At 40.2% G+C, this 144179-nt stretch overlaps 1 protein-coding gene across 7 annotated transcripts; it reads right to left on the reverse strand.

Annotated features, from left to right (window-relative positions):
• Positions 1 to 3095: 3095 nt before the first annotated feature.
• On the reverse strand, positions 3096 to 120125 carry Gab1 (GRB2 associated binding protein 1). Of its 7 annotated transcripts, none has more exons than XM_040293262.2 (12): positions 119045 to 120125; positions 45767 to 46061; positions 36211 to 36436; positions 35794 to 35874; positions 31926 to 32527; positions 30684 to 30769; positions 30194 to 30497; positions 18016 to 18105; positions 16312 to 16405; positions 15233 to 15356; positions 10087 to 10209; positions 3096 to 7507 (listed from the first exon to the last, which is right to left on the reverse strand). In XM_040293262.2, exons 1-12 carry the CDS (start codon positions 119114 to 119116, stop codon positions 7349 to 7351), a joined length of 2256 nt encoding a protein of 751 aa, XP_040149196.2. In that variant the 5' UTR covers positions 119117 to 120125; the 3' UTR covers positions 3096 to 7348. The 7 variants fall into 7 exon arrangements, with proteins under 7 accessions (XP_040149196.2, XP_040149198.2, XP_077878200.1 ...); XM_040293264.2 differs by lacking the exon at positions 119045 to 120125 and adding an exon at positions 118673 to 118691; XM_078022074.1 differs by lacking the exon at positions 119045 to 120125 and adding an exon at positions 82490 to 82608.
• Positions 120126 to 144179: the final 24054 nt, after the last annotated feature.

The following is a 144179-nucleotide window of genomic DNA, read 5'->3' on the forward strand; positions in this document are numbered from 1 at the left end:
CAGGTCTCCATATTGTCTTTGTCTTTTTACTTCTGTCTTCTCACAAAACAACTAACAATTAGACAAACAGCAAGCCTTCTTTGCATCTTAAATCATCCAACATTTAGCTCAGTTTCATATCATGAAACATGTCTTATTACATTTTGACTGTCTTTCCTTTGGTAACTTCAGTGTTGGAAACAATTGTTTACTTACTGTCCCGTATCTGTCATTTTACACGTATTAATTTGTAAATACAAATGTGATTTAGATTTCTTGTGTTTTCCACAGCACCTGGCCTGTGCCACACAGGTACCAGTACTTTAGCAAAATGATTGGGATTTTTAATTGTCCACTATCCCGTCGGAAAAAAAAAATTGGACAAAAGTTATTTTCTTATTTGGAATCTAGGAGTTAATCACCAAAAATGACCATGAGTAATAATATCCTCTATAAAGAAACATAGAAATATATCTCATAAACTTAATTTTCCATAGTTGAGCATTTATCTTACTCAAAAATTTTATGTAGCTGGGCATGGTGGTGCATACCTGTAATCCCAGCTATTTAGGAGGCTAAGGCAGGAAGATTGCAAGTTTGAGGCCAGCCTGGGCAATGTACCATGATCCTGTCCTTTTTAAAAAAGAGGAATAGAGATGCAGATCAGTGGTGGAATGATTGCCTAGTATGCATATGGTGCAGAGTTCAATCACCAAAACCACCCCCCAACCACAAAAAAAAAAAAAAAAAAAAAAAGAGAGAGAGAGAGAGAGAGAGAGAGAGAGAAAGAAAGACAAAAATTACTCCTTTGAGGATTGGAATAAACAACTTTCAGGCTCAATGTTTTTGCAAAGTTGATTAAAAATAGTTTTAGAGGTATGTAGGGTGTTGTTTTATGTACAGAAAGGAAATTTAAGTTAGAGATAACTAAATATATATGCATTAGGGTTATGGCTTGTGACAACTACAATCCAGTGCTTCCAATTAACTTTTGTCCTAACTGAATCCTTGACCCTACTCAGCCAGAACCCAATCATCTTTGCATTCTTATCATTCTGGTTTTCCTCACTGGAGATGACAATTTAACAATTCCTAGAAGACAGTAAATTAAGGCCAGAGTGGAAACATGGCTGTCAGTATATGACTTTGGAAATTAATTCATCGAGTATTATAGAAGAGAAAAATATTTTGGAGCAAAGACTGCCAATATATTTCAAATTAAACTTTAAAATCATTGCTGGGTATTAAGAAGCACTCAGTTTAATTCATAAGTTGTCATATGTAGTTCATTGTTGAAAACAGAATCATGTATTTGCTGTTCTGTATCAATTGTTATTATTTCACATATTAAACAAATACATATCTATTTTATATGGAGAGAGAGAGAGAAAGAGGAAGAGAGAGAAGAAGAGGGAGGGAGGGAAGAAAGGAAAGAAAGATGAAAGAGAAAGGGAGAAGAAGAGATAGGCAGATGAGTTTCATGTTAAGGAAGACTTGAAGATAATTAGGTCTGGCAAGTCTGAAATTTACAGAGTAGGTCGGAGACTAGAAACTCAGGCAAAATTAATGTGGTAGTTTTTTTGTTGTTTGGTTTGGATCCCAGGGCCTTGCACATGCTAGGCAAGTGCTCTAACAATGAGTTAACATCTCCCATTCTAATGTTCGGTCTTAAGGCAGAACTCCTTCTTTGGGAAGCTCCTGATTCTGCTCTGAAAGCCTTCAACTGACTAGATGAGGCACACCCATGTTAGGCTTTACTTAAAATCAATTGATTATAAACATGAATCACATCTACAAACACCTTCACAGGAACATCTCAGTTTTTGACCACACATGGATGCTATAGCTTAGCTGGTTGGCAGAAAATTAACCACCACTATCCATATTTGACAAAGTAAACTTTTGGGGGATATCTGATTTTAAAAATTTCCATACTATATATGTCATATATAGAGAGTATTCCAGATGTTCTGGGCACTACATGGATAAAAAAAAATTAGGAGGAGACATGCTGATCTAAGAGTGAATCACCGAAAATAACTAGGAGTAATACCATTCTGTCTAGTAAAGTGCAGAAATACATCTTAGAAACTTCATTTTCTATAGGCAATTGTTTATTTTCTTAAAAAATTTTATGTAGCTGGGTGCAGTGGCACACACCCATAATGCCAGCTATTTGGGAGATGAAGGTAGAAGGATCCCACGTTCTGGGTTAGCCTTAGCAACTTGTCAAGACCCTGTTTCAAAATAAGAAACAGGCACTGAGGATGTAGGTCCATGGTACAGTGCCTGGGGTTCAATCTCCAGTACTGGGGGAAAAAATTAATGTAATACTAAAGCAGGGACTGTAACCAATCACAAAATAATCAAATGTCTCCATCTGCTGACCTAGCTTTTAAAAGTATTACAATATTCACAGAGTTGCCAAGTTATTCTGTACAAAACTGAAATTCAAAAAGCATTTCTCTATCAGAGGATATAGCTTTTTTTTTTTTCACAAAGAAGTTACATGCAAATGCCCAGATGTTTCACTTATGTATAAGATGACAGAAAAACAGATAAAGCAAGGATGACCTCAAAGAAGACCACCTCACTTCCCCCAAAGTGATTTAAAGCTGCAAAATGCTGGGCTGAGCAGACCCAAGGACTGACTTGTCCCAATTCCTGGGATTTTATGAAGTGCTAGGGATGTTTGGAGACTCTCATAGAAATAAACATTATCACTGCGCAAATCATATTTTATGTATAAGATGCAGCTTCTCATGGTTAAGGCTGCATATAGACCCTTATTTATTTGGTCTTTTACTCTATAAAATGCTATCGGCACTGGCTGGAGGAAGGGATAATGGCATATTAATGTGTCTTAGAAGAGTTTCCTATTTAGAGCAGGTCATATTTTAGCATGACTTAGTGAAATCTCTGTGCAGAAAATGTGTGACCCTAAAGACATGGGTCTAATAAGTTCAATTAATAGCAGAAATGAGGTTCTGATCCAGGAACCTCTATGGAAGGGTTGGAATCCATCCTTATTAAAATATTTGCAAATACACATGTATATGTCCTTAGTTCACAATCTCAGTATCCAAATCATCTACTTAAAGGTCCTGAAACCAAACTGTTTGAAAGTTTTTATTTGGGTAGCATAAAATATCTACAATTGGATCTTTACAAAAGAAGATGTGCAAAAGGGGAGAAGTAAATTTATACATAAGATTTTGCTGCTGAAATGTGGGAAGACATCAATAATCAACTTAGGTTCCAGAACTCATGCATAACGGTCAGAACTTTGTCTTCCTTAGGTAAAGGAAGTAGAAACTATGTTAATCCCCTGGTGAATTAGTTTATAGAAACTCAAGAGATTATACTGAACCTAAACAAAAATAAATCTATGGGAAGGGAAGACAGACTAAATTATTTCAAATCATAATAGTACATAAACATATTTAGAAAGACTGAAAACAATTATCTCAATAATATGACATTGGTTTTCAAGGCCATGATGCCATCGATACTCATTTACATTGTGGCATTTCATTTCATGGTTCAGTATTTAAAATCACATAAAAATTTACGCATAACATCAAGTGTGACTGTAAGTAACTGTTATCCTGGGATATATGTCTCTTTCTTGCTCTGTAAATCCAGATGATTTGGCCACGTATACAACCCTGTCACTGACCTGACTACTCCACAGCAGAGGGCGAGACCTACCAGAATGATCCACAGACAGGGGCACCTCACTGTAAAGCCTCAAAAATTTTGCAGTCATTCACACTTGGAGTGGACCAAAGGAAGGAGGCATTAAGAGTTTTTGAGAAAACAGAGAATTACAATCAGAATCTATGGCACAGTAAACAAGCATATAGTAGTTAACATTTTAACAAAATATTTAAAAAGTATTGTTTTCTCTGTAGGGGGAAAGCAGACAACTCTCCAGTAGTAGAAAAAGAAAAACCAACCCTGATATTCAATTTCCAGTTTAAATACACTTGTGAACAGGAAGATTGTGAACCCCATTAATTAATATAAAAACTCCAGAAGAAATTATGACCTTAATGTACAACAGCATTTCTATATCAAATTAAACTTAGTATCTGATTAAACACACCCATAGTTCCTTTATGGAATTCTCTAAAATGCTCACAGTAAAAAATGTATAAACTAGAGTGTAGATTAAAACATCTTATATAGCTTGAGTGATACCTGCTGTGGGTTAAATAGCTTCAATTTTTAAAGTATGAGTTTTGACTTTTGAAAGCAGAACTGTGTTTTGGCATTCAAACCTATATAAGATCTTACAATTTTGTCTTGGGTATGGTGGCACATACCTATAATCCCAGCAACTTAGAAACTTAGTCTCTGTCTCAAAATAAAAATAAAAATGTCTGAGGATGTGGTCTGGTGGTAAAGCACCTCCAGGTTCAATCCTCAGTATCAATCAATAAATAAAATTTTAAAAAACTTAAAAATTTTTTCAAATAAGGAATACAAGATATGAAACATCAAATCTGGGGGAAAGATTTCTGATCTCTAACATTACATGGGTAATGAGTGGTTTTCATCCCATGCCTCCCTGAAATCTAGCTTCTTGGAGGTGATTTACAGGTGAGTTAAAAGGATATCATTCAATTTAGTTTAAGTGCATATTTAAAAACTTACTAAAACCACACATCCTAACACATACCTTATTTTACCACACTGGAGACTGCTTATGTGTTAACTTCTACTACCAAGATAATTTATATCTTTATATAGTCTTTGGAAGATTATTTCAGCTATCTCTAATTAAAGACTCCTCCAGAGATGTGTGTTTGGACTGTTATTATAAGCACTTATATTCGTGTTTTATTGATAGCACTCAAACCGCTAAGATTTCCTCCACCATAACTCCACATTTGTGTTATTCAGAAATCTTGTTTTTTATAGTAATGAACTAACAAGTTAACATAAGCAGAAACTTGAAAAACATTTATACAGATAAAATCGACCTTGGAGGGCTATATGTATTGAAATAATACATTAAAAATTTAAAAATATTCTAGTCCTGAAAAATGTTTGAAAAACAATGTTCTATAAAGAAACCATCTTTTAATTTAATTTGTTAATACAGAATTTAATGTGATTTAGTTTTTTAAAGCAAACTACCTTTATAATAACATTTCAATTCTCTTTTATTTTTTTGGTGCTGTAGATTGAACCAGGGCCTCACAAATGCTAATGAGTACATGATCTACCATTGAGCTACATCCCCCAGACTCTCCATTCTTCAGCATAATGGTAAGTATTCTAAAAAACAGAGTGTTGCAGATCTACAAAAAGTGAGTAACTTGTAAAAAAGCTGAGAAACTACACTGAAAACATTCATAATGGCTTTAGACCCTCCATATAGGCAGCTTTAAGGAAATATTTTTATTTCTGAATTAATCATATATTTGTTTTGGGTTTTAAACTTCAAAATACGTTCCTCCTCCAGGTAAAATGTCAATGGTGTACCTTTACACATCAACTGTATTGTGTGTTTTGACAGTTTAGGCATATTTCAATGATTTTAGATTTTTATTTTGTGGTTTTATTATAAAACAGCTTGCACACCAAAATCAAACAGATCTTTTTTTATTTAAAAATCCACCTCAAAATTCAGTTCTGGGTTTTAGTTTTTGTTTAAAATAAAGCAAACATTTAAAAGCATCACATATTACTAGTCTATAATTCATCTTGTAATTAGCACATAGTTTGTGGACTGGGAAGTTAACCCAGCACATGGATCAGGCACAGTACTAGGGCCAAAGGGCCAGAAATCAGGGCACATCTGTGTACTCAGGCAACAGTGAGAGGTCTGAATGGAGTGGGTTGTGCCTCAGTGGTGGGCACCCCATTTCAATGCCCCCCCCCAAAAGCTGTAAGTCTGAAATCAATACATAAGAGACTGTCTGTGACTTAGGTAATAAAAAAGAACCCCAAACAACTATATCTGTTTTCTAAAGTGTGTTGCAAAGCCAAGAAAGATGAATATAACTGTAGTCTCACAACAGTTTGTGGTCTTGACATCTGTGACACAGGACCATGTTATAGGTGAGACAGAATTATGCCATTCCTCTGGTGGTGTTGGAAGGGGTCCGTGGGTAGAAGACTTCACATTACAGCAAGGCTCTGATATTTCACGAACAGGGGCAGTGAAGAAAATCACAGTACAAAATCCTAAATTCTTTTACTGGAAAAACAACAGGTACTACATGAGAATCACTAATATAACATCTATTTTTTAAAAAAATGAAGATATAAAACATTAATTGCATAGGAATTTAAATATAAGGCCAAGAAGAATATTAAGTAAAATAAAATCATAGAAAGGGCACTATGGTGTCAAAAGATAGAATTTCATTCTTAAGAGTAATAAATCTCAATTACTGTCTAATTAAGAATCACAGTATGTTGCTATTACTAACAGTGAATGTCAACTGTTTCCTTAACTCCACACTGGAAACCAATATTAGGATGAAGAACAACACAACTAAAGCTCATTGTCTAAACCTGATCAGTGTATTAGCACTTCAGTGCCCGGTACGTACCTGATTAGTTATATTATCTACCTTTTGCAAGTAATGCTCAATACATGTTAACAAGCGTAAGAGCATGTCATCACTGCACGCTGTCAATGATTTTCAGGGTTACTTGATAGTGTAATTTATATTCAGTCTTTCAAAGGTGCAAGATCCCACCCGGCAGAATCTTCACTCAACCAAAAACACTGTCATTAACAAAATACAACAAAGTCCCTCCATTAAAAACTAAATGTACATGAACCGGAGAACTAGGTCCTGACACCAATATATACACTATCCTCAGCATACTGAAAGGCAGTGGAGGACTTGGTAGTTCAAGCTAATGGTTACCACCTGTGATGTCAGGTAGAAAGCTAATTTGGGATCCTACTTCTCATTTTCACGTTGTTAGATTGTAGTTTCAACAGCAATTTCCAGATCTAAAAGTAGTTTAGTTAACTTAGTATTGTTATAGAGAGTAGTGTGAGGAAAAAAAAACCAGGAACTCCCAAAGGAATTCCACTAAGGTTCATCGAGAAGACCCAAACCAACGTTTTAAATGAAAAAGTACATAAATACAGTAATACTACAAATGTGTTAACTACGGGACCAATGTTTCTCTGGGAGCTAAATGCGACTATTTTTCCACATTATTTACATGTTACAAATTGTTCAGATACCACAAAGCACCATTTCCAATCCCAACTGCTTGATTATGTGTGACAAGTCCCTTGACTTCAACTCTGTTCACTTGAGGATCTAGTTAGCGTCCTCTTCAAACAGGATTTCTCTCTACATTTGGTTCTCTTTTGTTCAAGGTGATATGTTCACTTCACACCCTTGGTTGGTGTTTCTGATTCCGTGGACTGTCTTCCATCCGTCCAGGCCTCTCGGGTACTCTTCAGAGCCAGGGTCTTCTGCTGGTCAACCACGACATAATCCACTCTCTCATCCGCCACACTGCTTCCTGAGCCACTGCTCTTTTGCTAAAATGCAAAGAAAAAACAAAAATTGTACATTAAAAAAGTAAAGTGGGACTGAGTGAAATTCAGTCTTAAAACGGACATACATGCACTATGGATATTCTTGAAATTCTATTGGCTCACAAAGAAATACCATTAACTACCTCAGTTTAACAATGCTTCTATAATTTTAAATTTTCTCTTTAATTTAAAATTATAGAAGAATTCACACTAACACCCCCATCAGAGATGTTATTCATAGGAAACGGACAGAAAATACCTAGTTCATTTTTTTAAAAATTTTTAATTTGTTCTCTTTAGTTATACATGGCAGTAAAATGTACTTTGCCGTATTATAGTTCATCTTAACATATGCAGATTGATTCTCCCTTTAACTTGACTTTTTTTTTTTTTTGAAATCCAGTGTTTACTTTCAGAGCTAAGAAATGTGTGGGTTTTTTGTTTGTTTTGCTTCATTGTTGATTTTTGCAAAGCAACAGTTCAAGAACAATCAATTACATGGGCTGATGCTCTTTGACTCTCCAAATCCAGCCTGACACTAGATAACTTAAATGTGATTATTAATGCATTGCTGGGCTCACTAGAAAGAAAATAGCTAATTATAAGAAAAATGGAGGGAGAGGTTAAGGCATGGAAAGAAACCTTGTCTTCAGGATGGATGTCAATCTAGCAGAGCCACCAGGAGGCTGGGGGAAGGAGGTCATGCTGAACCTAAGGCTATCCTGTTAAGCTGTGGTCCCCGAGGGGAATGAACTATGGTAGTAGTAGCTCCTGCTTCCTAGCAAAAGGTAATACAAATCTTTTCTGGAGGAAATTTAGGTCCTCAGGATTTGCAATTAGATAATGTACAAACACACAAGCCAAAAAGAATGAGTTAGCAGCTGGGCGCAGTTGCGCATGCCTGTAATCCCAGCAGCTCAGGAGGCTGAGGCAAGAGGATTGAGAGTTCAAAGTCAGCCTCAGCAACTTAACAAGGCCCTAAGCAACTCAGTGTTGCCCTGTCTCTAAATAAAATAAAAAAAGGGCTGGGGATGATCAGTGGTTAAGTGCCCCTGGGTTTAATCCCTAGTACCAAAAAAAAAAAAAAAAAAAAAAAAAAAAGCAGAAACAATAAACACAAATTTAAATCTCCAAGGACTTCAGACTATCAAAGTTACTGCATTGACAGCATAAAACATATATGTATAAAATGTTTAAAGGAACTAAAGCATAAATATAAAAGGAATAAAACAAATAAGAAATCCGAAGTTGTTAAAATCAGCAAACTGTACTTTAGAAATGAAATATAAAATAATTGAATAGAGAATTAGTGAACTTGGTGAAAGATGTAAAGAAAGATCTTTAAGCACAGAGAGATTAAGCACAGAGAGATGACAAGCAGAAATTATAAAAGAATGGTAAGAGATCTAGAAAATACAGACATCCTAACATGTCTAATCAGAAATGTCAGAGGAGAGAATAAACAGTAAAAAGAATGACTGACATTTTTCCAGAGTTGAGAAAAAATTGCAAACCCAGAAATTGAAATAGTAGCACAACTTCTACTAAGCAGGACAAATAAAAAGCAATTCATGTCTAGACATTGTTGGGAAACTGCAAAATGGCACATACAGAGGAAAGAGCTTAAAATCAGCCAGACAGAAAGGATAGGTGACCTGCATAGGAACGGCCATCGGACAACAACATACTTTCCAATACAAGGGACAGAAGCAAGGTGAAGGGGGAACAGTGTCTTCTACGTGGTGAAAAAGTTACTGTCAGTCAAGAGCTGTCTGCTGAACCTGTCTTGTTTTCCAAGATAAAGCAAAATCAAGACATCACATAAAACAAACAAACAAAAAGTGGAAAAGATTTACCACCCACAGAGCTCCACTAAAGAAACTTCTAAAAACTACATTTCAGAAGGAAGAAAAATAATTACAAGAAGGAGAGTCTAAGATACAAAAAGAGTGATAGACAAAGAAGTTGGTAAGCAGGTAGGAAGACGTAAGTCAATGCTGTTTACAAAATGGATTCCTACTAATACTACTAATCGTGGGCTTAACAAAAGAAAAAAATTGAAATTTTGGACAGAAAGAACACATAATTTGAGATAACTTTCTAAAAAAGAATGAAGATATTGTTTACCTTAAGAATCTGTTAAGCAATCATCTCAGTGATAAAAACAGAAAATGTCTAACCGCCATACCATCAGAAAGAAGAAAGTTACTTTATCAGTCTCCATAATTTTTTCTTTCTTTTTTTTTTGAGGGGGGGGCGGAATACTAGGGATTGAACCCAGGGGGTGCTCCACCACTGAGCCACATTTCCCCGCCCCTTTTATTCTTTGAGACAAGGTCTCTCTAAGTTTCTGAGCTAGTCTTAAACTTGTGATCCTCCTGATCCAGCCTCCCGGGTCTCTGGATTTCAGGCGTGTGCCATTGTGCCCGACTCAGACTCCACCATTTTGTTGCAGTTTTCAAAAGTGCATTAAGTAATAGACTTCATTAAATTTAAATTAAACATAATAAAGGTTTCCCCAAGGAGACAATGCTGGTTGAAAGTGCACGCTAACTACATTTGTGGAATGAGGTTTCACTCACCTTCCGCGGTGGTGTGGACTTCCCAGAATCTAAATCTAGATCAAGGTACTCCACCTGCTTGTCTCCTTTGGGCTTGATCATAGGACTGCTTCCTCCATCAAGGCTATTACTGCCAAAAAGATTCTGAAAGTGAACCACAACAACACCAGCCGTCAAACATTCATGAAACACACCATTCATCCTTGTTCATTTGAGTTGGGGGCCTTAAAACTCCTGGGCTCAAGAGATCCTCCTGCCTCAGCCTCCTGAGTAGCTAGGAATACACATGTGAGCCACCACCACTGATACATACCATTCACCTTGTACTTGCTTTTCAAAAGAACAGGGCTAGAAAAAATGTCTGCTTAGAAAATTAAATAAACTCTTAGGATTGAATGAAAATAAATAATATTTTAAATATATTAAAACTTAGAGGAAGCCAAAAGTAGTTTCAGAAGTTAAATTTGGTTAAACTTAGACTGGGGAAATCAAATCACAGCTTGGCCATAAAAGTTCAATCTCAACATTATTAAAATTATATTGTACTCAATTACATTTTTATAGCAGAGGCTCCTTATACCCACTGCTTTCAAATTAAATTTAAAAGAAAGCTTCTATGGTTAATTTAAAGGCTTTCACGCAAAAACATTAGTTTTGAGTTAAATATATTATCTCAAGGTTATAGATAATGATTCCAAAGTCTATTTTATTTAATCATCTGGACTTCTTTTAACCAATTAATTTCCTGTCTTTTCTTAGTTTGATCTCTTCCTTTCTAAAAGGAAGTGTACAATAGGACTACTCTCTAAAGTAAAATAAAGAAAATAGGAAGATAGAGGATAGCAATAAACAAGAACCAAAAAGCTAGAGGCTTGAGAAAAATAAAAATGGATCAGGTTAGCAGGAACTCGAACCAATGCTAAATAGGAGGAGGGCGAAATGCCCTTATGTCCCTACGTTCACTCTCTTTTGTATCCTAAGTGTGTGCCAACATGACTTGCCACCATGCACACCGCTGTTCCCCCATCTAGAAATGCTGCCTCACAAGGAAGGCCGCATGCTCATTAGGGACTTGTGCATGAATCTGGTTCCGTTGACTCTTTGAGTTGCTGTTTCACCCCTATCTCCCATGACCCACAGTTAAAGTAGAGAGAGTTGTGTTTAAAAGAAAGAACATTTGCTAGAAAAATACTCAGTTTATTCCCTCATGTGGTAGTGGGGCTGCTGACAGGCAGTAAATATCCTTTTATAAATTAGAAAAAGGTGCTCCTTTCTCTGAAGTGACACACTCTGTGCCAGGGCCCACAGCCTGATGAGGGGCCCCACATGGCCTGGATTTCATGTGGTGGGGTGTAAGAGTGAAGCAAGCAACTGCACAGGTGAATGCAATATCCCTATTTAAAGAAAAATAATTTTAAATCAAATTTCTCAACAACTGCAAATAAAATATTGAAATTAACATGTAGGGTTGAAAAATATAAGAAAATTTTGCTCAAGCTGAATTGCTAAAGACAGTACCCCCCATTTTACTAATTCATGAAGAAGCTGAAATCAGTGTCATTTTTTCCCCCTGCATAAGGCCGTATTTTACTCTCACAACCAATCAGCTGGGAGGGTAAGCAATATTCCATGTTCAAAGGTGATGGATAACAACCCACATCCCATGTTTCCCTGCCTGGAAACGCCTAGAAATGTTCACAGTGTTATAAAGATATAAAGGGAATCCATAAATTCATATGACCTGCTCATTTAACCCTAATAAGTTGTCCCCAAAGAGAACTTCTCAGAACTGCTAGTTAAGTTTTATGTCTAGTGACTACTAAAACTGGAAATGTTTAAGTATTGTTAAAATCTGTGTGTCGATGAGGAAGTCTATTTGTTCTTGATCCGGTTTCAACAGGGAACAGTCTTCCTCCGTGTTCTAGCCTTTCACCCATTGTGTTTCCAAAATAGTTTTTTGAGGAACTGTGAAAACTGTGGGAATTATCGTGTTCTGTAAATTAAATAACAAAACAGTAATGCTAGATTTTTCTAAAATTCTTCAAAAAACATCATTTAGGATATGTATGTTGTGATTATCTAACAATTTATGTCTTTAGTAATAGTGTACCATCACTTAAATTTCAGGTATTAAATTAAGGGTTCAAATGTTTGACATTGATCTTCATACAAATTAGTGGACAGCATCACCAATTCACTGTTTCACTGCCTGTGACAGACATAATCTCCTAGGAAATGAGCTGTAAAATGTCCATTTCAAGAATTTGGTCTTCATTGTATGAATAAACCAGAAATGGTCTGATCCTGTCTCAACTGAGAACTTTAAGGTTAGTTTATTACTGACTTCATCAGCATGCATTAGATCCAGTGAACTTCCATGGTGTTTCGTGAGTACACTAACTTTCCAATATTGTTACAACGATCACATAATTTTCTAAGGAAGAGTTACATGTACTACAAGGAGGCCTTGTAGGTGGCGCTCATGGCTCAGTTGACTTTTCTACTGCACATGGTAGACAGATACTTCCACCTGGGTCATTTTTGGTCATTTCTAACACTTATGACCAAAGTTCTTCAGCAATCCATCAGTGATTATTTAGACATCCCTCCTGGCAAATAAATGTGGTTTTCTAGTTTAATGTCATAGGTACAAAAATATATATTTTTACTTCCTTTGACTTCTGACTATAATGGTCTTTTTTCTGGTCTTTTACCTTCACCTATGACAAATTCTACTTTCAGACTTTTACATTGTCTTCCTAAGATTTTTATGGTTACTTACTATTTTGAGCAAAAGTATAAAATCTCATCTAGCTCAGAAAATACTCTAATTATTAGAAAAAAAAATTGGTTCAACTACCTAAAGATGAAAGTTGGTGACAGTATCTACTCTGATGAAGTATTACTGATTCTCTCACTTGAGTCTATTCACTATAGTGAGGAAACAAATTAAATTAATAAAAAAAGATAGAACAACTACTCAACAAGTAAAAAAAAAAAATTGAATCCAAAAACTAAGAGTCAGTAAAAAATTTTCTGCCTTGAGTAATCTCTAAAATCATTATTGGTCTAATTAGTTACAGTCAAATTCAATGTTGACTTAAATATTATAAATTATTTTTGAATATTTCATAAATTTGTTAATTTTTAAAGTTAACCAGTATAGCACCAAATCGAGCTTTCCATATCATTTCATTATGATTGCTATTATACGTGTCTGAGGGACCTTATTCGCTTAAAGTCTATGCAGAATGAAAGACAAATTCATTGACTGAACTGAGCTTACTTACAACAAAGAAAGAAAATAAGACCTCCAAAATGTGACTCAAAAATTAGATATTCAATATTTGCTTATCCTGTTGTTCTTCAACTGCTCTCCCTTCTCCCATGATGGGGCCTCTTGTTTTTTTTTTTTGGTACCAGGGATTGAACTCAGGGGTACTTGACCACTGAGCCACATCCCCAGCCCTATTTGTATTTTATTTAGAGACAGAGTCTCGCTGAGTTGCTTAGTGCCTCATTGTTGCTGAGGCTGGCTTTGAACTCACGATCTTCCTATCTCAGCCTCCCAAGCCGCTGGGATTACAGGTGTGTGCCACCATGCACAGCTCCATGATGGAACTTTTATGTGAGTCCAATGTCCCTTTGAAAAAAGGCTATTTCCCAGACCCTTCTGTGTCTGAAAATGGCCATAGTTCTGATTTCTGGTTTGTCTGTGGCCATTTTCAGGAACCTTTTTTATGAGCTGCTGGATTGAACCCTTTGCTCCTGCTCCCTTTGCCCCCCATCCTACCCTGCAGTCTGTGCGTCAATCTGCTGGCTGGAACATGACCTTACTCCATAAACATGTGAGCTACATGCAGAGGGCACTACCTTGCAGAGCTAAAGAGGCCAGGATCCCAAAAGATTCTAGAGCTCTCAACTGACTCTCTGGATTTTTGCATGAGGAAGAAAGAAACTTCTTTCTTAAGTCACTGTTAAACAGGTTAGTAGATACTAAATAGGTCTAGTAGATACTCTATATAATAAGATACAATAAGAGAATAAGCAAAAGAGAATTATTTTTAAAAATTAAAATTGGTTTTTATTCTGAAACATCTGAAGTATTTTTTTAGATTTCTGAGAAACAAAACATTTGCTGCTATGATAAAGTTCTCATGCCTTGTGGCAATACAGCCAACCTTAAAAATATTATGTTTATAACAGGTCTTCTTTAATCTTTAAGCCCAAGGGTATATTCTCGAAAGATTATCAAGAATCTCCCGTATAAGACCTTCTCACCACAAGAATGTCATTGCTTGGGCCTGGAAAAAGACGTTATCGAATACTTCCAGTATATTTTTCTGAAGAGTATCAAAAACTGAGCACATCTTAAATGAAGTACTTCTAGAAAACCGCTATAGATGGATCAGGAAATGCACCCCCAAAAGCCCATACGTTAAAGGCTTGGTCCTGATTGTAGTCCTACTGGAATGTGGTGGAATTTTGAGGAGGCAGAGCTTAGAGGGCTTAGTGATGCATAGAGAAGTACAAGACTTTCATATAAATATTAAAAAATTTTAGAATTCCTATTTTTTTAAAGAAAACCTTCCTCTATGTATACATATAATACAGATACATGTTCCTAAGTTTGTAAAATGATTCTTATGATTTATTTGTATTTAAATAAAACTCAACTAAGTAACCCCCTAAGAAACTACTATATTTCTTGAGGTCTTCGTGGGTATGCCTTTGAAGGGATTGAGATCCTGGTCTCCCTTCTTGTTCTCTCTTGTTTTCTGGCCATGAGGTGAGTGTTTGGCTCTGCCACTTACTCTTGCCAAGATGTACTACAAAAGGCCAAAGAAACAGAGCCAACTAATCCTGGACTGCAACCTCTAAAGCTGTGACCTCAAATGAACTTTTTCTCTTTATAAGTTCATTAGTTTAAAAAGTATTTGTTATAGTAATAGAAAGCTGATTTATCAGAAACTTTTGTTTTTCAATGATTTACAGTTATATTAAATTTTGACTCTTTACTGGTTTTAGATTTTATCCAAGTTGTCTTTGGTTGTGTTCCCTTAAGTACTGGAAGAAAGAGACATGAGGGTAAAGTTTATAGACTGAAGGAAAATTAGAGCAAAACACCGCTTAGGAAAGGAGAGGATCAGGCAAAGAGTTTACATACTGGATCTTCGCTGGACAGGTTGGGGTTCATGGGCACATAATTCTCCTCGCTGTCATGTGAGTCACTGCTTGACGTTGTGCTGTGCACTGAATCCGGTCGTGGGGACAAGGGAAACCTAGAGGAGCTAATCACAGAAATTATCATCATATATGTAAACCTTGATGAAAACTTCTGAAATCACTCCCCCAAATAAAAATGAAGGTGTGCATGCCTTCTGAAATATTCATTTACATTGATTGTACACATTAATTACAACAGAATTTATTATATACATTAAAATGCAACTAACATAGATGTATTATAAAAGGAGATTTGGACGTCAAATTATATTGTGTAATACAAACAAAAGATAAGTTATTACTAGTGATGTGTAGAGAAGTAAAAACTTTCATATCAATATAAAAAGATTTAAGAATTCCTATTTTCTAAAAAAACTTCCTCTAGGTATACATATAACACAAATGCACGTTCCTAAGTTTGTAAAATTATTCTCTTTTCCCCATATGTATATGTAAATAAATCTCAATTAAGTAATCCCCTAAGAAACTACTATATTTTCCAGATCAGTAGTTCTCAGATATTTTTGGTCCCATGAATCCTTGATACTCTTAAAAATATTAAGAACCTCAACTTAATATGAATTATTCTACTGATATTTATCATATCAGAAATGAAAATAGAAATATTTTTAAAATACAAGAGTACACAAATGCACATTAATTGTCACAATGATATCATGACATATCATGAGAACTCACATGATCTGGAAAGTTCCACTGCACACAAAGAATGGAAAAGGCAAATGACATCTTGGTATCTTAATGAAAATAGTTTTGATACAGAGTCCTCAAAAATCTAGATAAATTTCTTAATAATGAAAATTCTAGATAGTATGTTATACAATGTGTTTTTTTAATATATATTTTTTAGTTGTAGATGGGCACAATGCCTTTATTTTACTTAGTTGTTTTTAATGTGGTGCTGAGGATTGAATCCAGTGCCTCACACATGCTAGGGCAAGTGCTTTACTACTGAGCCACAACCCCAGCCCTTACACTATGTATTTATAAAGTACTTACTCTCGAGCAAAACTCCTCGTGATGGGAGATCTAACTGGAGCTTGAAATTCTTCCCATTCTGGCAAAGGTTTTATTTCTAAAGGTGCAGGCTTGGCTGAAAAGAAAGGGAGAAGGGAAGAATTGGGTGTATAGAACTTTGGGAAGCAAACAAGATCCTCTGCATCTCAATTTTTATATAATAGAATATACCCGAGACCAGCTAGCTTCACACATGAAACACAGTTCATGGATATTACATGATGTGACACAGCTCAATGCTTAGAAAAAATATGTTTCATGATTGTTTTAAGCTCCATCATGCATGTTGCTTCTTAATTTAATGTTTTGTGAGTGTAATCTAAATGTTTACAAGAAAAAGTAATGTGACCCAATTCCTTTATAGTTGCTTGATTTATACTTTTCATTATTTCATTCACTCATTCTTTTACTAATTTCATCCTCAATATAGAAATGTAATCATCTACATAAAAATGTTACTATTCTTCAATACGGAAGCATCAGTTACACAACTAAGCAGGTAAAATGATGCATAGGGAGTATTAAAACCAAAAATTTAGTAAAAATCCAGAACAAAATTTTGCTAAAACCAAAAGGATTAATTATCAAATCATTTAAATCAATTCACATACCATCTGGAAACAAAACAGAGTAAATTATATCTTTGGACTCAAATTCTGCTTTAAGGCCATAATTATTTTAAACAATCACTCCAAACTTTTAGCTTAATTTAACCAATGAATCCTTTACCAAATTAAGTAAAATTAAGTAATGCTTTATTTATTAGAGGCCTTTACTTATTTACCTCATTATTGCAGTAAACAGTTATTAGAACTAATTTGTACCAGAGTTTTTGGCCTATTCCTTAAAGTCAAGACTGAAATGTTTTTTCAGAAAGGTACAGAGTAAGCAGAAAAATGAAAATACCATTTTTAAATATTAATTATATTATAGAAAACTGCTCAGATGCATTGAATAAATATCTCAATCATGTTTCATCTTGCTACTTTCAAGAAAAACATTCACTTTGCCATGTTTCCTTAGTCTTTATTGATGTATGTGAAATTTTAATCAATTTGGTTACAGTTACCATCAAACTACAAAATAGGTAGTCATTTCAAAAGACTATATAGACTCCCTGGGGCCCATAGGTATTTTTGTTAACTCAAATATAATGCAGGTTGATTTACTAAAATTGAGTTAAAACAGTTTTGCGTGTCTACTTTAGACATGTACAGAATTAAGCTGACTGAATGTATTTTATAATTTTTAGTGTTTTATTCTTTTGACACCCAAAGGCTAATAGTAATTTATCTAAGTAACGGCATAATTAAATACCTGGAAATAAAATTTGTGTGTGTGTGTGTGTGTGTGTGTGTGTGTATAAGATAACTGGGAATCACAAGCAGTTCACAAGCTTAAAGAAAACAATGTTTCATTGCGTAAAACATTAAAAGAATAAGACAAGACTGAATATCACATATTATCTAATATCTAACATGCTGCTGTTAATGGCTAAGTAGAATCAGTACATTATGAAAAGCATTCACTTTAGAAATAACATGCTTTGGGAAGCTTTATTTGCAACAGCAGTAGTATTTAAGGATCCTCTTTTGTTTGCTTTTTTAAGAAAAAAAAACAAAACACAAAACATGAAATAATAAAATTCCCAGCGCCCCAGAGAGCATGCGGTGCTAAAGTACATACCCTTTCTTCTTGTAGCAAAGTCACCTATGGTTTGTGAATCAGTTCGCTCTAAACCATGGGGTTTGGGTCTTAAAATTTTAGGACTTTGACCTAATTGGTAGAAAGAAGACTCTCTTAATATAATGTTATTTTTAAACTGGAAAAAAGGGTTCTGTTAAAAAAAAAAAAAAGGCAGCAGAGCCCTATGCAGAAATGTTGTATCTCCAAGGCATAAATTGTTTGTGGAAAATATTCCAACCTTGCTACACATCATTCATGCTCAGCACAAGGGGAAGGAGGAAGGCCCATGCGACAAGGTAAGGAGTCAAGGGTTATAAGGGGTGGCAGTATTTTAGTGGGAAACCAGCCGGGTTGGTTATCGCTATTTAAGGGAAGTGAGGAAAAACACATGCCCTGTTAGTTTTTCTTCTAACATGACTTAGAAAACGGGATCCAATAAAACATGACGAAATCCCTCAGTGAGATGTATGAAGTTTGGTGTTCATGAGAAAGTATGAAGGCCTGCTTCCCTACGATACTACTTTTTTCATTTGGTACAGAAGGTTTAAAACCCAAATCTGACTATTCCTGCACCTCCTGACTAGGACCTTGTACAGAAGCAGGTGGCCACTACAATATTTGCTAACCTAAGACCAACATTGGTCTGTGTCCCTTGGATACATAGTAACTGCCCAGTGACTTCATCTTCCAAGGAGGAGATGTTTATATTCTGGCACTGGTGATTGTCCAGCTTCAGCACAATGTACTGGAAAGCAGAAATGCAGTTGCCATCATTTTCCTGTCATTTTCACCTATAAGAATTGCCAAAAAACCTTGTGAAAAGTACCCTGTTCACAGCTGTTGGTTTCACACCTTTCCCCATTAGAAGTCTGGATGCCAGAGTCGCAAAATCATGGGATCAGTAATTTAAGTTACCCTGTTCTCAGTGGTACCAAATTTCATTTATTCTTAGAATTTACAAAGTTGAGGTGACATCTACCAGATGGTAAGTTAGAATTTGCTGGTCAGAGGCTGATATGTAGCACCTCATCTATTGAAATCAAAAACTTTCTTAAGATATGATTCAGGCGATGGCTGGGAATGTAGCTCAGTGGTAGAGCTCTTGCCTGGCATGCATATAAGGTCCGGGGTTCAATCCCAGTATCTCAAAAGATTCAGGCTAAAATGACAGTTCTTTACCCATTTTCTAAGTTAAATAATTAACACATTGAGTTTATTCAGAAATGAGGCAGGTGTAGTTTAAAATGTGAGTAATCGTATTTTGGGCAAGATATACTCCCTAACCCCTCATGTTATCCAGGGCCTACAAAATGATAAGACATTTTTTCTAAAAGATGTCTGCTCTTTAAACTCCCAACAGCACGCTGCCCTTCAAAAAGAGCAAGAGGCAGAAGGTAAGTTTAGGAAAAAATGTGATTTCCCTGGAGAACCAAAGAGGTTAAGTGACCTGCTCAGGTCACAGCAGGCTCCTGCCAGCCTGCCACCTCCTAGGGAGGTGTTCTTGTACTGTGACCACAACTGCCTTCACCTCTGTCCCTTTTAAAGATACAGAGAGTTATCAGAGGTATATGAAAAATAACCAGGAGCCTCGTTTAAAACCTATGCTTTAGGAGAAGAAAAACAAGAGAGCCTTAGGAAACAGAGTGGAGTTTGAACACCTGTCAACTCTCCAGTTCAGCCGGAGATCTTCTAGCACCCCAGACTGCAAAGTCACAAGCTGGGCAACTCAACTAGAGAAAAGCAGAGACGTGCTCATCACACACTTGTATGTAAGCTGACATTACTTGGAGTATGTGGATATGGCTCTGGGTGCTACACGTCCTTGAATGTCTCAGTTGACATGGATGATGTGATATTGAATAATTACAAAGTAACTTTAGAATTATTTTTGGTTTGCTGGTGTCTACCCACTAGCTGTCCTCACTCCTCCTCTTCCAAAAAAACCCATTTTCCTCAGTTTCTCAGCCTCCTCCTGATTTCCTTTGCTGTGGTTATCTCCCAGTGGTCACTGTGCCATTCCTCAACTTAGCACTCTTGGAGTCCTATCTGTGTGTGTGGTTAAATAATCAAGGTCGAATGACTGCTGTGTCTATCTAACTGTGGTTTCCCACATTTTCTTTAGTCCATATATCAGCTGCCTGTCAAGTCACGCCCAACTGTCCTTTCTCCTCCAAACCATGCCACTTTTCACCTCCAACAGCACTAGCAATGGCATCCTTTCTTGGATCCTTAGAAGTAAAATCTCAGGGCTGTATTTTGAGAGTCCATCTGTATTTGGTCTTAAAATGCTGAAGATCTGCCAATATGTCAAACTTTTATTTTGGAACTGGGGGGTTGAATCCAGGGGTGGTTACTCCCTAAGCCACATCCCCAGCCCTTTTTTTGGTTTGTTTGTTTGAGAAAGGGTCTCACTAAGTTGCTGAGGCTGGCTTTGAACTTGGCAATCCTCCTGTCTCAGCATCCCAAGCCGCTGGGATTACAGGTGTGCGCCACCATGCTGGGCCAATGTATCAACTTTTAAAATGGGAAGCACAAAATGGTAACTAATAGAGGTCAGTGAGAACGTTACCTAAGCTTGGATGAACACTGGCCTGATGGCTGTGATTGAAAATTATCAGAGGTCTATGAGAAATCATCTGGAGCCTCTTTTAAAACTTACGCTTAGGGGAAGAAAAACAAGGCAGGAACAAGCCTACTATTTGTAAAGGAAGAGAAAGTAATGTTAATAGATTAAAAAAAAAATAAAAAAGACACTCAATGCCTATCTTGCAATGGTCTTCTCCAACAAGGAGAAAGATCTTCAAACTGAAAAGAAAAGAAGAAACCATCAGAGCTACTAATGGCCCTGTCATGTGAGAGGAGTGCATGATGGTACCTAGGTACTTTCAAGTTTTATTTAATGAATCACATTTCAAGATACCAAGTGAGTTTACAGACAACACAGAATTCACATATGTAATGTAGGGAAATCATGGAGAATGTGGAAAGTGCCATGAGAACAAGCCACAAATGTCTTTAATGTCCCATTTGTCCCCTGAATTGTGTGCTGTTCTGGTTAAATGGTTTTCTTCTCTTTTTCTCATGCACGACTTTAAAATTTCAGTCCTTTTCCCTTTCATTGTCAATCTATCATTGCTTTACTAATCCATTTGTCTTTCGTTTCTATACAAAAATCAAGCTACAATACATCCTCTAAGACTGCCTTGAGAAATATCTCTGTACTTCATCATTAACAACAAGCAATTATCGAGGGTTTCTTATGCACTCGGTATTCTAAAAATTACTGAACCCTCCCAGAGACTTGGTGAGAAAGACGGGAGGAAAACAGATTTTCATGTTATCACCGAGCAGCTGGTGCCTGCAGAGTCACCCAGACGCTGACTGGCAGTGCCAGGACAGGGATCCTTTGAATCCACATGGAGGGTTTGTGCTCTTATTCCAGTCTGGAACCCGTACTTTAGCTATTGTATTCGTACTGTTTGCTGTGTCCAATGTCTTCTCAACTACATTTTAAGGACTGTACACATTAATAATCACACTTCTCTGAAGGCCTTTTTACCTTCCATGACTAATATATTCTTATTGGTCACAAGAAAAACACGTGAAATATCAGTGACTGTGAGGACGCATGTTATGAGAAATAAGGACTTTTCAAAGAAGTCATGTGATCTAAGGAGGCACAAATAAGGCAGAAGCAGATGCATGATATCAGGGAACTTCATCTTTTCTTCCCCCCCCCCCCTCCACAGTACTAAAAAGACACTCCCTCTCCAGGATATTCCTTGTTTTCTTTTCTTTCTGTGTGCGCGTGGTGGGGGGTACTAGGGATTAAACCCAGGGTCTTACACATGCTGGACAAGCACTCTACCACTAAGCTGTAGCCTCGGCTGTCTTAAGTTTTATTTTGAGACAGGGTCTTGCTATGTTGTTGCCCAGGTGAACCTCAAATCTGTGATCTCATGCCTCATTTATCCATTAAGCGGGGATTACAGATGTGTGCCACCATGCCCAGGGGCTCCTTGGTTGGCTGTTTAGAAAACTATAATATTTTAGTTAGGTTTTAAAAGTGCATGCATTTATAAAACTTACAGGTATGTTCGGCTATATAAAAAGCTCAAGACTGATTTTCAGGTCAAAGCCACAACCCAGGAATGTTGCAGGAAACGCCTGTGTCACTTAGGCATTTTGGCAGCTTTAAGTCCTTCCTAACTCAATTCAGCATTTATGTTCTGGATAGAAAAGTCAGGCCCCAACGGCTGCCTGATATGACTTACGAGAAAAGAAAGGAGGCAAAGGAGTCCAAGTGTACGTAAGCAGTCTCATCTCTGCCTGTCTCCTCTGTGTGCAAATAATCTGAATGTTTTCTGATTGCTATAGAAAACGGTGAACACAGATAAGAAATAAGAAGACTAAATAAAACAAAAACAAAAGTGAGCCACATTGATTCTCACATTCTGAGAGTAAACTGGAGCTTCAACCTTTAAATTCAAGCCAGTTACGACTTGGCTTTCTCCAGACTAGGCCTGAATAAAGAATGCAGCACAATTTGGCAAGCAGCACAGACCATGGTGAGACTCCTATTCGTGCTTTAACCCTTAGAGAGGCTGGTACTTTGGATCGTGCAATCTGCTACCCAATTTTGAGTATAACCTGGTAAATCTGACTCTCTGGTCCAGATCTTTATATATATGGAGAGAGAAAGAGAGAGAGAAGTTTGTTTTCATTATCAAGGAAATCTCCTACAGGAAAGCAAATGTATCCCCCCTGCTGCTCCACCACACCAGGAATTGAACTGAGGGGGACTTAACCACTGAGCCACATCCTCAGCCCCTTTTTATATTTTTTTTTACAGTCAGGGTCTCGCTGAGTTGCTTAGGGCCAGTCTGGGCAACTTAGTGAGACTTGTCCCAAAATGATAGATAGATAGATAGATAGAACTTAGTGAGACTTGTCCCAAAATGATAGATAGATAGATAGATAGATAGATAGACAGATAGATAGATAGACAGACAGATCGATCGATTGATCAGGGCTGGGATACAGCTCAGTGGTAAAGTGCCCCTGGTTTTGATTCCCAGTTCTGCAAAACAAATAAATTGATGAATAGACACAAAAAGGACTTGCACTTCATTTTGAAGTGGCTAAGAAAAAATTCGAATGTATGACTTAATAAATATAAGCTAAAGCTAGATTTGGTTTTATCAAATTTTCACATTATTCTTAAAATAATGATATTTTACTACTTCAAATTTTTCTTTTGTCTCTTTTCTCTATCACCTGAAGGTATATGGGATACAAAGTAATTTTGTTATTTGATAAATTTTCACCAAATACATCTTACAGTAAAGGGTCAGGAAGCATAAAGAGCAGGTGGTCCCCCTGATTAAGAAGCATAAATAAATGTATACTGTGCTGGCCTGGACAACTATAAAACCACACAGCTATCTGTACAATAATTTTATCTCTTTAATGAATTTATGTTCTTTTTTTAAAATATACTTTTACTTGTAGATGAACGCAATGCCTTTATTTTATTTATTTATTTTCATGTGGTGCTGAGGATTGAACCCAATGCCTCACACTTGCTAGGCAAGCACTCTACCTCTGAGCCACAATCCCAGACCTGAATTTGTTTCTATGTGTCATAGAGTTGCAGGATTTTAAAACTAAGGAGCATTCTGTTTTAGAGATGATCTAATTTTATGTTTTAAAATAAGAAAATTAATGCAAAAATAAGTAAACTGATGTGTCCCTTTTTATTTACTAGAAAGGAGTAGTTGTTAATGGTATAAGAGAAAAAAATTCTAGATGTTTGAATTCTTGGTCTTTTTTCCTACTATACTGCTTTTTGATCTCATCAGTGTAACTTATTTTAGGGGCTTACTAGAAAAAAAAAAATCAAAACATCATACTCTAGAAAGTTTGCTATTTAGATGTAAAAGTCCCCAAGCCTCCCCTTGATTTGCTCTTGACCATTAGTTTTTGTTTGTTTGTTTGTTTGTTTGTTTTCCTGGAGGAGGGAAGACACTTTCAAACTGCCAAAAGTTCCTAGAGCCCATGATCTCAAAACAGTGAGATGATTTTTATTCCAAGGAACTGCCTCCAAGAATGCTGGAACAGCTTGCAAAATCACAAATAACTTGTACAAACCATCATCCTAAGAGAAGGGACTCTCATTGAAACCCTACCACTCTTTCCCACTATGGAGCAAGCAGCACACTACAGGATGCTTTGGTAGAATGCAGACTCCAGGAAAAAAAAAAAAAAAAAGTCCTGTGTTTGATGTCTGTTTTCCTTTTTTTGGAAAGTACAGTTCACCAACCTGTTTTGTTTCTTTAAAAGTGAAGAACTCATCCCACATGGCTACATGGCCTCCACGACAATCTCTGTGAATGCTTCTAAAAAACCACTGTAAGTCCTATAAGTTGAGAGTGCCAGAAACAGAATTGGGGTATGCCTTTCCCTTCTGATCCTGTCCCAATTAATGCTTCGAGAACCCTAGAGTCTTGGAAAACTGGGTAAAGTACTCTGAGGGAGATGACAAAAAGAGGGTGAGGTCTCTAACATGTTACATGAAGGAGTACAATCATTTCTTCTATTGCATTCTTAATGCAGAATGAGCTTTCCAGAGCCAACCTGCTTACCTGCATAAAATCCGTTAACGTGCGCACAGAATAAAGTCCAACCTCATGGGTATAGCACCCAGGGATAAGGCACCTGCAAGGCATTTGGCATTTGTTCCTTCTTTTGGTCTTTGCCTATTTCCCTCTTGGCCTCCCACTCACCCACCACTCTGAGCCAGTCTCATCTCCCCTCTGAGGAAGGATTGGAGGATGCTGCTTATGCTAATCAGCAGCTCCTGTGCTGGCTGCCCTACTCGACCACCTTAATTGCTACTCAGGCTTGCAGGCTTGCAGGCTTTCCTTAGAGAAGCTTCCCTCAGACTGCCAAGAGCTTACCTCAGCGCAGCCCCTTCCCTGGTAATTATGAGAACCTGTTTACTGCCTCCTCCACTACATGGTGAGTCTCTGCAGAGAGGCAAGCTTTTCATTCCTTGCATTTGGAGACATAATGCCCAGCAAAAGGGATCCTGTAATGGGTAAGCACTTAAAATCTATAATAAATAAATGTGAAGGAACTGCCTTGTGCTTAGAGCTGGTGGAGTTTCACTGATCAATCTCACATTTTGCTTGTCCTTTAAAAATGAAAAGGTAACAACTGAATGTATTTCAGAAGTGGGTCATCTCCAATATGGTCAAGGCTGTCACGAGAGTCCACATTTCAATTGAGTAGATGCAATCTTCTCTGAAAAGTGCACACACCAGGTGTCCTTGTAGGTAATGCTCACAGACATTGAACTCAATGTGACATTTTATTTACCTTCTGTATTATTACAGGTCTGACATAACCTACAGTATTTATTTATCCAAAAGCTTTATAGATGATGCTACTATTTTCAGGGGGCAGCTTCAAAATCAAAAAAGAAGAGTAATTCACAAGATTATTATCCTCTGCTAATTCTATTTTTAAAAAATATTTTTAGTTGTTGATGGACCTTTATTTTACTTATTTCTATGCAGTGCTCAGAATTGAACCCAGTGCCTCCCACATGCTAGGCAAGTGCTCTACCACTGAGCTACAACTCCAGCCCCTCCTCTGTGTATTCTAAAAAGTCAAGGCAGAGTTCTGAAAAATGTTTATACTTGTTGTAAGGGTCTCGCTGTATAAAGATGAATATAATGATGTAATGATGGTAAACATACTTGTAGGCCAAGAATACTTAGGAAAAACCCCACATGACAATAAGTATGGAGTAAAAAGGAGCTCCATACTTATTTTCCTTTAAACTGCAACAAGTTTAACTCAAAGCACAAACTTTAACACCTATTTATCAAGATATTGATAAATATCAATATTGTATCATTCATTCACCCTCAAAATATCTGAGCCAGTCTCATTTCCACTCTGAGGAAAAATTGGCGGATGCTTCTTATTCTAATCAGCAGCCCCTGTGCTGAGTATTATAAAAATGTAGTCTTATCTTTTTTGTTTTTAAAGCATGTTATTTTTTAATTACAGTTGAAAACTTCTTTAGGTGATCTCTTCGAGAAAAAAAAAATCTAAATACATCACTATGCCAAAAACAGACGCATGGAGGGTAGGAGCTCCCTGGGATTAGTCTTCTGGACACTTCCTTCACCAAGGTAAGGTCGCAGACCTGAACATACTTTAACCAAACCAGGTACAAAAATACCATAAGAAATCCTGCACTGCTTTTTAAAAATCAACACCATAACTAATGTTCTAAGCTACTACAGAGCGGCATGGCATGAATAAACAAAATTGAATAAAATATAAAGACTGCATTTGGTGTTCAGATAGATGCTGTATCGTGTTAGAGGCAGGATGAGGGTGATGGGGCGTGGGTACATTTAGGTACATCTATATAATGACTTCGTTTGAGAAAACATGCTAGGTAATCTTACAAAAAATTTCCAAACTTTACAAAATTACTTTTCCAGTAGAAAAATAAAACTTTGAGTTGAAGTAATCAAAACAATCTGTCCTGTCCTTGTGATGTATCTGCTTTCCCAGCATTTTACACAATATGCTAAACATGTTCCTCTTCTATTAATATATGTAACGTTTGGTACACAGTAAGTACTAGAGTTACAGAAAGAGTCTGATGAAAATGTAGCTACCATGCACTGGATGACAGCCAAGGGTTCCTGATAAAACATCAGATATCAGCACTGAATGTATTTCTGCAGTTTCAGTTACTCAGAAGTATTTGAAAAACTCATATGTGCTCCAAACTACAGCAGCTGATGTCTAAAATGGGCTAGTAAACAAGACCAGAATGTCACTCACTTGCTGTAGGCCCTTTCTAAGAAGAAAAATCACAAAACTCAGTTATCCTGGGTGTCAAACTAGTATTATGGGGCTCCAAAACTAATTGAGCCATATTTCACAGAAAGGTTTTCTTATGAGTTTCACTTAAAAAGAGACACTGGAAAACAGATTAAGTCATTCATCTGATGTCACAGAATTTGAAATTAAAACACTCATCTGATGCTAATGAATAATGAGAAGGATTTCACAACCAAGTAAGACAGTTGGTTTTACAGTTTTGATTCAAGGATAAACTTGGCTCTGAGATCTGAATTTGGGTTTCAACAATGTTTTCTTTAATGGTTATAACTTTACAAAGCTTTCCCTGCCACATTAAGTATTTTCTCATGCCTCCTTTCTTGTATTATATTTATTTCAAAGTATAAAGGTATAAGGAAAAGAAAAAAAAATTTTAATAGTATGATTTGAGTTACCTCTTTACTATTTAACTAAAACAGCTCCTGGTTTTGCTAAAAACTATACGGGTGTTTTAATCTGGGCACACTTTACCAGTTCATTTTGTAACTAAGCAAATATATCAAACAAATAATCCGACCAGTGAGTTCAGGGTGGACTCTGAATGGTTCAGATAATTTTAATTAAATTAATAGATCAGTTGATTTTTATGATGCTGGGGATGGAACCGAGGGCCTTGTAGATGCTAGGCAAGTGCTCTAACACCGAGCTACACCAGCAGGCCTTTTTCTCTCCCTGCTAATTTTTTTTTAAAAATGAACACAATCTCGACAAGTGACAGAGAACCGTTGACTGGAAGAACTAGGACAACTGAACTCTCATGTACTGCAGTGCATGGCACTTTCACTGCATTCACCAGGAGACACAATTGTGAATCAAAAAGTGGCCACTTATGAAATAATATGGGAAACACAGGCTAAATCAGACATAGAGCCTTGTACCCTTCCCCAGACTGAACCACCTCCACATTACGTGGGACCGCAAGATAAAAAACTGTTAAGTCTGGGGTTGAATGTAGAGTGCTGCTGCCATCACGAACCAAGGTAAACGCGGAAAGCCCCAGGTTAACGTTTAAAAAGACATTTCAATATTTCAGAGGTCATGATGCTGTATCTCAATCCTTCCAAGATCTACAAATGTACTATAAATTCATCCATGTCTAGAAATGCTTTTTGTATACTGTCTGCAAAGAAGAATCTGACTAAGGTCTACAATAAGAATCAGAGACAACTGAAGACCAAGAGAAACAGAAGCAAATATTACTGAATAAAAACCCCCGACACACACACCCTAACCTCTTTCTTCACAGCTCAGGGTCCCCAGGTAGACACCTGAGCCATCAGCAGTCAGTCTGTGGGCTGACCTTAATCTATCACGTGGCCCAGTGTGAAACGTCAAATTAGTGGGATCACGACAGTTACCATGGGAATCGGCCTCCATTAATTAGAGATGGTGTATTTTTCAGAATTTCAGTCTTCCTTCCTGGTTACAGCGCACTCACATGATAAAGTCAGCAATAAGAGGTATTTTAACTTCAAGTCTGGAGGGCTATATATTTATTTATATACAGTCACATTAGAGCAACCCCATCATGTCTAAGCCATCCAAAGGGACTGAATAACGAAGGAGGCAATTGGAAGCTGAATGGGTGCTGCAAGTGCTCCTAAGAAGAAGCCAGGGGGCAGAACAGAGGCCACAGGGGGCGCTCCAGGCCAAAGCTTTCTGAAAGCACACCTCTCTTCCGGTGGAGGACAAAGAGTTAAGAGTTAAGAAAAGAAGGGGAGAATGCTAGAGAGAACAAAGCAGAGGCCAAGACTTCCCAGGAGCCGGACCGCAGGGAGAGCAGGACACAGGATGGTCTCAGTTTCCCCTTAGAGCCTTCTTCCAGCATCGTTACACCCCTACTTCAAAATCAAACCAAAACATTTTTCTTAAGCTAGTCTGATTGCTACTCACTGGTCTCCTCAACTGGAACTTAATTAAAACTAGTACTAATAATCTAGTTAATGAGAAATATACACAAACATTACATATTCTTTAAAAATTGCATATAGCACAGGAGGCTTTTCAACGTGCTGACAACCCCTGCACTAAGCCAGAAGCTGTATCACTCATCACCTGGATGCTAATTTATTTGGCTGTCAAGATTAAGTCACACCAACAGCATGCTGCAACAGAAGCAGGTTGTTTGTGTTTAAATAACTTACACATAAATTTTGAAAACCTGAGTAGATATTACCCAACTTGGCTAAAAAGTTTCTTTTACTGAGAGCTTTTAATGAACTATGCTATAGAATTTAATGTTACTTATGATGTCCAGTAAAAAGAGTAGACTAGAAGCATTTATTTATTCCCCAGCCAAGGCAAACTAATTTTTAAAAAGTTGTTACATGGGTAGATAGAAAGCTGTAATTACGTCAAATGTCGTAAATAATCCTAAATCTGATTTGATTGTGTACTCTCTGAAGAAGAGGTTACACCATGTAGCAATTAAAGGCCATGTACACCTTGTAGAAGTGTTGGGCTTGGTCTGATAATCTCTGTATCATCAAGAGATAATACACACAAAATCCTAGATTTCTGGGTTCTCTTGTTACACCAGGAGATTTGCTGGTATGAGCCCACAGCTTCGGAAGTCAAAAAAGGATTTCAGGCCATCTTGGGACCAGTCTCTAGGCTCCCTCTCATCTGCTCAGATGGCTCACAAGTCTCTGCCATAGCATCTGTCACTTTGTCACCTGCAGTTGCCAGGAGATCCACAGGGGGGATGGCAGACACCCTCAAAGCTAGAAAAGATGTTGCCAACTTGACTTGAATCTGAATCAGTTAGAGCTTCCCACCCCAGGATCTACTAATAAATCCAGTTAAAAGCTACTTTAGGAAGCATCACAAGAACATGCAGAGATTTAAAATGTATGATCTAAAAAATAACATTTTATATATCAGACTGTTTATATAACATTTTATTTCCTCCCATTAAATATATAACGTGAAGAAAGAAGAAAAAAAAGATTGCAGCCGAGTATGAGTCAAGTCATAACCCCATATAGAGGGGGCAGGGCATTCCAGTTTCTCCTAATTCTCCCCTGTTGCCTGGGTATTCCTTTGGGTATTTTAATAAGTTTGTAATCTTGACATAGGGATGAGAGATTTACAAATCTCACCTGGGCATCAGTGCAAGTTGCTAATCTATAAACAGCAGTACTGCTTTGTAAACTGATGTCCAAGGTAGAGGAAATATTTCAGGACGCTAACTTCAGCTCTAACTTAGCACACTCCCCAATCCTCTCACTTGGCATGTTCCTCTTACCTTTTCTGTCGGGCTTGAGGTTCCTATCCACTGGGGGTGGCTCACAGTCTGCAACAGGAACTGGCCTTCTGGGAGGGGTCTTTGGGCTGGACCTGAAGCCCATATGAGCAGGAGGAGGCACTTGCATTCCAAATGAAGAAAAATCAAATGTCCCCGGAGTCATTGGCACATAATTGGCTTCCTGAATAGGTTCTGTGAAACTGCTGGAATGCTGTCGTGGAGGCGAGTTGGGATTCATTGGGACGTAGTTTTCATTCAGTTCATCATTTGAAACACTTCCCACTGTCAACACATTTTTGATTTTCTAAAACACACATACATTTCTTTTAATAAATAAAAACCATTGTCAAACATGAAAATACAACTGTCACATCCATTCAATGAATCTGAAGGTACTTTCATTTTGTGATCTCAATGAGTCTCAAGGTACTTAGTGGGAAGACTCTGACAATGAAATACACTCAACAATGCTAAGGTCATGTATACTTACGAAGTGGTTATGGAAGCCTTCAAGTGAACTAGATCTATCGCTGGGAAATGTTCGTGGAATATCATAGCAGTCTTGAGAACTAGCATCTAGAATAAAGAACAAACTATATCAGCATTTTCCATCTTTGCCTTGCTCAGGGCAATCAGGAACGATCTATTCTCTTTCTTTCTCTGCACACCCTGATTTAGAGGGATGCTCACAGAATGTTACTTCACACTGGCACACAAAACTACCAGAAAATGCAGACACATTACTTATATGACAAACAACATCCACATCTGATTATGAGATTGAACCTTTGGCCTAACTTCTATCTCACTAACTTATAACTAGGCTACCCAAATGCATGAAGAAGAGATTTAGAAACTGGTACTGAATGAGAAGTAAGTACTGACAAAATATTTCTTAGGATACATTAAATCTTTTTCTTTTTTAAGCTAGCCAGAAAAACTCTAATGTGAGATTTTACTACATCGTTTTAAAGAGTATGTGCATGAAAAACTTGGGCTTTCTATATTTAGGACTTGAAGAATCTCAGAGAATAACCCAAACCCATTTCCCCAACCGTTTAAGGGCTCTAATTTCTGACTGCAGGCTCTTTGAGAAGGTGTAAGAAAAGTAACAGTCACAAGCAGTAACTGTAGTGACCAGTGATAAGAGGAGAGTGCAGAACTGTGGAATCAGATAGACCTCAAAGAAACAAAATGCACAAGGGCTTGATTGTAACAGAATGATCACCTGCTAGACACGACATGAAAACTGCTTACAGAGGAAGGAAGGAAACAGAGCCCAGATGTGACACAGAAGTGACCATAATGGCACACAAACACAGGAAAGAGTAAGCTTGGAGAGGCTTCGTGGCTGGTCCATTTCCTGTTCCTGTTTTAGCAGACAGCCTATGCACCCAGGAGCAGGGAAAGCGGGAGAGGCATCAAGAGGGCCATCCTCTCCACGAGTGGGCAGCTCCAGCTTGCTCCCATCCAGCAGAGCACACGAGAGGGCACGCACGCGCGCGCGCGCGCGCACACACACACACACACACACACACACACACTCTTGCACACATAGCCTTCCCTGGTCCACTGAGACTCTCAGATCTTGGCTACACCAGCTCTTTCTGCAGAGCTGAAGGAAAAAATAGGCTACCACTGAACACCATACTACACTTAAAAGAACAATTAGTTGGAAAAACAGATTCTCTGTCATTAACCTCTAGTAAGGTAAAAACTAACTAAAGCTGACCTTTTCGCAATTTGTTCAAATCCACGGTGGAAATGGTATTACTACGTGACGGCGGCACCCCTGTGGTAGGGACACAGTAACTACTGTCAGTGTCTGAAGCCGTGCGAGGGATGTTGCACATTTCCACAGGAGATCGGTCATGAGCTGGATGTGGTTTCGGTGGCCGAGGTGGAGGGATATCTGGAATATTGTCTAGCTTGGATGTCTGTCCCAAGGTTCCTTCTGGAAATGTCCGTGGAATCTGGTAAGTATTACCAGGTGTTGGAGGAATGTCATAACTAATAGAAACGTGCCTCATTTGAGTCTCTACACTGGATGTCCCCAGTGGGGTGTTAAAAACATAAAGTTCTCCATCTGCTTCAGTACTCGATGGAGACTCCTTTGGCAAAAGGTCGTGAGAGTAACTCCTGGGCAGGTTGTAAAGACTGGAGTCCACAGAGACAGACATAGCACGTGACGGTGGAGAATCACACATCATTTGTTGCTGAAAAAGGCCATTCGTTCCATGTTTGCTCTGGGAAGAAGTAGGATTTTTATGAGAAGGGACGTTATCATTGCAGTCTGTTTCAGAAGAGGTGAATTTTGCAGAATCGGCGTGGGTTCTACAGGAAAAGTGTTAATGACAAAATATAACATGGTCAAGAATAAGAACGCAGTTTTGGTAAACATATTCAGAGCTTAGCAATCAAAACATCTGTTCTTATCCCCCATTAGATTGTTTTTGTGTGATCTGTAGATTTAAAGCACAAATGTTCTTTAGTTTTTGTATGATTACAAGACAACAAAACCACCACCACAAACCACCAGCAGCGTAGTAATTTCTTCCCTATACCTGCCCGCTTCCCCAAGGCTCCCTATGAAATTCACACATAAGAACCACCATTCCTGGGCTGGGGATATAGCTTAGTTGGTAAAGTGCTTGCCTCACATGCATAGGGCCCTGGGTTCAATCCCCAGCACCATAAAAACAAAAAAGAACAAAACAAAAAGCCACTGTCCCTAAAACCCTGCATTAGATATTATGAGTGTCTGGGAAAGGAAAATGAAGAAGGCACAGGGACAAGAGAAGTTTCCTATCAGAACATGCAGACACCTGGTGCCCGTCCAGTTCATCAAGTTGATCCACGGCTTTGGAACCTGCCGGTGACAAATCTGTGACTCTGTAGAACTAAACGCCAAATGATTGCCTGGTACTGAGGAAATCCACCGAGACCCATAAGGAGGTGGCAACTTAATGGGTTTCCCATATCTTCCCTTATCCTAATTTCCTTTAATAAATTTATAGTTAACTCTACGAGAGGATCAAAATACATGAGGTAGAGTTCACCAACTCCAGATGATAATTAACCTCGATATTTCTCATTTGAGAGTATTTCTGCTTTGGGTACATTTTCCATCTCTGTATTCTGAGGTATCACAAAACTGGTTTAAGCCATGATGAAGCTGACCACACAAACAAGATACCTGAACTACCCATACATGTTGTCCAAAGTCCTGCAGGAATTTAAACTCTTTTTCTAAATAACTTGAGATTTTTAAAAAAGTGCTTATCTTCCCTAATTGCTTAGTAACCTCGGCATTGTATAGTATATTTACCCACTGAAACGCTCACCCCAGGGTGTCAGAGATCCCACACTGTGCTAACCCAATGTTTCTTCTCCTTCCCTGATCACTGCCCTCTCTTCAGTGACTAGCCCCGCCCCCTGTGCCTTTCCAGATGGGAATGGCCAGCAGAGTCCAGGCCTTTAGTCATCACTCATGCTGCTAGAAAAACCCTGTTTTTCATACATTTACTTTCTTCTCTAAATGCTGACAAATCGCGTATTCTCCCCAGATCCTGAGTTCCATATTTTCAAACTGATATTTCTACTTGTGTATTCTTGGTGAATTCTGGGTTCATTTAGTTCTGGTGACATCTACTGTACTGAACCTTCCTAAGTGGCCTTCCCCCTAGTGTCTCCCTCTTCCAATCCATCCAGCAGACCACATTGCTATGAGACATATTTTCAAAATAGAGTTTTTACATTATTCAAATCCTCAATGGAAAACCCATGAGGTCCCTCCAGGCTGTGGGAACTACAAAGCCACAAATATAACTTGGCTCCACGTTCCATGTCCTCTTCCTCCCCAAATCAAACCTCTTCCCAAGCAGGCTCTGCTTTCATCTTCTTTCTACTGTGCTCACATCTCTTTTACCCCAAGAAATTTTCTTATGAATTACCAATGATATGCTCCTTTTCTTACACCAACTAGGTTCAGGTCAAACCCTACTCTTCTGAAGAGATTTCTCACTGTTTTCTTCATCTTAGAAACACTTAGACCATTCCTTGATGGAATTTTGAATGCACCTATGCATAATCTAAAATTTGCATAATCTAGAATTTTCATGAATGGCGAAGCTAAAAGACGTGAGGGGTATAATTAGTGGTAAGCAAAACTTCCTACTGTCACTTAATGTTTAGTGGAGAAAAATAAAACTACCAAGCTATTTCCAATACTATGATAAAACAGAGATATAGGGAAACCATTTGAGCACAAAAACTCAAGAAAGACATTTAATCTAACCTACAAGTTTGGGGAAATACTTCCTGGAGGAGCTCTTGTCTGAGCTGGGGGCACTAAACATGAGTTTTTACCTATAAACAATTAATGCTTCTATTCTTGGACTTCTTAATAAGCTTCACTTACAAACTCCAAAGGCGACTGTATCTGAGGGGACTGTGTCTTACTGTCACTCCTACAAAATACTGATGGCAAAATATATCTGGGTGATGATTTAAAGCATAATTTGAAGCATAATTTACATTGCAAAAGAAACACTCTGAAACCAGGGAAATCAATGAAAGACACTAACATAAGGAAAAAAAAAATGTTCTGAAACCTGTCATTTTGCTGTTGGCTTTAAAAAGTGAATTTCCAGAAGTAAAATCTTTGTTAGTAGCACAGGAAACAAAGTTGCAAGTGTGTAATTTTAAATTCTCACGGCAAACAGGCACAATCAAGTTAGAATTTGATATTGTTAACTAGTGTTGATTTACAGAATTTTCTTGCTCTTACAGGTAAAATCCCATTACAACAAATATATAAAAAACCATCTTTGGAATGCTTGTGAGAGGCTTCTGTCGCCTTGGGAAATAGTTTGCAGAAACTATTATGTGGATTTTAACAAACTCTACTTAAATTTTTGTTAATAATGGCTTTTTAAATGAAAGCTTTTTATGTCATAAAAGCAATAAGACTTAAAAACTTACAGCTTTTTTTAATTTTTAAAATTTGTTCTAATTAGTTACACATGACAGTAGAATGCCACAACTGTTTCAAAAACACCTTTCAGTCTAATATGCAAGTCACCCCACTTTTATACTGCTCATAAATATACCACTTGATGGTGATGTCACTAATGGTCACATGGCTGTTAATGGCAGAGATCCTTTTCTTGCTTCTTTTAAAAGAGTAAAACAACTGTCTCAAACTCCCTCTGTCACTTTAAGCCTCCAACCACAACATCAAAGGTCAAGGATGATCAAATTAAAATTACCTTACAGCTTGTAAGAGGAGAGAAGTGTGGGAGGAGGGAGGGAGATGGCAGGCTACGCAGGGATTGGGGAAGGACTTATGGCCCCTGTGGTCAAGCACCGCAATCCATATGCTTCTTTCTACTTAGAAATTTGATAGGTCAAGGTTTGGGCTAAGTGCTGCTTCAATGTTTGGTATAAAGATTTGAAAGTTTCATTGCTTTAAGCATTACATGTAATATCATCAAATTTCTCTAAACTCCAATTTTATAATTCCATAGAATCTGCCATATTGGGATTTTACCTGTAAGAATAATTGCTCACACAGACCAAAAGAACTACAACACACTCACTGCAATGGAATCGTTTTGCTTTCAAAATCTTCTAGTAGTAGGTATTCCTCTCCTTCTTCAGAAACAAAAGATGACCCATGGCTGGTTTATAATCATATAAGAAATGGAGCAAGATCACCATTTACAAATCAGTGAACTCTGTTAAGCAAGTAATACTGCAAGTCTCTAAGAAAGACTGAAACAGTAGCCTGTCTTCCCAAGAGTCTTGGAAGTACAAGTGTCTGCCACAGACAGCTTAGATTATGTTTCTTCAATAAAACCTCCTGAATATCAGAAATCATTAATGGAGGGATATAGGCCTGAAATACAATGCTTTCAAGCCTTCAAGTCAAGGTTGAAAAGTTTAAATGTAAGATTTTAAAATGTACACACATACACGCACACACGCACGCACACACAGAGGCACAGACGACTTACCTGGTGGGTTCAGGCTTCTTGCTTTGACAGTTGATCAGCAAGAGGTAGTCTTGAGGATCCTCCTGGATGCCAAGAGTTTCCGGGTGTGGTGGAAGGCTGATTAGCTGATAGGAAGGAGGTAGAGCTGTGGAGGATGGATCCACCTGGGCAGATGGTGGTGCCGTATTTATAGCAAAAGGTGAATCAGCTGATGCTTGCACGGAGCCGCAAGGTGGCTTCACGGGATCTGCAATGCCAAAGTTTAACTCTCACTGTCCGTCCCATTTTAAGAACATTTTTCTGTTGTTGTTGTTGTTATTAAGCAAAACTACCTTAAGTTTGGAGAGAAATTACTTCAGCACACCAAAACAGAATAACCATGACAAAGTCAGTTAAAACAAACACTACCAAATGGAAACATTTAGGAAGAGATTTGTTCATGTCAAGGAGATCGAAAATGTACCAGGGGCTCTAAAAATCTCAACTTAGACGATCTTTAGTTTTATGGTTACTGAATGAAAGTGCTCTACAATCTTAGCAGAAGAGACAGATTATTTACTTATTTATTTGTGGTGCCAGGGAACAAACCCAGGGCCTTGTGCATTCGAGGCAAGTTTTTTCCCCCTGATAAAAATCATGTCACTTCCTAAGCTGGAGACCTGTTTGGTGACACGGTGACATGCTGCTGAGTCCCAGGGCTGCTTTTCCTCTTTCGTTTATTCTACTGCTCGTCTTTGCTTTATACTTCTGGCAGGACTAGGGAGAAACAGTTTTAATTCTGAGACTGATGGATTCTGTTCATGACCAGGGAAAGGGCTTCTTTAAGGCTTCACCCCGTCTCTTAGCTCATGGCTTTCTCTGCCAGTTAGTGGGCACAAGGAGCGTTTTCAGGAAAGTGGAGGAGAAGTACTTTATTAAGTCCTTAACCATGTTCTGAAAAGACACATGAAAATAGCTAACTACATTGTGTAGAAGGAGATAATTTGAAAACAAGTTGAAAATCTAGAAATAAAATCCCTCTATAATTACTGACATAACCAAGTATAATTTTAAGGGCCCAGAAGGAATATACTCTGTTAGTTTGGTGAGGAATACAAGGCTATAAATAACCCAGAAAAAGGTAAATGTTCCAGATATAAATAAACAAATTTGTTTGTCGCCTGTGCATGTTTGCACAGAAAATGCTGAGTTAAAATTGACTTTTTTTTTTTCAACAAAACATTATGTGAAAGATGTTAAAAGAGGTAAGGGAATTAATGTTCTATCAAATGGGATCGAGGTCACCTGACCTAGGCATTCACCAGAGAAGGGATCACTGTACACTGTCTTCTTTAGATACTTGCTTGTGATAATGTCCTTATGTATTTAACTATAATATTCCCATAAACAGCATAGACAAGACTATTTAGCTCATTTTACAACTCTTTCAGGTGCTGAAGGCAGGTTTCTAATTGTGAGGTCTAAATGTAACTGTATCCCCAGTTGTGACTCAATAGCAAACAGAGGTTCAGAAACACACGTTCGGGGAGGGGGATGTTTCAATCTGAGGTAGAAACTCCCTGAGCACCTTCTCTCGGTCAAACCAGAAGAGATTAGAGCAAGAGACTTTTCCAACTCCTCTACCTGCTTCTCGAGAACTCCGTGAGCCCTTCTGGGTGCTCAAAAGGGTTGAAAACTTCTTTCAGTTAGAGAATATAGTCTGAGCAAACAGGCCGAACTAATTTCTGACTTTTTAATCTTTGTGATGTTCCAGGTAAGGTCAAGTCTTCCTACAGGCTCACCTAACAAACTCTAACACCTTAGGTCAGGAGTTAATAAATTCTTTCTTTTTCAGGAGGATGAGAACAGAAATGGTTAGAGTAAATTTTTGGACACTTACATAATGATGTCATGATTTCAGTGGGTACTCACAAACTCTTGTTGTCCTGTCTAACAACCTAGGCTGGTTACAAAGCAATGTATATAACATACCTTCTGAAATGTTCCACTCTTTTGATGAGGTTGTGAATACACAGATTTAATTCAAGGAGATTTAAAATGCTAGAGATTAAATAGTGACTCAGAGTAAATCCCTCTGGATTTAAGAGAGCCATGAAAAATATCTACCTTTTAAAGGCAAGCTTAAGAAAAATACATACAACACTAGGAAGGAAGAAAGGAGAAGGCAGTTAACTGTATCCTACAGGTTGTATCCACAAGTGTATTTTATATGCTTCTCTTTTCCTCTATAGTAGAGGCACAGAAAAATTCAGTAATCTAGCTCAATTTTTAGATCTCACCAAAACAAAATAAAACTAAACAATGACAATCTATAAAACTCTATAAAACTCTATAAAAATCATATGAATTTTAGTGACTGTTTTTATAGATACACTTTTCCTTTAATACTTTTTCTAAACTTGATGGCTAAACCCTAAATGAATTAAGTGATTCATCTTAAGTGGGAAAAGAAAATCCACCCGGCCAGGAAACCACAGTCTGACCTTATTTTATTAACACAACGGGACCATCTCATTTCTAACCTTCCATATCTCCTACCTATGAATGATCAGAGCATTTTAACCTCTTTAAAGAGACCTGGGATTTAAAGGTTCCTTTTTCAAAATTATCTCATTTATATACTGCATGAACATTAAAAGAGGCAAAGAGCTGGAGAAAAATTCCCATGATGTTCACGAGCAAGCTCATGAAAGAAAAGACCTTTAAACATCCATTAACAGCCACCCCCTCCCCTTGCAGACAATACTGGCACAAACAAGACTTCAACAGGGCCGAGGAAACCACTCTACCACCTGGGCTCAGAAAACACAACATCTTCAACATTCTGGTCTCTGGGTTCTTTTCAGTCATGTTAATTTGACTATAACTCAGCTCTGCATTATTTTAATACAAGCAATGTACAGTGTCTAAATGTTCTCTGACAATTTCTCCCTGTAGTTTAATGACTGGCCTAAGACAAAAAAACTTCTGTTCACCTTATAAACATGTTGACTTGTACCTATCTCTACACCACAAATAATGGAACAGGCCATTCTGTTCCCCTCCTTGCTCACGCCTCTGAATTACTGCTCTAAGGAAGGCTAGTATCAAGCTTCTAAGAACCAAACATTGGTTTAGGGTTTGCTTGAGCATGAAAAATAATCTCCTACTTCGTAATTCAGAAGACGTGAAGAGTATAATGAACATTCATTAAAGGCCTAATAAGCTACTGGAGTGAAGTCCTAATTGAAATATACTTAGAAAGCTAATAAACATTGCGAAGGAAAGCCTTTCAGTGGACAAATTTTCAGTGGAGAGAAGTAGATTATGATTTGATGAGATCCAAAACATTAGAAACTGGCTCACGCCACTCTACCCTCAGCTTTAGTTTTATCCTATTTGGAGTCATCATGTCTGCTGTTAGGGTCCCTCAAGAAGTTGGGGAGGCTAGATAATGCTTCTGAATATTCAAAAGAATTACTCATTTAACAAAATGAAATGACACAAGTAGGAAATAATTCTACTCTCTTCACTGGTAAAGTAGAATTTTGCGGAGTTGATGCATAGGTTAATTTTTAACCACTGACTTACTGCATCTGAGCATGCAGTCATGAAACTGTGGAGCTGCTCCTCTGTTCTTATCAGGAGACCAGATGAGAGTGTTTCCTCTGAGGGTGGGCTGTGTCTGCTGATACAAAATTTGTGGGTTTTTTTTTTTCTATTTGTTTTATTGTGAAAGTCTTACTTTTATAATTGCAATTAACGGTAAATAGGTCAAGGTTATTCTGTATCTACTGATTACTGATTTATCTGGTGTGCTGTAAAATTTTTCTTTTAAGAAGAAGCATTTTGGGATGGGGGTTGTGGCTCAGTGGTAGAGCACTTGCCTAGTATGTGTTCGATCCTCAGCACCAAATTAAAAATAAATAAATAAATAAAGGCATTGTGTCCATCTACAACAACAAAAAATATTTCTTAAAAAAGAATAATTTTGAATAGGTCTATGTATCACTTGGAAAATAAGAGTCTATAAAGAGTATTCATTATCATTAACACTAATATAACCAACCATCTTCTCACTTCTGAATATACCATTTGTTTAAAAAAAAAATACTTATTTTACTTTCAGTTGTAGTTGCACACAATACCTTTATTTATATGTGGTGCTGAGGATTGAACCCAGGGCCTCGAAAGTGCTAGGCGAGCACCCTACCACTGATCCACAGTCCCAGCCCTGAATGAATACACCATTTTTATGGAAGAACATTTTATAAAGGTAAATCTGACAAATGGATAGCAACAAGAAGCAGCAGCAGTAGCAACTGTTGGTGAAACCAACTGCAGTTTCTTCAGCTTATTTAATCCAACTATTAAAGACTTAAATTATTACATAATATGTTTAATGTGTCAAGTAGAAAAAAGATCTTATTTGTCATGTCTCTCTTCAATAGACTGCAAAAACATTCTTAGAGACTTCAAATTGTTAGGCAATCCTGGCAAATGCCATAATACTTATCTAGAGATATGATGGTATCAGAATCTCTTGGGGGAATTTTAGAGATCTAGTTGCCTGGGCCCCAACACTGGACATTCGGTGAACCAAGATCTCAGAGACAGTAGCTTGAAAGTGTGTAATAAAACAGAAAAAAACAAACTCAAGCTTTGATTGAATTAGTCCTCCAGCAAATGTGAATTAAAGCCATGAGATATCATGGCACACCCACTAGAATGACTGAAATTAACGGCTGACTGTAACAAATGTTGGTAACAATGTGCAATAATTGGAATTCTCATACTCTGCAGGTAGGAAAGCAATCAGTACAACGGCTTTGGAGAATTAAAGCTACTGAATCTGCTAAGGTTAAATCTATAGCTATCCTAGGATGCAGCATTTCTACTCATGCGTATATACCCAAAGAACTTACTAGACATATCTATCAAAAGACATGTAAGACAGGCATGGTGAGGCACACCTGTAATCCCAGTGACTTGAGAGGCTGAGGCAGGAAGATCTCAAGTTCAAGATCAACCTCAGCAATTTAGTAAGGCCCTAAGGTCTTAATGAAATCTTTCTCAAAATAAAAAAAAAAAAAATTAAAAAGGGGCTGGAGATATAGCTGTATGGTTTAGCAGCCCTGGATTCAATTCCCAGTACCCCCCTCCCCCCAAAAAACCCAAAACATAAGAATGTTCTGTGCAGCTATATTAACTAAAAACTGAAGACAACCCAAATGTTCTTCAGCATTCAAACAGATCCATAAAGTGTGGTATTCACACAATGGAATGCTGCAAAAGAAATGCATACATGCTATAATCTCGATGAGTCTTGTGGACTTAATACTGGAAAACAGAAGCCTGACTCAATAGTTCCATTATATGAAGTTCAAGAAAATGACTGGGGATGTGTTTCAGTAGTTAAATGACCCTAGTTCAATCCCTGGTACAAAAAAAAAAAAAAAAAAGTAAAACTCAGCCTCAAGTGCACATTTGTAATCCCTGCTCTTGGGAGGCTGAGGCAGAAGGGTTCCAAATTGAGCAAATCGAGATCCTGTCTCAAAAAATAAGAAAAAGAGTTGGGGATGTAGCTTAGTGGCAGAGAGCATGTGTGAGGCCCTGCCTGGGTGCGATGCCCAGTAACACACAAAAAAGAAATAAATAAAGAATAGGCAAAAAAGAAGGGATGGCAGTCAAAGCAAAAGGCAAATAAAAATACATTTGGGTGGGGGCTCTGCTGGGAGGAGGCAGAAAGGAAACTTTCAGGGGAGTGCAAATGTTCTATTTCTTAATACTGGGCAGCTATACAGACGTCTCTATGAATAGACATACATATATAAAGCTATTTTGAACAATACATTTAAGATCTATACTAATCATAGTGGCAATTTAAATCTCAATAAAAAAGTAAAGAAAAAGAAATTTAAAAGTCCTCGATTGAGAACGACTGCTTCCTAAGAAAGGAAGTGTATATATAATCGTAAATGCTTGTCTATCAGGAAGCATATCAAAACAGAGAATCACACTTTTTATTTTTTTAATTAAGCCACTATAATCTGGGCATTTTGAAAAAAATTAAAAAAAAAAAAACACCTCAGAGGCAACTTTCTAATCTTGCATCCTAAAATTAGCCCAGAGGCCTTTAGAGAACTGAGTGAGCTTCCTATAGCCCTTGGGCTGTGCTTCCCAGGACTTGTTTAGCAGATTTAACAGCTTCCACCTTGGTGGTGTGGAAATAAAAATAAATTTGCACATTTCCAAGAAAAACAAAAGAAATTAGTTTCTACCCTCAAATCTACTGAAGAAAAGCATTCATAGGAACCACACACAGTTCAATGAGTTAGAATTTAAAAACAGATACAGCCTGCCAGCACTTTGAGTATTCAATAATAGCAGTGGTCACCTGGGGCAGCGGAAATAACATGGTAACGATATTTTGAGAGGTTCCTGGAATCAAAACACAGGTCAGATTTTTCCCCTTTCCTTTTGTTTTCAGGGAAAAACTAGTTATTCTCACAGGGATTGTGGATAGTTATTTTCTCAGACTGAGATCCAAGCACAGTCTACTTTTTCCAACATCTGGTCTGAAACTAGCACAGTGAAGAAAATCATCTCATGTTATTGACCACTTTTTGAGCTCAAAGTGGGAACATATTCAGCCCTCCAAAATGGGAAGAGCACAGGGCACAGGGGACAGATCTAGGTAAAAACAAAAATACTGTTCATGATGGGCAGAGAGGTCTAGTTGGAAAAAAGGGAATATAAACCAGGCAATAAGGTTAATGGAAGAACAAAGCTATTTTGATTCTTACCTTATATTAAACTGTATGAATACAATTACAAAGTATTATAGCAATTTGCTGCTGTTAGCATTTCAGACAAATCTTTAGATGTTATTTTATTCATTTACTGTGTGTGTATATATGTAGTGTCAGGGATTGAACTGACACTCAAAGCTTTCTTCATGCTAGGCTATTTTTTTTTTTCAAAAGGTATTTAGTCTATACTACAAATGCATAAGGAAGTATAGTAGTTAGTTTTATAGCATTTTTGCCACTATACATTAAAAACCTAAACTGTAGAGTACAATGAAGTACACCTCATTATGATACTACATAATGATGAACAGTTCACTTTATACAATTTTTTCCTATAACCTCAATATATACTTCACTATTTTACAAACAGCTCTAATTAGGTTATTTGGGGACAGATGTCCAGGAAGAAGCTGTAAAAAATCTAAATAATACAATCTAAAACATAAGTGCAGTTGTATATAAATATAGCTCTGAACTAATTATAGAAAGTATTAGCAAATTAAAAGTCCCTGGGGCTTGTTTTAATGAGCAGATAAAAATGATATGTGATTAGCACAGCTGCCGTTGGTAACCAAGTCACAAACCATACATATCAAACCTGATTGATACTTTATTGCTCACCCTTTATGTATATTGTTTTGATAAGAGGTTCAAAAGTTAAGAATTTCATTCAACCCAAATATACTTCTAATGTGCTTTGTAACGACTAGTGAGTTTGCCACCAAAAAGGTCACTGAAGCTTTTAAGTTTTAAAACTTCAACCCTCCTTATACTGGTAGAACATTTTTAAAGTGAAAACAGACATTGTGACTGAGTGATTCTGACTTCTAAAATCAATGAAATGTTTCGCTAAGTACAAAACCAGAGTTCTCAGTACATGATCGGTGACAGTCACAGAGCAGTTTAAAACTACCTCAGCTTCTCTTGACCCTCAGGACTAAATTAGGAGCTGCTGCCATCTATGTTTATCTAAGTACAGGGCACTTATCACTAGGTATTATAATTCTGGATCATCTACTAGATCGTGTAGTATACACACATGAACTTGCACCCATCAACAAATGTAATGCATTATTTAGACATTTTTTATAAGAAATAATTTCCCACTAGATATTCTGTTCCATGTCAGTGAGGTTTACCATCTGTCTCCCTAACTAGTCACCTAATATGTGTGTGTTGAACGAGCACCTGCAACCTAATGGAGTGTTAGCAAACCCAAATTTTGGTGAACTAATGAATCCATTTTCTAAAGTATACCAAGCTTTTGTTCTTCCCAGATCTGATTGCTTGTTCATTTATCTCCTGGATGGTAAGAAATATTTTAAGTTGGTCACACAAACCAGAGACTCTGTGCCTTAAAACTTGCAAAATTAATCTCATAAACAAACATTTAGAAATTCTTATTTTGGAAGTTCTCAACTTTACCCAGTACTGAATAGGCTTCCAAAAACCAGACATTCACCTTCCTTGAAAGAAGAATGAACATCTTCTAAGACACATTTCATTTCCTTTATTAAAATATTTCAGAAGATTATAAAAAGAACCAAGAAACATGAAAGGACACTTCTACTCAGCCTTGCAGATCAGCTCAATCTATGCAGGCAGCAATGGAGATGGAATTCCGCTCTTAGGTCCCCCAAACAAATTCCAAATTGAAAAGTCAGCAGGAAAATGGAACAACAGTAACCACAAAACGATTATAAGATGACACATGATTTAAACAGAAGATCCATCACAATGATACCTCATGGTATCCTCAGTAGTATCCTGAACAGGTGCTTCACGCATCCACTAGGGAATCTTGGACCGCATCCCTCAGGGATACAAGGGACAAGTTGAAGACACCAGGGTTGAAGACCTCGGTACACCTTCATTTCTGATTCTTGGCTCTATAAAATTAAATCTATATTGAAGTCCCCTACACAGGTTCTGAGTGCATGTTTGGAAAGGAAGAGAAGCAGACAGGGACTAAGTGGTCAAAGAGCTCTGACAGTACCTGAACAAGACTTCCACCTGAGACCCCCCCACCCACTCAGCTGAGCTCTTTCCAGGAAAGTCAAGATCTGAAAGCAGCTGTCTCTTTGCCTCTTTTACCCATGGCCCTTCTGCACAGTATGATCCTATTCCACTTCGGAGTTCTTTCCTTCCCAGGTGCCTAAACCTGGAGGGCTGTTTCCACCCACATGGAAACATTACTTCTTTCCAAGCCTGCAACCCTCAACTCTTCTCCTGGGAAACTGTCCTCTACTCCTGCTTATCCATACCTTGAGCCCCCTCTTCCTTCTCTGTGCTCTTTTTCATTGTGTTTTGTGCTTGATTCTCACTTGCTTTTCCTAGGTATTGATAATCACCTTGGCTACTTCATAACTTGAAAACCTAATGTGGTTTTTAAAATAATGCCTAAAGAACTGAGATGAAGCATAACATTTTTGACATTTTAATCGGTAGAAACAGTCATATATCAACACTATTAAATAGTCCAACTTAATACTAATGTCAAAACTCAATAAATGCACTTAAGAATGTTCTCCCGACCCCTTCTTCCTCAGGACAATTAGTTATACACTGCCCTGCAATGGTTGTTAAGTCTCTCTCTCTCAAGCCTGTGGGAAAAAAAAGTTTCTGTCCACACTGAATAAGGAAGAGTTCCACGATTTCCCCAAATGTCAGGTTCCTATTGCAAAACAAAACAGTGTATAACTGAATTAACAAGGAGTTTTATGGCACCTCTAAACACATCGCAAAAAACGGAGAACTGAAGTCGGGTAATAAAATCTTGAACTTACCTTCTTCTGTAGGATTAAACCCACAGATATCACAAATACAGCGGACCCACTTATTCATCTCCTCCTCACTGTCTGCTACCAAGTAGAAAATCCGGTCAATAGTGTTGATATCAAAAATGAAGCTGTTTTCAAATTCCTTTTTGTTAAATGTCAATCCAGCATCGACTTGCTGACACAAATTTAAATCGATGATACGGATGGGCTTCTTGGCATGATCATTTTTGTAATACTCCAGGACATCTGGATCTCCAGTCAAACGGCCACTGCGTAACACAAACCACCTCCTTTTCCATGCCTAGGAAAAAACCAAAATCACCACTTAGTATTAATTGCAGAGAAAAATTTCCAGAAGCTACACATTTATCAAGCCAATATTATAAATGCACCATCTAGAGAAGTCACAATGGTTTTCAGTTATCATAGGATGATCTTCCACTCTGAACACCAAAGCTTATTGATCTCTCATAAGAACTTTCTGATATATATACTTGTATCTTCTATTAACTATCCTATGATATATCAAGTCAAAAAACCAATGAAGGTTTGGTTTTTTACTACATATAAAAAAGTAATGCTTTCAATAAATGATGCTGGGAAAAATTAATATGGACATGATAACTCAATGAAATAAGCCATTCACCAAGGGACAACTACAGTATGATTCCACTTATGTGAGGTATTTAGAGTAGTCACATTCACAGCAGGAAGGGAGAATGAGGAGTTTCAGGTGGGAAAGATGAAGAAATTCTGGAGATGGATAGTGGTCATGGATGTACAATAATGTGAATGTTCTTAATAACAGTATTCTTAAAAAATAGAATGGTAAATTGTATGTTGTATTTATTTTACCACATTTTTTTAAAAGCAATGATTTTCCATGCCTTAATATCTTGCTATAAAATACACACATGAAGGTGCTTCATCAAATAATAAAAGCAGAATCCAATGATGGAGTCTTCTTTATCAGTCCTTAACCCTAACATCTGTGCCTAGAAACAAAACTCAGATTGTCTCCTCTCAGACTCATAAGTCTCAATCACCTACTAATAGACACTCTGTACTCTTATTGACAGAACATTCGAGGTTAGACTGCCCAAAGAGGACATTCCAGGAAGTGGAAGGGCAGAGAACCGTGACATTTTATGAACCCCACTGAAGGCACATGTTCTCACTGTTCCTCCTACTCACCCACAGACTCTGAGCACCAGTTACAATGTCACAATCCTTTAGTCTTGGAAAATTAGGACCAGCAAGAGAAAGTCTCTTTTCCAGTGACAACTGGTATGATGACAGCCCTGTGCCTACAGGAATTTTAGAAATTTTACTCATCACGGTATACGAGCTCCATGCTCTACAGTCTAATCAGACCAAGACAGACAGCTCCTGCTGGGGCTGTTAACATAGGCCAATTTCCCCCCAAACAGTACTTCTGTCTTCATTAACATATATTATCTATTTATAAGAAAATATTGACCAAGTTTAAAATCATCCAAGGCAATGGAGAAAGCCATGAGTATGACATGATGGAGTGGTTTTTTGTTTCATAAAATCTGGCAAATATAACACAAAAGGTATTGTAGTGACAGTTTCAAAAATGGCTTCACTGTATTCTGAAAAAAATGTGAAAAGGGAAAAAAAGAGGATCGATAACTAAAATCTACACACACTTCTCAGGCAGTTGTTTCGTCTTTGCCTCCATCTTCACTAAATTGTATAATAAACTTCTGATGTGAACTGATTTTGAGTTGTGGTTCCCTAATGGAGGGGCTGGGAAGCTCTGGCAAAGATCTGACGCAGAGACAGAAAATAAGGAAGAAGGGACCCTGAGCAATCCACAAACCAGCCGTCCAGCCTTCTAGTAATGTGGACAACTGACAACCAACATAACGTGGGTGATACCTTTAGGCTTAATGTTTTAAGAGATTCTTTAAATTATATCCATTAAAGAAAATCAATGAATTACTCAACAAGTAGTTGAATTTTCTGAAGATACTGTACAAGGTACTTTGGGGAAGAGAGACAAGTTGGAAATTCATGATTCCTACCCTCGAGGTGTTTTCTAATTGTGGAGAAAAAAATTTCAAAAAAAGAAAAGTAAGCCATAAATAAATAAATAAACAAATAAATGCCTTGTGTAAAATGACAACAAAAAATTGTGGAGAAAATATTTAACATAAATGAAAATAAATACTTTGGAACACAGCCACCCTGGAAAAGTAGCTACAGAAATATTGCTTAGTGGATAAGCACTCCTTTACAGAAAAACTTGCAATCCTTTAACAAATTTACTAAAAAAAGAAAAAGAAAAAATCACCAAGGCCGCAGAATGTTAAAACATCGAGTTAATTTCTTATTGCAGTTCAAATGAAAAAGTACAGAACTGGTGTCAGAAGGAGAAAGAACAATAGAGTTCTATAGATGTTTTAGATAATATTAAAAAGTCACAGCATGTCAGATTCACACAAATCTGGTTCTGGGTTATAAAAATCCACTCATTCGATATACTCCTATTTATTTAAAAATAAACAGAAACCATCTGTGAGTGGGTTCTCTACAGATACTTCCTTATTGTTGCGGTTTAGATCTGGAAGGTCTCCCAGGCTGGGTCCGAAATGCACACTGTTCAGAGGTGGGGCTTTGGGAAAGTGACTGGACCAAGGGCTCTCAGCTCATCAGTGGATTCATCCATTGATGGCTTCATAAATGAATGGACCATTGGGAGGTGGTGGAAACCGCAGGAGGTGGGGTCTAGTTGGAGGGAGTAGGTCACTTGTGGCATGCCCTGGAAGGGTATTTCTTGTCCCCAGTCCCTTCCTCTCCCTCTCCACCTCTCTGTCTCTCTCCTTCCCAGCTGCCAGGAGGTAAGCTGCTTTGCTCTGCCACACCCTTCCACCAGGAGGTATGGCCTCATCTCAGGCCCAGAAACAATGGAGCCCGCTGATCATGGACTGAACCTCTGAAACCGTGAGCCAAAATAAATATTTCCTCCTTGTTTTTCTCAGATGTGCTGTCACAGTATCAGCTGATTTTTTTTTTTTTTTTTTTTGGTACCAGGAAGTGAACCCAAAGATATTTAACCACGGAGCCACATCCTCAGTCCTTTTATTTTAAGACAGGATCTCACTAGGTTGATTCCTCCTGCCTCGGCCTCCTGAGTCGCTGAGATTACATGCACTACCACACCCAGCAGTAAGAGCTGATTAACACACCTCTCAAGCAGTAAGCTTGAGAGATTAGTGGACAAATAAAGGGAAGAGAAAAAATGAAGATTATTTATCCAGGTCCATCAAGGAATCCTATCTTTGGGTTAGTGATTTTTCTAGATAGTGGAGTTTCTGTCTTTAAATACAGAATTGACTTTTTAAAACTTTAATGTCTTGTAAGGAAATCTTTTTAAAATGCCTTACTACATAATTTATTGCACATAATTCCTCCATTCCCTGATGACTCAGGCTAAGTAGTACAGGCATCAGGTTCTATACTGCATTTTATGAGGATCTCAAAGGCTTCTAGGCCTCTAAGTAATGCCATACAGCTGTGCCTGTATGATTCATTCATAATCTTTTAAATGCAGTTTTCTATCTTTTCTCTCTTAATTGCCTCTTCTTTTTTTTGATATTGTGGCTTACAGGAGGCCAAACTCCTTTCTGCTCAGGGACTTTTCACATGCTGTTTTCTAAATCCAGTATTTGTTCTCTCCCTTGGTCTTTGAATGACCAATTCCTATCTTCAGCCTGTCCTTCCCCAACCACCCTCAACCCAACCAACCCCAAGGTAAAGCAGGGTATAATTTTGGGGACCCTATTACTTGCCTCTGTTGTGATTTATATATGTCTGCAATTCAGTTTTTCTTTGTATTTATTTATTTAGCATCTAACCCCCTAGCAAGGATGAAAGGTTCAAGAAGATAATGTGACCATGTCTGCTTGATACGCCATTACATATCCCACACATGGCCCAGTGCCTGGAACACAGAAATATTTGTACAATAAACAAGTAGAATTCCCCCTAAGAAAATAAAGTTGTAAAACTTTTGAGAATATTAAATTTGGTGTACAGGTCACAATAAAAAGAAAGGAGTGCTTTCAAAACCCCTTCCACTGGAGAAAAGAGTTCCAGAGCTTGACATGATACCTCACTGCACCAAAGCACATCCATAAACACCTCAGAGAAACAAAAGAAGGTGTGTGTGTGTGTTCTTTTGGTTTCTCTTATCTATTCCTTTGCTTTCCTGTTGAAATCCCATTGTTCAAATTCAACAAAGCCTTTAGAAACTAAAAGAAGGAGCCAAGAAATGAATAGCCATGAATTGAGGAATAAGAGATATTGGGCTAGCGACTGCAGAGGCTGAGACGTGATTCGAGACGTGAACTCTTCCAGCAGGAAATGACCGCACTAAAACACAGAATTTTCACCAAGCAGCACCTGCCACTTATTTATTTATTTTTAACATGGTCCAAATGTGAATGTTTGTCTCGGTCGCAAAATGAGTCATTCTCATTGAATCTGGCACCGATGAAACTGGAAAACAAAAGCAATTACATAAACTACACACTTAAATAAGGCAGATACAAAGGTTCTCTGGATTATGGTACAAAGCACAATTTAGCTACAGAATAAAGCTTGATGCTTGACAAGAGAACTGACATCAGCACCCTTGCTAATCACAGCACAAAAGCTTCTCTATGTTTGGTCAGAGCACGAAGCGGGCCTGCATAAATCAGTCTTTGTTATCTGAAAATATCTGGGATTCTTAAAGTTTGTCCTATTTTTATCCTCGCTGCCTTGGTAGCCCCAGAGAAAGCAGTACACTGGCCTCACCAATCCTGCAGAGCAGTAACGGACAAAAAGCACGAGTTTTCTAGAAGCCTTCAAAACCAAATACTCAGAGCAATTTTAAGTAAGATTCATGCAAAAACCCATTTTAACTGTTAGACATCCATCATGTGCGGCTGATGAAGGTGATATTGGCAGGAAGTCTGCACAGTAAAGAACGATGTAAAAACTCACTCTGTTGTCATTTCTTGCATGCAACAGTCACTCCGATTTTAAGTTGGATAAGTGATGTGATAACATAACTCTATTGCGAAGTCGGCATTTTGATGTAGCTCATAAGTACCACATTCTGCTCTCAGCTTCCTCTGCTTGGTGACTGTCCTTTGCCTACAGGATCAAGCCTAAACTCTAGGAGGGCACATGGGGCCTTCTAACGAATTCCCACCCTCAACCCAATCTTTCTAGCGTTGCTCCTTGCCCCTCTGCCTTCCAACCATACCTCGAAGGCTTGCACCCCCTGATGTTCTTCTGCTCTGTCCTGCCTCTGGCCCTGACACATGCTAGCCCTCAGCATATAATTCCCCCTAGCCTCTTCTGGCTCTGGGCTCCCACCTCATTCTCCTTCCCATCATGTGTCAGACAGTCCTACATTTGCATTTCTTGAGAACGGGAGCCGTGCCTTTCCACCTTTCCTCTTATTTCTCCCACTGCTTGGCCCCAAGGAGGTGCTCTGTCCATGTCTGCTAAACGTGCAATTAAAAACTCTTTGAAGCAAGGATAAAAATATGCATGTTCTCACACCCTCTATGCATTACAGGAATGTTGACATGACTGCAATCTGGCCAGTCCTTTCAAGAACTGTCAGGCGAGGATAGAGGTGTCACTGTACAGATATTAGAGGTATTTTTGAACTTCACTTCTAAAAGAACAGTTCTTTTAAGTACGTTCTGCACTTAAGCAAATTGAATACACTAAACTGAAGACAGACCTGTCACACTGAAGCTAAAATAGGCTCCTCACATCACACCACAGGGCTTGAATACGTACATACTGACAAGAAGTACAGATGGAGTCCCCTTATTTAGTGGGAAGGAAAAAAAAAACCACCTGGATTAATCCAAAACTATTAGTTGTTATAATATTATTAACAATTTTGTAAAATATGTCTCTTTGGTCTAAATGGTAAATGGGTTCCGTTTTAAAGAAAAACACAGTCCTTGCTGTGTACCCGTTTTCTGAGTTCTCTGTGGTGGAGAATGATGCAGCCCATGGCTTGCCCAGACCCCCTAATCCCTTCCCTGCACCTTTCCTGGAAGAGCTAATTACTGAGGAAACTGCTAACATATGGCAGGCAAAGAACTGGGATTGGTACTCACTTGTGCTCAACCCAGAAGACTGCATATTAGAAACAACCAGAAAAACTTGAGAGGGGGGGGGGGAGAGAGAGAGGAGAGGAGAGGAGAGAGAGAGAGAGAGAGAGAGAGAGAGATATGGGGGTTGTAAACCTGGGTACAGTAGCTTTAAACCCTCAGCAGGTGATTCTGACGTGCCTCCAAGATTAAACCCACAGTTCTAACCAAAAGACAGAATCATGTTTTTCCTTAAAACAGAAATTTTTTTTTAAATGTAATTTTTTCTCTTTTGACACCTTCTGCTGTGCCAATGCTGTCTGGATCTTCCTATTTTTGCTCACAATATTTATCCTCCTGGCAGATATCTCTGAACAGCTTTCAAAGATAGTCCGCTCTTTAAAGATTGCCTCTGAACCCCAGGGTCTCCTCCCTAACTCCCGACCACCCATCAATTTCTGCCCTGTAGTGGGCTCCTGTGCTGCTGCCGGATGGGTGGGATGGGAAGGGCCGCGTGTTTTACATTTCCAAATGCTTATGCATGATTTTCCCAACTAGACATCAAGCTTGGAAGCTGAGGCCATTCCTAATCACCCTTTTTTTAAATATCTGAGACAGCATTTCACACATTATACGTGCACACAGCCTTGATAAGAGAGTCTTAAAGTTTTCTGCTCACCAGAATGGTTGCAGAGAGCCAGTGAACTTAAAGGAAGACATTTCAGGGGGGTGAGGGGGATATCTAAAGTTGTAATTAAGTCCAAACTCCTTTAACGGGGTGGCATACCAGGTGCTCTCCAATCTCAGCTCCACGATGGCCACAGTGAGCACCCAAAGGCTTTACCTTTCATTTTGGTCTCTGAAGCACCTTATCACCCTCCCCCCATGAGCTTCCACTCATCCTTCAAAACTTTCAAGCTTCCCCTAACTTCCCCTGTGCTCCTGCTCTTCTAGGCTTTCAGCAGGCAGCACCCAGTAGCCGTTCCCTCAGTAGCTGATGAAGCCTGACCACGGTTTCCCCAGACCCGACAGCCACACAGCAGCACTTTCTACCTTCCTGAGCCAACTGCCCTTCCCCTGTGAAACCTCACCAATGGCAATTTACTAACCCTGTATTATGCTAAGAAGGTGTGGGAGGAAAACGTGCAGCGAAACTTTCTACTTTGACATCTTTTTTTTTTTTTTTGGCAGTACCAGGATCAAACCCAAGGCCTTGCACATGCTAAACAAGCACTTGATCATTCAGCTCCAACCCTAACCCTTTTTATCTTTTATTTTGAGATAACTCTCATTATTAAGTTGTTGAGGCTGGCCATGAACTTGGGATCCCCCTGCCTCAGTCTTCCAAGTAGCTGGGATTATATATGTGTACCACTGAGCCTTGCTACTTAAAATCCCTTGAAAGAAACTTCAACTTCTATCAGAAGAAGTGAGACTTTTAACTGTGAGTTATTTGGCAGAATTCAAATTTATGTATAATCTCAAAAATCTGTAAAATGTCAGAGGTAGAGATGTGTCTTACAAATTGAAAATATAAATAGATAGGTAGATAGAGATGTAGATATATTTTCAGTGCTGGGAGCTGTGAACCCAGGGCCTTGCACACACTGGACAGTGAGCTCCGTCCTCAGTCCCCAAATGCTATTTTTTATAATACAGGTTTCAATGTAAATTTCATATGAAGGATAATTTAGAAGACTGTGCAATTAATCTACGCAAAAAAGTTAAAAGTGAAATGGATCTTTATGTAAAAATGTCCACAAGGTAATTGGTAAATGAAAACAGTAAGTTTTAGAACTGTACAGCGGTATAACTCCAGTTGTCTGAAATAATTGTGCATTACACACACAACAAACCATACTTAGAAAACAGGTCTGAAGAGATACATACCAAATTGTTGACTGTGATAACTCTACATAAAAGGGATGGGAGGGCCAGATGAATTTCACATTTCTTATTTTATATATTTAGTCTGATAATTTTTCCCAAGAAGATTCCACTACTGTTTTATAATTTTAAAAAATTACATGTTTTAAAAGTTTATGCCCAAAATGGCTCTAAGAAAGAAATTTGAGTAACTTTTTAAAATCTGGCAATGATGTACACAAAAAAACTGAAACGCAAAAGTTTATGTATGCATGGAAGTATCATCTTGCTATCCTATCCCTCTGCAACTAGCGGATTTAACCTTTCTTTTAAATATAGAATTCCAGGATACATCTGGAATGAGTCTTAGTCAGGAAATGGCTTAGACAAATAAAATATAATGACTTTGTTTTAAAGATGGGAACTTAGAGGGTTAAAAACAAACAAATAAGGAAAACTGGGATCACTGAAAACAGGAGAACACATTTCTTCTCCTCCTGTAAGTCTGGTGGTTAGAATATTCACATTGTTTTACTTTTCTTTAAAAGCCATGTTGGTTCATGGTCACGTATTCAGATATTTCAATATCTAAAACAAGCACCTTGGGAATTACTGTACTTATTAAAAATATTAGAATTCTATAATCATCCCACTCGGGTAAATAAAATAAAGAAAAACAAATTAACCATGAAGCAGAGACAAAAGAGAACCATGTGCTCGGTTGTTTTCCAGGAAGCACTATCTTTTCTAATGGAGCAAAATAAGGAAAAAACAGGCTGGCTGGAAGTTTCCACTCCACCGACTCTATCATTATGATCATCTGTCCCAAACACACACAAGCCTAAAATTTCCTGTTTTCAAACTATTGTCACCATTTTCTAGCCTTGTACTATCTGTGCTAACTTTAGCTTAGTAATATAAACAAAAGAACGCACTGAAAATACTGTAGAACAATGCCTAGATCCAGGCCTTCGAGACTCCATCAACATTTTAAATATTAGCGTCGACATACATTGCCTGGGCAAAAACCAATTAGCTGGAAACAAAATAATTTTAAAAGAGCCAGGAAAAAAAAAAAAAAAGCCAGAAAAACCAAACCAAATTTAACTGGGATGGTACAGTAGCCAGGGAAAAAATTCAGGGAACTATAAATGATCAGTAAGGGTACATATAATTTACTTGTCATCATTGCTAAATTGATGCCTACCTCAAGGCCTAGGTACAAGTTCTATATACAACAAACAGAAAAAGCAATCACAAAAATATACTCCTGAGTATTCGATCTATAGAAACAGTTCTTAAATCTTTACTGAGGCAGGGACTGCTCTGAGAACCTGAAAAACAGCTGCAGAAGCTTTTCCTAGAGAAAGGGTCATAGAAACAGTGCACATTTCAGGGGTCCCAAGGACTGCTGCAGCACAGGTTAAGAATGCCTGGCCAGGATTTCACTTCAGTTCTCCTTTCTACCAACAACAGTTTGGTGTGAGGCTGCTCTGCCTTGGACCCCCGCCAGGGAAACTTGAGTTACCAACATTACACTGGAAAGCGGATCCACTGGTGGCATTAACTCCCTATACAACACTGTGGGGTGGGACCCGTGGATTTCTGCTTGTCCTAACATTTTACTTCTCTCGACACAGTCCCCACTTCGGGGCTGTGTCCACATTTTGACTGTGGGGTTTTCCAGGTTTCCCTACCCTGACCAGGAGGAGGTTAAAGAGAAATAAGAGTCCGGCTAGGAGGTGATCCAAGGTAAGCATGCCACCTTCTGTGTGAGCTGGATGAGGCCCCGGGTGACAGAAGGAGCTCAGCATGTACTAGGAAGAAAGCCAGCCTACCTTGGGTTCGTCAGGCCTCACCCTCCATGTGCACCAAGAGTGGGTGAGCTCCGGTGAAGAGGTGGGCATTGGGAAGTGGGGTCAGGATATCCACTCCACCTTTGGAAAGGGGCTTCTGGCCTGACTCTGGCCTGGACATAAGGTAGCTGGAGTTTATATGTCATCTGGCCGTTGAAATTTGGAAAGAGAGACACAGCTAGTAAAGAACGAGAATGTACCTGGCTGTGCCTTTGGTACGTCTCCCGATGAACCTGTGAAGGCCAAGATGGTGCAGAGGTCCAGAAAGAGTCCTCCCAACCTAGCCTAATACAGCAAAAGTAGAGTAAAGAGCCACATGTCACCATGAGCTCCAGACAGGCCCACAGTCACTGAGCCATTAACTGCATTTCCAAGTATCTCTCCTATGGAATAGCACAAAATAAAGTTAAATATTAGGCACCAAAATATCCCAGAGTGTTGTTCTATTTGTAAATATCTGAAAGAGTCTAATATGCAACTGAAGACAGGGTAACCAACTATCCAGGTTTTCCTAGGACGGCCCAGGTTTAGAACCCGTATCCTAGGGACAACCTCTCCATCCCCCTCCTGGGTGAACCAGGATGGTTGGTGGCAGTAGGGAACAGAGTAAATAAATCATGACACATTCCCACAGAGGAGTCTTGCACGACCATTAATGTGGCATAGCGTTTGAAAGATGTCTTTTCTTCCATGGTTTGCAAAATTTCCACAATTTCGAGATATCACAGCAAGACATTCATTTTTCCATTTGCAGAAAGTAGAATCTGGTGTGAAGGAATACGGGCAACACCTTCTTTTGTGCCTATTCTGGTTCTCCGGTCACCTGGGTCAGGTCAAGCTGACTACGCCAGTGCGTCCCCAGCACCTTGTGCACATCACCATCATGATACTCTCCTCCTGCACATCAGGCAGTCCTCAGATAGCCGCTTTCTTCTCCTAAGACCCTATCTTATTCCTCTTCAAGGATGTGGCAGCGAATGGACATGTGATAAATGTTACCTGAATAAACAAATTTCTGATGCCAGATCTTCCTGTATAATGGACGATCATTTGGTGAAATGATATAAACGGCCTTCTGATTATTTTAAGAGTTCAACCTCTTTAAGAGTACAACCTCCATCAACTCTCTGCCTCCTCAAGGATCCGTAAACAAAAAGTGAAACCAACTTAAGGGACAATTAATATGAACCCCAGAGCTGGCACTGTGCCAATATGGTAATGTTAGAAGCCCACAGCTTCAGACAGTTCCTGCAGAATCATGAGAAGACCCACACACTTGGTAAGAACTCAACTTAAATGTTACTGTTTTATGTGATAGAAATTGATACCACATTTCCAATTCAAGGCCTCACATTTTTCTGCACAGATACACATTCTAGGTGCAGTTTCAGAGCAGTGCTGGTTGCAGTGGGTCATGCTGACCATCACAGGAGCCACTGGCCACGTGGTTAGAGAAACCTGGAGAAGGGACTGGCACAAGTAAGGAACTGGTTTTAATGTACTTGCTTCAGTTCAGCCATACGGTGCTAAGAGCTGTCTAATGGAGATTGCAGTTTTCAGGGACATTTCTTTAACTTAAGGAAGAGGCAACAACAATTGCTGAAGCAGGTGTAGCTCTAAATTAAAAAAAAAAAAAACCCACAAGGAGTCGTTCCACTGTGTAATGCTAGTGTAAGCACTGCGCCTGAGAACCCATTTCCTGATTTTACTGTATTCCACGAACTTCTTCTACTCCACAAATGCACCCCCCCTGCATGTCACTATTATCAGTATTTGGAAAAGAACATCGTTGCTTAAATAACTTAGTGTTTTAAAAAAATCACGACACCAGGGGCTGGGGATGTGGCTCAAGCGGTAGTGCACTCGCCTAGCATGCATGCGGCCCGGGTTTGAGCCCCAGCACCACATACAAACAAAGATGTTGTGTCCGCCGAAAACTGAAAAATAAATATTAAAAAAAAAAATCACGACACCAATAGCCATTTTGATTTTTTAGAATCAGATTTTATCTTCCATAACAAAAAGCAGATTTCTAAGTTCTTTTTCTTGTTCTATCAATCCAAAATAATAATTTCTGAGATAGAACTAGTGTTTTTTCAGTTTCCAGCAAAACCCGAAAACATTCCCATTGTCTAAGTTTCTCACTGAATATTACAGTATTAAGATTTGGATCACGGTTCAAAAACAACACTTTCACATTAGGAAACAGAAGAAAAGCACTGAAGTGTCTCTAAAACAAATTTTAAACTTCTATAATTACATTGCTATGTAATAAGCCAGAATAATGCATAGGATCATGTTTTCCTGAATACTAGAACTTGGTCTAAACCTTCTAGGACAAAGATGTGGCAATGAAAAACTTCCCTGGGAAGAATTCATCTCCAAAGGGATGAATTATGTACCCCAGAGTGACTGGCTAAAGTACATGGAGTCCGACATGCAAGATGAATAACCTCTTCCAAAGAGGAAGCAAACTAAGTAGAAAGTTGCTCCACAGACAAGTCAAGATCTCTGCTGAGAACGTGGGAGGACCAGCCTTGGTGCTGAGATGATGCCACCTGAAAGTGGAGGTGTCATCTTTCACCAAACATGAATCTTGGGGAAAATGAGTCTTCGCTGTACAACATGGCAGAGGATGATTGCACCACACAAGGAAAGCTGTTGACCGTTTGTTTACCCCTGTTTGCAAAAGATCCATGAGCTTAGCTTACCCATTACACGGTGGGTCGGCCCTCAAATGAGCCCAGTTTTTTCCCTGTCAACATTCCATGTCCCTCCATACCCCACAAGCTTCATAACCTTTGGCCAGCAGGAAGTAGATACAATGGACTGAAAATAACAGTGAGTAAGGATGTGTGTGTGTGTGTGTGTGAGTGTGTGTGTGTGTGTGTGTGTGTGTGTGTGTGTGTTTCACAGCTTGAGCACCAGGAGAAAATGCTGGGCAAAGAGAGCAGGGCCAGAAGAGTACCAGTGCCATCTGGCACAGCCAACTCACCTTTAACTCAAGGCAAAACTGTTGCCCAGTTTATTTAAAAAAGAAATCACTAATATATATTACACCACACACCGTTGACACAAGATGACCTCTGCCCTCCTCGGCTCTGGAGTGTCAGAAACCCTGGGAGACAATCAGGGCCATTCACAAAGTTCTGGCATCTGAGACATAGATGACAACCAACTGTGCTGACTTGCCAACCTGGAAGTTCACTAAAGTCTGTAAAAGCTAAAAATAACCACATAAACATGTTTACAGCATTTTAAAAAGACAGGATCCACACTGTTTTCTAAAAATAAACCTAGTTTGGAGGGCCGGGATTGGCTCTGTGTGCTCAGAGGTGTTGGCAGGACCATCCCACACGGCGCTGCACAAACTCACATTTCAGTACCTGACTTTAAATAGAGAACTGCTGGTGTTTGACTAGAGCAGAGGAGGGTGGGTTTGGGACCAGGAAGGCAAGCAGGAAAGGAAAAAGATGGTATTTCTCCCCCACTTAATTAGAGGCTTCTGAGGACCACAAACCCCAAACTCTCTGTCACCCGTGGGACCTGACCTTCATGAAGTTCTGAAGGGGACATCCTGCCTGTAGTTTTCCACTCAATACATCCACTTCCTAATCCAGCGTTCCCTTCTCCCTTCCTCATTCCTGAGATGGTAGATACTGTGCAATAGATGCAGGCAGATAGGAAGTCACCTGGAACGCAGACACACCAGCCCCAGTCCCCCATCCCACCTGGCCCATGAGCACAGGCATGCCCTGCACAACGGTTCTAATGCTTGTCTTGTTCCTGAAAAGTGAGGTGTTCCAAATCAAACACAGGAAAATATTCCAAATAAAAACCATAATGCTGTCGTCAACAGGGATGGCCCAGAGCAGCTGTGTTAAGACCGACCATTAAGGATTCCAAGGAGTATTTTATTAGTGTAGGGGGGGGAAAAAAAAAGACTATTTGATCTCTATAAATTATACTTTGATATTAACTTTTAGATAGGATTGGTTGAAATTTTATCCTGTCTTTAGTTTTTAAGAACTCCTTTTTAAGTTTAGCAGCTGTTTAAAAAAATCAGAGAAGAAAAACCTGTACCAACAAGCTTAGCCCTGTATTTGTATGCAATCAACTTTAAATGTCTGGGCTTCTTCAAGTATTGGGGTAGAACGTGTATTTCTGAAGGTTGTCCAATAGCAAAGAGAAGTATTCTCCAGAGTAAAACTGGATTAGTAGTATAGCTAGTTTATTTTGAATAAACTATTTGCAACAACAAAATCAACTGAAAAGTTAGAGGGAAATTACATATAATTCCATCACTACCAATAGATGTATTTTCCATATTATTATCTAATTTTTATTTACATTCTTTTAAGTAGCTCTTTTTTTTTTTTTTTTTTTTTTAATTTTGGACATAGTATCACTTTTTTTCCCCGGGCTGGCTTCAAACCTATCATCCTCCTGCCTCAACCTCTGAAGTAGCTAGGATTATAGGTTTAGCTATTTATTTATTTATTAGCCATTTTTTAAAAAACAGATAGACACAATACCTTTATCTTATTTATTTTTATGTGGTGCCGAGGATCAAATGCAGTGGTCACACTCTACCGCTGAGCCACAATCGCAGCCCCTCCACTAGTTTTTGAAAACAAATGCATCTTTAAATTTGGTTTCAAGAGCCACACTTTTAACTTTCTGAGGCAGGTTTAAGTAGTTTAATTTTTCACTTGTTGCAACTTCTCCCAAGGCCTGACAGGAAAGGGGAAGCCTTCACTTAAGTGCTTTCTGAATCCCAATGAACAAAATGTATTTTATGATTGTAAAAACCCAACCTAGTTATTTACCATGGTCTTTCTTAGTGGAGCATCCCAGATATACTCTAGCAATTAGGGGTTTAATTATAACTCTCTTTTGAGAGGATATTCTTCATGTCCTGTTAGGCCTTGCCTAATTTAGTATAGCATGCAGTTGATGATCTAGGCAAATAATGACTAAAGCAAATTACATATAATCCTCTAGATTAAAAAGCTGTGACTGTGTTCATTAGTAATTGCAATCTCATAATGTACAGAATGACTTATTAAATCTAATAGGTGAATTTAAGCCAGAAAAAGATCTCTAAACATTTTTATATTAACATCTATTAATTATTCATATTATTTGGTTCCAGTGTCATATTTCCACACATGCATACAGCGTAGACATACAGAATCCAATTTCCCCAGAAAAAAAGATCCTCCTTTTTATACACATACACACACACACACACACACACACACACACACACACACAAAACCACCTTTAGCTAGCTACCTAGACATGACAGCACAGAGGAAGGGGAAGGGCTTATTTATTCTCTCACAACTGAAGCCCCCAAACCACCTCCACAATGGCATCCTAACACTTAGCTTCAAAGAATAAGCAGAAATAAAAAGTACCCAGCACTGTAGATGTGGAGAATCCCTTGCTTCCTTTCAGGGCCGACTCTTCTCACCGGGTGGCATCCAGAGCCGACCCTGTGAGTACACTTGACCTCCTGGGGTCGGCCCCATCACTGCTCCATTCTGGCACATACAACACCAGACCAAAGGCAGGGACTCAAGAGTGAATGAGCAAATGAATGAATGAATGCAGGTCACGATGCACTGTGCAAAGTGAACCTGAGACGGCCGATCCTTGTAGCCATCAGTAAAGAACCTCCAAGTGTTCCTTATGGTTTCGTGATGGGCATACCAGAATCAAAAGAAGTACTTTGATAAGGAATTGAAGAATTGCCACTGAACTTTTATAAATGTGTGTACATTTTAAAGGCAGAAGAGAAGCAAACTAGAAACCACTTTAGATGCTTTTTATGAAACACAACTAAGTGGTAAAACTTTCCCCCACAGTTTCCAAGAGGAGCAGGAAATGTGGCTTAAAGGCACAGTGAATGCAAAGGCTGATGAGGGTTCCCTTTCTTCTCTGTTCTTTTTTCTGCCCCCTGGTGGTCAGTTTACGAGCAGGGAAAGCTTTAAAAAGGAAGCATTTGAGAAAATCTGAAAAAAACAAATGAAAATACAGCAGAAGAAAATAAAACAAAGCGCATAGATGTTATTCTCAATTTTTACAAACCAGCCATTCAAGAACAGAAAGGTAACTTGTCAATTCCTATTCAACACCTTCCACACAACAACACACAAAACTTTGCATCAACGTAGGTAGGTAAACTATTTCCTTATGCCCCTTTGGACTTTTGATCGCTGCCGTTTAAGGAAAAGCTGACATCTCCAGATTTGAACATGGAAGACAAATAATTCACAAGTTCCTGGTGTCTACAGTCATGTATGTAGTCTGACCCCTTTATTTTTGGTTTTCAGACATCCTAGACATGAATAACTAAAATGATTTACCTAAAGACAGCTCTGAGAATCTAAGGACTCATTTCCATAAGACGTCAAGGAACAGGTAAAGCAAAACACAGACAGTGGTTCGGAGATGCCAGGCGTGGCAGTGTGACTCCTCTCGGAAAGTACGCTTATCTCCACGGGGATCTTTCTGTCTAGAGAGGGGTGTGGGTTTTGCTATGATCTCATCCTCACGTCAGCCAGACTCACCTCTACACTGGGGGCTCATTTTATACTAGAGTTTCCCATCCACCTTCACAGTTCTTGTAAGGCACTACTACTGACTTACGCAAACAACCCATCAGGAGACTCCGCCCCCTGTGACTAGTGATACATTTGCAAGACTGTCTGTCAGCCAGGTTTATACAAATGTCACACACACCTGATCAAAACATCAGAAAATGGTCCCTGAAGGGGAGACACAAGTACTGAACACAGTTTCTGGCCTTATATGATTCATTCAGTGGCTCTGCTTCTTAATTCCTAAAGCAACCAGAATGCATAACTACTCAAGATTATAATAAAGAAAATGGTCTCTAGAGGTAATTCTGGGTTTCCGCTCATGTTTTAGGAACACATAAAACTCTTGCATGAGTAGGAATTCTGTTTCTTAGAACCGCAGAATTACATGAGACAATCCATACACATAATACCTGGAATGAATAAAGTCACTAAAATAAACTGCCCTTACTTAATTACCATTTTAACACCCCTTGTCGCAGTGCAACAAAATAATAATTTTGGTGAGCTCGAAAAACGATCAGCTTCCAGGAATTTATGACTACACTTTACATGTATGTAGTATGGGCTTAAGAAACCCTCACCTGCTTTTTCACAGAGGAAACAAGAGTAGGCAAAAATCAGGGTTTATTTTAATAAGTAAATGCCCAGGCTATAAGAAGACAAAACCTGAATCCTTCTGAAGACCATTAGGAATTCTGTGAAAGGCAAGAGGAAAGACAGCTGAAACCTGTCTTCTGTTGTACATTTACCTTTTCCCTTTGAACAAACCCTTCAGCAAAAGTAAACCTGAAAGAAGACAGAAGAAAACTCCTGTATTTGTAATGCGTTTCTCAAGTCTCCGTCACTGCTCACATCTCTACAAGAAAAGCAAATTTCAACCAAGGACTCCCATAGGATTTACTCCAGTTACCACAGTTCATGTGTCAGGAGGAAGGAGGTGGGGGAATTTTCCCAGCTCTCTATACTTGGATACAGACCTCTGGGTTAATCTTTATCCCTTGTCTGTTTTACTGCCAAATTATTTATAGAGGATAAAACAGCTCAAATAATTCAATTTCTTCAAACTTACTATATTTAGACAATGATATCACCACTGTTTTAAATATACCAACATTATTGATATAATTCTTAAAGCATGCTTATACATTTAATTTAATGTTTTGGAGTCTGTTCAAATTATTCATTAAAATGAGTAACCAAGAACCAAACAATGAAGGGGCAGCTGTTCCATCTGCGTATCTGATTTGCAGTAAGCAGTGTATTCACAGTTAAATACAGCAAACTGTGCGGCTCAGGAAAGAATTGTTCCCACTCCCAAACAACTAATTATACTGTAAAAATTAGCAGAATTCAGTTTATACACAGCATTAATTTTTGGTGTATGCTATGAAACTTATAGTGTCAATCACCATCACAACCTATCATCATACTTATCGTGCTTTCTGCTGGTTTTGTTTAGCATTTTATCTTCCCAGACTATAAGCAACTTGAGGGCAGGGACTCTGAGTACTGTCCATTCGGTTCCCATGTAACACTTTAGATGAAATACTAGGCGTTCAATGCAAATATTTACCTTGACCCATTCTACCAAATTCTATGCCCTACTGGAGATTAAAACATCAGTTCCCAGAAATGCTTATCAGGCACACAGTAACCCCCATCCCTGGCATCTCCACCCCCAGTTCTACTCTAAGAGAAGCCTGCCCTGGTTTGGGTTTCTTTTGGTGATCACCCACATCCCTGCTGGTCATCCTTGGCTGACCTCCTCCCCGTTCCACCTTACCCTACCTGTTCCCAGCCCCGCCCTTTGTGTGAGGAGGGTGGTGGACGGATCCCCCTCTTTCCAGCAGTGGCTACTGCATCTGTGACCACAGCGCCCCCAAGTGGCCGCTCTTCCATCATTTCCCCCTCTCAATGGACTTGGGTACAGTTTTTTCAATTGGCAGTTATTATTTCTTTCTGTCACTCAGCTCCATTAGTAGTATTATACTAACCTCTGAGAATAAAGGTAACAAGACTCAGCTACCCCCAGCTCACAGCATCGTAGTTCCTTCATTAAAGTCTGTCATCTGGGCTGGATTCAGTCTATCCTAAGTACTCTAGAAAAGGACACCTCCTATTTCCAAATGGTATATTCATCTATGTCCTACCACTTCTGGACATTCTAAAAGCCCGATCTTGAGAACTCATCCTCTCCCTTTCTCTCAATGTAGTAATACCACCAGTTCCAAGAGTCCCTCAGCCAAGGGGGGTTCTAACCACACACTTAAGCCACTGATTACTGCATGAATCTTAGAGCTCATCTTCTTCCTTCCTTGGAATTTCATCCTCTCCATCTTCCCTCATGCCCTCAGGCTGCCTGAGTTCATCTGCTGTACCTACACTTTCACATTGTCAAAGTGGACAACATTTACATTCTGTCCTGTAACCAGCTCGGTTTCCTGGGCTTTTTTTTTTTTCCATTTCAAAGGTTGAGGGAAGACTTTCAAATCAATAAACAGCATTTACACTACCATGACCAGGGGTGTGTTTTCCCCTCCAGTCCCAAGTAAGGGCTAGGGTTACAGTGGCTTCTCAACTTTGTCCAGGGTCAGTTCGCTCCCTCCATGCCACTCAGAGGAGATGGCTCCACTAAATGGCAAAGTTCTAACGGAGGCTTCTTTCTTCCACTTCCCCACGGTCTTTATCAGATCTGCCCCTTCTCCCCAACCTCCCATCACTTCCTACGGTACCAATCCCTTCCTCTCCTGGGTCCAGTCTGCTGGAATCTAGCCCCCATCCCCTTCCACACCCAGGAAAGGGTGCTCACAAGCCTGGAAGGGGCTCTCCTCCTGCCGTTTCCTACCCTGTTCTCCTGGATGGGCCCACCAACCCCAGCACACCGTCCCCCTCATTTGTAGTATTCCTCCCTCATTCTGTAACATCCAAGTCCTAAGAAAGGGTATAAGAAGGCATGCTTAAAAAAACAGTACAGCCTAGTGGTCAATATTAGTGTTTTATAATTTGCTTTTATTTGAAAAAAACATGGTTTCAGAAGAAATTAGTAGTTATTGTATTAATCTCTTAGAATAAAGGAAGTAATAGTGCTTTGAAAGCACTCAAACACTTTGCTTTAACTGCTTGGTAACTTGCATCTAACAATCTCATTGCTCATTAAGGTGACAAAAATATGAATCCAAGAACCATGGGTCTCACATTCAATTTGTCTTTTATATACTCGACTGTGTATATAGAAAGCATTCAAAAAATTAAAAATACTCTTCTTAGCGCAGACTCACAAAATCACATCCACTACATGGATCTGAGGACAATATTTTCTTAGGAATGATGATTAGCTATGTTGAATCTAAGCATTCATTCACTCATCCAGAAATACTTATCAAGCTACCATATGTGCGACTCATCATTCTAGCTGCTAGAGGGACAGTAGTTCAAGGAACAAAAATTTGCCTACCTCAGCAAACTGAACTCAATTTGAGGGAGAGGAAAACAGTTAAGAGAGAGCCATTCTGTAATGGCTAGGAAGGAAAATTCAAGCTGATCAGAGAGTCCTGCCCTTACCTAAGCCATCGGGTCGTGCAACACCAAGCCACCACTATCCTTCCCACAGTCCCTCTGGGCGATCACAATTAGCGTGCTCTTAGCATCAGATCCTGGGAGCCACACAGGCTTAAAAGCTCTGCAATCTTGTCCTCCCGAATGTCTCCATCAGTAATAAGATGAGATAATCAATGTGGGGCTTCACTGTGTAATCTCCACGCAAGGCCATTACTTCAGTCCCCTGACATCATCAAATACCCATCCTTGAACGCCCATCACTCTGGTCCAATATCCATCAGGAGGATACACAAACAGTGACAAATAAGGAAAAGAGAATACACCACCCATCATTAATTTATTTTTGTTTTGTTTTTTAAAGCGTTTCCTGATTTTAACGTCACCAAGTGTGTTTTCTCTCTACTTGAAATGGTACATGGAGCAAGCAGAAGAATCAGAGAAGATAAAGAAACATTATCTCAAAGCTCATCAAATGTTCGATGATGATGATGATGATGACGACGACGACAACGATGGTGATTAAGGCAAGTGTCTAAAGGGAACAGAACTGCTTGCCTTTAGAAATAAATACACAAAATATTATGATTTTTATACACCTGTGAAAGATATACATATATAATGTATGTTCAGTAAACATACTTGGTGCTAAAAATTTATTTCTGCAATGGAAAGTGATCAAACAGAAGGACTCACACATTCCTGCAAATGGGAGCAATTAAACTGGGCACAGAATAACTGAGGTGGAGTCTTGAAGGAAGAGCAGGTATCCACACTGGATACCCGAGAACCTTCAGCCTTCCTCCCCACCTGCCGGCTTCCTTCCTTATCCTTCCTCCTGCTTCCTGCTCTAACGCTATCTTCTCTTCTCCATCTCTTATCTCTTCTGTCTACTTCATTTCTTCTTATGCTTGACCTACAAGTACATCAAAGCATTTTTGTTTGCTTTTTTAAAAAGACAAGTGCCATTTAATGAATGAGCTTTGACTATCCTTTTAAATTAAAAAGTAGCTATGGTAGTATTTCTTTTTATGTTTTCAAGAATTTTGTTTGTTTGTTTTTACATTTTAGCATGGGTCCATCTTAACTTTTTTTTCCATAAAGCAGGCACCATTAAAAAGAAAATGGCCCTCCATTCTTGATTGCAGAAAAGAGAAAATGATCGCTGATCATGTGGATATTCACCTTTCGAAAGCAAGAACTAGTTTAGATGCTCTTTCAAGACTTCTTTCCACCATAATAATAACAATTACTAACATTTATTGAGTACTCATTAAGTACCAGACATTGTTCTAAACACTTTATGTTAACCTAATCCTCACCACAACCCCACAAGGTAGGCTGTAATTATTCCCATTTATAGATGAGAAAAGCAGTCAGAGAGATTCAGTAATTTACCCAGGACATCCTGGAAATGGGCAAGCCAACATCGGGCCCCAGAGCAACGCCCTTAATCACAGTCCTTATCCATGACAGCAGGCAGCAGACTTTTTTGTAAAGGGCTGGATGGTTCATGTTTTAGGCCTTGTAGGCTACACATGGTCTGCTCATATTCTTCTTCACCTTCTTTTCCTTTACAATCTTTTAAAAAAACGTGAGGAACCTTCTTAGACAATATCATCCCTAAAGGCCACAGCTGGCCAATGGTTAGTCTATAATTTGATTATTTTGTCTGAGTTAGTCTACACCTTTTCATTCAAACAGGCAAAAACAAGTAGCTTACATCCATAGCCCATGAAAACCTAAGGAATATCATTTGTGGTGAGACCCTGAAACAGTGTAGGTCAATCAAAGATTCATAGTGGTTTGTAGACATAAGGATACACAGATGACATAAAAGAACCAGGTGAAGTTACCACTAATGAGAAGCAATTTTTAAAAATCTTCAACAACCTTGTATTTCACAATTTAAAAACTCAGGATACTCATCATCGTTATCTGTTGGACTCAACTCAACCACTATTTTTGTACCCTATTCACATGGGTACCAGCATCTGTGTACTGAAGAAATACCTTTCTCTTCAAAATCCTTTCTAAGCATTAATTCATTGTTGCAGTATCAAAATACTCATTATCTTCAATGCCAGAAATGAAAGAAAAGTAGCATATTAACTACTAGTCAGGACACCTGCAGAGTCTAGAGATCATAAGAATACAAATACCATCATCCTGCATTCTTTCTTCTTGGTGATCTGGCACAGACCAACCTAGTTACAATAACAACGTCACCACCACTTACCACTCTCCGAAGATACCAAATCTTCAGATAACAGGTCAATCTACAAATCCCAGTTTCTCGGAAGTTGCTCCTTATAAATAAGCATTCAGATAAAATTTGGTCCAAAGTATATTCCGTTCATTATTTTTGCCAGGGGTAGGGGGGCGGTTAAAATTTGAGAAGCTAACTCACTTTTACTTTCTTCCCTATTAACTTGGAACCATCTGTTTAAAATAACTGCAGCTGTTTACAGCAGTTAGGCAACAGGCTGCTTATAAAATCAAAGGCAGATGCCTTCTCTTAAAGATCACCTTGTTATCAAACACAGGAACATTACTCTGATAAGAAAGCTCCTGTGTATATTACCTGGCAAGCCTAAATCTGCAGATTAAAAAAAAAATACCAGGCAATCAAGCCAAGACATCATCTTAGGCCTTCTAATTGTTTTTAGCAATTGCTAAGTGTTCAAGAAAAAAAGCATGTGAGCATTTATAAGCATTTAATAGTATTTGCAGTAACCCTGGCTCTTTACTCACAACTAGGCTTAAGAATTCGTGCACTTCTTCTGCTGGAAAAAAAAAAAAAAAAACGTTGCTTACTTAATAGTTAATTTTTACCTCAAGTACTTTCTTCTAAATGCAGAAACTGGTGTATCTCACCTGTATTTTCTCTTGGGCAATAGTGACAAGTCAGAGATAATCTTGATGAGTATGTATGTGATTTTTTTTTTCTTTACCTAGAACAAAGCTGATCTTTCAAAGAGAAAACTGGAGGTGCACGTTTCCCGCCCGCCCCCCCCCCCCCCCCCCCGTGTGATTCTCTTGCCCTCTGCCTTCTCTTTTGTGCTCTAAAAAAACTGCTGCTCCCAGAAAGTTTCTTTAGAAGCCTGTGTACTTTGTCCTTGCCAGGTCTGATAAGGGGTTAAGTTTAATTTACAGCCCCGGTCTCTTTCATTCTTTCTCTTTTTTTAATGCTATATTTACTTTTTATTACTTCTATTGTACATATTTTTCTGAGATATACTGCAGTGCATATATACACATGCATATATAAAAATAATATGTACTGATTAAATCAGGGTGATCAATGGTTCCATCTCCTTGTTATTATTTGGTTCATGGCTGCACTATTTAGAATAGCTAAGAATATGGAATCAACCTAGAGGCCAATCAACACTGGAATAGAGAAAGAAAATGTGGTAGATATACATAATGGAATAGTATTCGGTTATAAAAAAGAATGACGTTCTATCATTTGTAGCCAGATGGATGGAACTGGAAAGATATTATACTAAGTGAAATAAGCCAAACACAGGAAGACAAAAACCACATTTTGTCTCTTACAGGAGGATGTTAAAAAAGAGAAAAGTCCATCACCAGAGGCTGGGGAGGGGAGAGTAGGAGGCTACGTAATCGGTACCCAAACACAGTGAGAAACAGTAAGTTCTAGAGTTCTGCAGCACAGCAAGATGATCATGGTTCACAATGACCTGTTAAGCATTTTATGGATAGTTGGAGAGTGGAGCCAGTAGTGTAGGAAGGCACAGTACAGACCTTTTTATCAGCCAGAGTAGTCAATCAGCCTTCTCTCCTCTCCCACTTTCCCACCCTTCCACTCCTTTCTATTTGAACTCTCTTTTCTCCCTTGAAGTTTACCTGGATTTGAGGTTCAATACTTAAAGAACCCCCTACCAAAAAAAAAAAAAAAAAAAAACCAAAAAACCCTGCCACCTTATGGGAAACCCAAACTCTGTGCTGTAATAGTTCATTAATTTATCTTGCCCTAAAACAAGGACAGTTAGAGCTTTCTTTGAAATATTATTTTTAATATATAAATAATGGTTACATTTATTAAACACCTTGGCACACAGCATTAGCGACTCACCCAAGTCCGTTCTTCCGTTCTTCCACAGTGAATGAGCAGTCATCAGCCATCCAGCTAGAAATGCCACGTCTGGGCCTCTGGCAGCTGGAGGTGGCCATGGGACTTAGTTCTCATCAATGGAAAGTGAGCGGCAGGGATGTGTGCCTTTTAGGTGCCGGGTCTGAAGACACTGGGTGTGCTCCCTGAGCTCTTTCCCCTCCCCTCAGCTGGGACTGGAATGCCCATGGCCTATCTGTGACAGAGATGGGCTCTAAGATGCGGGTGGGTGGAGCAACAACGTGGAAGGAACCCAGGTCCCTGAACGTCTGAAGGGACCGAGACAGCTCTGCCATCCGGGGCAGGCTCACCTAGTCACAGGAGCACAACACTCAGCAATATTTCCTTTGACTCACTGCATTTTGAGATCTCTTTGTTCCAGCAGCATGGCTTTATCACATCTGATATCTACACTTACTACAGGTATGAATGTTCTGGGTGCTTTACATGAATTATTTCACTACTGAGTCTCAGAGGAAACTAGTTACTATCAGTTTCCAGGTGAAAAATCATCCACTTAGTGGTCTGAGTCATTTTATCCCAAGGACAAACCCAAAGGATGGTACATCATTGAATGGCAGATCTGAAGGGTGCAAGTTAAAAACTAACCACTAAACTACCATGCTTCATAAAAGGAAACCTACTAACCAAACGCATTATCCCACTGTAATTGAGATTTTTCTTATGTGGTATCTTTAATATACCTGGAACAGAAACATGAGCTCGAAATCAAGAAACATAAATTATATTTGGTTTGTTCACAAACCTCCTTTAATCTACTGCTAGCTAAAGATCTAAACTCGTGTAAAACTCCAAAACTTCGAAGTAATCAGATGGCTGGCCAAGAAGAAACAGCTTTCTGGATGAAACTTTCTACTCCATTTCTCATATTTTACTGTGTCGCCAGCAAGGCCTAGTTCTGCACCTCAATTCAGCACTGTAAAATGCTGCATTATTAATGCAAAATAAACTTGTTCTGGCTGTGTTTAGTATTGTGTTTATTATGAAAGGGCCCTTGAAACACTGTTACACAACACTGGGGTTTTCCTTTCAGAAATAGGAGGCCACACACCTTCACTCCTCCTAAACTTCTACAACCTGGAGATACGCCAGCCAGAGAGGTAGGAACTGGAGGGGGTTGGCAGGGCGTAAGGAGGAGGCCGGCTGGAAGATAAGCGTCTTTTGTCTTTACATCATAAAGAAATCATTTTGCCAAAGAATCCTTTCATCTTCCAGAAAGTTCTTACAATTACGTGCCAGAATCCTCTTATTTATTCATTCGACAAATATATACAGAACACACACTTTGCTGAGTACTCTGCCTGACACTGAATATAGTAAGAGAAGAAAAGACAAAGCAGAGACTCCCATACAACCATAATGGTTTTTATCCTAACTTAAACTTAGAAAAACTCCAGAATAAATCGTTGCTTTCCCTCCTTCCCTGATTGACATCTCTCTGTTAGAGGGGACTGGAATGCTCTGTGCATCCCTCCTGAATGCACAGGGGAAGCCCCACCCACCTGGCCGAGGTGGCATCTTTCCTACCCATCCCATGAGCAGGTCTCAGTAAACATTTGAAATTTATGCTTATCCATTTGTTCTCCAACACTGACTTCAACCCCACTAGGTTTAAATACTAGATGAGTGAACAACGTGAGTTCTTAGCCAGCATAAGCAAGCATTCCATTATTTCTATGGGCCTCCTCATTCTATGCTGGGTTAAAAAGACAGGGAAAGAAAAAGGGTTGGCACCCTGTAGGGTAAATCATTTCTATCAAAATAAAAGCTCTTCTAACTCTTGATGGACAACTGTGGAAAGATGAAGCTATGAAAATACCACCCTCTGCGGCTATGATGTAAGTAGACCCTCGTGAGGTCAGGTACATCTCTGGCAGCCTGGGGAGTGGGGCAGAAGATGTTCCAAGCCTGCTCTACTGAATGGACTGGGTGGCTTTGCTGCAGACAGCCGCCCCTGGGACACTCAAGCTCCTCCTTATACCTAGCAAAAGCTCCGTCTGATTTCTGGTTCAGCCATGGCTTTTCAAGGAACTGTTGAAAACTTCTCAGTAAGAATGCATCAAATACTTTGGAAGAGTTTTAAGAATGTAGTTTTCTTTTATTCAAAACAAGTGAAAGACCACTCACGGTTTTAAAGATCTTAACCAATACTCATTTTCAAACTATTATTATAGTTCTATTTTCATTTTTCACTTACATTCTTCAGGTGGTAAGGACATTTTTAGGAAAAGGCACCACTTTGTAGATGGCCCTGGTTGTAGACGGCATCACTATAACACTGACCCACGACAGGCACCAGGCACTTACTAGAAGAAAGTGAAGAACGTGCAGCTCCAGCAGATGGGGACCTGACCCCAGGTCCAGGTTTGGCAAAATTAGAGACGGACAGGGAATCCAACACAGGAAGTAGCAAAGACGTGACAGGACATCAAGAAAGCATGAAGAACATTCTAGGAGGGAGTGTTCGGCCTTAGCGTGGAAGAAGGGGCACAGCTAGAGAGGGGATGGACCTCCCACATCCTCCTAGAAGCACCAATGTGAAGTCCTCCTCAGCCCCAGCCAGGAATGTGCCTACCCTGTGCCAAAGCCTCTGGGCAGGTGACACAGAGGAGACAACAGGAAGAATATGTGCAGATGGCACAGGGCAGAGTGGGCACAAAGTGCTTCCACAAGGCGGGAGTCCAGAGTGCTGTGAGACTGTGCGAGGGAACAGGGTGGGAAATGAGGACGAGGGCCAAGGAGCCGAGGACCTTCAATGACAAACCATGCTTAGCCTCTAATGAGGAGGCAACGGGGACTCACTGGAAAGTCTTTATGAGGGAAGAAACAAAGAGTCACGCCTCCAGAGAGACTCTGGAGGAGGCCGAGACTCCAGGCAGGGAGACCAGTAAAAGCAACGGGTGGGGAGGGTCTGACCGTGGCCGTGGGACCCTAGCAAGAATCAAATGCACGACGGGGCCAAGGGCTGCAGGAAGAGGAGAAAGCCCTTAGGGTATGACCTCTGCAGGTGGAAACTAAGGCAAGCTTTGCACCCTCCCCCTTCAGTTCCACCAGATTACCTCCTGTGGGCTCCTTTTCCAACAACCACCTGCAGCCAAGGACCACAAGTATTCGTAAGTACAAAGTCCTGACTCGGCCATCTCCAGTGACTCATGCGCATACCATGTAGTAAACTGTGGTACAAAGGATGAATTACTCCCCTCACATTCATTTCCCTATTTTCTAAAGCAGACGTCAGCACACTTCTGCTAAGGGCCAGATAGTAAATACTGCAGGCTCTCCAGGCCATATGGCCCCCGTAGCAACTCAATTCTTCCACTGAGACATGAAGGTAGACACAGACAATGTGTAAACCAACAGGCACGGCGGTGTTCCAGTCCCACTTTATTACAAATACAGGTGGCAGGCTGCTCTAGCCTTCAGAACACTGGATGTTTCCTCATTTCTATTCTACAAGGAAGCTTTAGCAGCAGGATGTCTGGCGTGCTCAAGTGCACACTTCCCAGCCTCCCTTGCAGCAAGCTGGGTCATGTGACGGTTGAAGTGAGTTTGTGATGAGCCATCTCTGAAGATGGGGCCAGCACTCTCAGGCTGGCAGAAAAACAATAGGAAGGAATTTGTCTATTAAGGTACCATCCTAGTTATGGACCAGTAAGGGTCAAACAGATGGTCCTGATAGAGAAAGAAAGATGAGCAGAACCAAAACCTTTTTATTTGTTTAAGTGATCGTGCGTTGGGAGTTGATGTGGTTTGGACCTGGAAGACACCTCCCCACCCAAATGTGCCCCGTATGTTGAAATCCCCAAGGCAGAGTTGGGGCAAAATCTTAGGCAGTGATTGGGCCATGACCTGATCAGTGGACTAATCCATTGGATTAAACTGCAGATAGCTGAGTGGACTAGGGAGGTAGTGGAGAATGGCTGGAGGAAGCAGGCACTGAGGGTGTATCTGGAAGGGTATTTCTTATCCCTGGGCCCTTTCTATCTCTAGTTCTACTTCCCGGCTCCATCACACCCTTCTGCCATTATGTTCTGCCTCACTCAGGCCCAAAGGAGTGAAGCTAGCTGACCAAAGACTAAATCCTCTGAAACCATGAGCCAAAATAAAGCCTCCCTTCTCTAGTTGTTCTTGTCAGGTATTCTGTGTACAGTGATGAAAAGCTGACTAACGCAGGTATCTTTTAATAAAGAGTTGCATTTTCAAGTTTAGTTCAGGGTCCAAAGGCTGCAATTAATTCAGAAAGGAAAATAACTTTGTTCCAGGACTAAAGAACCCCAGTGATCAATCACAAACCCACACAGTGGGGTCAGATGACTTGGCCTAAATCTATCATTATTACAGTAACTAATATCCAGTAAGGGCTTACTCTGTGCCTCACTCTTATAAAACACAAGCTCTCACTTGTCTTTAAAGCAACTATTATTGTGGTCACTTTTTTCAGACGAAATTCAGAGAGGTTAAAGTGGTACTGTTCTACATATGTTGCACAGATAGGTAAATTCAGGATATATGACTCTTAGGAGAATCTTTTTCTCCAGATCAATGCCCTCAAGTCAAGAACAAACCACAGAACACTAGGGTGATATTTAGAGATGGTTCTGTGATTCTAGGTTTCAATTTTCACAACTGAAAACCACTAAGATCCACTAAGATCCAGTGACTTATGGCTTCAGTTGAATTATTACTCCCCTCTAAGAGCCAAGTGAACCAACGGCACAAGGTTACAGGGCTTACCCAGATTCCTTTGAAAGACTCTGAGAATGCCAAAAGTGGATTTCATCAGACAGCCCCAGTGGCTGCCAACTGGCCCCAGCAAGTGCCATCACCTCCTGCCTCCCTGCTCACTGGGAGCTAGCAGCCTGGACACTCACTACACCAGACTGAGCAAGTCTGCAAGAGCAGTGGCAAAATCCACCAGCAGAAGGCCAGAGCTCCTCTCTCCAGGAAAGGGTGGACCACTGACATTTGCCGTCGCCCCTCGTCTGTTGAATGTGCATCCATCCCTGCTGGGGGCTTGGCACCCTCCATGGGGACCAGCTGGCTCCATTACCCTGACTGAAATGGCCTCTTCTGTCCTATGCAGCCTGGAGGCTCAAGGAAGTCAAATTCACCCTGAAATTACAGCAGAGCCAATGCTACCAGCTGGCCATGGTGGATGAACCCAAAATTTAGCTAGAAAAAAAAAATTAACCTTATTTCAAATTTTAAGGAAAAAAAGGTATTTCAAATTGATTTTTTTAACAAGATAAAAATTGACTTTTTGAAAATATCACAAATAACAGCTATGAATAATAACCAATTAAAATTATTGTAATTAATTTTTAGTATACTAAGGATTATAGAAAGAAAACACTCATTTGTTACAGAAGTATAGCAAAGCATTGTAGTCTATGTTGAGTAAAGCATGAATTTTGCATGTTTTCAATCATCCTTTTAAACAATTACTTTTCAAATTAGGAAGGGAGACGTTCTTGAAATGGGCTTTCTAACTTTATGGCATATCTTTCATTTTTTCCTAAGCAAAATCATAATGGATACAAAACTAGGCAGCTATTTAAAAATCACATTTTCAAAGAATATTTTGGAATGTGGGAAATGCGAACACATTATCTTATGTTTAAAAAACAGGTTTCAAAACAGTTTATACTAGTTCTTACAAAATGAATAACAATATATAAATATGCATAGAAAAGTAATCTGGAAGTAAACATCTCAACATTTTAATAGCTGTTTTTTCTCTGAGTGGTAGAATAGCAAGAGATTTTCATTTTCTTCTTTATACTTATAGAATTTAAAATTTTTCTATAATATATCATAACAGGATATTTATTTTGTCATACAGGAGATTTAGCCCAGGGCCTTGCACGTGCTTGGTAAGCCCTATACCACTACTGATCTTTTTTATTTTTTATTTTGAGACAGGGTCTTAAAAAGTTGCCCAGACTGGCTTCAAACTTGGGAATCCTCCTGCCTCAGCTTCCTGAGTGGCTGAGATTACCATGCACCACTGTGAACAGTCCCGGTACATATTTTTAAGAGAACAAGGAGTAAAGAATATCATGACACTAAAGGCACAGACCTCTCCCTTAGATGTGTTTCTTAAGAGGATGCAGAAATAGGACAAGCTATTCTATGCCCAAATCATATACAGAAATCTCAGAGACTCACACATTAAATAGCTTGCCAAGTCTTAATGATCTGATGATGGATGTTTCACAAAGATCAGAGGGGTACTGTAGCATATGGAAATAAGAGTCTCTGGGGAGAGGGTCCAGCCCATTACAACACACAGCTATTATCCACATTTTAACTCCAGTAAACTAACATTAAAATGGAGAGGGAAGAATGTGCAGCACTCAAACATCTGTGGCATGGCATTGCAGAAGAATATTTCTAGGAATTATGATTCACAATTGCTGCTCTCAAATTGAGAAAACAGCAGAAAACAACTGTTAAATTAACAAAAAGTACATGCAGGTCCCAAATTTGCAGCAGCTAAATAAAATCCACTAGAATCAGCTGTTATTTCACAACGGGAGTTACTTAAAACCACAGAAATTAGGAAAGTCAAGTCAGAATACAGTTTAAATCTGGAGGACGTTATCTTGTCCCCACCCTTACCCGTCCACAAGGCAAAACTGGGTCTGAGGCCACATGTTTATTTGCAGATATTGAAAAAAAAAATCTTAACCGTTTGAGCTAACAAACCACTGCCCCACACTTCACACTAACGGTCAGGTCATATGATCCTCAAGTGCCATTTCTCAGACTCTATCTTCCCCTGACAAACAATACCTTCTTTCATGGAGCCAGCAGATCATCCAAACAGGGCTCAACTGGCCAAGCTCTGGTGCTTTCTAAATGATGGAACCTGTTCACAGAGCAGCGCAGGACTTTGAAAGAAATATTTCAGGAAAAAGAGAAGGTAGGGAGTTTCAGGGCAACGCCTGATAAAATTCCATTGCTTTTTCCAAAACAACAAAAACATAGTTTCCCACGCCCCAAATACAAAAGCAGAGCAGAAAATAAGAGTATGTTCTTCAATTACACCGCTGGGAGGGGGGGCGGGACATGCACTCTCACTTGGTATTTACAGGAGTACTTTCTCCACCATGTGATTTCATTTACAGAAAGAAAAGGAGAAGGGGGAGCAACTAGACAGAAAAATCCCCAGACGCCTCAGTATATTATACAGCACCTACAGAAACCTACAGTTCCATTGAGAAATCCCATCAGCCTTAAATAGATATTTTCTTAATGAAGAATAAGATTTTCAACAATGAAACAACAATGGAGAAAAGATGCTCAACAAAAGGAACATTAGTCTGTCTACCAGAGAGTAAGCAGAACAGCAGCTCAGCATGAAGACCACAGAGTAAAAGAAAAAAAAATACCACTAAGCTACTGAGCGATCTATTCATGTAAGCATGATGAAGAAAACAAACACACCTTTCATGTGGGCTGCCTAAAGGGGCAGCTTCCCCGTACCTCTGACTTCCAGCATCCTGCTCATGACCAGAGTCTAGGAAAGTGATATATGACCTCAGTAACGCTGCCTGGCCTCCACCCAAGTCAGTGACTTCAACCGCTCCACATTAATAACAAAAGCCATCCTGAGTGGACACGCCGGGCCAGTGTAGGAGATGAAAGACTCAGGAGCGGGCTTCTAAAAGCAGAGCTACCTCCTGTGAAAGCAGAGGGCCAAGAGCCGTTGAGAGCAAGTTTCCTCCGCTGAAGTATTGGCTGTCATTAGAAAGGCTGCAGTCCATGCAATTTTTAAAAACCAGAGTGCACTGAACTCTAACAACAAGACGATCCCCGCTGCAACAGAATGGAGTGAACACTGGGCTGTGTTAGTGCCAGGGACTGTTCCAAGCACTTTGCACACTTAAAGGTTGCTCAACTGCCAGCAACCCAGGGAAGTACATGCTATTAGCCTCAGTTTACAAATTGGGAAACCGAAGCACCAAGAGTAAGAACCTTTTCAAGATCACAGAGCAGGCTGGCTTGAAAGCAGGGTTCTAGCTCCAGACACTGAGCGCTGAGCCACTGTCCCAGGCTATCCCACACTAGCCGCTCTTAGCATTCACAGCCTGAATACCCCAAGGGGGCAGATACTGCAACTCCAGGGCTATACTTCTGTTGCTGCCTTGTGGCTGCTCCCTGGATTTGATGATAAGAGGCTACTATTATGGAAACCGTATGTTGTGCAGGGACAGTACATCTGGGAATACCGTACTGAAGTGTTAGCTGTCTTCACAAAGCCTGCAGTCAGTCCATGCAAGGGCATCATTACGTCTTCTACTCTCCTCTGTTACACCTTCAGAAACAATAAACATTTCACCTGTCGTTTGATATAAGCAATTCCATGATTATTCCCTGTTACAGATGAAAAACAGATTCTGAGGGACTGTGTAACTTGCATGACACCAGTGAAAGGCAGTGCTGGCATTTGAACCTACATTCATTTGCACAGGGTTTATGTCCCTGCCACTATAGAAAGCATCCTTCCTCCTCAGTCAAAGGTTCATCCCCCAAATGGGTGGCTGATCCAACAGCTAGAAATGATCTGCCATATTTCAACTGATCATTTAATAAATGAATGCTGCTTGGACTACTGGGAGGAACACAGGGAGGGAGCAAAGCCAGGTCAGTAAAATTCCAACAGATGACAAAAAAAAACCTCTCAAACCATAGAAAATCTCTCCAATTAGCTAACAGAAAGTATATTTGTTGTGCACACATGCAGCACTGCTGCAGAGAATTATGGACTATAAATGTATGGAACTGCGTATCTCTGGTTTATACACACCAAACATCTATCTGGAAGTCACATCACATTTTAAATGCACTAGAGAAACTCACAATTTAAAAAATAAAAATAAAAAAAAAACGCAATTCGGCAGCTAAATTCCTTTGTAGAATCAAAGGTTCTTTTATAATAATCATCTTCTAATTTATTCTCTTGGTCCTTGAATTTTCTTTTTCTTTTTTTCCTCCTGTCCTTCTTGGTACCAGGGATTGAACCCAGGGGTGCCCAACCACTGAGCCACATCCCCAGTCCCTTTTTAAATTTTGAGATAGGGTCTCACTAAGTTGCTTAGGGCCTTGCTAAATTGCTGAGGCTGGCTTTGAACTTGAGATTCTCCTGCCTCAGCCTCTGAAGTTGCTGGGATTATAGGCATGTACTACCATGCCTGACTAGTCTTTGAATTTTCAAAAGCAGTAATATTCCATTTTAGGCAGACCTACTGGGATATATAATAATCCAAGTTATTTTATATAAGCTTAGGATGTAGTTTTGCCTTAAAAATGGAAGAAATATCTCTCTAGTCTATGGGTCTATGAGTTGTTAAGTTGCCTATCACATCAGCATATACATTAATTTGCATTTACAGCTTGGCCAAGGATATCTAGAAATAAAAGGAGTAGTAGGGATCAAAAGCAGGATGATTAAAATTTTAAAAGTATCATGAGACTATGACTCACAGAATATACAGATAAGAGGAATTCCAGACTCAATCTACTCATTTTATGGAGAAGAAAACTGAGGCTCAAGAGTCAGACAACCTTTTCTAAGTCCTAACTAGAATCAGTGGAAGAAATTCAATGGAAGAGACAGAACCAGAACTAATACCCAATTCAATGCATGTTCCAAAAGAGCTCCCTCTGATGATGTCACATAATACTGTACCGTCAGCTCCAAAAGAGCAGGAACTATGCCACGTTTCTTATTTCCACTGCTCCTATCAATTGCCCTGTTTAATATATGCTGCTAATTCTCCCTGTGGTAGGAGGAAGCAATCAGAGGTGGTACTGTAGGCTATCTCCAACTTCATTTCTCGTTTTTGTAGACTATCAGATTCTAGGGTCTCAGCGCTCAATTGTGCAATATCAGTGCCAACCTTTCAGACACCAGAGGGTGTGACAAGACACTGATGTCTTCAGGATATCCTGTGAAAGGATTGAGGATTGGCAGGCAAGAGACAACTGCAAAACAATTAATGCAGCTTAACATTTCTCCACTCCAACATGAAAAGACTGTACCTCCAGACCTCAAAGCCCTCTTCCAACATTAGTTATTATTCTATCTGTTCTCTGAACTTTATAACTTTGACACATAGAGTAATTCTGTAAAAAACCTTTTCAATTTGACTCTTTGTTCGGTGGGTTGTAATACAAGTAGTCACACCTTCCTCCCACCTCCTACCCCAGTGAATAAGGCAAGAATGGAAAAGCTCTGATCTTCGATGGTCAGTGGGGGCCCTTTCTTCTCCTAACACTATTTCTACCCTTAAAGCTTCTTGGGCTTGGGTGATTCGGCTCACAGCATTTGTAGTTTTACTCCAGCGTCAGGGCTTAACACTAGGCCAAGTCACATAAAAATGCCCTTTCAGTCAGGCAGCCTATTTGATCTCTCATAAGACCTTGAGCGAAAGAGCTGGTCACCTGCAGGGTCCAGCAGTGTGGAGCTGGTCTGAGGCCAGAGACATAAGGTCAGAGGGAGGCCAGGGCTTCAAGTTTGAGCCCTAGTGTGCAACTTGAAACTGGAGAAGCTGATTAAGAAAGACATACTCAGACAAGCAAAGAACAGGAGATATTAGAGATTAGAAAAATAAGAGGAAAAAAGAAGGAAGAGAGAGATGACTTTGGAAGCTCCAATATACCCTACCCCAAATGCAAATGTTTCTGTCAACCATGTGAGTTGTCAGTCGCATGCATTTCAGTCTTGAACTGATATGAAAAAGAAAAGTGAGATTCAAGCGATTGCCTTTAAAAAAAAATTTTTTTTTAGTTGTAGATGGACACAATACCTTTATTTTATTTATTTATGTTTATGTGGTGCTGAGGATCAAACCAGTGCCTGACTAGGCAAGCGCTCGCTACTGAGCCACACCTCCAGCCCATCAAGCAATTTCTTAAGTTTGCAGTGGTGATTATTTTTAGATGAGTTCCTGTGTTCCAAACGATCCCCTTAAAGTCAGTTGATTGGAACTGCCTGAGACCCATGAGCCGCATCGGACCTTACGCGTTATTAAGCATAAATAGTTGTGCTACTAATGTAAGGAGTGTCAAGAAAAACAAAAGTCGTGGGATTTGCATGATTGAGATCAGAACCAGAACATAGACAGTACATTTCCACAGGACTTTACAGTTTACAGATCACTTCCTACGTGAACTCTGCTCTGATCCTCACCATAACCCCATGGCATGTGCAGAAACAGGCTCAAGACACTGACACACTTGGCCAAGATGCCCAAACGGCTAATTAGCACATCTTCAGAACTGCCTTGTATGGGGGTGGGGGCGGTCTTCTACCACACCACCAAGTCTCTTTAAAACTGTTTTTCCTAAAAAGCCACCTTTTAAAAGAAAGAAAATATACTGCTTATTCGTTTTTCAAACTTTTCCATTTTAATTCCTAGCATTGAAAGTGGTTGTAGGTTGAACATCGTTGTACAGTGTTTATAGGCTACATACATCACTGCCCTGTGCTGCAGAGCAGGCAGGCACATAATGGGTTAAATCCTCTTGGAGGGCTGGTCTGGAAACTTCACCACCACATATACTATACCATTGTTTCTACTGGGGGCTCCGTTCCAAGTTCCAATCAACTGACTTAAAGGGGATGGTTTGAAACACAGGAACTCGACTAAAAATAATCACCACTGCAAACTTAAGAAATTGCTCGAATTTCACTTTTCTTTTTCATTTCAGTTCAACACATACAGACACACACAGAGCCTGTTTTCACGGAGAGGCGCATATAAAGCATGAAAAGCTAAGCATTTCAGTACAACAGAAGAAATGTCACAGAAGTCCTGCATAGGATGATGGTGGATTACATAAAGAAGTGGGAAAGTCCCCTCTGCCCCAAGTCAGTGCCAAGACATCTGACATGCTCGTGTCTGCCAGAGCCCTACAGTTATTCAACTCAGAATTCATTTTTTAGAAAAATCAGCATAATATTGCAATGTTCTGAAAAGCTCACAAAGGACGTCTTGCCAGAATAATTAACTTCCTCAGGTTCTTCAAAATATTTGTTTTGAGAAAAAAAAATGTCTCTCTGCTGAGGGATTTCAAAGACTAAAAGCAGAGTGACAGGTTTTTTGTTATTAATTTTCAACAAGTCACCAACACGCTAATTTTGTCAAGTTTAATATTTAAAAAACAGTTTGCAGAGATAAATCAAAGCACGGTTTTAAGTATTCAACTAATAAATTTTCCTGATGCTTTTCATATTATTTGACTTACTAAAAATGGATTGATCTACAACGTTTCAGTAACATTTATGATGTGACTGTATGAAGCTTAAATAAAACCAAATAAGACAAGACAGACTCACCCAACTAAATGTACATATTACACTATTCACCCAAAGTCACGAAAAAACATCGGTCAGATTTCACTCTACCTCAAATAGCAGGTATTGTGTGGACCTGTGGTTCAGTAGCCTGCCATTTTCTCTTGTGCCCTAGGGACAGTCCTTCCAGCAGAATCTTTGAAAAGACAGACCAAGAATGATAGGGATCAAAACAAAAAGAGCTTACATGCATGAGAAGCTCTGAACTGCCTAATTTCAGTCCCCAAGCGTCTCAGTCTGCCGATCCTCTATAATTTTTGATGAAGGACAACATAAACCTGTTTAAAGCTATTTGTAATCAAAAGGTACAAAGTGTGAGAACCAAATTCCCTTGGTTATTGAGATGAGTCTTAAAATAACCACAAGCAGCTAATATTTAATTGGGTGTTCTTACCTTTCTGTGAGAAATCTTGGCAAGATACAAAAATGCCCTTATAAAACATAACAGCCTACTGTAGAAAGAGCCCAGCTCAGATTTCTCTATTATCATTATCTCTGTTTTCTAGAAATAGAAAGCAAGTCATTTTTTTTGAAACAGGCAGATTACTGTTACTTTAAATACCCTTCTCTGTCACTTTCTTGATACATGTACTTAAAATAGTTCCAACATGAAGTCCGTAGGGCTCCACAGGCTGTACCAAGCATCCAGTCACCTTCTGGTGAGTTTGCCTCATTCCTTTAAATCTGAAAAACATGCACAGTACATCCTGAATTCTTTGTCAGTGATGCTGGACATTAGTTCCTCTGGGCTACTAATAACTATCCACTCATTTACCTATATCTATATGCTTGTTTTCTTATTTTGAGTTAAATGAAATTAGATACAAGTTTGCAATCTGTAAACAAACTTAAAAAAAAAAAAAAGAAAGAAATCCTGCAGTCCCCACACAGAATCACCTCAGATTCTTATATATTTTTTTTCTTTTTTATATTCACTAATTCCTCTGGGCCAAAGTTTCTTCAGGTGAAGCCATGGTCCACGTTGGAGTGGGGATGAAGAGGGGCCACAGGATATAACCCACTATTTGGATGCTAACACCCTTCCAAAGCCAAATTTCTACTACTTGTTTCTCTGGTCTGCGTTTATCCCAGATATGAGCACATGCATGCTAGTAGTTCTTGCCTGGGAGTGGCTATTTGCTTCCCCTAGAGACACCTGGCAATGTGTGGTGACATTGTCACAGTGGTGGTGTGTGTGTGTGTGGGGGGGGCTACTGACATCTGGTGGGTACCAACGAAGGATGCTGCCCAGAGCAGCCCTCCACAACAAATAATCACCCAGGACAAAAATGTCAAAGGTGCTGAAGTTGAGAAGTCCCACTACACAGCATCAAGCCTGAGACAATCTGCCATGTTCCCAAAGCCACAGAAGCCATTTCCTAGGATTGCTTTCCCAGAGGGCCAACTTAAGGGTCTCCAAAGGCCAAAAGGGAAGCAGAGAGCAACAGGGCTTATTCTCAGCTCCTGTTCTTCACTATCTCCTATCACTGAGTGATCACTGCTCAGAGGCCAAAGGAACAGCATGGGTTCCTGCCTTGCAGGCAGTGCCATCTAGCAAAGGAGACAAGATGGATTTCTGCACCTCTCAGTGCCGGCGCTCGGAGAGCCAGAAGCAGTGGAGCTTACAGAAGTCCACAGGTTTGCCTTTTTTTAAAAGGAATCAAAATAGCATTTAATCAGCAGATATTAGTAAGGAGTCTTCTCTGGCAGATTTTTAAATTCAGTTGAAAAGCTGGGTCACAGTGAAATGTATTTTCAACCTGCCACAAGGACAATGTTCCTCTGCCACAAACATCACCTCCATCCTTCACAAGAGGATATCATCAAACGCCCCTCAGAAGCTGACGGCATCCTGACAGCACTTGAGCTCTTCTGGGTTCTTTTCGTAGGGAAAGGTGGGTATGGAAGGTTTAGCAGTCAAAGCAACGACTGCACAGAGAGAGTCGCTTGCTTTCTAGGATACACTGGGACACATCCAGGAGAGGCATACTATTTTTCCTCCAAACCGAGACATTTCTGAAAGTGAATTCCCCCAGGAGAACTGTAAAAACCAAGACAATCATCCACCAGAGCCATGACGATCGTGCAGTCCTTATGAAGCAACCTCAGTTGGACAATGATGCCCACATAAACCCCACACAGAGAGTAAACATAAGCATGACAGCTACTACTTGTTTTGTTTTGTTTTCTTGTGGTGCTAGGGCTGGAACCCAGGGACTCGTGCGTGCCAGGGAAGCACTACCACTGAGCTACACCCCAGCCCTAACTGCTACAGTTTTAGTCAACTAAAAATCAGTTACAGTCAAAGTAAAGAAGTAAGGCACTTGGTATGAAATCCACACAAAACATACTCAAGCAAATGGCAGATCTAGAAAGCCCGAACATACTCTGTTTATGAATCGAAAGTCTAAGATTCCCACAATAGTGTACACCAGATGGGATTTAGCCTTTTCTCTGCGGCACACAAAAAGCAAGAGAAATTGTTAAACAGCTTCTTTTTTAAAAATCTTGGCGAATGCAGGGATCCTCCAATCAGCATAAGCATGTGTCTGGTACTCACAGCCAATACACACCCCACGTGACACTGACTTCAGAGGTCTGCCATGACCACCCCTTGCACACGTCGGTACAAGGCAAGAGGCTGCTTCTGTAAGTCTGTAGGTGAATATCACATTCCCAGCAAAGTGGGCTCTTGGGCCTTTGGGCAGGCAGAGTTAAGATGTTACATATTTAATCTAGAAAATTCTATAAAATAACAGGATGCCAACCTTGGAAAACAGAAATACTCCCAGACAGAATAAGGTCAATACTCTCTCTGTGTCTTGACTCTGGCCCATAAATAAGGAGGTGTCTAAAAGAAAACACTACAGTCTTACAGGGAGCTCCCAGATCAAACCCCAAACCCAAAACATGTCCTAAAGCTTTGGGCACATCACTAAGGGCAAGAGTTCACTCCCCACAGGAAAGTCGGGAAGGCCAGAGAGAGCCCAGAACTAGCCAAGAGCGGCAGCAGCCACCGTGACACATGGTTCCCTTCTCCCACTTTCTTTTAAGCTTTTACAGAAGAAAAATAAAGACTCGTTGGGAAGGTGATCTCACTTTCACAGAAGGCAGAAGGCAGAACTATCCACCTTGACCTCTATGGTCCAGATTTGATCAGAACTGGAAACGGAGGCCCATCCTGAAAAGGGGGAATGAAGATCTCTTTAAACTGTCGCCACACTGCAACCCTAGCCACAGTTCTCTCCACCAAGGCAGAGGTGCCAGGAAAGATGGAAAGAATAAATACAAAACTGGATAAACCACCGACGGGCAGGCTTGGGAACAAGTCAAACAAAACTCTACCTTGGCTTTCTAAGAGACAGAAGGTAAAGATTTAGGATTGGGGGGATGGCAATTGCCTGCTGTACTTCAAATGTCACATTATCCTTATATGGTTTTTGATGGAAATGCCACGAACGGAATGCATTTATATTTCTTGATAACATCTGGGTCCAATGAAGACATGTGCCGTGGAGGACATAGACAGTTGTTCAGCCTTCTTTGCAACGCTTCCCTAGGAGGGGCTAGATTATTGAGCTGCTTTTGTCTGAAGGAATGGTCTGGTGTCATTTTTCTTTTTTAATTACGCAATTATATTAATTATATAGATGAAGTTCAAGAATGTGCTAATAAATATTGCAGGTGACACAAAGCGATATGAAGACAACAGGAACAGGACCGTGGTACAGAATGCTGCCCGGGTGGCAGTGACATCACATTGTTAATGGACAGATGTTGGGTGCTATATTTAAGTGTACAAGGAAGTCGAACGAACAGACCTTGCTTTGCAGAACTTGAGCAGTGAGGATCAGAAGCCACACAGCTGTTTGGGTTTTTGTTTTGTTACGAAAATGAAATAACCAGATCAGGGGAAGAAACAGGCAAGCAGGCTTTACCCACATGGAAACCACATCTGGAAAAACGACTTAAACTCCGGGAGCAGCATTTTAAGAGGAAATTAATTATCTGGAGAAAGACTGGGATGGTTAAGAGTATTAAAATCCTGCCTTGTGAGCAACTGTTGACAAAATCCAGGAGGGTTTGCTTAGAAAACAGTTCTGTGAGGAGGCGATGGCTTTCTTCAACTACTTAAGTGGCTATCCTGGGGACATCCCCTAAACAAGTTCTGGTTAGTCAATGTCTCTCCAAAATGTACATGCATACTCCAGGTCTGGCTCGATGGTAAGAAAGCAGGCTGACCTGTGTGAGGCTGGGCACGCTGTGCAGCCAGTGTGAGATGGAATTGGGCTTTTTGGCAACTGCATCCCATGGTTGACTCACAATGAATTGAAGCCCAACTTAAACCACAGTTTTCTCTTGTGACCCCCGTTAGATGCCATCGGTTTCAGCAGTTATCACCAGCAGACATCACATTACGTATCTGGTTGCTCAATGGCAGTCTTCATCTACCAGGATGTGAATTTCACCAGGGCAGACGGTTTGTCTTGTTCACAGCTCAGTATCCAGCACTGAGAACAAGTCCCGGTCAGTATGGAAGGGATGGCAACTGCCTATGGTACTTCAAATGTGGGTCACTTCAAGTATTTTTACGTCTTAACATGGGTCACTTCAAAAATTTTCAATTCAATGATTCTTCATAGAAATGAGTTCTTCAATAGGAGTGGGGCTGATCAGGATGCCCCATTCCACAGGACATCTGTGCTGGGCAGTTTCCACTTTCCCCTCCAGATCCACTTGGCCCCAACTCCTACCCTGCTCTGAGCCCAGGCAGATTGAACTCGAAGGAATGCATCCACCCTGGTTCTCTGGGTTTCAGATGCGCTTGGCCAAGAGCAGGAAATCAGGAGAGGAGCCTGCGGTCAGGGGACTGATTCCTGGCTGCAACCCTGTATGCTCTCAATGATGTCCCTGTACCGTGACAGAGACCTCAGCTTCCACAGGCAGCCATTTCTACATGGCCATCTATCACCTGTGGTCTGACAACATGCCTTCTTCTTCCTCTTCCTCTTCAGGCAGAGCTACTGGCCCTGGCCAACCATCCTACTTGTATTCTCACCATGCCCTCCATTTGTGTGGTCTTTTTATCAAACGTTCCTCACCTTATCTGCTATAGTTTGGATCTGGAATGTTCCTGGAGGTCATGTGCTAAAGCCTTGGTCACCAGCCTGTGGTGCTATCAAGTGGGGAATTAGGAGACAGGGCCTGGTTGGAGGAAGATCACCAGGGGCATATCTTTGAAGGGTATATTTTCTCATAAGCCCCTTCTTCTCTTTCTATCTCTGTGCTCTATGACTGCCCTGAAGTGAGCTGCTCTACTCCACCACACCTTCCCTGCCATGATGTTCTGCCCCACTAAGGGCCCATAGCGATGGGACCAAACAACCATGGACTGCCACCTCTGAAACTGTGAATCAAAATAAATCTCTCCTTCTTTAAGTTGATTTCCTCAGGCATTTTGTCACAGTGACAAAAAGCTGACCATCACATTAGCTAACCTGAGGGTCCTATCTGCCTCCCACCAGGCCACAGATCAACACCTGAGTTGGTATTCAACCAGTTGTTTCTGTGGGAACACTTAGGTGGAGAGGGAAGGGGCACACTTGGTTTTGGAAAATTGTTGTACAGCTCTGCCTTGACTTCACTGTCATGACAATGGAGTGACACATGGCACGTACAGGTCCCAACGTATGAGTTTTGTGCCTTAGGACAATGCGTTAGTGGTTGGATTTTCTGTGCTCCTGCAGCAGTTCCCAGGTAAATCAGCACGATGGTTTCCCATCCACTCGGTCCTCAGAAACAGGAAGCTGTGGCAGGCTCTGAGCACTAAAGGCCCAAAGGAAATCATGAATGTATATATGTTCCAGGAAATCGTGTGTGTAGGATGCTCCTCCTTCATAAATGAGCTTGTGCAAGAGCAAACACCACAGAGCTTCTCTTTTTCATCTTTTATTATGAAGGCTGGGCCTTCTGTGGGCATTACTAGAACAACAGGATATTTGCATCCTGCTTTGATTTTTAGCTAATAGTGTACCAACTAGGAAAATATTGTCTTTTACAGTATAGACAAAGTGGCATAAAATGAATGAGAACATTTGGCAAGGGTTTATATTTCTTATATGGCCTCATGTCCCAGCAAGCATCAAGCAGACAGAAGATCAGAGAAAAGTACACACAAAACTGGATGATTTTAGACAAAGGAAAATAAAAAATGTTAGAAGTTATCATAAACAAAGAGGAAAAAAATCTTGAGAACTGCACAAAATACAAAGAAAATTATCCATAGGGATTTACTGCCAACTAATTCTGTATAATTAAAGTATCTTAAAAATTGTATGTTTTTATAGAAATTAAGCATATCGCCAGGCACAGTGGTACAGGCCTATAATCCCAGTGACTCGGGAGGCTTGTGAGTTCAAAGTCAGCCTCACTAAAAGGGAGGCACTAAGCAGCTCAGTGAGACCCTGTCTCTAAATAAAATACAAAATAGGGCTGGGGATGCGGCTCAGTGGTTGAGTGTCCCTAAGTTCAATCCCTGGTATCTTTCCCCGCTCCCCAAAAGAAAAGAAAGAAATTAAGCATATCTACAGTAACTCAGAGTGGCGACGTGGAAGATAAAAATGAGAGCTATAATACTTGTATATAATATCTACTATGACATATTTACAAACTGTTCAAAATCTAAGTTTCAGACAATCGTAATCAGTATCATTTATTCCCCCAAACAGCACGGTCCAAGAAAAGTGACACCTGCTATGAGGAGAATCCTGTGTGTATGATGCTTGAGAACCCCAAGAGTCTGGCTGCTCACCTCCTGCAACTCTGGGCTGTGGTCTGCCCAAGGCTCCCTTCCTCTGACCACAGACGGGACTCAGCATTAGAACATGTTCACAAGAAGCATGTTCACAAGAACCAACATACTTTTTTTTTTTTCCTTAAATTCTAGGGACTACCAATAATATCTTTCTTTCCTTTAAAAAACCCAGTTCAGACTCAAAGTCCTTTCCACACTGTGCCTAAGACTGCTGGGAACTGCTCCAGGACAGGAACTGCATTAAAGACCCTCCTCTAGGGCTGGGGGGTAGCTCAGTGGGAGAGTTCTTGCCCAGTAGGTGTGAAGCACTGGGTTCGATTCTCAGCACTGCATATCAATCAACAAATGAAATAAAGATCCATCAACAACTAATTTAAAAAAATTTTTTAAAGAAGACCTCCCTCCAAATCCGCAACTCCACCTGACTTAAGGTGGGTCCAGATTTGGCTTCAGTAAAGAGAGACGATGAACCTTCAGACCTTGAACTCAGAGAAGAACTTACGAAAGTATGCTTTACTCAGGCTTCAGTGGTCATTGGTACTCCTCTGGAGAGAAAAGGAAAAAAAGCAAACATTTGCTGACCATATCCAAATGGTCACATCTAAATATGGCATCTCTAGCATGAAAGTAAAAAGCAACTGCTCTGAGACTCTGCATATGTTTTCCTCATTTGACCAACATATGCTCTCACTCTCTTCCTTTTAAACTGGGAATTCTCTCTCTATTTTTTTTAATCAAAAATTTCCTTTCCAGAGACACTGAAAATTTCCCCAGTCCTGCTACCAAGTACTGGGTCCAGTTCAAACAACAACTATGTGCCACGCACTAGATCACTACGCTAACAGCAAAAACATTAGTTTTCCCCAATTATCTTTCTCAATTCCTAAGATAGATTTTTATGGCATCCCAACTAGAAATAATATCAATTAGTCTACATAACAGCCTTCATCTTGTATAACCCAGGTGATCCCAGGATCTCGTTCATTAACATAAAAACTATTGACTGACTGATGGTTATTTGCAAAGCTATTTCTGACAGCAACAAAAATGTTTCTGTCTCATGGATTAGAATCTGGAAAGAGGGACAAGTATATACAGAACCAAAAATCCAAAGTGAAACTGTGGCATGTGAGAATCTACAAGGAGATTACTCGTTACTAATGGATCAAGGGCAAAACATCATAAAAAGTAGCATTTGAGAGAGTTCTCGAAAAAGGAAATAGCTCAGGGAAGACTGAGCCATGCACGACATGAGACCTGGGTGGGGAGAGGTAAGAGAAATGAGCCTGAGAAAACTACAGAGGATCATGAAGTTTTCAATCCAAAAACCAGTTGAATTCACTTGGGATAGATAAATTGTGATATATTTACACAATGGGATATTAATTAGTAATCACAAGGAATGAAGTTGATACCACACACTTGAACTCTAAAAATATTACTTCAAATGAAAGACGCCAGACACAAAAGGCCACACAATATATAATTCTATCATAGGAAATATCCAGAATAGGAAATCCATAGAAACAGGAAGTAGGTTAGTCCTTGCCTCAGGTTGGTGACGGGTGGCTTCGAAGATGGGGCATGTTTGCTAATCACAATGAGGTTTCTTTTGGGGGGATGATGAAAATATTCTGGAATTAGACCAAATTCTAATCTGGTTGCATAATTTCATAAGTACATAAATTTTTTTAAAAAAAAAACAATTAAAGTAAAAAGTCATCCCCTAGGGCTGAGGCTGTAGCTCAGTGGCAGAGCCTTGCCTTGCTCGTGTGAGGCGCTGAGTTCGATCCTCAGCACCACCTTAAACACACACACACACAAATAAAATAAAGACATGCTGTCCATCTACAACTACAAAAAAAAAAAAATTTTTTTAAGTCATCCCTTTTCGTCTCCTGGGTCATATTTACATTATTTATTTATTTTGCTGAGGAGGGGAACCAGGGTCTCCCACGTACCAAACACACACTCTATCACTGAGCTACACTCCCAGACCTTACTATAAACCTCTGATTTTCTGCTTTGGTAGACACAATGAATTTAGGGGAAAAAACAAACAAAAAACCCCCCAAAACAAAACAACAACAACAACAACAAAAACCCACTTAAATATAAGCAAAATTTGACTCATTGCAAACATTAAAAATCCAGCTTAATAAAATGTACATCTTGTAACAATAAAAGCAAATAAAAGTGAAAAAGACTGGGCAAACTTTGCATGAAAGAACAAAAATCTTACCAACTATGTACCATCTGAACATACCTGAGGGACAAACAGAGGAAAGTGGCTCCCAATGTACAGACCTGAGTTTTGTCACAATCTTAACTTTCCAAACCTGTTTAGCTTCTTTGCCATAAATGAAACTGTGATTTTTTTTGTGTAGCTATTATATGTCAGTTATAAAGAAAAGTATTCCTCTCATTTTAAATTTGATTCATTACTTTGCAACAATGTGATTTTTTCCCCCTCAATCAGAAATTTTACTTAAATACAATCTTCCAATGCACTTGTGAAAGTTTCTCAAAAAATTTCTGTGATTACAAAATAGTAAGTGCTGGTAAAAAAAACAAGTTAATAAGCATCCAGTTTGTTTTAATTCAAGATTCTTGCCAACCTTAGATAATGGTCTCTGTTTTTGTAAATAGAAATATCACTATGTACATCTGTGTGAGTTACCATTTTGTATTAAATAAAACAGCAAAGATGGTAGGTTGTAGCTCAGTGGTACAGCACTTGCTTAGCACATGTGAGGCACTGAGTTCAATCCTCAGCACCACATACAAGAAAATAAATAAAATAAACATCTACAACTAAAAATAAAAAATAAAAAAAGCAAAGAATATGTAAAAGATCATAGAAGCAAATTACTGAATAATTTCTGGATTGTTCTTTTACTAAAACTAAAGTACTTGTAAGTTTTCAATTTCCCATAATTTTGGGCACCAGATTCCAGAGAAAGACTGATGTTTAAGAGAAATTGCTAAAATCACAAAAACTCACAATGTAATAAAACATGAAATTTATTAGTATTTATTGTAGAGAAGGCAAAGAACACTGTGAAATGCATTTGCAAATTCAAGTTTAAGTACTGATTCAGGGACTACAATGCACATCACTAAAGGAATCCTCCAAACTAGAAATAGTAACTGTTTTTCTCCAGGTCCTGCCAGAAATAGTTAATATATTACTTGAATGACAGACATTAATTAAAAATAAAAGAGATCCACCAGTAATAAAGAGGTGTATGGTTCAAAACAGATTTGAAATTAACCACCAGATAACTTTTTCAAGCTTGAAGATTGACAATGACTTCCCTACAACCCAAGTCAATTTAAAAAACTCAGAAATGGCTTATGTTTGACTCCAGTGAATTGTATGTATATTTTATAAGTACCTGTAGAACTTCCTACATAAACATCCAGATTTCCCATATTTGGGCTAGGGGTGGCACTTGCCTAGCATGTGAGAGGCCTTGAGTTTAATCCTGGGCACTGCAAAAACAAACAAAAAACAGATTTCCCACATTCCACCTCTTAGAGACTAAGTTTTGTTCATCAGGTACTACATTCAGATACACCGGGGGAGAGGGGGATTGTGGGCCAATGATCTTGAGAGAGAAACATATGTTACTGAACTATCTGTACTTATTTGAAAAAACAATGCATGTGTGCATAGGTATTATGGAGGTAATGGGATAATAACACATGATTGTTACAAAAAGCTGGGAAATTACAGGCAAGCATTTACAAAAAATAAACCAAAAACGTATGTCCCCAACACCATACATGTTATCCTTGTAGAATACTTACGACTTTTAAAGCCGAGTCTCTACTGTTCTATTTTTATGTTACACTTTTGATGTTTGTGGCGCTCTTCTTTTTATGATAAAAAGTTAAGAGTAAAAATAAATTGTTTGCTTCTGTATTTTACATCCTTAATAATGACAAATTTAGAACAACAGAAAAGCTACAAAGGTGTTGGTGCTATTAACTGCTCCTCCTGCATGTCAATGTGCTTTCTCCATTCTCATCTAAAAATAAATTTGATAACAGAACCACATATGACAAAGAAAAGGAGCAAATGAATACAGCAATTCAAAAATCACAGAATTGCTGAAGTTCAGAGCTGGAAGTGACCTTGTGGGCTACAAGAGTTCAATTCTTATTTAAAGGGAAGTCTGACCGTCAGTACCTCTCCAGGATAAGGTCTCTATTTTATTCACGTGCAAATCTTTCCCTACAAAGCTCAGTGTGTGCACTCTATAAATGCATTTAAAATAAACTACCAGTGTTTGTTGGATGAATTAAGCCCATTTCAATGTAATAATTTATAATCTCAGAAGAAAAGACTGTTGGCTCTGGTCCTTCTATAGAGAAATGGCTCATTGTTCATTTAGATATTAGTAATGAATAACAGCCTGAATAGGACAACAAGTAATGGCAATCCTCAGCTAATGGAAAGGCTGTCTTCCCCAAGTGTGTGTGCAAGTGGATTCATCTAAACTCAGAATGCATTTTCCCCTAGAAGCAATGTTACCCATCACGGTTCACGTCTCTGGTCAGCCCACAAAGCTTCCTTAAGCATGCAGCCCTGGCAGATGCTAACCACCATGTGGAAAAATGCTCCAAGGGAACATGTACTTAGCACCCACTGTGCTAAGTACATGCTAAGAACTGTCTTCTTGCTGCTGCCCAGGAGGGGGGCCCCCTCAAGATTAGAGATGGAAGGATATGTGGGTGAGAGGTCAGTCCAGGATAAAAGTTGCTACAAAGATAACAGAAATTAGGGCTTTCTACCTCCAGCCCCCTTCTCCTCATTCCCCAAGCAGGAATTTTGAGTGGGGGGGAGACAAAATGGGTGGTACTGGGGATAAAAGCCAAGACCTCTCATAGGCTAAACACACAACAATCTCCACCCTGCAGGCCTACTTTGATTGCCCTATACACGTGAGGCCCAGTGCTCATCTACTGGGGGACCCCAGTGGATGAACCCTTCATCGACACAGTCTTTGCCCGTCTGGAGATGACAATCTAACAGGGAAGGAAAATGCTAATGGTTAGAAAGAAATAGAGGATGAGGGTAAATGGGGGGACAGGGATTTGATGAGCAGAAAAGGAAAAGAATATTATAAATGTTAGGTATCATGTCCTCCTCCTCCTCCTTCTTCCATCTGCACCCATTTCATCTTGGGGTGGGGGAGAAGGGGATAAGGAACAGAAACAATTAAAAAGTAGACCCAGGGAGAACTTTTATTTTCGTCTCCCCTTCTTCTACACCTTTCTAGAGATCTTGATGCCAACTAGTATGAGAAAGAAATGACTGGCATTGATGTGGGGGGGAGGAGAGGTCGAACCCACACTGGGATTTGGAGACAGTGATGAGAAAGGCCTAGAGGAGGGACATCTTTATCACCTCAGAACAAAGGAAAAGCAGGGCTGTGATCAGGATGGGCTAGACGCTCTCCCCAAATCAGGAAAACACTGACCTGCCCAGGGCCATTCAAGACAGACACCAGCTGCTATACACATTAAAATATGTTCCAACATAGATCCAGTTTTCTCCATAGTTTTCAATAACCCATTCAGGAATCCTTTCATTCTTGCTTGCAAGTCTTCTCATTCCTTAGTATCCTGGGGGATTGGTTCCAAGATCCTCCCTTACTCCCAAAATGAAATGTTAATGTTCAAGTCTCTTATATGAAATGGCATAGTATTTATGTATAATTTACCCATATCTTCCTGCATAATTTAAATCATCTTTAGTTTACTTAGAATACCTAACAGAATGTAAATGTTTTGCAAATAGCATTGTTTAATGAATAATGACATGAAAAAAAAAGTTCATACATGATCAGTGTGTAGGTGCGAATCTGCCCCCCACACTTATTAGCTGAACCCAAGAGGGACAAACTGCCTGTCTTTAGGCCCAAAGAAGTTTTCTCAAAGGGAGGAATTAGCAAACTGCAAATAGCTACCTTTCTGAAGTTTAATTACAATGATGCTTTAAGGTAACATCAGGCTCTTCTGATTTGCAAAAAAAGACAAACAAATAACATAAATGGTTGGAAGATTTCACAAGGCCGTGTGCGTAGGAAGGAAAGTGGCAGACTGGCTTCCATGTGGGCAGATATAAAATAACAGATCTGTTATTCTTGAGGGGTGGTGGCCTCTAAAGCACAGATGTGACTCTAGAATAGGGTACAGGAAACACCCTAATTCATCTAAATGGCTCACGACAGAGGTGTGGCCCAAAGACCTACACCAAAGCACCACAAAAAGGGAATTAAAAGTTACATGAAAAAAGAACTCATAGGTTAAAAACAAAATAGCAGGTGTCCACTGAGTGTAGGAACCCAGAATAGTGTGGGATTTCTATCACTGAACCTCTTGGCAGATGTAGAGCAGGAAAAAGCCAGAAAACACAATTTAGAATTGCACAAGGGCTACCCAACTTCCTGCTTGGCCAGTCCCCTCCAATGACCTGTCAACCACCTTCCCAGAGCACCTGGCTCCCATCCACACCTCCCCTCTTCAACAAGGCTTTGCAGCTCTCCTTAACAGGTTTCTTTTCTGGTTCTCCTTCTACCGAGTAGTAAAAAACAATATTTTGATGGTTCCTCCCTTTCTGACTTGAACCCCAAACTAGTATTCTGTAGGTCTTATCACGTCTTGAACCACAAACTCTTCCCAGGCAACGTCACTGATGCCCAAAGCACCGGGTGTCTCTTCCATTCTGTAATTCCAGAGTGTACAGTGCTGGCCCCAAGCCAACTTCCTGGGCTTAGCAGGGACTCAAAACTCGTGATAAATGGCAAGCAATGGGTTACTAAGGGACACGACACAGAAGCACTCAGAACAGTTTCTAGTTTAAATCAGGGAGGTCATCAGTGCTTTCATAAGACTTCTGTGAGGTGGAACTTGGTATGATAGAAAGAACACAGGTTTCTGAAACAGACACACATGGGCTGAATCTCAGTGACACCATATTCTAGTTGTGTCATGTGGGGAAGCTACTCTCAAATCAGTTTCTTTATCTATAAAAATCAGGACAATAATATCTAGTTTTCAAGATGGGAATATTTATTAAAAGAAAACAATAGCAACAACAAAAATCCAGTAAATAACAGCTGTTTGGTAAACAGAGCATCCCCTCTGCTATATCTGTAGATGCTGCTGTTATGAGAACACTGAGAAAGTACTGACTCTCTATCATAACATTTTTTCCTCATTGCTATCATGAACAAACATTTTATATTATGTATTGTAAGGTGCTCTTTTTCTAATTTTTTATTCTATCTCTACCTCCAATATGCCACATATAGTGGAATAACGTGATTCTTTGAGGTTCAATTCCCTCTTCCTGGGTTTGAAAAATAATTATCCCAATACTGAAAAAGTTAAAAATTCCAGAGAACTGCTTTCTTAGCCACCCTTGCTAGCAGGTGCAGGCACTGTGTCAGGTACCACTAGATCTACCAAACAAATCCATCCCAGATTTTTCAATCTCAAGTAGTTAAAAGCAGCAAGATCTTGACAGAAACCTGAGTCAGAGGTTGGGGCAGAGAATTCAGTTTCCAGAGGCAACTGTGTTCAGCTGGTGTTCAGTGTCCTGTGTCACTGGTGTTGGCAAGGTAAGATGTGAGGGCCTATGTTCATCCCATAATGCAGTTGTGGTATATTCCCTGGACCGGTCCAGCAACATTGTTCCCAGTTGACAAGCTTCCAAGATAGTTTTTCACCTTTCCCAGAGAGATGAGGAGCTACCTAGTACACTGAATAAACTCCTTTTCTGATTAAACTAGCCAGAGTTTCTGTTGCCTACAACCACGAATCCTGACTGATAACGCCAAGTCAGGTAACAGTTTATGGCTTTTGGTCAAAGTCCACCGTGAGATTTACAGAGTAAACAAGCACAGTGAAATCTTCCCAGGAAGTCAGAGATTCAGTAAGCCACTGAGCACCACGTTATTGGTATTTCTGAAATAACTCTTTAAAAAGAATGAGGATGAATACATCACCACGATGTTTAAATAGCAAAACTCTAAAATGTACTATACTTTGGTCTATCAGACAATGGATGCAGCAGTGCTCCCCTTTAAAAGAATCCAGTTACCTCCTTGGGTATTGGAAGGTTTCTGATTGCACAGAGGTCCCTACAAAAACAAACAAACAAATAAACAACAACAACAAAAAGCCTTGAATTTTTATCTCTCTGCTTGAAAGAGGGTTGTCATCCATCCCTTTAAGTGGGCTCGGTCAAGAACATCATCTTGTGATAGTTGGACCAAGAAATCTTAAAAAAAAAAAAATATATATATATATGTATATATATATATATATATATATATACATATATATATATATCTCCTTGGGGCTGAGATCATTTAGGAATTGAAAAATGTAACTTGCGAAGCTGGAAATAAGCTCTCAGGCTTTACCTTTCATTAGAACTGATATTTTTTTCTAGTGTCATCTAACTTCAGTCACCTCAGAAAATGCATTCAGTTTCTTCCAGATGTCATATATTATCAGAAGTCATGTTAAATTTTCTTTTTAATTAAGTCCCAACAATCATTATGTACTTTGTCAGAAATCTTTTCAGTTAAGACCCAAATTGCTACATAAGTCACATGAAAAACAAAACTCTGGCCAATGGGGGGGGGGGGGAAGAAATCTTATTAACAGTAAGCAGAATTCTGAGAAAAAGCAACTCATAAGAAAACTTTTTTTAGCATGAGGGCAAGGGTTTGGGAAAAGGGAACTTACAGGAAAAAGAGTTTCTTTTGCCAGTTTTTCCTTCACTTTTTTTTTTTTTTTTTGGTGTTGTTGTTGTCACTATTTTTAAAATGCCCAAGTAAAATTCCTTATCGTAAGTGTAATTTTTTTTTTGCCATTTTGCCCTCTAAAGGTCTCTGTAAAGTATAACAGTTAACCACTGAAAAGATGGTAATTCTACGATTGCCCATACTTTAATCTTTAGTTAAAAAAAATAAAACATTACAACAGAAAAAAGTAGTTTTGATATCCAACAATAAAAACAAACTTAAAATAAAATTCACAGTCAAAAGAATGTATACTAAAAACCTTTCCAATTCCTGAATTCTGATTTTTTAAAAAACTGGCATGATCTATACATGATTGTTCTCCCTGGTTATTTCAGAGCAGAACAAAGAGTGTTGAACCAACAAAGGAATCTTCTGTTTTTAAGCCAGGATTTACACAGTTAGATCACTTGCACGAGGCCATATAGATTTAGCCATTTCCTCTTGTGCTCTGTAAAATCATTAGAAACCAAAGATGCTAAAAAGTCAAGCAAGCTGCAACCTGTCTGACCTACAGAAAGAAGAGGCTCTTTTAGCGTATTTCAAACCAAGAGTGACTCATGGGGAAAAAGTAGGCTGCTGTGAACAGGATATTTTCTGAGTTAGGGCTCCTCTGACTCTGCGCCAGGCAGCCTTGGGACTGGGGCAGACAGGGAGTCCACAGAGCACAAGGCAGGATAGCTCTTCACCATGACTGGTCTCACACCGTTGGCATCAGAAACCCCTGCCAACCTGAGAGGCCCAACATGAAGAAGAGAGGTATCCAGGAAAGACTTCCACAGCCACCACTGCATCTCTGGCTGAACCAATAATAAACAGCTAGGAGAAGCAAATGCCCAAGGCTGATGTCCCTGCAGAGGACAGGACACTCACTCTGTAGGAGACAAGTTTAATAGACAAAGGCATGCCTTTGGAAACCCCATCACCCTACAACTGGGGAACAGTCCCATGCAGTCATTAGCATGGTCACCAAATATTCCCTTGTCATTACACACTGAGGGAGGCGGACAGCAGGACGTGACCAGCCTTCACTGCTTTCATAGTGGGCCCAGACAGATGAACATGGTTCTGTGGGTTTTGTATGTTGGCTGTGCCTATGGACACAGCCCATTAATGGGCACAGTCATTAACATCTACTTTTAGTATGGGACATTTTCAGTGTCAGACGCTGCACGCGGCATTCATCTGCCCAGGTGTTATTACAGTTTTCCACTGATTTCCTGTCACTCAGAGAAAAGGGAAACAGCCCCAAAGGAGGCAGTGCCAGGGCACCTGCCAAGTGGGGCCCTTTGGTACGTCATTCAAGGACTGTTTAACTTCTAATACCATTTAAAATGTTATCACACATTTACTTAGCTCTGCAGTTTATAAGAAACCTACCGAACGGGACAGGCCAGTCTGGATTATACAATATGTAAATAAGCCAGGGAGCCAGGAGAAGCTGGGAGCAGGACGAGTTGGGACGATGGCTCAGAGAGTAACCTCAGCACCACACCTGAAGGCAGCCCCTGCACGCCCTGGTCTCCTTACAGTGCTTCATAATGAAACGCAGATAATTCAAAAGCTAACAGAAAAGTTCTGTGTCCCTGCAAATACCAACTAGGAAGTCACCGAAAATAACTAAAAGGGACACAAGAGTATTTAAATTTCATTGAGTATTTTTTTTTAATCTGGTGAACCTACTGAATAACTCATACTTAGGCCTGATAATAGGAACAAATGCTAAAGAGATTATCAGTAATTAGTATCTTCTTCTCCCACACATGCTGTCAGCTTAAATATGAGCCCAGAGCCAGGGTTCAAGTTTCACTAGTGTTGCTTTACGACCTGAATCAACTGTTTTAGTTTCGTGAATGTACTTGTTTGAAAAGTAGATTTTCTATCTACCACCTTCATGAATGCTGAAGACACAGTAAATAGTGAAGCTAGTACCGTTCTCAAGTATTCCTATAATACAACTGACACAAAAGACAAGCTCTACGAATGACATAGGAAACATTTTATTACAGAAAAGAAAAAATACTGAAATGATAATTGATTCACATTTCCTCCCGAAGATTACAATGGCCTCTAAGTTCTTTTAAATGGTCTGTTATGAATCAACTTTTTAAAAAAGTTAATCAGAGCGGTGTTTATACAATTAGTTAAGACTAGATGCTGATCATGTAAACATATGAATCACACAATATTGACAAAATTAAAAAGGAAATCATGGCAGCTCAACAAAAGAGAGCTGACATTTAATAACTTCAACCTAGAAATTTAAAAGCTTATTATACACCAACACCACTGACATATAAATATATGTGGCTCATTAAAATATCTATTAAAAATGTTGGGCTTGGTTTACTGTGCCAGTCTTTTCCTGGGTTCTAGTTTATAAAAAGTAGTGTTAAAAAATAGCAATGATCAAGTTTGTCATTTTGTGTTTTGTAACTTAAAAATGTCTTATGAACCGCCTTTGAACAAAGAAAGGAAAAAATAAATGCCCTAAAAGGGTGAGGGGACCCTCTTTTGTCAATTCTGTTAAATGCACATTTAATATATTATTTTACCACCTTTGACAGGCAGGTGAGAGTTGGAATTTCAGGCTGTATCTTTTCATCCCAAGGAGTACACTTGAGGCAGGGTTACAAACTGATGCTAACTATGGAAGCTTCCACACTATAGTATAGATTCAAATGCCACCCACAATACTATCATCCTACCCACCCTTCACCACAATAGGTAAACAGGAAAAAAAAAATCCATGTGAATAGTTTTTCAAGAAGCTGTCTGGTGATTGGCACTCCCCTAACCTGTCTTCCAAAATGAAAACCAAAGGATCAAGCATTTGCTACCTGGCCTTATTACCTTTAAAATCCTGTAGCTACAACATGACTGAGAGCCTTCCTTTCAACTAACTCCTCCCCTATCTAGTTTTAGAACCTAAAATTGTGGTTTTGGCAACTGTCTGCCAATGACAAGTCCAAAAATTATCTCTGGACAGATAAAGATCCCAGGCCACAAAACTAGCAATTTTTATGATCTGGGCCTCCACTAGGAAGAAGTACTGCTGTATCCTGTCTGCACTCGGTCTGTCCTGGCCCATGGACCCAGGTTTCCATGATAGGCCTGCAGAGAAGGCTTCCCAGCTGGACTCCCAGAAAGAGCTTGGGGGACTCCTTCCCCAGAAAGGGTGTTTGATTCAAGCAGTGTAGAGTATTAGGAATATATTTGTATATTTTATGTAGAGAAATTTCCTTTATATACATTTTAAGTAAATATCTTAGAATATATTTTATATATTTAAAAAATGTATACAAAGGAGGCAGAAAGACCCCAAATCTCTGCAAAATTTTTTTTAAAAATTAATTAAAAAAAAAAAACAACCAAACCAACAAGGTTGTTTTATTGTAAGAGTTAAGGGAAATATCCTAACTAGAGTTATAGAAAATATCCAAACTAGCATCTTCTCATAATTCTCCTCCTGAGATCTCGGTCCTGGATCAGGAGTTCACTGAAGGAGATCCTGACCCTAAGGAGACCTTGAAGCTTTGGGCAGGCTTTCCCAATTGCAGGTCACTCAGCCTGTTGCCAGGATGCATTTCAAAAACCACATGGTGCCATCTGGATCTTTCTGCTATGCTGTAATATTTTCTATAAACCTGGGACAACAATAACCAAAAAAAAAAAAAAAATCTCTTCCAAGAAGAAAAGGTATAATAAACATTACAGGCTCAAATCCCTCCACTCCTATCAGAAATTCCCACTGCTTTTTTGGCAGGCTGCCAAAAAGCTGAGCTTAGCTGGCAAACATTCAAATACAGTTATTCAAAATATGTTAATGAGGCTAACGTGGGGGCTGGTACCACGGTGACCCCACCCTCCCTTTCTTCGTGTGAACTGAACCTGTGCAGGTTAAAACAGGCGTGCCAAACACTTGCTGAGTGAGATTACTGACGGCTGGCTGAACAACTGCCAATTTAAAATAAGCATTTAGGGAGAATGGCTTTGCTCAAATGTATGTAGCATTTAAAAATGGACCCAGGTTTTCATTTTGATGTTCAAATCACTCCCACTCACATATTCACTCCTCTATTGGTATAAAAACAAGCATCAATGATTTACAGTCTTTGAGAGGGTTCTGAAGATTCCAAGACCCTTATCAAGTACTGTGCTCTATTCTAAAATCATTTCCCAGTGAAATATTTTTCATTCCACAAAACTGAAGAGATGGGAAGTAGCAGTTATACACCGCACAGTTAAAGATAACAGAAATCAAAAGCAGAACTCACTTATTTTATCAGTCACTACACAGATTCAACAACATCTATTTAGCCCAAGTATCAAGTATGTCTTTTGTGGACAAAGGAAATCAGAGTGAGGGGTTGCTCATCTTTGGCTTGTACATATTCTAAAAATCTCAATATATCCCTCACAAAAATCGTACTATCTCAAAATTTTCACTCCTCTCTCCTTGGCTTTCCCAAAAAAGCAGTTGCTCGTTTCTTTTTCCACACAGACATTCCACACATAGTCTGAATTTCAGAACCCAGGCCATGAAGTGTCATTTGCAGCATAACAGAAAGCACTGATTCCAAAAACATCAACACCTCCCAGGCCCTACATTAGTCCCCCAATCACCAGAGCCCGTGTAAGAAATCAGGATCTAGCATCTTAAATCTAAAAAATTAAAGGGGAGTTGGAAGGAAGGTATAAACGGATTACACACTTACCCACGGTGACTCATTCTCATATGCTCAAGATTAAACAGAGCACTGAATCAAGGACCAGGAAAGAATTTTTCCTCGGGCAGAAAGGGGTGTGGGATTTCCAAAAGTACACTCAAGGAAGATCATCTGTGTGGATCAGGTGAGCAAATCCCACATAATTAACTTCCTACTACTGCCAGAGAGCAGACCTGGGTGAGGTGCATGCCTTCCTGACTGGCTGGAGAAAGCCCCTTCCCTTCTGAAGGTGCCACTTTCTGGGACTGTACCCAGCAAGGGAGGGCTGCACCAGTGTGACCACCCTCAACAGGGCTGAAAATTGGTGAAGATGGTCAATTTCATGTTATGTGGTTGCTTTCTTGTTTTTGCTATTAAACCACAATTGAAAAGAAAAATAAAAGAGAAAGGCAAATTGGAAGGAATTTATGATATTGCCATTGCTCTGAGGTGTACCTAAAATGCTCCTGCAAATTGGGCAAGGATTTGGCTCAGAATCCCAGCAACCCTGTGGGAGATGAGGGGATAGCTCTGGCTGGGCACTGGAGCTGCTCCATCCTTCTGGAACCAACTGGTCTTGGGACTCCGAGGATTCCTTAGGCTTACGTTCCCTACAGGCCTCATTATTCTCATTAAGATTAGAAAATACACTACAATTGTTTTTCTCTTATTTTTTTTTAAAGACTTTTTTTTTTAAGTTGTAGATGGGCACAATACGTTTATTTTATTTATTTATGTGATGCTGAGGATGGAACCCAGTGCATGTGAGACAAGCACTCTACCACTGAGCCACAACCCCAGCCCTTTTTTCTCCTATTAATACTGCAAGAAAAACTGGCCTTTTATTTCCTTGAGTCATTTTCTTCTCCCTTAAGAGTTTCAAGAAACATCTCACAGTTAAGAACATTTATTCTGCTTTGGAAATAACAGGGTTTCAAAACACAAGCAATTCAATGTAAAAACAAACAGGAATGTTTGCAAGATCAGAATTTAGTTGAAGGATGAAAAATATTTCAATAACTGTGTTTCAGTGTCCCTTAGTAAGAGCAAGAGTTTCTCAACATAGAACTAATTTTCCAAATGAAAGCAAAAAACACCTCTGCTAAAAAAAAAGGGGGGGGAAAGAGTACCTATGAGTTGCTTAAAAATCATTGGAATAAGTAGATAGACATTAAAGATTTAAGTATATTAGAAATATTAAAAATTGGGGCCTGAAACAAAGAAATCAAGGCCCAATACACTATGAAATATAAGTCAATCTATGTACATTTGCTATTCAGAAATAAGTAAATATTAGAATACTGTAAGACTAAATATGTATGTTCAATGATAAACTTAGTATAGGAGCTATACTAAATTACTAAAGAAACACTCCCCTTTAGTAACTTGGAAGGGGTAATAAATCTGCTTACCTAATATTTAATAACCCTTTTTTATATGTTAAACCCAGACAAGAAAACTTCCCCTGACAATTTACAAGCAGTCTTGTTTTAGTGTTGCAGCTGGATGATGATTTAATGGTACGCTTCTCCTTAAGAGCACTTAAACTTGTTTTTAACAAATACCAATATTCACTGGTAATATCAATCACTAAGCTGAACACTATATGATTAGACAGATTCCAGGATAAAAAAAAATCTGAAAAAAAAAACTTAGGAATATCACAAGTCTCATAAGAAAGAGATCTACCAAGTGTAAGGTTTAAAATACACAGGAGAGCAAGGGAGAAAGGTCACCTGGAGAAAACAGACCTCGTTCTGCGCTCAGTCCTCAATCCCTCGTGCAGGGTCCAAGCCACCGACGCCACCTCTCCTCGGTCACCAGGGTAAATGGCAGAGGCCAGCTGTGGATCTACACCAGCGCACAGCAACAACCCTTCTGTTCTCTTCAGGAGCAAAGTGATCTACTAACCAAACTAACCTGGACTGTCAGAGCAATGAGAGGGTGTGGCGGACACTTCATGTAATGACAATAATGATCCTCAACACTGACAAAGCAGATATGAAGAGTCTAAAAGATCTGTGGGCAGATGGGCAGGGTACCTAAGCGGCCGGAGTGTTCTTGAGCAAATGAATGAGGAAGAAGTAAGGGAGCCTGAAGGGCAGCAAGAGGAAGTGGGGAGGACCAGCAAGCCAGTCAACCTGGCTCCCCAGCGGTAAAGTGTCCTAAGCAGGAGCCAGGTGTCCAGCAGGGGTTTTAAGGAAAAGAGAACATTTCAATGCAGAGATGGTTGGAGTAAGGAGAGATCTATAATTAAGAGAGGCTAACACCACCCACCATTTTGTAATGAACTCCTATTTTTTTTTTTTTGTCAAGATCTCTGCAAGGTAACTGAATAGAATAATTAAGTTTCCCTAAAAGAAATATTATATCTAAAAAAAGAGAGAGAGCGAGAAGCAGGGGCCAGAGAGAGAACACATGTGCGAGAGCACTTTCCAGAAACACAATGAATATAATGAGAAATAAATTCCATTATTTTATTTCTCTGCCAGGACTAAATAACCAGTCCCACATGGTCTATTTCTTGACTGATTTTTCTAAAATAGAGTCTTGTCCATCTGTTTGTCTGTCTCTCTTGCTCTCTTTTCTCTAGCGTGGGCTTTAGATTAAACACACATACACAATCACTGAGAGTTGAAAAACAGGAGAACTTAACTTCTTTAGTTAAGGAGAACCACTATGGTACTCCTCTACCAATCAACCACATCTCAAAACTAGCCAAAAATCAGAACGAGCCAGGAAGTTACTCTGGGAAAGGATATCTGGATTTCGAACCATTCCAGGAAATCTGGACTCTTAATAACATGTTTTCAGATCCAATAACCAGAATAACCAGAACTTCTGGTGGAGAACTAATCCTCCTTCATCTCTCCTCTTCATCTTTAAGTCAGTCGCAAGCTCTTGGTTCAGAACGCACCTTCTTTTTTAAATCGATACCTATTTAATACCTTCTTGGATTTCATCATGTCTTTTGAGTGTCTCAGTGATGCTTGGGTGCTTTCTCAAAGTCCAACCTTTCTAAAAACTGTTCCTTTTGTCATCCTCTTTGGGGGACAGTTTGATGTTAATCACTGCCAGGAAAGGCTAAGAGCCAGACAACCTTTCTCAAGCATTATGGTATATTCCCCTCCTCTCACAGAGGAGAGGGCAAAGTTAACTTTCTGAATTTTGATTCTTGCTTTTTCATTCCACTCTTTATAAATATTTACTTCTTCTGAATTTTCTTTTCTCTGTTTTTCCCTGTAAGGGCAACTCAGGATTTCCCCCAGTGTCATCTGAGGACCACCCTCATCAGAATCAGCGAGGGATTCATGCTAGAAAATGCAGGTTCCTGAACCCCTACCTGGACTTGCTAAATCATCCGATGCGGAAGAAAACAAAAGTGAAGAAGCAGCTTCACTTTAAGCGTGACCCTGCTGATGTTCTGCACACTCAAGTTAGAGGATCACTTCCCTAAACCTTTGACTTTTCCCAAACCGAAACACAAGAACTCTCCCAAGCTGTAAATAAGTTTTCAGATCATCAGACAGGAGAGGCACAGTGGCGGTTCTCTCTTCACCTTCTTTTGAAATACAGATGGAAGAGGCAAGAAAGCTTGGAGAGTAGAAGATGAACCAAATGTGAGACATCAGCATAAATACAGCCTCGTCAGCCTGGCTCTGTGGCTACTGCCAATTATAGTAGCCAGACTGGCAAGAGGACTTGATTACATGTAATTTATAAAAAGTAAACAAGCTGGGCGGCTTATGAACAATGAATGGTGATATTCCAGCCAAGAGGTAATAAAAAGCATGAATAAATGACTCAGCAGCCCCCCCTCCCCAGCACCAGACAACAATAGCTAGGGGAGCAAGGGCAAGGAAGGATTGTGGTAATGATGAGAAGAGCAGCAGATCTTTGGAGAGAGAGCCTATTACATACCCTCTTCACAACCTCTGGTGTTCAAAAACTCAGCCATCCCCACGACTTAAAATTCCTAAAGTCAGAAAAATAAGTGTTTGATTCTAGAGCAACAAGACAGTCCTTGATCTGGATCACGGTTTTTAGTGGAAACACTGGAAAATCAACTAATTAGATAACACGAATGCTCTGCCTATGGGTTTCTTGACTGTGATATTTTGGACCCGACAGTTCTTTGCTGTGCGACACAGGATGTTCAGTAGTATCCTTCATTCAGTATATCCCACTGGACCCCAGAAGCATTCCTTCCTCCAGCTGGGTCAACCAAAAACATCTCCAGACATGACCAAGTATCCCTTAGAAGAGGCAGAAATCACCTCCTGCCCCTACCAAAGGCCACTGCTCTGCAGAGAAACATAGGAAGAAGTGGACATACTGGTAGCACAGCTCATGGAACATATTTTTGACATCATAAAACTCTCATGATTTTTGGTCATGTATATATAAATCCCTTTTAAGTATATCGCTCTATTTCTATGGACTAAACTACAAAATCTTCAAATTACTTTAGTGAGCTATCTAGACCATGGCAGAAGTAACACAGAACAAAATAACTGAGTGGTCTCCTTCCCTTTCCTAGCCCCAGTCGATCAGTTGACATACACTCATCAACTTCATCTCCAAAGTACTTCTATCCACTTAGCAAAGCCAATAGCCTCATCAGTCGGAAAAGACACAAAGCCAGGGCACATGGTACTTGAAGGGAAGCACAAAAATGTGTTTTAATATTAATTTCCCTTAAAATGATAATTTAAAATGAACATAATGATAATAAATGAATAACAAGTCCAGCTCAGAATCCACTTATTGTTATATGGGCACAGCTGTAAAATAAAATTTTTAATTTTTCTAATGGAGGAAGAAGGGCCCAAGAAAGCAAAAGTACCTGGGGAATCACAAAAGTCATAATGAGGCCCCACCAGCTAAGGAGAAATGAGCAAGTCAATAACAAATATAATCAAGTGGCAGGTGCTCTGCTGCAGAGCATCGCAGGAGGAGAGAACAGACCCTCCATTATATTCTGTGACAGTGGTGGTGGAATCCCAGGGAGGCCCCAGAGGGAGGAAAATAAGCAGATTCTTAGAGGGCCACAGATTCCTAGAAGAGACAAGAAATTTGCAAAGGTCTGGCGTGACAGATCTTGGGGCCATTCTAGACTGAGAATTCAGCATTTGCAAAGGCCTGAAGTGACAGATCTTGGGGCCACTCTAGACTGCTGAAGTGCAGTCTGAGCAGAGAAGGTGGTGACTGACACTCCAGGATGGTGCTGATGCCTGGTGAAGCCAAGAGAAGAGGCTCAGGCATTCCCAAAAGCAAAGGAATGCAGCAGAAAGGCTTCAAACTGGGAAGCGGCATTATCAGATTTGTCCTCCTAGCTGCCTCAATGAAGAGAGAGTTTGCAGGGTCCCAAGAATGGATGCAGACCCATGGCTAATCCAGCAGTCTGGAAGAAAAGCAATGGTAGTTCAGGCAGTAAAGGGGCCAAGAGTCAAAAGACACTGGGGATGTAATACAAACAAGGGTTTGGTCAGAGGTGTGCAGTGAAAGGAAACCTGCCAACTCAAGTCACCAAAGTATGGTGGTGCTCTTCATTGAGAGGGAACAGCAAGAGGACCTGGTCAGGGGAGCGGATGAAAAGACCTTCTGTGGGCAAGCTGAGTCTCTGCCGGGCATCTAAGCAATTAGATGCATAGATCTGGAATGAGAAATGAACTGAGAGAATTCAAATTATCAGAATATAATTCAGGAGCATTTCAAGGGGCACTAAAATACAAGTTGAACCTTAAGGTCAGAATGCATGAAAGGTTAATGTTTCTAAGTTCACAAGAATTATTATAGAAACTGAGAGCCCTGGGATTTATCAAATTCTCTAAGGAATTCACAATCTCTTAATGGATGAAGAGCCAGATGGGAGAGGACAGGGACTGATCAGCACTAGAAATGGAACCCTTAGAAACTCCAATGCTTAAGGAAATCAAACCAGCTGGTGTAAGGAGGCAAGAGTAAGGCACCAGATTTGCGAAGAGGGGTTGATCATCTCCATCAATGTCCTCAAGAGCTCCATGAAAAATAAGAATTCAAACATGTCCCCAAGATTTGGCAACAAGGAGATCACAAGGGGAAGTTAATGGGAAATGCTCAGATAAGAATGATGGGAAAAGGACCCAGACTGTATTCTATTATGAAATGAGTGGCAGGTGAGGAAAAGGGACAGCCACATCTAAAACCAACTCATAAAAACTAGGAAAGGGAGAAATGGAAATTGGGCTGGGGATATAGCTCAGTTGGTAGAGTGCTTGCCTTGCATGCACAAGGCCCTGGGTTCAATCACAGCACCAAAAAAAGAAGAAAGGAAGAAAAAAAATGGAAATTGGATCACACTCCAGACCCATCTTTGAAAATGAAATCCATCCTTTAAGGTCTGATGAAATGTCTTTGTGGAATTCTTCTACAGCTTGTCCTAATACAATTTACAGAATGAGCATATCCCATTTCCCTGATAGCATAATCACTCTTTAAGGTGAGGCAGTGTCCTCCTGGTCCTCTTTTTTAAAAACTTCTTCCAACGGTCTTATTCACAGCGGGCACTCACTCAGTGACTAAAAGGACTTGCCCTCAGAGGTGAGAGATCTGACTCTGACCAAGCAGCTGGTTAAGTCCAATGACCTTGGACAAATCAATTCGTTTCCCTGAGGCTAATTTTCATTCCCTGTAAAAGGAGGAGGCTGGACTCTTCTGGACAAGTAGAGAGAGAGATGTGTGCAACTGGGAAAAGGGGATATTTAATAAAGCTATTGTTTTTCTAATGCAAATCACAGAAAGCAAGACTGGAAGAAAAGCCAAAGAGCACTCCAACAACATAGGAGGGGAGGAGGATGGATTAGAAAATATTGAAGAACACTGGACAAGATGATTTATAACTTTTGGCTCAACATTCTACAATGATTTGGTCATGCTGCTTGAAAGACTGTGTAATGTGCCACACTGTATACTTTAGGCAAAGTACAAATGCCATTTCTGTCCTTTGCAAAGTATATCCTGTTACGAACACCAAAGAATGACAAATGAAGTCGTAAGTTGGGGGTAAACTGTTCATTGTTTAGACCTTCTACTGTGTACACTGTGGGTCATTTTGAAAATCATCTAGAAACATATTAGGCTTGCTTTTCCTGTTCGAAACCTTGCACACTGATAAATTTGACTCCCAACTATTTGATTGCTTATGGAAAAAGAAAAAAATAATAGTGTTCAATAGTACCAGTTTAGTTGTGTGCCTTTTCTTTAGAGACATATGACCTAAATACCTAGTGCAAATGACTTTGAAGACCTTGGTTTTATGTAACAGCATCACTAACGAAACCAATTACCTGACCAAATATTTTACATTCTTACTAGGGCAGTGTTTCCTTCCACCTTTTCAAACATTCAAATATGAAACTGTCAGGGAGAATTTGCAAAGTACAAATACTCCTACATAAAGCTGGGTCAATTATAACTTTGCCAGAGGGTAGGGGCTTCAAATCATACCTCCCTCACTGAAGGAGGCCAGCGTTCCTCACCAAGCTCTACCTAACACCACTGGAATTCAAAACATGGAAGGTAGCATTTTACCAAGTGTTTCTCTTCAAAAGTCAAAGATTAAAGCACTTCTCTAGAATAATCAAGAGGTCATCCCTTGAGCCAGGAACGCTTTAATTCTGGCCACCACAACTTTGGCCAAGACACTTATGGGAATGTGTTATGGATCCGAGCTGAGAAATCACACCAGGTGTTTAATTCTTTAATCAGGTAGTCATCTCAGGGAGGAGTTCTGCCAGTCAGAAAGTGGCCTAACCACATTTCCCAATACAGTAGTAACTAAAAACTGCATTTCAGGAGAGAAAAACAACCTACATGCTAAGTGGAATATCATCATTCCTAATCTTCATTACCACACAACAGTGACACAAATAAAACCAAGAGGGCAGGGAACAGTGGACGGAATGCTTTGTTTTTCTCTCATTTGAAAAAAAATTAGCAGATCCAATTCCATAGCAAACCAATGCATTACACACAACAATAAAAACTACAACAAAAACAGGCTGGGTTTTCAGTGTTCTCTTGATGTTACCGGCCTGCACAGAAAAACAGACCTCCTGACTAAAATTACATTTCCCTGCTTATTTTATGTATAACAGCTAAATATTTCTAGGCAATGATGATAAACTAAAACGAACCAGGCATCGTGAAAGTAAATTACAAAAGCTGGTACTGTGTGACATGGGATTTGCTCTTTAGACCATGGGAAGGCCTTCTCTCACTTTTGTCTTAAAATGAAAAATGGAACTTCCATAGGTTTTATTCCATGGGTAGTGTTCTTAAAGAAAAGTGTTCAAAACTGTTTTTAAAAAATTCAAACTACACGAAAAACAAAAGAAAATAAATAAAAAGGGGAAAGGAAAAACAATGAACGGGATAGCTAAAGCAAAGCTTGGTATTTTTCTTCCTTAAAAAAAAAATAAGAGACCCAAGATTTTTTTACATTGAAAAGAAATGTTTGGACTTTCAGTATATTGTTTTTAATTCATATAACAATGCAGCCATTTGTTTTTTGGGTTTTTTTTTTCCTTTTAGGACATTGTTTTTTTTTAAGAACACAACTTAGGAAATTACTTTAGGCCAAGTATGAATTCAAAGTAAAAAGCTGGGAGAAAGAAAAAAAAAAAACACTCTTGGTAAATTTGGCATTCTTTCTAGTACATAAAAATGAAAGAAAACTCAGTTTAGAAATATGATAAACATTTCTGAAACATACACAAAGAAGTAAGGAAAGAACAATTAAATGGCAAAAAAAAATAAGAAAACTCACATTCGAAGTTCTGCTCCTTTACAACTTACACCTTCTACATATGGCAGCTCTGTAAAAACAGCCACATGGAAAATTTTTGCTCCAGATAATACTGCAGGACAGGGCTTGGCAGCTACAACTTGTAATCAGAATGCTTCAAGAGCTAATGTAACAGAGATAACAACAAAATATGCCTTACGGTGCACAGTCTTAACTCCTTTCTATAAAGCAAGCTGTAAGAGGGTCAAAAGCCTATTACGTTATATACTTTCTATGCACTTGGCAATGAGAGCTTTTCAAATGGGGAAATTTTTGCTCTGGATAAATTAAAGAATTGTTTAAAACATAAGACTCTTCCAGTGAAGGCACTGTTGTATATTTAAGGTGCTCACACATACAAGTCTGAATGGGCAAAAACTTCCAGTTCCTACAATGACTTGCCAGCAATTCTACAGGCCTAAATTGCCACCTACAATTCAGTAAGCCTCCTGCAGCCATCGGGTTGGCAGTGGAAGAGGCTACTTATTTAATACATGTGGAAATCCACAGTACAATGAGCCACTTTTCCCCAGAGTGATCTAAAGAAGAATGCTAATTTTATTTGTACGGTGGTCCAAGAGGAGAGAATAATGACACTTGTGACTTGATACATCTTTCCCCGTCCTCGGTCCACAGACGGACTGAGATAAAAGGAGTCCCAGAAATGTTGTGACTTCAATCCAAGTTCAAATGGCAAATTCAGATGGAGCTCTAACTTGGTGGAAATGAGCCACCATGTTAATGTGAGGAATGTGTAATGAGAGAAAGCCCTCCATCAACAGTCAGAAGGGGGGATCCAATGGCATTATTCTCTTCCCTCCAACACAGCCTGGCACTCACACAGCTGGGCTAAGATGGCTTCCAAAGTCCAAAATAAGACACTAGCCCAAGGCAGCGCAGGCCCTCCTGCTGGAACTCAGAAGCAAATGAATCAAAGGCTCTTTTATTCTTCCTCCCACCAGAACATGCTCCCTCTCTGTTGTAAACTAAAGGCTTGCCAGAATGAATTATTTCACTTAAAACAGACATAAAGAAATCTTAAATAACACATGTCCCTTGGAATCTTAATAAGTCTAGGTGACCAAATAGGTGGCTCTCTTTGGCTGATGCAGAAAATGCACTTGTGGTTTAGGGGTCCACCAAGAGCATTAGGTCAGGCAGAAACAAAAGCTTTTCAAAGTTGAGTTCCAGCAGACGGTCCACACTCCATGCATGGAACTGAAGGGTTCAGAGCGCTTCTCTTCACTAGGATGCCCTCTTCCTTTAAAACCAGCCTTCCCTCATGATTTTGCTTTTGCTCTAGGTAGCGCCTCAGTTCTTCCAAGAACAGAATTTGTGAAGTCTTCTCCTGCCAGCTCTCTTCTCACTCTGAACTCTTAGGCGATTATAATCCCTATGCCTCATTTGGCAATTAATCATATCATATATGGCCCCATAACACATCTCTTGTAAAATGATTTAAATGTTCCTGTCTTTACAGCTTGTCTTCACAAATAGATTAGAAACTCCTTAAGGGCAGGGAGTAATCCTGTCCCTTCACTGCATTCCACACAGGGCACATTACAAAAGCTCCCGAAATACCTGTTTATTTATTCAGTCAACAGATACTTGTTGAACTTCTATTCTGAGCTAGTCACCACTCTGGGTGCTAGAAAGACAGAGAGATAGTACCCAGCACAGGAACAGAGTAGCCAAAGGCCCTGTGTTCTGAGCATTTACATTCTGCTCAAATGCTGGAGACGGTCTGCAAAGAATTCTGCTTCAGCAATTTCTAATACACTCAGCTAAGCTATTTAAGATGAACAAAAACTGAGATTTTTACCCCAAAATACAGCCTATGGAGCACCAACCTGTCTTAGACAAGGAGATGTCTAAAAAGAAGAATGCTCCCCTGGAAAAATTTAGGCTGTTAGATCTATTGCTCTTCCCCAAAATGTACAAGTAAGGAGACTGAGAATGGAACAGTTAACGATCACATAGGTGAGAAGTCGTAAGGTCAAGGAGAATCTAGTTCTGACACATGATCTGAGTTTCCTTCCACAGAAGAAAAATGTGCCCCCTAAAGCATCAGTAGTTGCCTCAAATTACTTTTAAAATTTTTAAATATATTTTTTAGTTGTAGGTGAACACAATACCTTTATTTTATTTTTATACAGTGCTGAGGATGGAACCCAGTGCCTCAAGTATGCTAGGCAAGTGCTCTCCCACTGAGGTATAACCCCAGCCCCTCAAAATTACTTTTTAAAACAAAATTCTTCTAAAGGAAAGTAGCAGTCCACCTACTTCAATGTCCCTTCGGTCCACCAGTCTCTATTAAAAAAGTCAGGTGTGCTGACACCTAATGAATGTTTTGAATCTACTACCTCTTAAGCTTTCTCATTTTGTAAGTTATCAAGACCTGATCTACATATTTTTATGTTGCCTTTAAAATATGAAATTTTACTTTGTTCCTTACATACGTCTTAGTATGGCAAAATGCTCCAAAATAACCAATTCAGATGACAACCAGATTTAGTATGGCAAAATGCACCAAAATAACCAATTCAGATGACAACCAAGGATAATTCTTGCCACATAATTATACTTTATTAAAAAATAATCTTTAGAAAAAAATAATTTTAAAAAGCCAGCAGAATTCTAAAACTACACTCCAAACTGATATACCTTCCACATGGTGATTTTGAATTCCCAAAAGACAACCACCGAATTTAAGGATTCAGTAAGTTTTAGATTTAGAGTTTTCTACTTTTCATTAAGCCTAAGCACAACAAAAGAATTAACTATCATTAACTATTATAAAGGCTTAATGTAATTGCTAGTTGAAGATCTTTGTTAATGGGAACAACAGTCCTGCCACACTTGAAAAGGTAAAAAGAAAACATTAGGAATTTGAATTAAATGTTTACCAACATGAAGATAGCAAGAAAAAAATTTCCTTCCACACTGTTATGCTCCTTCAATCACTATAAGCAAAAGCTTCAGAATCTGTTGGTTGCTGCTGGCAATCAAAAATAAATAAATAAATGAGGGTTTTTTTTGTTTGTTTTTAAAAAACAAGGACAGGAGGAGCTTCCAGACATTTCAGTCCTCTTTGTTGTAGTGACACTGTTGAGTAGGGACCTCATGTTTAGCACAGGTCCTTGGCTGTCCTTGCACCAAGGAGATAGATGCTGAGCTTCCACCTGCCAAACATCCCCTCCTCCATGTCAGATGTCAGGTGCCCACCCAGTGAGAGAGGCTATTTCTGTTTCTAGGCCCATTTCCAGAACCAAGGCTGTGTTCTCGAAGTCCAGACAAGAACTCTCCTATTAATTGACAGCTGCAAAGCAGACAGAGCTCCAGCTGGGTACAGATTACCTACCCAAGAACTGGTTGAGCCCTGGCTCCCAGGCTGGCTGTCAGCTAACATAACACCTTGCTGCATCCTCAGAAGCAGGTTCTCCTGCTGAGACTGCACACCTGCCCAAGGCTGACAGCCAGGCCATGGGCCATAGAGGAGCCCCAGCTTGGTGTCCAGGCTGGAGGCGGGCCACAGGGAAACTCCTCCCACAGAGCCATGGTGGTAGCCAGCTGGCTTGAAGCAATCCTTTGTTTACAGCCTTACATTTTATTTCAGCTAAATTTCAGCTCCTGATGAAAATTCAACATTACTTTTTTTTCCAACAGCTCTTTAAAAATCTGAATACTTACAACAGTTTTTTTTTAATTTTACTTTATAAAGAACCAGAAGAGGGGAGTTCAAAGGTTGCCAACAGAAAGAAATGACAAATATTTAAACATATGAAAATGCTATTTATGCTGATTTGATCGTTATATATTGCATACATGCATCAAATTATCACCCTGAACCCCATAAATAACTATGGTTATTATGTGTCAGTTACAAAACTTTAAATCAAAATTAAAAACAAAAACTAAGTACTACTGTTGAGTGCAGACTACCAGTTTACTTATCTGTAACCCTACTGTATATAATTCCACTCAGGCCCTGAACCAAGTAAAAAAGCAGCTGTTTAATGTATAACACAGGATGCAGATAGCAACAAGGGAGTAACAAAACAGGAAAAAAGCATGGAAAATTTCACCTGCATTTTAAGCAAACTTTAAAAACTTCACAGAGAAATACATATAAGAGGTTCTTGGTTGTTTGCAAATACAGAAAAAATAAAGAGAAGATGGGGGAAAGGCAGATATGCTCAAGTCTTTCTTACTTTCTTTCAATCTTATGTCACTTTCACTCTCTTCAGGAAATCCAAGAAAGCTTTCCATACAAGATGAGCAAGCTACTATGTGAAGAAAACAGTGCTCCTGGAGGTGACAGAAAGGGCAGACCAAACATGGAGTTGCAAATGGAATTCACTGGGGGCCATAATTTGAGATGGCTTTAAAGATAAGCCTAAAACAATTTTTTTTTTTGTTACTCATAAGCTTTAAACGATCATCTTAATCAGTGTTTGGACTACCTTATAAATATTGTAAACAGTGAAACAACTGTCCAAGTCCCACAGGCAACATATTTCCCAGCAGAATCATAATGCTCAAACTCCCTAAAGTCTCATTGAATAATTACAGTACCATGCATCCAAGATAGCTTTTCACAGTGAATCAGCTCATTAGAAACCACTATCAATGGCTTAGACTGTAGCGCAACAACAAAGCACTTGTCCAGCATGTGAGTTTGATCACCAGCACCCCAGAAATAAAAGTAAAAAATTAAAACCATTATCCAGCAACATTTTGCCTATTGGGTAGCCTACAAAGTTTCTTTTTATCCAGAAAATAAAGATCCGACATAAAAAGAAATCAAGCCCAGGAAACGCAGGTATATCTGTCTCTATCTTCAATGGTCAATGCTGCTTTAGCAAAAACTACCAGAACTGGATCCCAAAATCAAAACATCAATAATTTGAGAATATCGAACTCTTCTATACAACCAACCTGACAGATAAAATTTAAGGTAAGACTTGTTTAACTTACAATTACACTCCATATTATCCTCCTAGCCCTTAACTCCTGATAGCCATCTCCCCCACTGTCTTCCTGGACCACCTTTGGGGACACCTATGAGTAATGACAACAGAAGTGTCCCACCAAGTAAGATATCCCTGGTTAACCCAGCCGTTAGGCATATTCCTGGCGTGCTGAAACACAATGTAGGTATCGCTCAAGTATTTCCACAGTTTCAGCTGGGCATGGTGGCACATGCCACCCAATCCCAGTGGCTCAGGAGGCTGAGGCAGGAGGATAATAAGTTCAAAGCCAGCCTCAACAATTTAGCAATACCCTGAGCAATTTATCAAGACCCTGTCTCGAAATAAAAAATAAAAATGGACTAGGGATGTGATTCAGTGGTCAAGCGCCCCCGGGGTTCAATCCCTGGAACAAAAAAAAAAAAAAAAAAGTATATTTTCACTATTTCAGACTATACTGAGCTTGTTCCTTGAAACATTGATAAAATTATCCACACTGTTCAACTTGGACACACAGAAAACAGTATGCACTCATGGTTAACTTTATCACCCATGCTTATCTTGTGGCAAAGACTCTTAAAGCTTCTTGAAGGCAAATGCTGGGACATGTGTTTCCTTAGCACTGTGCATCTGATCCACACCTCTTCCCTGCATTCTCAACTTCTATTCATAGGTTCCTAGCAAGTTACAATCTCAAAGGACCTTTAAGTGGACCTAATCAAAGCTCCACACTTGAAATGAACTAGATGAGACTCATTAACCTTTTATAACCCAATCAGGCAGATCTGGGTTCAAATCCCACGTTTTCTCTGCTGCAAAACATATAAAAAGCCTACCTCAGAAAACTTCTGTAATCATCAAATTATATATGAACACACACACACACAGCCCACATATATATGTATATATTTAGAGACTTTCCTTTTTTTTTTTTTTTTTTTTTGGTTCTCGCTAAGACAATCTTTTTCCTGGTTAATATTACATTAAACTGCATGCCCAAGAGGCAGGGCTTTTTTTCCTACTGTATTTTGTAAACTTATGGTTGGTGCCTCAAGTGCCTTTTGGATGAGCTATAAACCATGTGAAAGAATGCATTAAATATCTATTATCACTATCTAGTTCGGCAAATTCGTTATTTAGTTGCCCAAGGATCCAACTGTGCCTTCTCAACAAGTATCTCTATCTCCCTAACCGCTCCCCTCTCACACATACATTGTCTTTAAAACTAAGAGCTGCACAAACAATTGCTTACTCAAAATTTTAAAGTTAGCATCTTTACCAGGATACTCAGACAAACTGATAGATAAGAGAACTTGGAAGTATCCAATGATTGTCTGGAGAGCTTCATGATGTGCAACATGGAGTTCCTCAATGAAATTACTTGTCTATAACAAATTCTGGCAGAAAATAAACCAGAAACTCACTGCTGAGTTGTCATTAAAGTTAAATATTTCACTTCACTCTATTTTATGCAAGCAAACAGTGACTAATAAGATTAACCTAAGAGCTCAGTATTGGGTGTAGATATCCTTCAATAGAAACAGGTTCCATTAGTACAGGTAATGAACTTATATTTAAGGGAGTAAAATCTTGCTTCTGGAAATGCAATTTACTAGAAAAATATTTGCTGCAGATGCCAGGGCAAAAGTGTCAGTTTTCTCCTTTTCAAGGAGCAACCACAAAAGAACTGATGGCAGGGGCAAATAAGGTCCCAGGCTCCTGAAGAGGGCTCAGATCCCCATTTACGTGAGGTTGGTTCTTTCAAGGAATATTTTTCCTAACAACTAAAACGGTTTAACACATAATCAACATCTTGTATCAATTACACAAATACCATTTAAGCCATTCTGGTGCCCTGGGAAAGAATCACAACACACAGAAATCCCTGCTGGCTTCAGCTGTCCCCTCCTGCGGGGCTTAACAAGACGTCCAACCCTCCCAAAAACCAGCCACTAGGCTCCCCCCAGCGCCCTCCTCTTGCATCAAACCGGCAGGGCTCACGGGCCAAACTCCAATGTCCCTGAATTCAAAACCGCGAAAATGCAAACGTTAGGACACCTAATAATTTTTCTTTCTTTCCCTTGTGCGCGCATTTGAGATGCTTGCCTCGACTGTCCATTTTTCAGGGCCATCGCGCGCTTCCCTCCAACCCACCCGGAGGGGCTGGAGTGAGGGAGTGCGGACCGAAGGGAAGACCGGTTAGTTTTAAAATCTCAGCGGCTTACCTAGTGCGGGAAATGTAGTACCCATAAGTATCATCATAATTAGATGCAGATATAAAGAAAAAGGCTCATCTCCCCATCACACCCCACCCCTGCTAAAAGGAATAACAAAAATATGCAGATATGTGAGCTGAAGATCTGGGCCCTCCCCTGGGGCTATGGGGCCGGAGGAGCAGGCCGTCGGTAATCTGGATAAAGAAAGTTGCCCGGCCAAGTGGACGCCAGGGCGTGAGTGAACAGCAGCGGGTGCAGAGCCTGCCTGGAATGGGGCCGTGGGCAAAGAGACCGGGATGCGAAGAAACCCCAGCAGCCAGCGATCGGGCCGAGGAGGGAGTGGGCGCCGAGGCCGCGGAGCGTGGCCGGAGCTCTACTTACATAACGCTTTAACTTTTTCTCCGGGGGAGACTTGCGGAGCCACCCCGAGCAGACCACTTCGCCGCCGCTCATGGTGCGCGCTTGTCGGGTTCCGAGCCGGCAGCTGGGGGTCGGTGGGCGCGCTCCCGAGACAGCAGGCGTCTGCAGGGCGCGCAGCCAACAGGACCTCGCTCTCTCCTCGACGGGGCTGCGGGGCTCCTCGGAGCGCCGGCTTGGCACGTTCGAGCCTCCCTTCCGCAGGTCCGCCGACGTGAGCAGAAAGCGAGCGGGGCCGAGCTGGGCGGAGGACTGGCCGACCTTCCTTCAGTGCGCCCGCTTTGCCGCCAGGCGCGCCGTCCCGCCCGCAGCCTCGGCAGCGCTGGTGCTCCGCGGGACTCTGCCCCGACACGGAGCGGGAGCCTCGGTCCCCTGCGCTCCGCCCCCTAGGGACAGGACCTCCCCAGAGCGCTTTCCAAAGCAGACACAACGCTACACACACACACACACACACACACACACACACACACACACACACAACGCCCTGTGCGGTGCCCACTCCGGTTCGCCCGCTCTCGGTTTCGGTGCGCCGGGCGCGATCCTCGCCTTCCCTCTCCTCCGGGGAGGGTGGGTCGCTTCTCCGCGGCGCCTGGGCAGCCGAGAGGAAAAGAGAAGCCGTGAAGCTTCTCGGGGCAGGGGACGCAGGGCAGGTCCCGGGCTACCGAGGGAGCCACAGAATGGGCGGCGAGGCGCGAGGCGTCGCGGGGAGCTGCGGAGGTCCCGGGTCTGGCGGGAGGGTGGGTCAGCGCTCACGGCCGCCGAGGAGGGCGGGGAGCGGCCGAGGAACGAGGCGCTGGGCGGCTCTGCTCCTGGGAGGAATCCCACTGTCCCGTCCCCTCGCGCTCCTCCCCGCGCCTCCCCCACCCCGGGGCGCGCGGCGGGTTCTGAACGGCGCGGCCCGGGGTCCCACTCCCGCCACCTCCCGGGCTCCGGGTCTCTCTTCCTCCCTTTCCCCCTCCCTTCCCCACGTTCGTGCCCGGCTCTGGTTTCTGCCCAGACTTTCTCTGAAACTCCGCCGGAGCGCTTCCAGCCACAACAACAAGGGCCGAGGGAGGAGGGCACGGAGGGAGGGAGGGAGCGGCGAGGGAGGGCGCCGAGTCCCAGAGGCACTCTGGGATCTGTAGTCCCGGACGCCGGAGCAGGGTCCTCGCCGCCCGCGGCCCCCGGCCGGCCCCCGAGCGCTCCCGGGAAGACTGCCGAGGCCTCGGGAGGAGCGCCGGCGGGGCTCGGGAGCCGGCAGAAGCGAGGGACGTTGACGCGTTCAGTCCGGGTTTGCCATCTTGGCTCTGCCCGGGTGTCAGTTCAGAGTTTGTTCTGGGCACCGGATCGGGAGTTTTGAGCGTTTTCTCCACTTGACAGCCTGAAAGGGGAAACGGCCGAGTGAGACACGGCGATCCCGCAGGTCCCCACCACGCGAGACTGAAAGGCTGCGACCAGGAGGACGAGGCATCGCGCCATGGCGACCAGCCTAGAGAGGACAGAGGGGGACACCAGGGCGGCCGCGGGCTGGTCCCGGAGCAGTCCTGCCAGAGTAGTGGGAGCGCTTAGTGGGGTCAAAGGACCTGAGTGGGTCTGTGGGACACGTTAAGGTCTCGCACTCCCTTTGTTTGTTGCCTGGTTTTTTTTTTCCATTTGGCTTTGTATTTGCTTAAAATCTGCCCTGGAGATGTCGGATTGGAAAGGGAAGCTTTGCTAAGTGTCCTAGTTCTATTTGCCTACTCGTGTGTGTTTTATAATCATTATACCCGGTCCTGAATTTAACACAGCCTGTAACAGAAATATACTTACCAATTTAGTTGTAACAAAGACCCAAAACCAATTTTAGAATAATTTTTTTTCAGATAAGAATACTAAGAATACGAAGAGCTAAAGGAACATTTCTGAAAAACAACCGTTTCCTTATTGACATATTCAACAGTCTTCTACACTTAAAACCTTGTAGATTGTAGTAAGAGTTTAGATGCTGGGTTGGTGACGAGACCTTAAGAAAGCTAGTGCTGGGTCGGTGAGGAACCCTAAATGCATCCATGCAGGTGGTGGCATGGGATAGCAAGCAGTGTTGACAGAACTACAGCTTGTCGTCATTAGAGGTGAGAGAATAATGGGTGGGACTAAGGATAAGAAGGCAGTCTCATTCGTTATTTCTGTAATAGATCAAGGAAGCATTTGGCCAGAGTCAGAGTTGAAAAAACAGAGAGAGAGAGAGAGAGAATGAATCAGGTTTCTTTTGTGGACTAATTAAAAGGAATAATTGTAAGCAGCAAGAGGATTAGTCTTAGGGAGCCCAAATGGAGACCCCCAAGTGATCTCCAAATAGGCAAGAAAGAGACTACTGCTGGTGCAAGCTCCAGTCCCCTAAGCTGAGACATTGATAAGAGGCCCCCATGATACTTCATCATTCAGTCACTCTCCATTGGATTAATATTCTATTAGTGTCATCCCAGGGAACACCTCAAAAATAGAATTTATTTAAGTCATCTAGTAAGTTATTATCAGAGAATAAAGCTGGTATTGTAATGCTGTCTTCAGTTTTTCTACAAAAGTATCTTTAAGCTGGGCACAGTGGTGCATACCTGTGATCCTAGTGGCTCAGGAGGCTGAAGCAGGAGTTCAAAGCCAGCCTCTGCAACAGGCGAGGTGCTAAGCAACTCAGTGAGACCCTGTCTCTAAATAAAATACAAAATAGGGCTGGGGATGTGGCTCAGTGAGTGCCCCTGAGTTCAATCCCACATACCAAAAAAAAAAATTTTTATAGACAACACACCTGCAGAGGCCTGGTTCATTGGGGTTTAGAGACCATAATCATTTGGGAGGTACACAGAGTATTACAGAGGCTGAGTTTCTTCCACATCTGAATTCATTTTCTCAGATCATCAGTTTAGTGGTCAAATTATACTGACTCTGAGCTTCGGTTTTCTAGTAGGTGGAATGGAAAATGATTTAATACCAATTTTGCAGAATTTTAATAAAAATTAGAAATGATAGAATTTTAAATGCTGGGCACAATGTAGTTGATGTTGAAAAACTCTGTGTGTTTGTTTGTTTGTTTGTTTGTTTAAAGTTTAAGGCTTTTTGGGGGCTGGGGTTGTGGCTCAAGCGGTAGCGCGCTCGCCTGGCATGCGTGCGACCCTGGTTCGATCCTCAGCATCACATACAAACAAAGATGTTGTGTCCGCCAAGAACTAAAAGATAAATATTAAAAAATAAAAAAATAAATAAAGTTTAAGGCTTTTTAGAACACAAGTGAGCGGAAATTTTGTGGCAGCTAATACACCAAAGAGATTTGTTTTTAAGTATATAAACACATCATGTGTTACATATAACTCTTACATATTACATATAACTCTTCCAAAAGAAAATAAATCATCAGATTTGCATTCCATTTCTCCCACAGGCAGTATGTAAATACTATTTAAGTCAAAGTATTAATAATTATCACTATTAAGACTAGTTCATTCTTGAGCAACTAACTCTTGGCTTTAGCAAATTTATTATACCTAGTCCTGAAATTAACATGATCCTGTAATAAAGCTACATTTCACAATATATTTGAAACAAAGCCTCAACACAAATTTTAGAAGATAATAGAAATAATCAGACAAAAGTGCTAAAAATATGAGGCCATAAATGACCATTTCTGGGAAAAATAACCACAGGCATTTCCTAATTAACTGAACATTCACACTCAGGGGTTTCTCTGTGGTTGAAAATATTACAGACTATAGCAAGAAATTAGGCTCTGGGATGGTGACAAGACAAAGGTCCTCGTATACATCATGGACCACACCCACTCCTTCCACTCTTATTAAAGTCCTTTTTAAATGGAAATTTGTAATATATTCTTATATTAGTTTGCCTTTGAAATTTCCAGTATATTTTTTTCTTTATTTCAAATAAGTCGTTTGGTTATCTCATTTTTATCTAAGAACTCTTCATAAATAATTTTCCTACCTTCTACTGTGTAGTTTTAGACTAGTATTTGTAGAGATCAGCAAGGAGGTGAGGTTGAAGGTAAGTGTGTCTGTGTATGTATAGTATTTTTTTAAAAGAAATACATATTATTTTTTACATTATATGCCAATTTTAGATTATCTGTTATTTCACATTTTATATCTTTATGCATTAAATGGCATGCTGGGGAAAACTATTACACATAGAATATATACAACAAATAATTATGGAATGTCTTGTATTTGCAAGTCCCTAAGTATCTGAGATACAATAGAGAGGAAAGCCGGACTTGTTCCTGCCCTCATCTGGAGAGGGAAAAAAAAAAATCACACCTTTTCATAAATAATTAACCCCATAATGTCTATAATTTAGTTGATAAATGCTGTGGAAGAAAAATATGAAGTCTTGTTTGGGCATGTAATAGAGGATCTACCCACTGAATGCAGGGATGGGTGTGATGGGAAAGATTCCCTTGAGGAAAAGTCTTTAAAATGAAATCCTCAAGACAAGCAGAAGTTGGTCTGGCCTGGAGAAGCCAGACAAAAACAAGAAACTTGATGGAGCTTCTAAAGAACTGAATGAAGATAGCCCCAAAGTGAGAGACTCAGCACTGGGTAAGATTACAGAGGAGGCATAGGGCAGATTGTGCAGATTCTTAGAGATATTTTTGAGTTCAGACTTTTCCTTAAAGCAAATGACCATGACTGTATTATCTCTCCTGTGACCTTAAAATTGCCTCGTTCATCTCCATTATCCCAGTTTTATCATGCATCTTCCAACTTGATTTTTCTGTTTTTTCCTCTGCAATTCTTCTTTTTTTCTCAACAGCTTATTCTAGTCTATCAACATCTCTGCTCTTCCATGATCTATCAGAACTCTTCTTTCTTCATTCCCACCCCTTCCCCCATTTCCAATAACACACTCCCATCTCACAGAGCCCCCCTAGATGAGCCCATCTCTTTGTCTCCTGCACCCAAGCAGCCATGTGGAGCAAGTCACAGCCAGATGAGAGGCACCACTGTAGATTTATGCTCAAGGACTTCACATAGACCCTCCACTGTCTGCAGGGGAAGATCTCAGTTTGCTGGGACCTGAAATTTATACAGTCCTGGGGGGGGGGTCCTTTTAAAGAAAAGGAATACGCAATTACAAATACAAAAATAAGATGAATAGGCATTTAGAATGAGGAAATAAATCACCAACAAATTCCTAAAGCCTTGGAGGGACAGATGCCTTTCTTCTAAGATCTATAGATGATGCCCAGAATCCTTCCAAACATAGGCTTCCTGAGTATACCTTGGACTCTCTTGCCAGCGTGGACACTCCACCTTTCCCCTCTGTCTTCTCTACACTCTCAGAGCCTGTGCAACAAGAAGTCCACCCTGAAGCTTCCATAGCTTCATGCATGTTTCTGCCATTTGGTGTCTCAGTCAGTTCAGGCTGCTATAACAAAATACATTAAACTGGGTAATTTATTGACAACAGAAATGTACTGTTCACAGTTCTGGAGACTGGGAAATCCAAGATCAAGTCACCAGCAGATAAGTGTCTGTGGAGGGCCTGTTTCTTGTAGGTGGCACTTTCTTACTGTGTCTTCACATGGCAGAAGGAATGAAGGAGCTCCTCAGGCTACTTTCAGAAGGACACTAATCCCAACATTCTTTCTCTTAATAGCAACATAAGAATGTTAGAGGTGGGAGGGAAAGGGAGTGAGAATGATATATAAGAGGAAAGGAGGGGTAAGACAAGATAATACAAATGGAAGAAATGATTTACAGTAGAAGGGGTAGAGAGAGAAAAGGGGAGGGGAGGGGAGGGGAGGGGGGATAGTAGAGAATGGGACTGACAGCAGAATACATCAGACACTAGAAAAGCAATATGTCAATCAATGGAAGGGTAACTGATGTGATACAGCAATTTGTATACGGGGTAAAGTTGGGAGTTCATAACCCACTTGAATCAAACTGTGAAAGATGATGTATTAAGAACTGTGTAATGTTTTGAACGACCAACAATAAAAAAAAAAAAAAGAATGTTAGAGGGACACAGACATTCTGACCTTAGCACCTGGCAATCCCACTTTATATGAAAAATTCACTTGTCTACTCTCTACAATAACTTATTTTCCTTTTTCCCCCTTTTAACCTACGTATATGTCAAATTCATTCTACTATCTTTCCTATTCCTATCCACCCTCCTTTCCCTTTATTCCTCTTTGTGTAATCTACTAACTTCTACTCCCCCCACCATTGTGGTTTAGCTTCCACACATCAATGAAAACACACACTTTCTTTCTCCTGTTCTCCTTGGTCTATACCAAGAATGCCTCATAGCAGCAGGAGAACCAAGCCATGAATCAGGACCCTGTGCTTCGTGGGGAAATCTCATTTGTTGTTCCCACTAATTCCGACCTTATAACCCCTCCATTCCTCACCTAGAGCATCAGCTGTGAGTTCTGTGGTCATATGTGTTTCATAAAAAGTACCAAGTTTCAGTTTGCTGTTCATCTTGATGAGTTTTCCTGCAGCCAGTGGCTACAAGAGACGTTCAGCTTCATCTCACGGCAGTTGATCACCTTCGAGGCAACAGGAAAAGACCACTTTGTGCCTTTCAATATAGCTACTGTAAACTGGATCTTATGGGAAATTGCTGATATTAGGCAATTGCAGATTATTTAATTCTTCCCTAATATAGTGCCATTCTTCTGAATAAACTATTGGATAATTAAAACAAAAGATGGTTGTATTGAATTTCAGAAAGGGCTTGTAGACAGTTTTAATTTAAAACTGAGTTAAATTATCTAACACCTTTTAAATGTAGAAAATTCCTCTTCCAAAACAAAACAATGAGGAAAAACCTTTACATTTCATTTTCCTTTTTGGCTATGATCTGATTCCTCTCTTCTTTCATAGCAAGGCTTCTATTAACGTTACAGTCTTGACCTTGACCTCCTTATTTTCTCCTCTTTCCTTAACCTGCTTCATTCAGGCTGCATCCCTATTGCTCCAATTCTGGTCAGGGTTGCCAGTGACGCCCACGTCAGTCAATCGCACAGGAATGTTTCAGTCTTCATATTTCTCAGTGGCTGTGTCAGAAATTTACCAATATGCTTGGTCTCTGAGACATCACCCCGTTGAACCTTGCCACCTGCTTGCCCTCTCTTAGATTTCCTTGCAAGATCTTCTTTTACTGGCCCTGGAGTCCTCTCTCTTCTCATTCTGTGCTTTCTCATTTGTGGTGACATCGGTTACTATTTATATACAGACACTGCACAAGTTTCCATCCCTAAGCCAGTTCTCTTCTGAACGACCAACCTGTAAATCCAACTGCTTTCTTTTTATCTCTGCTTAGTCCCCAAAATAAACAAAACCAGAATCAGAACCGCTTTCCCAGGCCTCACCAAATCTAGTGTCCTCCTCCAATGTTTTTCTCTCTCCCTAGCTCTGTGGAATCATCCTTTACATTTTCGTCTGTCGTCATCCATCATTAACCCACAACCAAACACAGGTGAGCTTACCTACGAAATGTTTTCCATTCCATCCATTCCTCTGCACTGCTATTTTTTTTCAAGCTAGTTTATTTTCCGTCTTATTATGTACGGAGTGAATCTATATCCTTCCCCTCTTAATAAATAAACTCTCCCCTTTTTAGCCAGAGTGATACTTATAAAACACACTTCAATGGCTGTCCATTGGTCATAAGAAAAAGACCAAAATCCTGACCATGAGCTGCCAATATGTGTATACCCCCTGCCCTGACAGATACCCAGCCTCCTCCGGCTCCACTGGCCCATCACCTCCCAAGCTTGGGCCTTCTAGCCCTTGCACACAATGTTCTCCCTTCCTGCCAGACCTCTGTTCTTGCTGTTTCTTTGCTTGGAATGTTGCCATCTCTCTTGATTTTATTGAGACTGGTTTATTCCTGCCCATCCTTCTCTCCCACGGGAAAACTCTTCCCCATTCCACGGGTTGAGTCATAATCCCTACTGAACTACTGTCCTATGTGCTTCTTCTTCTGAATATGTATCATGGGCATCTTGCATCTCTTTGGGAGTTTATTTTACTGATACATACTTCTCTCTCTTGATGATGGACTCCAGGGAGAGAGAGGACAGTGTCAATTTTGTGTATTTTGTTTGTATTTCAAATGCTTAGCAGAGTGCCTGGCATATGATAAGGACTCTACACATATCTTCTGTATAAGAGAATGAATAAATTTAGGGAAGGGGTTTGATCCAGTGATTAGTTGACCCAGCTGTAAATTTTATTTCTACCAATATAGTACTAGCCAAGAGGGTGCTGGAGTAGGAAATAGCTCAGAAAAACCAGACTCCAAAATGTGACAAAGTGTGCTTTGTATCATTACCTAAAGGTAGGGATGCTTTTCTTAAAATTTTTTTCCCACTTGTGTTTATTTGATAATGTACCTAAACAAAAGTCAATTGATATCTTTATTAACAGATTATTCAAACCTAAACTTTTTAAGTTGAAATTTTACCCATTTAAACATTTGTAAGGAAGCTGTGCTTACATTTAAACATGAAATATTCTTGGAATAAGATTTATATGTAATGTGAAAATGATCTTTTGACATGGGACTAAAACACTGCTTGTTTTTAGAATATTTCAATTGCAGTTATCTCGGGGCACGATAAATTCAAACACATTATGGCATCACTGCCTGTGTTACATACATTCATTTCTAACCTGATATGTAGCCAAGAAACTGACCTACATACATATGGTCACTAAATTGATGGCAAAGTTGACATTAAAGTACAGTAAGGAAATGACTTGTCAATCAGTGGTGGTGGGTCCAATGGTTATTCGTATGGAATATGAGTCTTGACAGCTATTTCACAACATACACAAAAACAAACCAAATTCAGAATGATTGTAGATTTAAAAGTTATAGTGAGCAGGGCGCAGTGGTGCATGCCTGTAATGCTAGCAACTTGGGAGGCTGGGACAGGAGGATTGTGAGTTCAAAGCCAACCTCAGCAACTTGAGGAGACGCTTAGCAACTCATCGAGACCCTGTCTCTAAATAAAATACAAAAAAGGGCTGGGGATGTGTGGTCCAGTTGTTGAGTGCCCCTGGGTTCAATCCCTGGTACCCTCCCCCCTAAAAAAAGTCACAGTGAAAGAAAGGTTTGTAAGCAAAAACAGAGAAAAACTGTCTTCTTTTAAAGTAAACAGATGCAGAAATTATAACCCTAAAATTAAAAAGTGATGTTTTAGGCAATATGAAAATTGAGAGAAACTTTTCAGTAAAAGCCATGTTTAACAGAGTTACAGAATGGTGGAAGATATTTTAATACATATAATTGTCAAAGAGCTTATAATTGGAACATATAAACTCCTCCTAGAAACCATAAGAAGGTGTAGGTAGCTTCCATTCAAGATGGAGCAGAAGAAACTAGTCTTAGAGGCCTGATCAAAACAAACTTTTAAAGAAAGAGCCAAATATATGAAACAACTATTTTCATGACATTGAACATCAGGCAATGAAGGGCAGGAATACCAGGAGACAGAAAACAAGCAAGGAAAGCTCCAAGCTCTCCCAACTTCCAGCCTGGAGAAGCTTTCTAGGCCATAGTAAGAGGTTGGAGTCTCTCTGAGCTGAGAAAGTGGAACTGGGGTTTTGGGAGGCTAACGCCCTCAGAGATGGCAGGCTAAATTACAGACAGGAAAGAGCTCCAGAGGGAGGGCCCTGGAGGTTCCCACTCAAGTGGTCCCTGCAAGCCTTCAGCTGAATACTGATCAGCAGATGCAAGCAAAGAAACTATCTGATGTTGGGGAGAGAGGAACACCAGAAAGCATGAGAAGGGTCAAAATCACCAGGGATCACCTAAGTTGGAAATAGCTCCTCTTCTTCCCAGCCAGAGCAGAAAACACCATACTTTAGGGGACATTGCAAAGTTGTCTGAAAGATTTTGTCTCAGTAGTGGTGTAAAGTTATCCCTGTACTAAATGTTGCTGTGGTCTCACCTCGGAAAACTTAATAGCAAGACCTCATTGGTTCAAGCAACTTCCAAGTAACTATGTCCCAGAACACAGCTCAATATATTTATAGGAAAACAAAAATATCCAACAACCAACAAGATAAAATTTGTGACATCTAACTTCCAATCACAAATTAAAAAGAAGCAGGTAAATGTGATCAGAAATGAGGATAAAAATGAATCAATTGAAGCCATTCCATAAATGAAACAGATAATGAAATTATCTGACAAAAACATCAGACAGTTGTTAAAACTGTATCCCAAGGCTGTATCCCATACCTAGCATGCACAAGGCCCTAGGTTAGATCTGCAGCACTGCAAAACAAACAAACAGACCAAAACCCACTCTATCCCATATATTCAGGAAGCCAGAGGGATGATTTCACATGTTAAGGAGGAACATGGACAATAATATAAAAACCTAAGTCAAACTTGTAGAGATGAAAACTACAATGACTGACATAAAAAATAAAGTGCATGCAATTGTCAGTAGATTAGACAACACAGATTAGTGAATTTGAATACAGAGCAATATAGAACAGAGAGAGAGAAATATTGGGAAAAATGAACAGCACATTAATGAAAACATAACCACGAGCAGCAGCCTAATGTATGTGTGACTGGAGTCTCCAAAGGGGAAGGGTACATTAAAAATATTTTAAGAAATAATGATACAAAAATTATCCAAATGTATTGACAACTGTAAGCCCATATACGTAAGAGACAACATTGCTAAGAGAAATTAAAGAAGACCTGAATAAGATCCACTGAGTATGTGAATTGAAAGACAATATCATTAAGCTGTCAATTTTCTCTCAGATCAATTTATAAATCCAATACTTTCCCAATCAATACCCTAACATCCCAGCCAGAAATCATTTTTTTTTCCTTTAAAATTGACAAGTTGATTCCAAAATTCATGTGAAATGTGTAATAGTCAGCTTTTCATTGCTGTGATGGGCTGTGGCCCAAATACCTGACAAGGACAACTTACAGAGGAAAAGTTTATTTTGGCTCACAGTTTCAAAGGTTTAGTCAATGGTGAACCCACTTCATTGTTCTGGGCCCAAGGTGAAGAAGAACATGATTGAAAAAGGGCAGGAATTATTCTCTTTTCATGGCAGTCAAGCAGGAGAGCAGGGTAGACAGGTTATCCTAGGAGACAGAGACTGAGACCGAGAATGGGTAGAGGGGAAATGACCCCAGGAAGAACAAGCATTCCAGGTCATGCCCCCAGTGACCCAACTCTTCTAGCCACACCCCACCAGTTATCATCCAGTTAGTCCATTAAAACTAGACTGGACTGATTAGGTTACAGCTCCCATAATCTAATTGTTTGATCCCTCAGTATTTCTACATTGACATAGGAGCTTTTAGGGGACACCACATAACTAAACCATAACACCTACCATTTGACCTAGACTTTATTTTTATTTTTTTTAAGTAGACGGCTAGATGGCAGCCATCTTTTTTATTTATTTATTTATTTTTTATTTCTTAGTTTTCGGCAGACACAACATCTTTGTATGTGGTGCTGAGGATCGAACCCGGGCCGCACGCATGCCAGACGGGCACGCTACCGCTTGAGCCACATCCCCAGCCCTTGACCTAGACTTTAAAGTCCCAAATATTTACCCAAGGTATGCCCATACAACGTCTTATTCATGGCAGCTTTATTTCAAGTAGACTCAAACTGGAAGCAACCTAAATGTCCGTCAAAAAAAAAGATAATGTGTGGCACAGCTATATAATGGGATGCTGAACAATGATAAAAAGAATGAGCTAGTGATCTATGAAATGACATAGAATGAATCTCCAAATTATTCTGTTTAATGAAAGAAATTGGAGAAAAATAAAGACATTCCATGTGATTCTTTTTATATAAAATTCTAGAAAATATAAGCTAATCTATGACATGGTTGCACATGGTTGCCTGGGAAGAAGGGATGTATGTGCATTATCTTGATTATGTTGGTTGTGGTTTGGATCTGGAATGTTCTGCAAAAACTCATATATTGAGAGCATGATCACTTTTATCCTCGAGTTCGGAACCCCCAAAAGACCACCAGAGACCAAGATTGATGTAAGCAGCAAAGAGGCATTTATTGCGAGCTAGCTCGGTCCTCTGCACGCACCAGCAACTGGTGATGCTGAGAGGCCCCAAGCCCAGGGTTTGCAGCAGTTTTATACACTCTTTGGGGAAGGCAGGGACTTCACATACATCATAGCATCTCTTAGAAAATCATCACACACCACAGGAAAATCATAAAACAACTCTTAACATTGATTAGCACATTCACTGGTGGGAACAAATTGGGTAGGGGTGATTGGTTAGTACAAGAGGGGGATTTGTTTGAACTGATTGGTTTAAGTCACGAGGGGAGTACCTGCTGAACTACATGGTTTCCCAACATGTTATCAACCACCATAAACTACTGGGAGGGTCATCTGGCATCCCAGGTATTTTTCCTGTCTCATGCTGATTGGTGGTTGCTAGGGGGTTGCTCTGGGTCCTCACCTAGCCTGACCTGGCCCAGCAGATCTCTCCTGTTATTTGTAGATAAACAACTCAGCAGGATGGGAATGTGCCTAGGAGTGCTCTGTGGGTCTTTCCAAGGACAAGGGTCACACTGGCTTCCTTGGACAGGCTTTGCTCTGAGGTAGAGGCTGGTTTCTCACTCTCTGGAGGTAGCAAAACCAATGACTCATCCTTTTTGTGTGTGTGTTTTGTAATTATCCTACCAGGAACATATATGGTCATTTTTATAATCAGATAAAACATATTTTTAAAAGCAATTAAATTTTCAAGTGTTTCAGAGTTCAGAACACTAACAAGAGATTTGACTCCATGGTACTGGCTGCCTTCAGAATGAGCACGTGGTCCCTGCGTCTCTGTCCTCAAGTCAGAGTGTGCTTCTCTGCTCAGAACCTTGCAAAAGCTCCTCAGGTCACTTACAGAAATAGCCAAAGCCCTTGCATCTGCCTAAAAGGCTCCATGACCTGGTTCCTATTAGACCTCCAACCTCATCTCCCATAACTCTCCTCCCAGCTCATTCTCGTTCCTTACATTCCTTATATTCCATCACCTCCACATGGCTCTCTGTCACTGAGGCCCACCCTGTTCTGAATTGAAATCCCCTTTCCCATCACCACTGTTACTCTCTGCTCCGAACGCCAAGGCTTTCTTTTACAGGATTTCTCACCTCCTAACTTACTGATGTAAATCACTTTCTTATGCTCTTTGTTTGTTTTTAAAAGAGAGTGAGAGAGGAGAGAGAGAGAGAGAGAATTTTTAATATTTATTTTTTAGTTCTCTGCGGACACAACATCTTTGTTGGTATGTGGTGCTGAGGATCGAACCTGGGCCGCAGTCATGCCAGAGGAGAGCGATACTGCCTGAGCCACATTCCCAGCCCCTCTTATGCTCTCGTTCACTATGTTTCTCCTCCCTGGGAAGGAAGCTCCTTGAAGGCTGAGGATTGGTCTTCCTAATTTTTATCTGATTTGCTTAGTGCCAAGCACTCAGAATAGTGCCTGGCTAATGATAAATAATCAGTGGATGTTGGATGGAGAGAAGGAGACAGGCAGAGTGATAAGAAGGAATAGAGGAAAGGAAGAGGGGTGGAAAAGAAGACTTGAAATGGTCATGCAGAGAAGAAGGTGCTTTCACAGCCAAGAAATTCCTGAAATGAGGGAGAACTTTGGATTGGCTATCTTCAAAGTTACATTTCAAACTGAAGACACTACATTGCCAGGACTCTTTCCTTCTGCTACCATAACCCGGATTTTTACTGATTTCCATTTATTTTGAGGTGAGGTCTCATGTTGCCCAGGCTGTCCTTGAACTCCTGAGCTCAAGGGATCCTGCCACCTCAGTCTCCCAAGCAGCAGGCACTACAGGCTTGAATGAGCCCCTGTACTCAGTTCTCCTTTGATTTATTCCTTGCCCAATGATGTAGACGGGGAAAATTGGGGTACAAAGAATAGCAACCACTCTCCAGTTACAGTAAACCCAAAGGGATGGTTTTGTTGAACATGTGAAACCTCATGGACTTTAAGGGCATGAACTTCCATGTGGCCCTTCAAGATATGGGATTTCCTCACTTTCCTTTATTGCTACTTACTGAAGATCTACAAGACCTCCCAGCACCAGGGGCCCATCACCAGCGAGAGTGTCTGTTCTGATTCCAAATTCTTCAAGAACAAATCTGATGGGTTTGGCCCAGTTGATCAATTCTTTCCCATCGTTCACATGGTCCCATCAGCTGCCACCGGAGGCAACAGTGTTAGAGAGTGAAACCTGGACCAAAAAGATTCTGGTGGGCTTGGGAAGGGAGGCAGACTCGCATGGACTGAGCCAGCAAATTGGCGAGCTTGCCAAGGCACGGCCCCACTGGAATCTCACTGCATTAACATTCTGAACAATCTAATTGCATTTCCCAAGCAATTTCCTGTCTGGAAGAGGTTGCTGATTTCTTTGAAGCTAAAAGAGGCACATCTCTCACTTATAAAAATAATAAACAGCTTTCTGAGAAACTTCTGAGGAAATTTTTGTACCACCTGGAAAAGCACAGTGAGAGGATTCGTCTCCCAGAATAGGAATGGCAGAGACTTTAGGCTGAAACAGGGCCGACAACATGTTGCAGAATTCTATACCAGGACTGCAGATGCAGACATGGTTGATTTCTTATTATAAATAAGTCTTAAAATTAAAGTTTCACATTTGTACAGAAATGTGTACAAACAGTGAGTGTTCAGCTGGATGAATTTCCAAAAGTAAACACAGCCATGAAACCAGCATCCAGATCAAGTTATCAACATCATCACGACTAGATGCTGTGCCCTCTCCCTCCCTACCCCCATACCCACACACTCCCAGGGTAACCTGTCTCCTGACTTCCATAGATCAGCTTTGCCTAAAAGTCACATTTAAGTCTTTTGCCCTTTTTTCCCTATTGGGTTGATTGTCTTTTAATTTTTTAAAAAACAACTTAATTGAGGTCTAATTGACATATAACAAAGTACATAAATTTAAAGTATATGACTTGGTAAATATTGGCACCATGAAATTATTACCACTGTGTTAGTCATATTTTCATTAATATGACCAAAAAGCTTGACAGGAACGATTCAGAAAGGAAAGGTTTATTTTGGCTCCCGGTTTTGGAGGTTCAGACCATGGTCAGCGGGCTCCAAAGAAGAAACATGGTGAAAGGGTGTGGCCGAGGAAAGCTGCCCACTCCTAATAGCCAGGAAGCAGAGGGAGAGAGGAATCGGGCTGGGGACTGAGACAGGACAAACCCCTCTAGGGCACACCCCAGTGACCTACTTCCTCCAACTAGGTCTCACTTCCTGGTAGTCCATGAGGCTTTGAATGGATTAATCCACTGTTCAAATGGATCAATGCACCAAAAAGTCAGACCTCTCATGATTCAATCATTCCCTAAAATGCCCACTTCTGAAGCTTGCTGCAACTGGGGATTGAGAAACCAGCCTCTACCTCAGAGCAAAGCCTGTCCAAGGAAGCCAGTGTGACCCTTGTCCTTGGAAAGACCCACAGAGCACATTCCCATCCTGCTGAGTTGTTTATCTACAAATAACAGGAGAGATCTGCTGGGCCAGGTCAGGCTAGGTGAGGACCCAGAGCAACCCCCTAGCAACCACCAATCAGCATGAGACAGGAAAAATACCTGGGATGCCAGATGACCCTCCCAGTAGTTTATGGTGGTTGATAACATGTTGGGAAACCATGTAGTTCAGCAGGTACTCCCCTCGTGGCTTAAACCAATCAGTTCAAACAAATCCCCCTCTTGTACTAACCAATCACCCCTACCCAACTTGTTCCCACCAGTGAATGTGCTAATCAATGTTAAGAGTTGTTTTATGACTTTCCTGTGGTGTGTGATGATTTTCTAAGAGATGCTATGATGTATGTGAAGTCCCTGCCTTCCCCAAAGAGTGTATAAAACTGCTGCAAACCCTGGGCTTGGGGCCTCTCAGCATCACCAGTTGCTGGTGCATGCAGAGGACCGAGCTAGCTTGCAATAAATGCCTCTTTGCTGCTTACATCAATCTTGGTCTATGGTGGTTTTTTGGGGGTCCCGAATTCAAGCATAACAAGAGAACTATATTTTCATTTTTACATAAAATTATAATCTTCTTACCATGCATGCATTTCCAATTTTGAATCCCTTTCCTCAACAATTTGATAGCAGATGATTGCATTTTCTCCTGTAAGCATGTCATCAAGGTTTCTTATCTTGGGGTCTGTCCATGGGTACATTCTAAGGTTCCAGGAACCTCTTGAAAGTATAAACAAAACTGCTTGTGTGTTTGTGTATAGGAAAACAAAAGTTTCTTCAACTTTCCAAAGGGGTCTTTTTAATTCAAGAAGATTAAAAAACTAGTGTAAGAAGATTTGGGGTATTTGCCTGTCACCGAATGATCTCATTAATCATGAGGTGAATTCAAGGAGCCATGTTTGTCTGGGATACTCCAGCCACTTGGCCACAGTTGATGGACATAGTGTAGTCACTCTACCCATGCTACATACACCAAGCAGAATCCAGAGTTCTGAATTCCTAGTTGGAATTCAGAGCTGGGACAGGGGGAAATCCAGCTTCTGTCAAGTGGACTAGGGTCTAAAGAAAGCTGTCTCACACAACAAGAATGAAGCAGAGAGGCAGTGCTGCCAGCCTTTCCGGTGACATTCCATTTCCTGGCTCTAGCCTTACTCTGCTCACTAAGCTGTATTCCTAACCTTGGATTCTACCAATGTTCCTGTTTCCAGGGGTGATATTCAAAATATTTAAAGCCAGCACTCTATGGGAACCAAAGAATCAGAGTAGATGCCAGAGATAAACAACTAGTTCAAATCATACCTATGCATCTCATCTCACTGGCCTCCCTGTCTATATCATTAGGATTCACACCTCACTTCTGATTGCCTACATCAAGTTATCTGTTGAACCCAGAGTGGTTTAATTGATATTTTGAGTCACTGTTCTGGTTAAACAGCTGTCCCAGCAATTCCTTCTGCCATGGAGAACCCAGAGCCTCTCCATCTTGTGTTTCCCCTGAGTGGTCTGTGGCTCTTAATGATCATTTATAGGATGGAGGTTAATGCCTGGTCATCAGCTGCTGCCTGACCAGTTGAGAGTTCCTATGCAGGCTGGGACTATTGCCTTGTGTGATTTGGACACAGTCCTATTAATGCGGCCTACAAGAGGATTAGCTTTTAGAGCATCTAGGTCACATCATCCTGAACTTATGATCAACAAAAACACCCAGGTCTTTTCACATAAAGTAGTTGAGCCATTTTTTCCCATTATCTGTATTTATGAGATGATATTTGGAATCCAAACTCAGGGCTTGTTAAATTTCATTCTGTTGTTCTTGAATCAGCCTTCCACGCTCTCAGAAACTATCAGGGTCTCCATCCTATTAGCCATCTCTTCTAGTTTTGATTCATGCACATCTTTGAAACTTTCCTCTAATGCACCCCTGGCAAGAGTAGGCTTGTTTGAAACCCAGTCTGGGGTTATGCTTAGTCAGTTATTAGAGTTCCAGTTGGGTAGCAGATCTTGCCCAATATCTGGAAAGTTCAGTTGTGGTCAGACAGCTGAGTTGCCAACAGGTATTCTTGTGAGAGGCACAGAGAGGAGTTTTAGGAGGTGTCAAAAATCTGTAGACAGGAGCAAAGATGAATTGTAAAACAAATGGAATAACTCCAGCGGTAAGAATGGGGAATCCGTTCATACTGACCAGAAGACTCAGTCCAGAGCTGCTCTTCTACTTGACCTCATTGACCTGATCTCTACAGGGAAAACCCTCTCCCAAAGCAGGAGTTCACCCTCCTGTTGGCCTTTCTCCAAATGGTTTTGTGTAAAGACAGATCATGACCACACCAAAGACAAAAACACCCACGTCTTGGACCTGGATATTGTTAGACCTCTAGTCAACAAAGAGACAAGGTCAGGAGGTGTGAGGGAAGGTGGGACACCAAATCTACATAGTAATGAGAATCCAAGGTGTGGAAGGAGAATGCCTAAGTGCCTGAAAAGGATCCTGACAGTGTTTTCCTGCAGTGGGGACTACCTGAGTGCTAGTTCTTTCATCCTGACTTCCAAACCCTCCTGGTTTAAAAGTGTGGTTTCCTGAGCCCTTCCTGGTTTACTGTAGGATTCTCCCTCCCTCCCTCCCTCCCTTCCTCCCTCCCTCCCTCCCTCCCTTCCTCCCTCCCTCCCTCCCTTCCTTCCTCCCTCCCTCCCTTCCTTCCTTTCTTTCTTTTAAAGTAATGTTAAGATCAGGGATTTTCTCATGAAAAAATCTCGATTTATTTATCTAGAAATAATTTTACATCTTTGAGTTCCCAAATAAGCAATTGTAAGGGTCCGGTGGAACGTCGGAGGGAGAGACCACACAAGAGACTTACTCCATGCAATTGGCAAAAGGGGATTTATTGGGGATCCATTCCAGCACGCTGGGGCTTCGTGCTCACTCAAGAAGGGAGAGCAGCCCAGAGCCCAGAGCAAAGGTCAAGCAGAGCTTAAGTACACTTTTTGGAGAGGGCGGTGGGCTTTGCATACATCAGAACAAATCATCATGAGGCGCGGGAAAACTGAACAACAACTCTGAGACGTGATTGGCACATTCATTGGCGGGAACAGGTCGGGCGGGGGTGATTGGTCATTCCTAAGCGGGGTACACATTCAAACTGATTGGTTCGGGCCCTGTGACGAACTGCACAGGGCCCTAGGGAAATGGCCAGTAGGGCGTTGTTTTAACTATCTCAGGAATCTGGGTGTAACAGAGGAATTTAATAATACCTAATCTTTTACATTCAAGCTTTCCAGCTTAGAAACTTTACCCTTTCACAATGAATAATTTTCAGATTGCTGGTTGCATGACAAAACATTGAAGCTGGCAATGAGCAGAGAATAAAACAAAAACCATAGTGTAATACGGGAAGACGGGAAGATGCCGCACCGCATTACACCACACGACACAGATCACCAAAGAGGTTTCCACTTTATTACCAAAGGCTGTGGGTTTATATAGGTCTAAGGAGAGGTGGCAGGGCTGGGGTAGATAACAGGTCGCCCGTTTATTGGCAAACTCTTCCATGTGTCAGTTCCGGAGCCCACGAAGTTAATTCTTATTGGGGCTAAGGCTCCTTTCTCACTAGCAGGATTTGAACATTGGCACCGATGGGAACATTTCACGCCAGTGAAAGAAACAAAGAGGAGAAAGAGGGTCCTTAGGCGCCATGTTGGGGTTTTTCTCTGGGGTGCTGCTGCCGTTATATGTTTTCCCAACACAGAGTTATTATCTTGTAATTGTGAGCCACTTTGGGGTCAGTAAAAAAGGAAGTTCACATACTTAAAATTTGTATACTAATGTGATTTCTAAAAAATGGTACTACTTTTTAGTCAAGGTTTTACTATCCTATTATTTCATACCTTAAGTTTTTTTATGCAATAATTGCAAATATTTGCTGTTTGGTAGTGGAGTGTAAACTGTCATAAGCTGTCTACAGTTTCTTGGGATTTCTTTAAAATTATGCTAAGGTCATTTAAACAAGCACTAATATCTAAGTTATTTCTTTTTCTTTTAGTTTTTCTTTTAACCCCACACTTAGATACCTACTTAAAAAAATGTTCAGTAATTTGAGGGCCCTCATACAATACTAACAGCAGAGAGAGAGAAAATTCAGGAAAAGGACTTGGTTCACTTCTTTTGGTCTCTGCAAGAAAAATAGGAATTCTGAATCCTGCTTGGGATGACTTGCATCTACAAAGAGCTGCTGTCCATGAAGAAGACACAATTATGATGATGTGAGGTGTGGCACCAGACACCCATTCACCATTTCTGTCTCACAGAGAAACAAGGGGTCTTCTCAGTGTTCACACTTCCTTTTTACTCTACGATGAGATGAAATCATTTTCCTCTGAGTTCCTAGATCCAGTGAGCAGTGACTTAGACTTTGGGAGGTGATTGGGTTGACTCAGAGGAATACATTTCTCTTAGAGACTTCAGTTTAAAATCTAGAATTTCTTTCTAGGAAACATGATTTAATCCGTTATTCATTTACCTTTCTTATAAAAGGCACCATTCTAGGAACCTTGGAAGATACCAAGGGGGGATTTCATAGAATCTCAGTCTAGTAGGACAAATCTCCTAAGACTGTCTAAGTTATAGGGAATATAAATAGCATCCAGAGGTTGGAAAAGGGCCCATCTGTTGCTTGAATGCTTTGTTACAACGGTTGCATATAGATTGCTACCCAAATGTCCTTCCTTCCTAAAATGTCTTCGGGCCCTACAAATCTCTTGGACACTCCCATATTATGCCTGGAAGTTCCAGGAATTATTCTGCTGCTTTCTGGCCAAGCTGAGGCTTAGAACGTTTGTGGTGTTCAAGTCCTTATTTGCTCAGATACACCTTGTAGACAAGATCTCGGGACCTGAATGTCTCCCAGGAGCTCTGTATGCAGCTGCTTGCTCCTTTCCATCCATCCCCACGTCCCCCCAAATTCTACACTGAAAAAGGTGGAGAAACACTCTGGGATCCACCCATGTCTCCTCGCTGAGTTCCTCTTCTTTATTCCTCTCCCCATTTAGTCTCGGAGAATTTTTTTGTTAGTTTCTTTCTCTGTTTGATCTAATTTTTTTTTTTAATCTAGAAATTCAGGTTTCTAAAACACAAGCATAGAAATTTTTTTCCCTACTTCCTTTTCTGGGCCAGAGCTCAGGTCTGACTCTATGCTTACATGAGGCAGGGAAAGGAAAGGAGCATGGACGCCCAGGGAGAAAATGGTGCCTAATATTTGACAAATACATTTTTCTACAACTGTAGCATAAGGAGACCACGAACACTAAATTCAATATTGCTGGTACAGCTTGTAGAGGTTTACAAAGTATCCAGAAAAGAGAAATTGATTTTGCTCTAGAGACACAGTAGGTTCCATGGAGAAGGTTGAATCTGACCTGGATTTTGATGGCTGGTTATGTTTGGGTCAGATAAGAAGGCAGAATTTTATGTTCTCCATATATATATATATACATGGAGAGAATAACATCCTCAAGGCTGAGGTATAGAAAGGTAAAACTAGAGACCATTGACAAGGAAGGCCAGAAAGATTTTGGAGAGCCTTGGATTCCAGATAAGGAGATTGGTCATTAACAGGTAGAATAATATTTTCTAACACAGGTTGCATTAATATAAAGAGATATATACATACCTACTCCCATGGTCAAATTAATTTTAAAAATTTATGAATTCTTACCAAGGTTTTTTAAGAGCTAGGATATTCAGAACTTTTTTTTGGACACGGGGACTTCAGCAGTGAGAGCTGCAGCTCCTGCTCTAGTGGGATGCAGCTATGATTCTTGGACAAGAGATCAACCCAAACCCAATGGGCTTCCTGTAGATTTTTTTTTTTTTTAAACAAGGCATTTCCAGTCGTGAACGCTATGAGAGTAGTTCAAGGGGATGTGTGGAAGTCTGTACTCAGGGGACACAATCTGGTCTTCACTAAAGTTTAGGGGAAAGGGGATTTTCAACTGAGACCTGAAGGCTATGCTGGGCTTGGCCAGGTAAAGAGGTGGAAGAAGACAGTGCGGAGCAGGGTGAATGGCACATGCTGTCAAAAGATGAAATTACAACAAAATAAGTTTAAAGATCTTAATTAGTTTTTTATTTGCAATTTTAGAGTCAGACAACACCACAGTTCATAAAACAGAAAGAAAGTTCCAGTGAGCCAAGCAGAGGAGGTCGGTTTTATAGAAAGAAAAGGTTTGAGGAAGAAAGGAACACAGAATAAAAAGTAGATTGGATGTTTCAAAGTTATTTTCCTTTCTTGTAAAGGTTAAAGCAGAGGGTGATTCCTGATCATGCCAGCTAAAACTGGCCTGTTGGATGATTTGGCGATGTGTTAGGTTTTTGTGGTCGTGACCAAAATACTGGACAAGAACAGCTTAGAGGAGGAAAGATTTATTTTGGCTCAGGGTTCCAGAGTCTTCAGTCCCTGGTTAGCTGACTCCAAGGCAGAAAAAATCATAGCAGAAGGGCCTGGTGGAGGAAAGCCGCTCAGCTGAAGTCCACCAGGAGGCAAAGAGGGCAGAGAGGAAGAGGCCAGGGACAAGATACAGTACCCAAGGGCGTTTCCACTCCACCCTTACACCCCAGTAGCCCATTCAGTTATCAATGGATTAATGTGCTGATGAGATCAGAGTCTTCATGATACCATCATTTCCCAAAAACTCCACCTCTGAACATGGCTACACTGAGGACAATGCCTTCAACACATGAGTTTTGGGGGAACATTCCAGATACAAACCATAACACTATGATCTCTTTCTCCTAGTTTTGTCTCGGTAATGTGGAACTTCAGCATGCCTGGCTTCATTTTGGTTTGGTCTGTGGGGCCTAGTGCAGGAACTTACTCCAAACCAATGGCCTCCTATAAATTTTATCTAACAATAAAAAGGCAAGAAGAGATGGTACAGAATATGTGAAGAAATTGAAGAGTTTTTGTGTGACTGAAGTGTATTATCAAGAATTTTAGCCTAGAGAAACAATCTAGGTCTTAGCCAAATTTGTTGACCTTCCTGGGCCCTCAGTTCCTTCCTCTGTCGGTGGCTCAGGCTCCTGTTTTCTTCAGACACCCAGAAGAAGGGAAGGGAGCTGGTCAATGCAGTGGTAAGGTGCAGTGAGGCCACAGAATAAATCTACCTAAGCTTCTGTGGCCTTAGCAGGTTAGCAAGTCACTTCTCTGATCCTCAGTTTACTCATCTATATGTTAAAGGTTAAGAATATCTTACTTTTGTTAGGATAGAGTGATATAAAGAATAAAAAAAGTCAAAGCAGGGCATGGCAGTGACACAGATGTGGTCAAATACTGTCTCTAAAACTAAAACTTAGTGCAGAACAAATTGGTTAATCAACAAACAGCCCTGGCTTCTTGGTGCTGCAAGGTCTGACAAGATAACTACTCCATGACCCTCACCTGATCTCAGCCCTATAAACTATTTCTTTTTCAACAGGAGGAAGAGAGATGAACTCAGAGGGTAAAGATCAGGGGGCAAGGGTATGTTTGTTCAAAAGGGCCTAACTGCTAAGACATCTTAAGCAAGACCCTGCACAAATAATGCTGACCAGACTATGACCTAAGATAAGGATAAGAAACAGAACTTGGAATTGTCACACAAGACCCTGAGTCCCTGGGAAAACAAGATCCAGGGCTTTGCTTAGGTGGTTTTTGGGGAGGAACATGTGCAGATGGGAAAATGAATTGGGTAAGGTAAACAACAACTGTCAATCAAATGAAGGAGGTGGGTCTGGGAGGTAGAGACCGTGGAATGTTCCACTTACTCCCAAATAAAGCTGAGCTCACAAAGAGAGTAGGAGATCCTCTCTGACATGACCCCCTTCCCCAGTCTGAGACTGTGCTTTCTCTTTTCTAATTAAAGTTTATTTTTCATGCTACTTAATTTCATGTGATTCCTCTGGATTCTTCTCAGTGAAGCCATAAGAACCCAGGATAGGACGGCTCCCCCCAGGAATACCCATTGGTTATGCAGTCACTGCTCTTGGTAGCCCTGAGTAGTAAAGTCAGGGGAAACTGGTGTTATGATTTGGAACTCAGATGTCCCCCAAAGGCGTAAATGCTAAAGCCTGGGTCACCAGCTCATGGCAATATTGGGAGGTTGTGGAACTTTCAGGAGGTGGGACTTAGTGGGAGGAGGTTAGGTCACTGGGGATGTACCCCTTGAGGAGATACTGGAATCTGGCTCCTTCCCTTCTTTCTTTTTGCTTCCTGGCTGCCATGAGGCAGGCAGCTTTGCTCCACCACATGCTCCCACCATGATGTACTTGCTTTGCCACAGGCCCCAAGCCATGGTGCTAAATGACCATGAACTAAAATCTCTGAAACGGTGAGCCAAATAGATCTTTTCTCCTTCTTCTTTTACTTTTTTAAGTTGATTATCTCAAGTATTTTATACCACCCACAAAAAAGCTGACTGGTATACCCAGCATGAGCAGATTTGTTGGTGTCCCATAAACAAGGGGCATGGTTGTGAGTCCAGGACAGGACAGCGTATGTATTAGTTTCCTAGAGCTGCTATAAAAGTACCGAAAACCAGGTGGCTTAGAACAGTGGAAACATCTTGTACCACAGTTTTGGGGGCTAAAAGTCTGAGGTGTCCCGGTATTAGCAGAGCCATTCTCTCTCTGAAGACTCTGGGGAGGGCTCTCTCTTTGCTGGTCGTTTCTCCTCGGGTATCTTCACTTTATCTTCCCTCCATGTGTCTGTCTCTGTCTGAATTTCCCTTTTTATGAGGACGTCAGTCATGTTGGATGAGGGCCCAACCTAATGACTTCATCTTACCTTGACGGCATCCTAACTTGACTACCTCCCAATTAGGCCACATGCTGAGGTGGGGAAGGTTAGAATTTCAACACGTCTTTCTTGAGGGGAACAATTAAATCCTCAAGACGAAAATCCAGATGGCAGATGCAGATGTGAGAGACCATACTGAGGAAACATGAAGTTACAAGGAAACATGTGAAGGGGCAGGCACACAAGCCACTCTGGGAATTCAAACCAAGTTTCCCTGATTCTCCAAGGGTCAGGACTGGAAGCTTTCCTATGAGATCTGGGCTGCAGAAGAACAGGAAGAAGCCAGCACACTGCCTCCTGGAAGGGAATACCCTCTTTGATGGAGCTTCAGAATCTCCACCCTGCGGGGTGAACTCAGGGTCCGCAGGAAGCCTGTCTCACAGAAGAGTTTCAGAGTCATGGTGACATTGATATTAAGGGACCTTCCCAGCTGCCACCAGGAAACATTAACCTTAAATATAATCTTACTTCATATTACAATGACATCATTGAACTATAGAATAGGGAAGGGGACAGAGCTGATATCCTGAAGACAGAGAGTTGGAGTATAATTAGGTTTTCTTTAACATTATCAAAGGTAGGGGGTGGTGATTCTAGATCTAGATCTAGTGTGGTTTATTCAGTACCTGTGTCAAGGTGTGCATTCCTTACCTCTGCTGAACCTGTGCCTCCATATGAACTGCTGATCTCTCCCTACGAGGCTCAGTTCTGGTCACCTGCCAAAGCAATCCTACCTTGAAG

The sequence above is a fragment of the Ictidomys tridecemlineatus genome, chromosome 9 (genome assembly GCF_052094955.1).
Source record: "Ictidomys tridecemlineatus isolate mIctTri1 chromosome 9, mIctTri1.hap1, whole genome shotgun sequence".
NCBI lineage: Eukaryota > Metazoa > Chordata > Mammalia > Rodentia > Sciuridae > Ictidomys > Ictidomys tridecemlineatus.

What these genes read in the sequence shown, in the direction of transcription:
- Gab1 (XM_040293262.2), bottom strand. Translation starts at nt 119,116, where the DNA reads ATGAGCGGCGGCGAAGTGGTCTGCTCGGGGTGGCTCCGCAAGTCTCCC. An exon ending in CCTCAAGCCCGACAGAAAAG is followed by an intron (nt 18,106 to 30,193) that starts GTAAGAGGAACA and finishes TCTACCAATTAG; the next exon opens with GTCAAAGTCCTAAAATTTTA. An exon ending in AGTCCACACCACCGCGGAAG is followed by an intron (nt 7,508 to 10,086) that starts GTGAGTGAAACC and finishes TTTGCATTTTAG; the next exon opens with CAAAAGAGCAGTGGCTCAGG.